We start from the raw sequence: 144,179 nt of genomic DNA on the forward strand, positions 1-144,179 counted from the left end.
GTTGGTCCCTGTGGTTTTCAAAACGCGCGTGGTTGGTCCCTGACAGGGACCAACCACCCCGAAAATGAAAGTTCAAAACAGGTGTATCTGGTCCCTGTCAGAGACCAACCACACGCGTTTTGAAAACCACAGGGACCAACAACCCCGAAAATGAAGTTCAGGGACCAAACACCCCATTTCATGTAAACCACAGGGACCAACCGCGCAATTTTCTCTATTCTTAATATATAGACCACATACCGATTTCAAAAAATCTAAACTCAAATTCAAAATCAATCTTTATGATTATTTTGATTAAATTATAAGTTTCTTACCGTTTTAACCAAAACCGAATCAAATTCAAATTCGCCTTTCAGTTTCGATAATTTGAACTCAGTTTGGGTTGGTTTTTCGGTTTTGCTTACAAAAATTTCAAAACCGAACAAACTAAACCGAACAAATCCAATAGATGATTACCCCAATATGAGTAATCTTAAAGCTTGGTAACTTTGCAAGATCTTCAAATAGGCTATTCACTCGTACTATATTTAAAAAGATGGCATAGACTATAGACCAACACAACTCAACAAGTCGACAGTATGTAATAAAAAAGACATGGAACTTATTAAAGATTTGGAGCATAAACATAATATAATTCTTCGCGATTATGGCACATGAAACAACCAATCCGATAGATTACACGATAATAGCAACTATATATACATACATTACTTCATATCTACATCGAACTCCTACCAGTAGAATGGCATTGAGACAGCCACAAGTCTATCTGTTCTATCATCTGTTGCCTCACTTTATTAACCGCATCAGGGTTACTACAATTTTTTGAATTTCCTGCATTTCAATATATATTCCGAAATTCATCAACATTGTTTCAGGAATATCAATCAATATTAAAGTTATACTTGGAAACTCTGACTCGGATGTTGACCAAGTTTGACTTTGACCGATGTTGACCGAGTAATCCCGAGGTTTGAACAAGTTTACAAACTAACCTTCGGGAACTAAAGGAGACTGGGGGCATCCTCTAAGATCACTTCCATGGCCACAATTTTGACAATTGACAATGTATGATGGCACTACAAAACATAAAATAAATCATACGAGGTCTGGTTTTTTAGTTGGAAACCGTAAAGGAAACAATCAAAGATTAGGACATACTATTTGGAGACGATACTTGTTTGGATGCATGTCGCCATGGATCTTGTGATCCGTTTGTAAAAACTATCTTTGAACCTGCGTGCAGACGTTTCAGTTAGTCACGTGGCCAAACCTTCTCCAAAAACATTTTTGCATAAATCCAAATGATACCTGTTACATACGAAAAATCATATTTTTGACTAACCACAAGTCATCTTTCGAATAATCTAAAGTCAAGTTGTGTATGTACATGCCTTAAGTCGATCTTTGAAGAGCGTATACTATCATTAGCAGGTGCCGTTTGAAAATATGCAACTTCGGTACACACTTGAAACCACCATAAACGGTCCCCACTACTAGTGTTTTTCAGGTATTCTTGAGTATACGACTCGATGTTAACTCCAAAGCTACCGACATAATATTCGTTTACATATTTTGCATACGCATCCTGCACCAATATCGCTTAATTAAAAAAGAACTCAATTGGCTTAACGTTTCAACAAAATAAAATAAAAAAATAAATATTCACCACTAGATACTCTCCGGCCTTCTTAGCGTTAATCATCGGGGTGCAAAGTTTATCTGGATTTCCATACTGAATCTGCAAAAAATTCAAAAGTATTTGTTGAAACATAATACATTAAGCAAAAATTAAATATAAGAATAAAAATAATATAACAAACTTACGGCAACAGCTGCAGCATCAGCCAGATAATACATGAAGTCACCATCGACTTTTAACTGAAATCGTATATTATTATAAAATCATTAACAAATTCACGCATCTAAGCAAAATTTTAAAAAGAAACTACAAAACATATACCGCGTTAGCACCAAATTTAGTCTTGATTGCTTCACCGTTTGAATCGAGCTGCTTTTCAACTAATTGAGTAACTTCTTGTAAAATAGCTTTACCGGCCCGGTCGACTCACCCATCTGTCACATTTAATATAATCTCAAAACGATGGAATAATAAATAACTATGAAACTAAAAATAGAATTTTGCTAACAACAGCCCTAAGGGATATCGTTAAAGCGCATAAAACACTTGTACAATCAGGTAACCACCACCATAAAGGTAATAACCAACTACTCTATACAAGTGTTATAAGCGTGTTAACGACAACCTTTAGGGCTGTCGTTAGCAAAATCCTTAAAAATAAAGTAAAAAAGTGTTTTATTCACCTGTTGATCGTATTGATAAAAGTCAAGAATCGCATGAACTACGCCCGAACTAGCAAGACTTCCACATGTTAAATGAGGGAATTTTAGACGAAACCACGCACTAAGAGCTCTGGCATACAAGATACCGAAAACAAACCACGGGTTCTCAACTTTTTCTCTATTGAGCTTCAAATTTAAAGATTCCTACAACATCATCTCTTTATATTATAATAACAAACCTAAAAATAGATCATCTTAAATTTAAACTACTAATCCTAGCCTTCCATTCTTAAATAACCCTTTAATCTAGACCATTGAAATCTCCATATTATGATTATGACCTCATAATCTACAACATTAACACTAATCAGACTATAATACCCTTAGGATTAAAAAAGGACGGGAGAAAATAAAAAAACCCTATACTTCTCCCTAAAAAATCCCTAACTTACTCTCTCAAATCGTCGACCATAATCAAATTCAACTCTAAAGGTTTCGTCCCAAATTTCGATCCGTTAGAATGATAAACATGAAGATTAATCAGTTTATGATATAGATCAAATCATCATCAATCCGCTAAGCTGTTGATCTGACACCAGATCAAAAAACAAAGAAAAAATCGGTTTACATCGATGATATTTGATCACTGGGTAACACAATTGAGGTTGTTAATGAATACCAGCCAAACAAAATTCGTCCAGGTTTGTCTTTGTTGTGAAATTATGTATTTTTATTTCAATTTATGGGATTATGCAACTGAGATACAAGATTGATTAGACGATGGTTTAGCTTTCCATTAAGTGTTGTCGAAATTGGTGACTCTGACGCAACACACATAATATCACTAAAAGCTGAGACCGAAGTCAAAAACCGTAAGTCTCATGATCTAATTTGTTATTTTCAATTCAAAACCTAGATGGTTCTTTAATAATAGGTACATATTTTTTCAGTTTGTTATGGTTTTCTGTTCAAAATTACTTAGGAGAGTAAAAAATTTAGAAGATTAAAGAAAGCAAGGTCTGATGTGTAGTGACCCGTCCTAATCCATCTGGACGAATACATTACCTTTGGTTACATCGCGAGGTACTTGACCTCTATATGATACATTTTACAAACATTGCATTCGTTTTTAAAAAAGACAAACTTTCATTACATCGAAAGTTGATGGCATGCATACCATTTCATAATATATCAAACTATAATTGACTTAATATTAATCTTGATGAACTCAACGACTCGAATGCAACGTCTTTTGAAATATGTCATGAATGACTCCAAGTAATATCTCTAAAATGAGCAAATGTACAGTGGAAGATTTCTTTCATACCTGAGAATAAACATGCTGATGTTATGCGAGGTGTATACGAAATAGTTATATTTTTATTACGAAATACTATTAAATACGATACAATTTTACACAAGTTATTTATTTATTTATAGAGTGGATATACCTAAACCTTGATACAACACTTATAGGCAGTGTACCTAATCGTACAGTAGTGTAATTTTTAGTAAGTCCGGTTCGTCCACAGGGAACTAGCCAAGTTTAACGCTATAATTATTTTATCCTATAATTATAAAAATATAAATATATATAAATAAAAGTAGTAATAATTATTATAAAAGGGGGGTTTTACCATTTAATGACCGGTTTGTCGATTTTATGTCTTAAGTCTTAGTTAAAACCTAATGTAAAAAAAAAAATATAACTTAATTTAAAGCGTAAAGTAAATAACGATAATTAAAGTACGATAATTTAAAGTGCGATAAATAAAATGACGATAAATAAAATTGCGATAATTAAAAAGTACGATAATTAAAAGTGCAATAAATAAAATGACAGTAAATAAAAGTGCGATGAAATATGAAATAAAGGAATTATGCTTATTTAAACTTCCGTAATCATGATGTTTGACTTGTTGATTTTAATTTATTACCATGGGTTAATTGTCCTTTGTCCTGGATTATTCGATATGTCCATCTGGTTTTTGTCCATAACAGTCCATCAGTCATAAATATAAAGTGCGAGTGTCCTCGTCAAATTATCCTTATATCCGAAGTCAAATATTCCAACTAATTGGGGACTTAAACTGTAATAAGGTTTTAATACTTTATTATCAATTACATCAAGTGTCCTTGCATGTAATCCACCCCTGTTTTAATGAGTCCATTGACTATTAATCCATTCCCGTGTCCGGTCAAATGAACGATTATTAGTATTTATAAATATCCCGCCCATCGTGTCCGATCGAGTGTATGTGGTTATTTATAATTACGTCCAATTATAAATCTTTATATTAAATTAACGAACTATCATTCAGTTAAACAAATATAAAGCCCATTAATAGCCCATAGTCTAATTTCCACAAGTGTCGTTCTTTTGTCCAAACTCCAATTATGATACAAAGCCCAATAACCCCGTCTTTAATATTTAGTCCAACATCATGATTACTTCGATTTAAATAAGCATAATAATAACTTAGCTACGAGACATTAATTTAAAAAGGTTGAACATAACTTACAATGATTAATAATAGCGTAGCGTTACACGGACAGAATTTCGACTTACACACTTACAACATTCGCTAACATAACCTTATTATTATTAATCTTAAATTAAAATTAAAATTATAAATTATATATATATATATATATATCGTGAGAGAGAGATTGAAAAAGGAGTGAATAAAATCGATCAGAATGCGTGGCCTTTTATAGGCCCACGTTTCACTGTAGATCTCTGCGAGTGCTGAGCTTTTATGCTTTACACCTCCGCGAGTGCGGAGGTCTGGAATCCAGCTCATAGATGAAATCAAAACGTGGGCTGCGTATAATTATAATATATAATAATATATATAATTAATTATATATTATATTATATTCGTGTGCATAGTTGACTTGTAATTTTTGGTCCATTGCGTCGCGCGCTGAAAGTTGGTTCATGTCTCGGTTCCGAATTTTCGAACGCCTTTTCGTACAATTTAATATCTTGTACTTTGTGTTTCACGGCTTGTACTCTTGTAATTTTTAGACGTTTCTCATCAATAATTTGAACCACTTGGATTGTACTTTGTACTTTTTAGCTTTTTGGTCATTTGCGTCTTCAATTCGTCGAATCTGTCTTTTGTCTTCACCTTTTATTATTTAAACGAATATCACTTGTAAATAGAACAATTGCAACTAAAAGCTTGTTTTTCTTGAGGGATAATGCTATGAAATATATGTTCGTTTTTAGCATTATCAAATATTCCCACACTTGAGCGTTGCTTGTCCTCAAGCAATATAGAACTTGACTATAACTTTACTAGAATCACTTCTTTATTCTTCACACTTTGTACATCAATGATTTTAATACGGCGGTATGAACAATGGTAGTAACGTTGTGGTTTACAGTCCCACATGACTATAAAAATTTAGATCCTTTAAGGAAATTGGATCTTTATGAAAACATTTGATCTTTTTGAAAATTCAATCTAGCTTTTACCCTAGATCAGTTTTCCGGAATAACCCTTCACCGGTGTTTGCAAATTGTTTTTGTGGGTTTCAAATTTGAAAATTTTAGCTCAAAACATATGGTTTTGTGTAACCCACTTGCTAATCTTGTATTGGGAAAGTAACACGTCCAGTATACTTGCTCCGTATATTACCTTTCGGTAAACTACCGTCCGGTTGTAAAGGAAAGCGTTGAATAAGCAACTGTTAAGGCAATGTCCCGTGACATGCTTTTGATTATGGTCTATATCGTGTCGGATGCAATTACTATCCTTTGTAGGAGCAATAGTAAAGATCACCCTATAGTTTTTCAGTCTGGCACAAGGTCATGTCTTTGACCATGCTATGCTACCACCGTTCTTACGGTTGACACCCGATTTGGTTCAGGTGACCTAATGAATTCCAGGTGAATTCCTAGGATTTTACGTTCAATGGTAATGAACGCATTGAAAATGGGTTTTCAGAAAATAAATCGGTTTTAATTTGATCAAAATATTTTCTCGTTCAAGCTCGAGTTTAGATATCATCGAATTTCATGAGTTTGAATTCTCAATCTTTAAGGTCAATCTCAAGGATTGAGTAATATCAGTCTTAAAAGCTGATTTTTGATCTTTAAGGAGATTATCCTTTCTGGAGATCTGATTCATTAGTCTTATAAGCTAATTTGCATGGTGCCCCCCATTGTACGAGACAGATCCTCTCATGGTTAGGATAAGTCTGACCACTTGGCGACCCAGTTTGATGCTGAAGTCCGTGGATTTCCAGCTGATTTTCAAGAAAACTTTTCAAGGTTTTTCGTAGACTCTACAACTGGTCTGGACGACAACTTCCTGACCTAAATCAAAAAGCGCGGGTCTTTTTCTCGGAAGACTTTACTTCCTTTTAAATTCTATTTATATTACAATAAACTGGGTAAAACTGATTAATATTGTTCAAAACAAAAGTATCTTTAATTATTTATACAAAAATATGTAATATATGTTCTAAATAACTTGGTAAATTTTTCCCACACTTAGCTTTTATTTTCCTTTCTTTGCCTTTTTATTTTCCTCTATTCCATTTTAAATGAATTCAAGCATTTTGGGTTGTTTCTCAATTTATGTCCTTTCCGAGATAACAATAATTTCGGTGTTAACACCTAGTTTTATCGTTCATAAATATGTATAAACATGATTTTGAGTTCATTTAGTTAAAAATTTTGAAAAATTTTACTAGAATTAGGTAGTCAGTATATAAGACTAGGGCTGTTCTTTATTATCAGAGAGTACTAGATTCTAATATAACTACTGCGTTACTTGTATTTTTAATGGTAACCAAGTGTTTAAATTTAAAATTTTAAAAATCCGAAAGAATTTAACCACTTCCCACACTTAAGATCTTGCAATGCCCTCATTTGCAAGAAATCAGTAACAATTTAAATTATTGAAGGTGATTAGCGTAGAAAAATGATTAAATTTTACCAAAGTTTCCAAACATATTGTTGTTTATGTTGAATGATAAATGGTGCACATCATTTGTTCATTCTTGCAGTTGTTATTTCACATATATTTTGCATCTTGTCGTCAAAATTAGTTGCTTTTGCTGAACTTAATGCCAGTCTTTGAAAATGCGATGTTTTACCCTGTTTTGTATATGAGATAAACCACAAACATATATATACATATTTTTGAAGTTGGGAATATCAACCCACATTCAAAAATTATTAAAAATCTAATAATAAAAGTTAGAAATTTATAAAAACTATTATAGTATCAAAAGAAATATTAAAAGTATAAAATTACAAGTTACCAAATAAATAAAAATAGGCATAAAAGAAAATTAGGGTTAATGAGGATGGTGCCAGTAGGGATCCCATTCATAGCCGTATGTGCTGTAGAATGCTTGAACTGGGTCATATGTAGGGTACGGTGGTCGGGTCTGTATAGTCCAGGGAGGAAATACGGGCATTGGAGTAGGAATGTAGTTTGTATTTATGTGTACACAATGACTTATGATTTGGTTTTGATGATACTGCCAATCTTGAAATGCTCGTTGTCTAGCCATTTCATACTCATGTTGAGCCATAAAAATTTGCATTTCTGTCATCTGATTCCCCCCTCCCGCATTACCTTGCTGCTGATCTCTTTTGACCTGTGGATGCTGGCCATCATATGGTGCTGCAGCATTATGTCGTTTCTTTAAAACCTTAGCACCATGATATACTTTCAAACCAATTGTATCACGGGGTTCTGGTGCTGCAACTATTAATCCCCCCTGACTTCTATCGACACCGAGATACTCAGCAATTAAAGTAACAAAGATACCACCTCCTATTATACCATTAGGCTGTATACTCCTAACCATAGCCGATAAATAATAACCCACACAATAAGGTATACTAACAGCGCTCTGTGGGTCTCGAATACACATGAGATAAAATAAATCATTCTCATTTACTTTCTCTTTGTTCTTACCTCGTTGTGTAATCGAGTTTGCTAAGAACCTATGGATTACTCTTAGCTCAGCTCTATCAATATCAGTATAAGAGTTATTCCCCCCACGAAATCAGTTATGCCTAGTCATTCTACTCCATATTCCATTCATATCAAAATTTTCATCAACCCTCCTACCATTAACTATCAACCTTTGACAATCAGTAGATGCTAGTTCCTCAGGCGTATATATACACAAAGCCTGAGCCATGTCTAGTAGAAACATATGGCGCATCACACCTCCTAATAAAAATCTAATAAAACTACGATCGGTTAAGGTAGCTATCCGATCATTTATTTCAACACTACATAATAATTCCACACACCATTCTCTATATACACGCCTACGTATATTAAACAAACGTTCCCAATCATTAAAAGTAGAATTACCATACCTTTGTGTAAGTAATTCTCTTATTGGATTGGCCAATCCCACTGTTTCTAACGGTTCCCAATCTATTATTCTGGGTACTTCAACAACATTAGACTGAAGGGTGTGCAAGTTCCTCTGGTATTTTGGATAATCTATCCAATGTCGGTCAAACCTTAAATTAGGATGTAAATATGCCAATTCTATATTTGAATATGAAATGAATTGATGCGGTAGATTTTGTCTATATTGGTCGTTAATCTCCTATTCTTCTGCATTCTCAGGAGGAGCATTGTGAGCCTGAGATGCGGATGAAGATTCACCCCTTTCAGTCTGCAAAACACATTAAACACAATTTTTGTGCATCCAAATATGCATTAGTGTTAGCAAAATCATAAATCAAAACAATCATAAAGACATGTTTAATCCATTTTAAACTTTATATGCATTTTCACAATATTAACAATTCTACACTTTTATAAATAAACATATATGAAAATGTATACAATGTTCTTTAGCTTTTATCTCAAATAGCATGTCAAAATAATCATTACTAGCAATTAAACAAGTTTCAAATGGCATTCATATCAATTAAATTGAGTTCATGCATTTTTGACTCAAAAAGTCTACTTTAATACTTAAAAATCATGTTTAGGATCAATGTTTTGATCATTTAGCAACCTAAACATGTTACACTACTCAATTTAGTATAAACTAACAACAAAATTCGGCCATAACACATTTATATCAAAAAGCCCCAATTTCGCTCAAGAACACAAACCCTAGATTACTCAAAATTTGAAGTTTAAGGCTTCTAATCATGTTAAATAGCATCAATCTAGGTTATACAAGCATAATACACAAACAATTTGAGCATAATTAAACTAGAAATCATCAAAATTAAATTAGGTATAAATTTATTCAAGAACACTAAAAATCCGAATTAAAGAGTGTTTAGATGTAGAAATTACCGATCTCCTTGAGAAACTTCTTGGTAGGATCCTTCTCAACATGATTTTAGCAAAAAATTTGATGTTTAACGGTGAAAAATTTCGAATTTGAGAGCGTTTTGTGTGTGTTTTTCGCAGAAAATATGGGTGTGGGTGTGTTGGGGACTGGTCTGTTCGACCAGTTAACCCTTCTGAGTTTTACAACCTCCGCGAGTGCGGATGTGGGTCCCTATCAAGTACCGCGAGTGCCGTTTTTTTAATAAAAAAACCTTTAACTAATAAAACATAAATTAATAAATTTTAAAAATTTGTTTCTTTTAAGAATTAGGGCCTTTCGGATCAGTGTCCTAGTCCGTCTCTCGACAAAATTTTAAAATTTGTCATTTTAAAGCGTTTGTTTTAAAAGCAAAGATTTTTAGATTTTTTAAATGTTTTTGGCATACTTTAAATCAATAAGATTAAAAATAATGATAACAAAATTTCTCGTTCCGCCCTCGGGTAAAGCAATTTTGGTTCAACGACCTAGTCTTCAACTCACGACGAATTTTTAGAAATCACATTTTTAACTTAATGAAATAAAGTACATTTTTGTTTTTTTTATTCACACCAAACTTAAATTTAAAATGCATAAAATTAAAACTTCATTTAAATATAATTAATATTTTTTAATTTTACAAACTTATATTGAAAATATTAGTTTTTAAAATATTTACAAACTTAAATATATTGATTTTAAAAATTTACAATATTAATTTAATATTTATATATTAATTTTTAAAAACAAGGTAAAAATAAAATTAAAAATCTTTTTGGTCTTTTATCCCACTTTATTCTATCAAATATTATCAAAAATATACGCCCCTCTTTTGGGTAAAGTAATTTCGGCTATATTACCTAGTTTTACTCCTGACGAATTTTTTAAATATTTTAGATTGATTGATTAAAGATATTTATACCTTAAGAATAAACGGTAAATTTCGCAGTGATGTAATAAATTTTTGTATGATATCAATAATTTCGGTTTCGCATACCTAATTTTATTGAATATCAATTTAATACTTTATAGCGAACGATTCAGCGTTTATTATCAAAAGGTTAAAAGCAATAAATAAAAAAAATAAAAACTGTACATACTTACCTATGAGATAGAATTCTCAGAGACCAGCTTTAGCCGACTCATAGGAGAGTCGTGTGATTTGGTTTTCCATAGCTACGTAGGCGTAACCTCGATTCTTCAATAACTTTTCTTCTAAACATATGAACGGTCCTTCTCTGCATAGAGTAACAAATTCAGTATTTGAATATGTTTGATTGTTCGAACATTTACCTTCATGTGACCATTTTCCGCATTTATGACATCTTTCGAGATGTCGTGCTCTTCTTTTTGTTGCGGATTTTGATTTTCCTTTACCAAAATGTATCTTAAGATGATCTTTCCTGAGTTCTTTCCTCACTTCGTCCATTTTTCCTCTTACGAATGATACCAGTTCAATCGGGAAGATGTTATTATTACGTTTAGTAATCATAGCGTGTAGTAGTAGACCATGGTTCAGATCAAAGGAATTCTTCATCTCGTAAAACCTAAAAGAAATAAAAATTCAGAATGGAGGGAGAAGACTAGTTCTTTAGGGTCTGCTAGGGAAAGACCATGCGGATTCCATTTTTGAGAACTACACGAAAACAGAAAATCGAACTCTAACAGAAATACATATTACCCTAAAAAGATTTTAATCTTCCCACACTTAGTTAGCTGTGGTGTCGAAATTGTGATTAACTTCATCTTCAACTTCCATTGGACTATCTATGTAATGTTTAACTCTGTGACCATTAACTTTAAATTCAATCCCATTTGAATTTATTAACTCTACTGTTCCATATGGGAAAACTCTTTTGACTATGAATGGTCCAGACCATCTAGATTTCAATTTTCCAGGAAATAGCTTGAATCGTGAATTGAAAAGAAGAACTCTGTCTCCTTCTTTAAATTCTTTTGAACTTCTGATTCTTTTATCATGCCATTTCTTCATTCTTTCTTTATAGATTAACGAATTTTCGTATGCTTCATGTCTCAATTCTTCTAATTCGTTTAGTTGACTTAATTGTAAACGTTCGGCTTCATGTAAATCAAGATTACACGTCTTCAAAGCCCAAAATGCTTTGTGTTCAATTTCTACTGGAAGGTGACATGCTTTTTCGTAAACGAGTCTAAAAGGTGTGGTACCAATTGGAGTTTTGTAGGCTGTTCTAAAAGCCCAGAGTGCATCCTCCAATTTCATGGACCATTCCTTCGGATTTGATCCTACGATTTTCTCTAGAATACGTTTTAAAGATCGGTTAGTATTTTAAACTTTTCCACTTGTTTGTGGATGATAAGCAGTGGAGATTTTATGAGTTATTCCATATCTTTTAAGAACTTTCTCAAGTTGATTATTACAAAAATGAGTACCCCGATCACTTATTAAAGCTCTCAGTGTTCTGAACCTTGCAAAAAGACGTTTTAAGAAGTTGACTACAACTCGTGCATCTTTAGTCGGGAGAGCTTGTGCTTCCGCCCATTTAGATACATAATCAATGGCAACGAGAATGTAGAGATTATTATGAGATTTTGGAAATGGACCCATAAAGTCAATACCCCAAACGTCAAATACTTCACATACTTGAATGACATTTTGTGGCATTTCATCACGTTGACTTATTTTTCTGGCCCTTTGACATGCATCACAGGATTTGCAAAGAAGGTGTGCGTCTTTGAAAATTGTAGGCCAATAGAATCCAGCATCGTAAACTTTTCTTGCTGTAAGTTGAGGCCTATAATGCCCTCCTGTTGGTCATGTGTGACAATGGTTTAAGATTTGACTAGCTTCATCTCCAAATACACATCGGCGTATTATTCCATCGGGACAACTTTTAAACAAATGTGGATCTTCCCAGAAATAGTGTTTTATATCACTAAAGAATTTCTTTCGTTTTTAGTACGACAACCTTTTTTCAAGGAATCCACATACTAAGTAGTTTGCATAGTCTGCAAACTATGGAATTTCATTATAATCTATCTTCAATAGATATTCATCAGGAAAGTTGTCTTGTATGGCCGATTCATTTAGAACTTCTAATTCGGGATTTTCTAGACGAGAAAGATGATCAGCGGCGAGATTTTCTGCTCCCTTTTTATCTCGGATTTCAATATCGAACTCTTGTAAGAGTAAGATCCAACAGATTTATCTTGGTTTGGCATCTTGTTTCGAAAATAGGTATCTAAGAGCAGAATGGTCGGTATACACCACCATTTTAGCTAGAACTAGATATGAACGAAATTTGTCAAAAGCAAAGACAATAGCAAGGAGTTCTTTTTCAGTAGTTGTGTAATTAGTTTGTGATCCTTGTAACGTCTTACTAGCATAATACATAGGTTGAAATCGCTTTTCAATCATTTGTCCTAAAACGGCTCCCATTGCAAAATCACTTGCATCGCACATAAGTTCGAATGGTAGATTCCAATTTGAAGTTATCATGATCGGCGCATTAGTGAGTTTTTATTTAAGTATATTAAAAGATTTGATGCATTCATCCGAAAATATGAATGGAGCATCCTTTTCTAGGAGTTTATTCATATGAGTGGCAATTTTAGAAAAATCTTTTATGAAACGTCGGTAAAAACCGGCATGCCCTAGAAAACTCCTAACTCCTCTAACATTAGTGGGATGTGGAAGTTTAGCAATTACATTTACTTTAGCTCTATCCATTTCAATTCCTTCCTTTGAAATTTTATGACCTAGAACGATGCCTTCTTTGACCATGAAATGGCATTTCTCCCAATTAAGAACTAGATTTGATTGCTCGCATCTAATAAGCATTCGTTCAAGATTAACTAGACATGATTCAAATGTATCACCGAAGACTGAAAAGTCATCCATGAAAACTTCCATGCATTCTTCTATCATGTCGTGAAAGATCGCCATCATGCACCTTTGAAAGGTTGCAGGGGCTTTGCAAAGTCCAAATGGCATGCGTTTGTAATCAAAAGTACCATAAGGGCACGTGAACGTGATTTTCTCTTGGTCCTTGGGTGCTATTGGAATTTGAAAATATCCAGAAAAACCGTCAAGAAAACAATAGTAACTATTCCCGGCCAACCTTTCTAACATTTGATCAATGAAAGGTAAAGGAAAGTGATCTTTTCTGGTGGCGTCATTTAATTTTCTATAATCAATACAAACACGCCATCCCGTTACAGTCCTTGTAGGAATAAGCTCATTTTTTTCATTTGTGATTACAGTGATGCCACCCTTCTTAGGTACACATTGAACTGGGCTTACCCATGGACTATCAGAGATTGGATAAATTAAACCTGCATCAAGCAGTTTAATAATTTCTTTCTTAACAACATCTTGCATATTTGGATTTAGTCTTCGTTGGCGTTGCACATACGTTTTATGACCTTCTTTCATAAGGATTTTATGTGTGCAATACGAAGGACTTATGCCTTTAATATCATGAATCTTCCATGCAATAGCTGGTTTATGAGCTTTTAGCACAGAAATGAGTCGAGATTTTTCATTTTCCGTAAGAGAAGACGATATTATTACAGGTAATTCAGATTCACCATGTAAATAAGCATATTTCAAATGGTTTGGAAGTGGTTTTAACTCTAATGTCGGTGGTTCTTCTATGGATGATTTATATCGATATCTGTCTTCTTCTTTTAGCATTTGAATTTCTTCTGTTGTTGGTTCGTATTCATTAGCCATGAGTGCGGCTAACGTTTCAGCTTCATCAATTGGTTCATTTCCTTCTCCTAAAGAACATTCTCCTATTCCTTGTAATTCTGGAAATTCTTCTAACAATTCTGCATGTGAATCTATAGTTTGAATATAATAACATGTATCATCTGCAGATTGCGGTTGTTGCATGGCTCTATCCATAGAAAAGGTAACACTCTCGTCCTCTATACTTAGGGTCAGTTTCTTAGTGTATAAGAATGGTCTTCCTAATATGAGAGGAACTCGAGAATCTTCTTCCATGTCCAGAATAACAAAATCTACTGGAAATACTAAAGTACCAACTTTAACTAGCATGTTCTCCATTATCCCTCAGGATATTTTACTGATCGATCTGCTAGTTGTATGCTTATTCGTGTTGGTTTCAATTCTCCAAGGTCTAGTTTAGTGTATAATGAATACGACATTAAATTTATACTAGCACCTAAGTCTGCCAATGCTTCTATTGAACTAAGACTACCCAGAAAACATGGAATTGTGAAACTGTAGTGACCCGAACTTTTCCATGTTTATATATATATATATATATATATATATATATATATATATATATATATATATATATATATATATTAAATGAAATTATTATTTACATGATTAAGTGTTTCCAACATGTTAAGCAATCAAACTTGTTAAGACTTGATTAATTGAAATAGGTTTCATATAGACAATTGACCACCCAAGTTGACCGGTGATTCACGAACGTTAAAACTTGTAAAAACTATACGATGACATATATATGGTTATATATATAGTTAACATGATTTTATTATAAGTATGTATCTCATTAGGTATTTTAACAATGAGTTATATACATAAAAACGAGACTATTAATTTAAGAAACTCGAAAACGATATATATAACGATTATCGTTATAACAATGTCTTACTAGGTACATATGAATCATATTAAGATATTGATACACTTGGTTAATTATGTTAAATGATAAGTAAATATATTATTAAGTGTATTAACAATGAAATACATATGTAAAAATAAGACTACTAACTTAATGATTTCGAAACGAGACATATATGTAACGATTATCGTTGTAACGACATTTAACTGTATATATATCATACTAAGATATATTATATATCATAATATCATGATAATATAACAATTTAACATCTCATTTGTTATAATAAACAATGGGTTAACAACATTCAACAAGATCGTTAACCTAAAGGTTTCAAAACAACATTTACATGTAACGACTAACGATGACTTAACGACTCAATTAAAATGTATATACATGTAGTGTTTTAATATGTATTCATACACTTTTGAAAGACTTCAATACACTTATCAAAATACTTCTACTTAACAAAAATGCTTACAATTACATCCTCGTTCAGTTTCATCAACAATTCTACTCGTATGCACCCGTATTCGTACTCGTACAATACACAGCTTTTAGATGTATGTACTATTGGTATATACATTCCAATGATCAGCTCTTAGAAGCCCATGTGAGTCACCTAACACATGTGGGAACCATCATTTGGCAACTAGCATGAAATATCTCATAAAATTACAAAAATATGAGTAATCATTCATGACTTATTTACATGAAAACAAAATTACATATCCTTTATATCTAATTCATACACCAACGACCAAAAACACCTACAAACACTTTCATTCTTCAATTTTCTTCATCTAATTGATCTCTCTCAAGTTCTATCTTCAAGTTCTAAGTGTTCTTCATAAATTCCAAAAGTTCTAGTTTCATAAAATCAAGAATACTTTCAAGATTGCAAGTTTACTTCCAAGTTTTCTAAATCCATTCCAAGTAATCATCCAAGATCAAGAAACCTTTGTTACTTACAGTAGGTTATCATTCTAATACAAGGTAATAATCATATTCAAACTTTGGTTCAATTTCTATAACTATAACAATCTTATTTCAAGTGATGATCTTACTTGAACTTGTTTTCGTGTCATGATTCTGCTTCAAGAACTTCGAGCCATCCAAGGATCCGTTGAAGCTAGATCCATTTTTCTCTTTTCCAGTAGGTTTATCCAAGGAAATTAAGGTAGTAATGATGTTCATAACATCATTTGATTCATACATAAAAAGCTATCATATTCGAAGTGGTAAACTAGTAATCACTAGAACATAGTTTAGTTAATTCTAAACTTGTTCGCAAATAAAGTTAATCCTTCTAACTACACTTTTAAAATCAAATATACACATGATCTATATCTATATGATATGCTAACTTAATGATTTAAAACCCGGAAACACGATAAACACCATAAAATCGGATTTACGCCGTCGTAGTTACAACCGGGGGCTGTTTTGGTTTGGATAATTAAAACTATGAAAAACTTTGATTTAAAAGCTATACTTCTGGGAAAATGATTTTTCTTATGAACATGAAACCATATCCAAAAATCATGGTTAAACTCAAAGTGAAAGTATGTTTTTCAAAACAGTCATCAAGATGTCGTTCTTTCGACGGAAATGACTACCTCTTTCAAAAACGACTTGTAACTTGTATTTCCGACTATAAACCTATACCTTTTCTGTTTAGTTTCATAAATTAAAGTTCAATACGAAACCGTGGTCGCTTAAATCACTCAAAACAGATTAGAAACGAAGAAATGACGAGCAAAACAAAATTGGTAAAAACTACTCATTTTAGCTACGTGAAAATTGGTAACAAATCTATTCCAACCATAACTTAATCAACTTGTATTGTATATTATGTAATCTTGAGATACCATAGACACGTATACAATGTTTCGACCTATCATGTCGACACATCTATATATATTTCGGAACAACCATAGACACTCTATATGTGAATGTTGGAGTTAGCTATACAGGGTTGAGGTTGATTCCAAAATATATATAGTTTGAGTTGTGATCAATACTGGGATATGTATACACTGAGTCGTGGATTGATTCAAGATAATATATATTGATTTATTTCTGTACATCTAACTGTGGACAACTAGTTGTAGGTTACTAACGAGGACAGCTGACTTAATAAACTTAAAACATCAAAATGTATTAAAAGTGTTGTAAATATATTTTGAACATACTTTGATATATATGTACATATTTGTTACAGGTTGGTGAATCGACCAGTGACCAAGTCTTACTTCCCGACGAAGTAAAAAATCTGTGAAAGTGAGTTATAGTCCCACTTTTAAAATCTAATATTTTTGGGATGAGAATACATGCAGGTTTTATAAATGATTTAAAAAATAGACACACGTACTTGAAACTACATTCTATGGTTGGATTAGTAAACTGAATATGCCCCTTTTTATTAAGTCTGGTAATCTAAGAATTAGGCAACAAACACCCTAATTGACGCGAATCCTAAAGATAGATCTATTAGGCCTAACAAACCCCATCCAAAGTACCGGATGCTTTAGTACTTCGAAATTTATATCATATCCGAAGGGTGTCCCGGAATGATGGGGATATTCTTAAATATGCATCTTGTTAATGTCGGTTACCAGGTGTTCACCATATGAATGAATTTTTATCTCTATGTATGGGATGTGTATTGAAATATGAAATCTTGTGGTCTATTGTTACGATTTGATATATATAGGTTAAACCTATAACTCACCAACATTTTTGTTGACGTTTAAAGCATGTTTATTCTCAGGTGAATACTAAGAGCTTCCGCTGTTGCATACTAAAATAAGGACAAGATTTGGAGTCCATGTTTGTATGATATTGTGTAAAAACTGCATTCAAGAAACTGATTTCGATGTAACATATTTGTATTGTAAACCATTATGTAATGGTCGTGTGTAAACAGGATATTTTAGATTATCATTATTTGATAATCTACGTAAAGCTTTTTAAACCTTTATTTATGAAATAAAGGTTATGGTTTGTTTTAAAAATGAATGCAGTCTTTGAAAAACGTCTCATATAGAGGTCAAAACCTCGCAACGAAATCAATTAATATGGAACGTTTTTAATCAATAAGAACGGGACATTTCAGAAACTTCCTGGATCAGATAATTTTTCTGGTATCTTATTCAACAGTACTGCAGAGCAATTAGCATTCATAGTAACAGCCGAGAGTTCTTCCATTTTCTTTCTATTTGTGATTAGATCTTTCAAGAATTTAGCATACCTAGGCATTCCTGAAATCACATCAATGAAAGGAAGATTTACATTTATTTGTTTAAACATATCCAAGAATTTGGATTGCTCGGCTTCAAGTCTTTCTTTTCTCATTTTACTCGAGTAAGGAAGTGGTAGTTGGTATGGTTTAACATAAGGCTTAGCCTTAACTGTGTTATCTTCATTAACCTTTTCAACTACCGGTTCTGTTTCCTTTTCTTGATCAGATTGTGGTGCATGTGTAGTAGGAATAGAGTCATCAGAATTTATAGGCATTTCAGGTGGTTTAAGTGTAATACCACTTCTTGTGATAATGGCTTTAGCTGTTTCATTCTGGGGGTTAGCATTTGTATCGCTAGGTAGACTTCCCGGTTTTCTTTCACCTATCAATCTTGCTAGGTTACTTACTTCTTGTTCTAGATTTTGAATTGAAGCTTGTTGATTTCTAAATGCTTGGGCATTTTGTTCATTGGTTTGTTTCTGAGATTTGAAAAATTGAGTTTGAGATTCAACTAGCTTTGACATCATATCTTTTAAATTTGACTTTTTATCATCGGTTTGTGGTGGTTTAATTGGAAAAATAGGTCTTTGCTGATTGTAAGTATTATTAGATACTTGTTGATTGCTAGGACCTTGTTGATTGTTGTATGGAACATTTCGGTTATAATTCTGATTTTGATTGTAGAATGGTCTTGGCGGTTGATAATGATCCTGATAATTATTTCCAGGCCTTTGGTTCATGTATGAAACATTCTCTCTTTGTTCCATTGTTTGTTCAATACTGAGACAATCTTTTGTCAAATGTGGTCCTCCACGCTGCTCACAACTAATTCGTATTGAGTGAATATCTTTAGTCATCTTTTTCATTCGTCTTTCGACAGCATCTATCTTTGCGGAAATGGAATCAAAGTCATGGCTAGAATCGGCTCTAGCCGCTTTAGATGATCTAACGATATCTTTCTCTTGGTGTCACTCATGTGAGTGGGAAGCAGTGTTATCAACAATTTTGTAAGCTTCAGTTGCGGTTTTCTTCATAATAGAACCACCAGCTACTATATCGGTGTCTTTTCGTGTAGAGATGTCGCATCCTTCGTAGAATATTTGTACTATTTGATAAGTGTCTAAACCATATTGCGGACATCCTCTTAAAAACTTTCCAAATCTTGTCCACGCCTCATATAGAGTTTCATTTGGCTTCTGCGTGAACGTAACAATTTCTCCTTGAAGTCTCACGGCTTTAGATGCCGGAAAGAATTGTTTAAGAAATTTTTCAACTAAGACATCCCATGCATCAATCGCCCCTTCAGGTAACGATTCTAACCAATCTTTGGCTTCTCCCTTTAAAGTCCAGGGAAATAACATGAGATATATCTATTCATCCTCCACTTCTCGGATTTTAAATAGAGTACAAATCCTATTAAAGGTACGAAGATGTTCGTTTGGATCTTCCTTCGGCGCACCACTAAATTGGCATTGATTAGTTACCATGTGTAGTATTTGTCCTTTGATTTCATAATCTGGCGTATTAATATCTGGTTGAGCCCTCATTCGGTCTTCCATACTTAGAGGTTCCAGATTTTCCATGATTGAATTTGTTGAATCTGAATCACTAGAGGATTCTGATTTAATAGTTTCTTCCTCGACAATCTCTGGATGAGTAATTTGTGGTTCAGGAGGAATGATTAGTGGTTCAGGATCTCTGAATTGTCCCTGAATATCCTCCGAATTCTCAATTGTGAGGTCGGGCTCAAAAAATGGATTATCGGAAATTTGAATTGGAGTACTTGGTCGACTAGATGACGATTCTAAAGAAAAATCAACGGCGACAATGTTGGCTAGATGTCTTGATCAAGTTACAGGTGGTGAACGTATGAAAGGTGGTGAACGTTTTGCTCGGTGCATTCACTGAATATCCTATTAGTTATAAAAATAAAAATTATATAAGTTATCAAATTAATAGACTTTTCTGATTTTGCCCACGTTTCGAATAGCCAATAGATGCAGCAGGTAGCTAGGACCCTTTAAATCGGAAGCCCACAACTCGCCACTAACAAATCCAAGTATTACTACGAACCAGAAAATTTTGGATGTCTATCAATTTAACCCCTTAAAATAATTTTTCGTCGAATTTTAAAGAAAATAAAGAAAATTCTATGTCCAAAAAACTAGAGTGTCGAGAAATAAGAAAGAAAAAGAGCGCGTCGAAAAACGTCAAAAAATAAAAGGTCGAAAAACAAATGTCAAAAAACAAACAGTCGAAAAATAAAAATAAGAAAATAAAGCGTCGAAACTTAGAATTCTAAAAACTTAAGTCTAAAAGTATTAAAGCTTAAAAGGAATTCTATATCCAAAACGGCAATAACTTAAAAAGTACTAAAATCTTAAAACGGTGCCGCAAAATTCTAAAGCACCTAAATCTTAGTCTAAAGAAAAAGTACTTAAGGAATTTTACGGTAAAGCCTAAAAATCTAGAAATAAAAATAACTACGGCAAAACTATAACTTAAAACTAGTAACGAATGAAAAATATACAATTACGAATAAAAAGATACAAAATATAAAGATAAAACTTAAAGTTATAAAAATACAATTTTTATAAAAATATTATTTTTATATTACTATTTTATAAAAGTACTAATTTATAAAGTAATAAAACTAATTAAAACTTAAAATACAAAATTAATTAAAACTAAAACTAATTAATTAAAACTAATTAAATAATTAAACCCTAATTAGGGTTAATAAATTAATAATAATTATTATTAAAACCCTACTGCGTAATAATTACTGTACTAGGTTTCAGTCTGGCAGGCTCCGCGAGTGCGGATTTTTTTCTGCCCAGGATCTCCGCGAGTGCGGAATTTAATAATATTGGGTTCGCTGGTTGGGCTTAAACAGTTCGGCCCAGTTTAATTTTTAATTGAAAATTTATTTTAGGTTTCGAAAATAAACTGGCCCAGTTCAGTTTTTTTTTTTTTTTTAGTTTTTATAAAATATAACTTAAATAAAACTTATATTTTAACAATTACTTATTAGATTTTTATAATTCTAAAAAATAAATAAACTTTTTTTTAATTAAAACACCTAAATAGATATATATATATATATATTTTATATTTTTATGTTTTTGTTTTTAATATTTAAAACTTATATTTTTTCAAAAATATATTAAAATTCTAATAAAAATCTTTTTTTTATAGCGTTTCGCTTTCGGCGTTTATGAAGTCCCCGGCAGCGGCGCCAAAAATACTTGATGTTATGCGAGGTGTATACGAAATAGTTATATTTTTATTATGAAATACTATTAAATACGATACAATTTTACACAAGTTATTTATTTATTTATAGAGTGGATATACCTAAATCTTGCTACAACACTTATAGGCAGTGTACCTAATTGTACAGTAGTGTAGTTTTTAGTAAGTTCGGTTCGTTCACAGGGAACTAGCCAAGTTTAACGCTATAATTATTTTATCCTATAATTATAAAAATATAAATATATATAAATAAAAGTAGTAATAATTATTATAAAAGGGGGGTTTTACCTTTTAATGACCGGTTTGTCGATTTTATGTCTTAAGTCGTAGTTAAAACCTAATGTAAAAAAAAATATAACTTAATTTAAAGCGTAAAGTAAATAACGATAATTAAAGTACGATAATTTAAAGTGCGATAAATAAAATGACGATAAATAAAATTGCAATAATTAAAAAGTACGATAATTAAAAGTGCAATAAATAAAATGATAGTAAATAAAGGTGCGATGAAATATGAAATAAAGGAATTATGCTTATTTAAACTTCCGTAATCATGATGTTTGACGTGTTGATTTTAATTTATTACCATGGGTTAATTGTCCTTTGTCCTGGATTATTCGATATGTCCATCTGATTTTTGTCCATAACAGTCCATCAGTCATAAATATAAAGTGCGAGTGTCCTCGTCAAATTATCCTTATATCCGAAGTCAAATATTCCAACTAATTGGGGACTTAAACTGTAATAAGGTTTTAATACTTTATTATCAATTACACCAAGTGTCCTTGCATGTAATCCACCCCTGTTTTAATGAGTCCATTGACTATTAATCCATTCCCATGTCCGGTCAAATGAACGATTATTAGTATTTATAAATATCCCGTCCATCGTGTCCGATCGAGTGTATGTGGTTATTTATAATTACGTCCAATTGTAAATCTTTATATTAAATTAACGAACTATCATTCAGTTAAACAAATATAAAGCCCATTAATAGCCCATAGTCTAATTTCCACAAGTGTCGTTCTTTTGTCCAAACCCCAATTATGGTACAAAGCCCAATAACCCCGTCTTTAATATTTAGTCCAACATCATGATTACTTCGATTTAAATAACCATAATAATAACTTAGCTACGAGACATTAATTTAAAAAGGTTGAACATAACTTACAATGATTAATAATAGCGTAGCGTTACACGGACAGAATTTCAACTTACACACTTACAACATTCGCTAACATAACCTTATTATTATTAATCTTAAATTAAAATTAAAATTATATATATATATATATATATATATATATATATATATATATATATATCGTGAGAGAGAGATTGAAAAAGGAGTGAATAAAATCGATCAGAATGCGCAGCCTTTTATAGGCCCACGTTTCACTGTAGATCTCCGCGAGTGCTGAGCTTTTATGCTTTACACCTCCTCGAGTGCGGAGGTCTGGAATCCAGCTCATAGATGAAATCAAAACGTGGGCTGCGTATAATTATAATATATAATAATATATATAATTAATTATATATTATATTATATTCGTGTGCATAGTTGACTTGTAATTTTTGGTCCATTGCGTCGCGCGCTGAAAGTTGGTTCATGTCTCGGTTCCGAATTTTCGAACGCCTTTTCGTACAATTTAATATCTTGTACTTTGTGTTTCACGGCTTGTACTCTTGTAATTTTTAGACGTTTCTCATCAATAATTTGAACCACTTGGATTGTACTTTGTACTTTTTAGCTTTTTGGTCATTTGCGTCTTCAATTCGTCGAATCTGTCTTTTGTCTTCACCTTTTATTATTTAAACGAATATCACTTGTAAATAGAACAATTGCAACTAAAAGGTTGTTTTTCTTGAGGGATAATGCTATGAAATATATGTTCGTTTTTAGCATTATCACATGCTTTCAAGTGTCAACCAAAAGGTTGGTGAGTTCATTAGTTTATCGAAATCAATCATTTCCATAATTTTAATAGACCACAAGATTTCATATTTCAATTTCTCATAAACTTAATCTCATATCAGGCATTTCGCAAACTACATAGAGATAAAAATTCATTTATATGGTGAACACCTGGTAACTGACCTTAACAAGATGCATATAGAATATCCCCATCATTCCGGGACTCCCTTCGGACATGATAAATTCGAAGTACTAAAGCATCCGGTATTTTGGATGGGGCTTGTTAGGCTCGATAGATCTATCTTTAGGATTCGTGTCAATTAGGGTGTCTGTTCCCTAATTCTTAGATTACCAGACTAAAAGGGGCATATTCGATTTGATAATCCAGCCATAGAATGTAGTTTCAATTACTTGTGTCTATTTTGTAAAACAGTTATAAAAGCAGTGCATGTATTCTCAGTCCCAAAAATATATATTGAAAAAGCATTTAAAAAGGGAGCAAATGAAACTCACAATACGATATTTTGTAGTAGAAATATGCATATGATGATACTGAACAATGCAAGGTTGGCCTCGGATTCACGAACCTATATCAGTTGCATATATATTAACACATATCCCAATTAATCAACTAAGTTTACTTATATTTTAAAATTTATTAAAATTAGTATTTTTAAATATAATTATGCTTATAATAAATATATGATATATAATTTAATTAAAATTTTATTAATATAAATGGTAATGTATTAGTTAAAAACATATTAATATGTAATATTAATTGACTTGTAATATATTTTTATATAGGTAACATTTGTTCGTTAAAAAAAATATTAATAGTAATGATAATAATAAAAATGATAATACTTTTAATAATAAAGATAATACTAATAATAAAATGATAAAAATGTTATATGTTAATAATGATAATTATAATAATAAAAGTGATAAAAATAATAGTAATAATAATAATAATAATAATAATAATAATAATAATAATAATAATAATAATAGTAATAATATTAATAATAATAATAATAATAGTAATAATAATAGTAATAATAATAATAATAATAATAATAATAATAATAATAATAATAATAATAATAATAATAATAATAATAATAATAATAATAATAATAATAATAATAATAATAATAATAATAATAATAATAATAATAATGGTAATAGTAATACTACCTCCAAGAAGTAGCCCTTAAAAATGCCCAAGTCCGGGTTTGAACCCGCGACGTCCCGCTAACCCGATAACATCCTTAACTGTCGCTCCATATGTTTCTTTTTTTTCTACTTAATCTTAAAAACTCAATTATCATCATTATCAATCTTAAAATAGTACTCATCATCTTCCTATGATCTTCATCATCCGTATTCGTTAGTCATCATCACAAACCTATCGTCCTCATCATATATCATTATGATTATCGTCATAAAATCATAATCATAATCGTAATCCATGATCATAATCATAATCTGTGATCTTAATCATCATCTTCTTTACTTCATCATCAAGTTCGTTTATCATCTTCCTCATCTAATAACCATCACCTCGTCATCTATCATATTCGCTACTCCAATTTAATTATCATGTTGGATCATCATTCTTATTAATTAACATCACTATGATCCGCATCATCATCATCATCGCTATTTCAGTCTAGCAGTGAACATAAACCTTATCTTGGCCCAACAATAGAAACATGGCGGCCCAAGTAGAAGATTGGATTATGGCAGTACACTATATCAAAAAAATAAACACTCGGCCCAATTTAAAACTGTTCGTGGTCTATGTTGTTTCAAGAGCCCAATAGTAACTTAAATTAAGCCCAACAAAAAATATGAGCTGTATGTTCTCGTTCCATGCTAGAACCGGCAACAGGAAATAGAAAAAGAAACGGGTCTACATGTTTCCACTTTCTCCAATTATTTGCTTTCTTTCACTAATTAATGGTAGGAAACAACTGTCTATATCATTGTCTTATTAAATATTATCATCACAATAACTTACACTACCATTAACCGTTTAAATCATCATCATCACGTCATTTATTAACACTTTCATTCATAGTTTGAAAACACAATAATTGCAGCAGCTAATTGGTAAACAGAAGCTGCAACAATTTTTTTTTTTTTTGCTTTGGGTGGATTTTCGACTAACATAGTAACCAAAGTAGCAGTAACAGTCCGATGGTTTGTGTGGTGTTTGAAATGTAAATAGAAAACGTATAATAGCAGCTAAAGCTGTTGTTCGAACATAATCAAGGGGCTGCAGTAGTAGCAGAAACAGTGGACAGTGGTGATGGTTCTTGGCTCATTTGTAGCAGTAGAAAAATGATGGGTTTGGTGTTGTGATTCTGGCCGGACAGTAACAACCACAATTTTAAAACAGAAACAATAAGGTAACAGAAATGGTGGTGGTGTTAAGGTGGTTTAGTGCTCCGGTGATGTACTCTTGAAAGGAGATAAAAATAGATAGGTTTGATGGTAGCCGATTAACAACAAATGGGTTTCCGTTTTGGGTTGGGTTGTCGTGGTGTTTACAAGGGTGTATCCACAGAAGTTACAATTAAAATGTTTTCCTTAATCGACAACTTTATAAATTGGTTGATGTAAACGCGAACAACGTACATGTATGATTACAGTTTGAAAGTGGAAATGGTGGTGCTTTCATGATAATGATCAAGGTGGTGATGTGGTTAACAGTTTATGATCAAAATAAATAGAAGTGAAAAATAGCTGATGGTTTGGTTATAAATTGTGAGTTTTTGTGATGGTGTGAGGATCTTGGTGATAATGGTGACGGTTTAGTTGATGGTGGTGGTGGAAACCGATGGTGTTTCAAGTGGTGGTACATGAGGTGTTGTAAGGTGGTCAAGGATGGTGTTGCTATGGTGAAGCCAGGGTGGTGCTCTTTTATAAATAGAAAGTAATAGCAATAACCTTGATTGATGTTCATTGTTGATCTTGCTCGTCATGCGTAGTAGTAGTTGGGTTGAAAACAAACATGTGTATTTGAGTTTGAAGAAGACAAATGGGTTTTATGTAGTAGTAGTTTGGTCCTCGTGTTATGTCGTGATTTGTTGAAGGCAACCGGTGGTTTGGAGAAGATGGGTGGTTCAAGATGTTGTAGTAATTCATGTTTAATAAGTGTATGTGTGTGTGTTACGGTTTCTACTAGTCAAATGAGTTTTGATATAAGATGTGTGTGTGTAACAAGATATAAGTATTTTATATTCATATAAATGATGATTCAGTAGTGAAGGAAACAAACACTAACATACATAGTAATCATCAATCATCACTCAACTATCACGTGTATAACTTATAATATTATAACATAAATTAATTAGCCGCCTCTTATGTCAACATCCCAATTTAATTTACGGACTAATATAACGCGCTCCGTTGTTAATCAGTGACGGATAAAAGTTCTCAGAAAATGTCACACCCCCAAATAGGGCCTGGGATATTTGTGACTAATTATATCAAATCACCGTTGTATAAACGAGAACGACTCTATATGAGACATTTTATTGAGTTTTGCAGTGGAAGATAAATAGATTACATTGTATTTAATAAACAACACATTAAATGTCTTTAATTGATATGATATGTAATGAAGACTCCAAGCATAGCAAGCAATCATCATCAAATTAGCAAATGCAAGTCCTTCAAATTATCCATGAATGACTCGTTGAAATGTTGCTTTCAATTAACAAATACACAGCGGAAGCATTATGTAGGACCTGAGAATAAACATGCTTAAAAAGTCAACACTAGGTTGAGTGAGTTCATAGGTTTATCATAAATCAATAGTTCAATATAGTATTAGACCACAAGATTTCAGTTTAAAGTTGATTAACACCAAATATATCAATCGAAAGAGTTGCTGTTTGTAATATCTCGACTAAACAAAGTTACCCAGTGACACTTGTTATTCATGTCGTTGAATCATTATTATGTAGTCAAAGACCAACGGTCAACTGACTAGAGACGTCACTCTCAGTAGCACTACTCACAATAACTAAGCTTGCATCTTATACCTCAGCAATTAACGATATTACGGCAGGGATTTAGCATGACAAAGCACGTATATAGCATAAAAGTTTGAGTACTTGTGTCTAACGTGTAAAACAATTATAAAAGTTGCGCATGTATTCTCAGCCCAAAAATACATATAAAAAGGGAGCTATGAAAACTCACGATACGATAGTTTGTATGATATGCGTATGATAGCACTGAACAAGTACAGAGTTGTCCTCGGATTCACGAACCTATATCAAGTATATATATTAACACATATACTTGTAATCGAATAAGTTTATATATATTATTTCAATTGTTTTATATTTCTGTGTATATATATATATATATATATATATATATATATATATATATGTATATTAAGTATTTGTTTGATAAAATAATATTAATAATGATAATGAATAATGAGTTGTATTATTTTGTAATAACAATAATAATACTAGTAGTAAAATGATAAAAATCATAATAATGTTTAAAAATAATAATAATAATAATAATAATAATAATAATAATAATAATAATAATAATAATAATAATAATAATAATGAAAGTTCTTATAATAATTAAAATGTTGTATGTTTACAATAGTAATGATATTAATAATTTTTGTAATATCTACAATAATAATCCTAGTAATAGTATTAATAATAATGATATTAGTAGTAAAAATGATGATAATAATAATAATAATAATAATAATAATAATAATAATAATAATAATAATAATAATAATAATAATAATAATAATAATAATAATAATATAATTTTAATGATAGCAAAATAATAATTTTTGTAAAATGATAATAAGAGTGCTATTAATTATAAAATGATACTAATACAAATATTAATAAATTGTGTTATTTCCATAATCATAATCATAATCATAATCATAATAATGATAACAATATGATAATAATAATAATAATACAATAATAATACTACTAATAATACTAGTAATCATAAATTTAGCAGTAATATTAACAATAGTAAATTTTAATTTTAATTATGCTAATATTAATACATGGTAACGTTTATTGGTAATAATAATAATTAAAATAGTTGTAATACTAATAATAACAATAATAATAATAATAATAATAATAATAATAATAATAATAATAATAATAATAATAATAATAATAATAATAATAATAATAATAATAATAATAATAATAATAATAAAAGGCTACCTTCCAAGCTTTTTTTTTCTAAAATTTTTTTTGCCCAAGACGGGACTCGAACCCGTGACCTCTCGCTCACCCGCAAACTATCTAAACCACTGCTCTGCCTCGTTATATATGATTAAACCCATAATCAAACTTATTTATCCTGTATTATTATTAATCTGTTGCCTTCTCCTTCTTCTTCTCAAAACATAGTCGACCCAACATCAATTCATTAATCAAAACATGAATACAGAACGGTTTTTAGAATATTTAAACAAGTAAAATCGATTCGTTGGTGAATTGAATTAATTGTAAACGAAGGAAAAAAATAAGAATAAATAAGAATAAACAAGTAAAATCGATTCGAGGTTTTGAAATTATGAACAAGAACATGGTTTACGAGTTTATATTTTTTTATTTTTTTTCTGTTTAGTTTTATGAATTGCAGTTGGTGTTTGAATGAGTTGATTGTGGTACATATAATCAATCAAATTTGTTGTATAGTGAGCTAATGATCGACAATAATCCAGGTTTCCAATCAGGAAGAAAAAGAATGAATAAAAAAATAAAGCTTGATTAGATAAAAAAATAAGATACAAAAAAAAAGGCAGATCATAATGCAGATCAAGATTGATTTTTTTAAAAAAAATTAAAAGCTGATCATTAAACTCCAAAAGCAAAACCAGTAGGGGATTTAAATATATATCATGATCAATGATCAAATAATAAAAAGAAATAAAGCAGATCATGGAAAAATAAAAAAATTAAAGCAGTTATTATTAATACCTAATTTAGGTATACATCTTTTTCATTTTATTTAATTAATATTAACAATTAATGATTATATTAATAATAATAATATTAATAATAATAATAATTATATTAATAATAATAATAATACTTTTAATATTATGAATAATGAGAATAATATGATAATTAATAATGATATTAATAATAATAATAATAATAATAATAATAATAATAATAATAATAATAATAATAATAATAATAATAATAATAAGTATAACAATAATAATAATAATAATAATAATAATAATAATAATAATAATAATAATAATAATAATAATAATAATAATAATAATAATAATAATAATAATAATAATAATAATAATATTAGTAATGATAATACTAATAATGATAATACTAATAATGATAGTTGCAAATGATAATAATTAATGATAATATTAATAATTTGTCTTAATTTCATGGTAATAAAGATAATGATAAGTATTAATATCCATAATAGTATTAATAATAATATTATTATTAATAATAAGTTGTATTAATAAGGATGATATTAATAATATATTAGTTATTATATTAATGATATTAATAATATCAATAATACTGATAATAATAATGATTGTAAAGGATATAAATTAATGATAATATTGTTTAAAACAATATTAATAATAATACAAATACATAATTATTTTCAAATAATTGTTCGTGAATTGTTGGAATTACATATAAGTTAAGTTTATATTTTGTCGAAAATTTCCGGGTTGTTATATTACCTACCCGTTAAAAGAAATTTCGTCCCGAAATTTAGTTGTTACCATCAATCGGCGTTGTTCGTACATAGACGAGGATATTTACGTTTTATTTGGTCTTCACGTTCCCAGGTATTGTAACACCCCATCAAAATCCCTTTAACGGAATGTTAACTCTGATCCCAGTGTTTGGCTTGACTTCTACGTAACAGCAATATTCTACAGCGGAAGCAATTAATATCTGAGAATAAAACACGCAAAACGGGTCAACAATAATGTTGAGTGAATCTACAGGTTTAAGGTAAACAATACAGTATGTTTAAGAAATAACATTTTGAAAACGTTTACTAGTGAAAGACCACCAAAGTTTAATGTTAAAGTTTTTAGACAACACCGTTTCTCGTTTCAAAAGTTTGTTGACACTACCATGTCAAATTTCAATCATTTGTAAACAACACCCTGTCAAGTTTTATCTCATTTGCTCATAAACCATAGTTTAAATATCGTTGTATAGTATCTGAAAAATAGTTATCAGAAAAATAGTTTAATTTCCCTGCCCACGAGATTCTATCGCTGCATACACCGAGCACCTGAATACTAGCATTAACCCGAGTATAGATGCCACTATACCCGCCTTTACCTCCTAAAATGTTATACACCTGTACGAGTGTATCTAATGTTCAAAATAAATGCACCACTGCTTTTATAGTGGGTGAGGTTGTCAACCTAACGGATCCGTCCATCTAAATTGTGCTTACACCGATGGTATTAAAAGTATTCAAGCTAGAGGCTTTGTGTACAAACTCAGTATGCATATGTGTACTACTCATGTCAATATAAAAGTAATTGAAAATGTAAATATAATAGCGTGTATTCTCATCCCTGAAAACATGTAAAAAGCGGGACTGTATACTCACCTTTGAATAAAGCTCAGAATGAAAGACAAACGACTCGTACGGTTCAGACCCGGGTAATGTAACCTAAGTATATGTATTTAGGTTGGTCAATATATGTATCTTAAACAAGTGTGGTTTCATAGCATACATTGTCTTATTGCTCGACTCGACGCGATTTAAAGTAAAAGTCAACTATATCATGCAAGTCAAACAAAGTCAACTAAAGTCAAACTAAAAGTCAAACTTGGTCAATGTGGTCAACTAAAGTCAACATCAGTAGGTTCATGTCAAATATTGGTCAACATGTCAAACCTAAGTCATACAATACATTTTAGGTCATGAATAATCATTTTCACAATTTCAGCTTATCGTTGTGCACCAAATCCATGAACACGTAGCATACTTAGCAAATTATCTCATAGTACAAAATTCACATAAACATGGAAAACTCCAGATCATAAATATACTTAAAATTGATTCCAAAAAGTCCGGCCAGGGACTCATACGACAATTAAAAGTCAGGAATCAGAAGGGATACATTTGGGGTTTGCCAGGTCAGTTTCTGACCGCGCACTGATTTCATTTTGGCTATAACCGGAGTTAGGGACATGCAATTAATACAAGACCAGTGGCCATAGTTCAAGGACAAATCAAAGTAACACATATAAAAAATATAGCAACTTTTGTTTAGCCAATTTGTACAGTTTATTCGTGTAAGTTGAACATTCAGTTTTCAGCTCAAATCAGAATTCACATAAAGTATGGCTCCATTGTGCCCAATGCATAAGGTTTCAGAGATTGACATAAACTAAAAATAAGTCACACATCAAGTTAAATTTCATTTCCCAGAAGTATACATGCTCAAACAATTCACATAATCCACAGAGTACAAAACCGTGTTTAATTTACAGATTCGATTCTCATTTAGTTAGTCACCTTCGCACGCGATTATCCGAAGATCTAGATACAATTAGCCTATGATATCCACATGAAAGATGAAGTAATTTTTGTCTAATTTTCAAATATGCAAAGCTTTAATCACAGAAGTTAACACATTTTATCATACAAGGTTATTTTCATGCAAGTGCTGTATAAAACTACTTTTACACTAATTCTAGCATATCTCGGGCTATACCTAAGCAAACGACATGATACCCTAGTCTAACTTGAGTGTTTTTAAAATATATTTCCAGTGGTATAAGTCTCACATGCCAATTCGTTTTCTATCAATACCAGATTTCTGATCAAGCAACAAAAACACAACGATAATTCAAATCGACATAACTTAATCATACGGAAACGAAATCAAGCGAATCCAAAGCCTAAACTCAATAGTTTTTCGCAAGGAATCTGATTATAACATCATAATTAACATTTGAAAAACTTAATTTTTCTGATCAAACAAATACAAATTCGTTTTTAAACCCTAGCGCATCAAACCATCAAAATAACGATTACAATTAACACGTACGCGTATAGACTTGAGCAATTGACAACATAACTATGAAACTTTATAAAAATCAGATTTTTAAGAATTAGGGTTCATGCAAATATACCTTTGATCGCTATATTAAATACACCAATGCGTAGAGGAGATCGGGAATTACAACTTTCGTGTTCAGGGTTTTATCAAAAATTGAAAATTGAATGTGTGTGTGTGGGTGATGGTGGACGGTAGCAAGAGGGAGAGGGAGCCAAAAAAAGTTGACCAAAAAAAATAATGGGGAAGATTATGCAGTTTAGGTTTAATACATACTATTTATATTAAGCCCTAAAATAGATAAATACACATAAGTCCCTCAACTAATCCAACATTTAACAAAATAAAGGGGAGGGGGGAGGGGGGAGGCCGATGGGCCCCATGGAATGGGTTCCCAGCCTCTCGTTTTGCAAAAGCGCGTAATCATGGTCCGTTTTAAGTGTCGTTTTATCGTACCGAAGGCCCGAAACGATAACCCGATCGTTAAACGCAACCAATTGTCTAATTTATTAAAAACTCAATAAATTAAATATTTCAAAAAGTTAATAATTAATAAATTTAATTATTAAAATAAACCCGAGCGTTTCTTTGCTCAAAAAGCTATTATCAAAATCGTATCGTTTTTATCGTATTTCATTATTCGAAATATTTATTTGAATTAATATCAACCCATATCAATTATTAAAACCCTCCAAAGATCAAGTACGCATTTAATACACGTAAACGCATAAAAGTTAAATAATCGCCGTTAAATAAACTAACGAAAGGTTAACGAAAGTATCGAAAAAATCAGGGTTGTTACATTACCCACCTTTTATTGAAAATTTTGTCCCGAAATTTTAGTGATCGTCTTCTGAAGTAGTTTCCTCGGGAAACAATTGCGGATACTTCGACCTCATCTGGTCTTCACGCTCCCACGTGAACTCTGGTCCTCTTCTCGCGTTCCACCGAACTTTATCAATAGGAATTCTTCTTTGCTTCAACTGTTTGAGCTCACGGCCCAAGATTTCAACAGGTTCCTCAATGAAATGGAGTTTGTCATCGATACGTAGTTCCTCTAAAGGAATAATCAAATTATCATCGGCTAGACGCTTCTTTAGATTGGACACATGGAAAACGTTATGAATACTGCTGAGTGCTTGTGCAAATCCAATCTGTAGCTACCGGTCCAACTCTCTCAGTTATCTCTAACGGTCTAACATATCTAGGACTCAGTTTTCCTCGTTTCCCAAATCGTACGACACCCTTCCAAGGTGATGCCTTAAGCATAACTTTGTCACCAACTTGGAACTCTATGTCCTTTCGTCTAACATTGACGTAACTCTTTTGACAACTTCGAGCCATTCTCAATTGTTCCTGAATCTGTAGAACTTTCTCAGTTGTCTCCTGAATAATCTCAGGGCCTGTCAACTGACTATCTCCCAACTCGCTTCAACAAACGGGATATCTACACTTCCTTCCATACAATGCTTCAAAAGGTGCAGCTTTAATGCTCGCATGGTAGCTGTTATTGTATGAGAACTCAGCTAGTGGTAAATACTTATCCCATCCGTTTCCGAAATCAATGGCACACGCTCTCAACATGTCCTCAAAAGTTTGAATAGTTCATTCGCTCTGGCCATCCGTCTGGGGGTGGTATGCTGTGCACATATCTAAACCGGTCCCCATTGCTTTCTGTAATGACTGCCAAAACCTGGAAGTAAATCTGCTGTCGTGGTCGGATATAATGGATATAGGCACTCCATGCCTAGAGATGACTTCCTTAATATAGATCTGAGCCAACTTCTCCAATTTATCAGTTTCCCTTATCGGTAAGAAGTGTGCAGACTTAGTGAGACGATCCACGATAACCCTAATAGTATCGTGACCTCCCGCCGTTCTTGGTAGTTTCGTAATGAAGTCCATGAAAATTCCTTCCCACTTCCACTGGGGAATCTCTAGTTGAGTTAATAATCCTGATGGCTTCTGATGCTCAGCCTTGACTTTAGGGCACGTCAAGCACTTCCCGACATAGGTAGCAATATCAGCTTTCAAATTTGACCACCAATACAACGCCTTCAAATCCTAGTACATCTTATCTGATCCCAGATGAATTGGGTATCTCAACTTGTGAGCTTCTTCCAACACTAGTTCTCTCAATCCACCAAACTTTGGTACCCAAATTCGGTTAGCAAAGTACCGTGTTCCATCCTCCTTGACGTCAAACTTCTTATCCATCCCTTTGAGAAATTCAACATCAACATTCTCTTGTTTCATGGCTTCTTGTTGTGCTTCGTGGACTTGTAATGTGAGATTCGTACGAACAACTATGTTGAGAGCCTTAACCCAAAGAGGTCTATTTCGCTCTTTTCTACTTAAAGCATCCGCCATAACATTCGCCTTGCCCGGGTGGTATTGAAGTTCGCAGTTATGATCGTTAAGTAGTTCCATCCAATGTCGTTGTCTCATGTTGAGTTACTTCTGATCGAATATGTGCTGTAAACTCTTATGGTCGGTGAAGATAGTGAACTTGGTTCCAAACAGGTAGTGTCTCCACATTTTAAGTGCAAAGACAACTGCTCCTAACTCAAGGTCGTGCGTAATGTAGTTCTGCTCGTGAATCTTTAACTGATGCGATCCATAAGCAATAACTTTGTTTCGTTGCATAAGCATGCAACCCATTCCTTGACGTGAGGCATCACAATAAACCACAAAATCTTCACTTCCCTCGGGTAGAGACAATACTGGTGCAGTTGTTAACTTCTCTTTCAACAACTGAAATGCAGTCTCTTGCGGTTCTGACCACTCAAACTTCTTGCCCTTATGAGTCAACGCGGTTAATGGTCGGGAGATCCTAGAGAATCCTTCAATGAATCTCTGGTAGTAACCAGCTAGACCCAAAAATTACCTAATCTGCGTTGGCGTCTTTGGAGTTTCCCAATTCTTATCTGACTCAATCTTTGCTGAATCGACCTGTATTCCATTGGCCCCTACAACATGGCCAAGAAATTGTACCTCTGGTAACCAAAAGTCACACTTAGAGAATTTTGCATACAACTGCTCTTCTCTAAGCATAGTCAATATCGAACGTAGATGATGCTCATACTCTTCTCTGTTCTTGGAGTACACCAATATATCATCAATGAACACAATGACAAATTTATCTAGGTATGGCTTTCACACACGGTCCATGAGGTCCATGAACACTACTGGTGCGTTTGTCAAACCAAACGACATCACTGTAATCTCGTAATGCCCATAATGTGTTCTAAACGCTGTCTTCGGGACATCAGCTCCTTTGACTCTCAATTGGTGATACCCGGATCTCAAATCAATCTTCGAATAACAACTAGATCCATGTAGTTGATCAAATAAGTCATCAATTCTCAGTAGCGAATCCCGATTCTTGATTGTCAACTTGTTCAATTTTCTGTTGTCGATACACAACCTCATCGACCCATCCTTCTTCTTAACAAACAAGACTGGAGCTCCAACTTGGGAATTCATGGTTATGTGACCCACCTTCTAGTACCGGTCGCAAATTAGGGCATTAAAACTCTGATGTTCTTTTCCACGGGAAGCTCTTGTAGTTCTAAAGGTGCAAGTCCGTATATTGTACGCGTAACGGGTGCAGCTGCTGGCACCAAATCAATCTGAAATTCGACCTCATGGTGGGGTGGATGTGTAACTTCAGGGCAATCTCTAATAGTCGAGACATATTCGGGTCTCTTAAATGTCGATTCATCTTTACTCACATGTGTCAGAGTTGTGAGACATTCTCATCTCCTGTACTTATGGACCTTCGAGTAATTAGTGTGACATGACGGCGTACTGATCTCCTCTTCGTACACCATTATCATCGGGGAAAGGAATTCGAATAGCCTTCTGGTTGTAGCTGCCTTGGTTGTATCATCAGATAACCAGTTTGTTTCAACCACTAAGTTAAAACTTCCAAGTTTAATAGTTCTATAGAGTACACGTTGTCTCAGGAAAGTACAGGTTTATAAACTTCGTGACCAATTTCTCTAGCGTTAAAGATTCTCTCAGCACCGGTGTTGACAGCATATATAAACATTTGGTTGGTGAGCGAGAACGTGATGATTTTCATGGAAAACAAAAATGAACAAGGTGTAATGGCAACTCAAACAAAATATAATATTTAATCGAAAAGGGTTCGTACAATCTCCCAGGCATGTGTGTCTCGCGGGAAAACAGTTGATGTGTAGTTCGCGTCGATGTGTTCAAAGTTGGTTGGTAATGTTTGTGGGTATAATGAAAATGATTGTTGCTTAAGAATAGTATGTTGGAACAAAATGATGAGGGATATGGTAACGGGTAGTATTACTAGTAGCAATGAGTGGTGGCGTTAGCAATAAGTAGCGATGGGTTGTGATAAGCAGTGATGATAGTAGTGACGTATAAGTTGTTAGATAGCATGCTCACATCATAAGTATATGCACATGTACTCTAATGCACCCAATAAGGCATAATGGTCTTCAGTTGGTAGGCTCGTGTTGGAAAACAAAATCATGGATGGCGGATGGCTGAATGATAGGTAAGTTGGTAATCGAGTGGACAATATCTACTACGTATTGTGCGGGCGGTTATCAGGAATTCCTCCTCTAAAGACGCATCAGAAATGAGTTGTGATGCACATTAGCGAGTAGTAAAACGCGGAGGTGTTGGTAGTGTCGAGTATTACTTAGTAGTGGTAAGCAGTAATGAGTAGTATTGAGTAGTAGCAAGTAGCAAGGGGTAGTAGTAAGTAGTATTTAGTAATGACAAGTAGTGAGAAGCAGTGATCATTCGTGACTAGCAGTGAGAGGCGGCGTTGAGTAGTAGTTATCAGTGATAAACGGTACTGAGTAGTGGTATGAGATGACGAGTGTGTTCGAGTAGTGTCTTAGTAGTGACAAGTAGTGATTGGTGGTGACAGACAGTGTCGAGCAGTGATGAGTTGGGTCAAGATTACAAGTTACTTACAAGCTATATTACTGATTAATTTGCACATGGTAAGTTTCTTCTCACATTCGGAGTTATACGGTTTGTGTTTTAAACGTTGTCTATCCAGGTAACCTACTTGACTCGGCCCCAATTCCTTATTTCGCGATGTCGGAACTTCTATATGAGTTACCGTAATGTAATCCTGGTCATTACATTACGCTATATCACATATCCATTCGACATCACTCCATAAGTTCAAGATAGCGTAGTCAACTTAATTTAGTTAAATCTGGCTTCGTGTGTACGTATGTGTTTCGTGATATAGTATATTTAGTCCAAGTCCATGTTGTATGGTATAAGGCATATATGTATGTGGTGTAATGTGTGGCCCTACATGTAGCATTATGAACCAAATAGTGCAGGTATGGTGTATAAAACTCATCCAAGACACACAGCTATAGACTAGACTTCACTAATGCGCCCTACGGTTAGACACACCAATGTATCCTAGTTCCCTATAGCCAAAGCTCTGATACCAAATGTAACACCCCGTCAAATCCCTTTAACGGAATGTTAACTCTGGTCCCAGTGCTTGGCTTGACTTCTACGTAACAGCAATATTCTACAGCGGAAGCAATTAATACCTGAGAATAAAACACGTAAAACGAGTCAACAATAATGTTGAGTGAATCTACAGGTTTAAGGTAAACAATACAGTATGTTTAAGAAATAACATTTCAAAAACGTTTACTAGTGAAAGACCACCAAAGTTTAATGTTAAAGTTTTTAGACAACACCGTTTCTCATTTCAAAAGTTTGTTGACACTACCATGTCAAATTTCAATCATTTGTAAACAACACCCTGTCAAGTTTTATCTCATTTGCTCATAAACCATAGTTTAAATATCATTGTATAGTATCTGAAAAACAGTTATCAGAAAAATAGTTTAATTTCCCTGCCCACGAGATTCTATCGCTGCATACACCGAGCACCTGAATACTAGCATTAACCCGAGTATAGATGCCACTATACCCGCCTTTACCTCCTAAAATGTTATACACCTGTACGAGTGTATCTAATGTTCAAAATAAATGCACCACTAATTTTATAGTGGGTGAGGTTGTCAACCTAACGGATCCGCCCATCTAAATTGTGCTTACACCGATGGTATTAAAAGTATTCAAGCTAGAGGCTTTGTGTACAAACTCAGTATGCATATGTGTAGTACTCATGTCAATATAAAAGTAACTAAAAATGTAAATATAACAGCGTGTATTCTCATCCCAGAAAACATGTAAAAAACGGGACTGTAGACTCACCTTTGAATAAAGCTCGGAATGAAAGACAAACGACTCGTTCGGTTCAGACCCGGGTAATGTAACCTAAGTATATGTATTTAGGTTGGTCAATATATGTATCTTAAACAAGTGTGGTTTCATAGCATACGTTGTCTTATTGCTCGACTCGACGCGATTTAAAGTAAAAGTCAACTATATCATGCAAGTCAAACAAAGTCAACTGAAGTCAAACCAAAAGTCAAACTTGGTCAATGTGGTCAGATAAAGTCAACATCAGTATGTTCATGTCAAATATTGGTCAACATGTCAAACCTAAGTCATACAATACATTTTAGGTCATGAATAATCATTTTCACAATTTCAGCTTATCGTTGTGCACCAAATCCATGAACACGTAGCATACTTAGCAAATTATCTCATAGTACAAAATTCACATAAACATGGAAAACTCCAGATCATAAATATACTTAAAATCTATTCCAAAAAGTCCAGACAGGGACTCATACGACAATTAAAAGTCAGGAATCAGAAGGGATACATTTGGGGTTTGCCAGGTCAGTTTCTGACCGTGCACTGATTTCATTTTGGCTATAACCGGAGTTAGGAACATGAAATTGATACAATACCAGTGGCCATAGTTCAAGGACAAATCAAAGTAACACATATAAAAAATATAGCAACTTTTGTTTAGCCAATTTGTACATTTTATTCGTGCAAGTTGAACATTCAGTTTTCAGCTCAAATCAGAATTCACATAAAGTATGGCTCCATTGTACCCAATGCATAAGGTTTCAGAGATTGACATAAACTAAAAATAAGTCACACATCAAGTTAAGTTTCATTTCCCAGAAGTATACATGCTCAAACAATTCACATAATCCACAGAGTACAAAACCGTGTTTAATTTACAGATTCGATTCTCATTTAGTTAGTCACATTCGCACGCGATTATCCGAAGATCTAGATACAATTAGCCTATGATATCCACATGAAAGATGAAGTAATTTTTGTCTAATTTTCAAATATGCAAAGCTTTAATCACAGAAGTTAACACATTTTATCATACAAGGTTATTTTCATGCAAGTGCTGTATAAAACTACTTTTACACTAATTCTAGCATATCTCGGGCTATACCTAAGCAAACGACATGATACCCTAGTCTAACTTGAGTGTTTTTAAAATATATTTCCAGTGGTATAAGTCTCACATGCCAATTTGTTTTCTATCAATACCAGATTTCTGATCAAGCAACAAAAACACAACGATAATTCAAATCGACATAACTTAATCATACGGAAACGAAATCAAGCGAATCCAAAGCCTAAACTCAATAGTTTTTCGCAAGGAATCTGATTATAACATCATAATTAACATTTGAAAAACGTAATTTTTCTGATCAAACAAATACAAATTCGTTTTTAAACCCTAGCGCATCAAACCATCAAAATAACGATTACAATTAACACGTACGCGTATAGACTTGAGAAATTGACAACATAACTATGAAACTTTATAAAAATCAGATTTTTAAGAATTAGGGTTCATGCAAATATACCTTTGATCGCTAAATTAAATACACCAACGCGTAGAGGAGATCGGGAATTACAACTTTCGTGTTCAGGGTTTTATCAAAAATTGAAAATTGAATGTGTGTGTGTGGGTGATGGTGGACGGCAGCAAAAGGGAGAGGGAGCCAAAAAAAGTCGACCAAAAAAAAATAATGGGGAAGATTATGCAGTTTAGGTTTAATACATACTATTTATATTAAGCCCTAAAATAGATAAATACACATAAGTCCCTCAACTAATCCAACATTTAACAAAATAAAGGGGAGGGGGAAGGGGGTCAGCCGATGGGCCCCATGGGATGGGTTCCCGGGCTCTCGTTTTGCAAAATCGCGTAATCTTGGTCCGTTTTAAGTGTCGTTTTGTCGTACCGAAGGCCCGAAACGCTAACCCGATCGTTAAACGCAACCAATTGTCTAATTTATTAAAAACACAATAAATTAAATATTTCAAAAAGTTAATAATTAATAAATTTAATTATTAAAATAAACCCGAGCGTTTCGTTGCTCAAAAAGCTATTATCAAAATCGTATCGTTTTTATCGTATTTCATTATTCAAAATATTTATTTGAATTAATATCAACCCATATCAATTATTAAAACCCTCCGAAGATCAAGTACGCATTTAATACACGTAAACACATAAAAGTTAAATAATCGCCGTTAAATAAACTAACGGAAGGTTAACGAAAGTAATGGAAAAATCAGGGTTGTTACAGGTATGCTCGGGGCCTTTCATGAATTCCAACATATATAATATTGTTCTGTTTCAAGCGTTTAAATCATATGAACCAAGATTTCTATAGGTTCTTCTATAAAGTGCATTTTATTATTAATGCGGAGGTAATTCAAAGGAATAACAAGAGTGTCATTTGACTAGGTTATCCTCAAAGGGATGATGGTGCTATACAAGCATTTTAGTAAACTGAACACATGAAATGTGTTATGAATAGTATTGAGCTCATTTAAAACTTTGAGCGTTTATGCCACAATATTAGGGCAGACAAATCAGAGAGGAGTTCATGAAAATCATAGTCATGAAAATTGATGGAGATCGTCATTGTAGACAACAAGAATATTTTATTGATGAATATACGTTGAAAAATAGAGTTTCATCATCGTTGAGTAATATGAATGAAACGATTCGGTTATAGGAAGAGTATAAACGAAGCTATCGTAAAAGAGTGAATGAGAAAATTAAATGTTCGCCTTAACTTTTGACGTAGTCACGATTGATTTCCGAAATTCAAGGAATTAAAGAAATCTTCATAATCTTTATAATATTTGATTCTCCGGTAATTAAGGAATTTGAGATTTTCTTTGATTAAATGCGGTGAATTGCCTCGATTGCTGTGTCTGGAATTTCGCTATAAATTAGCTTCTTCCGTTTCATTATCTTCACCACTTCTATACTTTATTCCTCAATTCATACTTCCAAAAGATTTGTTAATATGCTCAATCCAGTTCTTGTTCTTGACCTTATATTGGTTATCGCCACAATCTTCCTTCTTTTCCAACTCCCACCAGAGGAGTCTGTTTACTTCTATTATGCTCTAGGATTTATTGTGTTTTTAGTTCTCCCGTGTCTTTATATTGTTATACGCATTGATATACACGGTTTGTAATTTCAGTGTTGTTATCGGGCTTTATATTTTCCCTTATATGTCGAAGCTTCATGCTTTCATAAAGCAAGTAATGGTCCAGAATTCGTAGGTATGAAGTTTCGAATGATCATAATATATAAAGTAGAAAGGAAAGGTAATAGCACGATTTGATTTGTCAAATTACCAGAATATCCGAAAAAGACCGAATCATCAAGAAAAATATTTTCTTGATATGTTTAGAGGTTAAATAGAATGTAAGAGTCGTGTAACATGGTACATGATGACGGTGTTGTTTACGAATCATCATCTTCCATTAAAAATTTAGCATGACTTACTGTAATATAACCACGTTGGCCTGACGTCATTATATTATACTAACTCATGCTTCAATTCCCAACACTACTTCAAATCATTCATAATTTATACTTAGGTTTTACAGAAGTTTTCAATATGATGTAATACAGATAGCACGAAGAGGTATATAATTTCAGACGAGAATATTTATGAAAATATCTTCAGAAATATAGAGGATATTTATAACGAAAGGTACGATGATATCTTAGAATTTTCTAAGATCCAACGATGAGGAAAATTCTTCTGTTTCCTCTGCATTTAATGCTACCATATCTGAATCATTGGTTATCAATCAGAGATGGTTTCAAGAAATTTTATTTTTAGATGATTAAACGCTGATTGTAATCGTCAACGAATCTAATGGTTGACGAATAGGCGTTATTGATTTCAAAGTAATGAATGATAATTTTGGTGGTTTGATGTGATAATTCATCATAGAATACGAATGAATATAATTCATGGATGTAGTGATCTTTAGGAGGATAATACCTGCAAAAGCTTTACTTGCATCAGAATATGTAATTGATTTTGTATGAAGATGGTTGTTCTTTAGTGAACGGATACATATATCTTGTGAATGTAAGTAGTATAGCTACTGATTATTGAATCAGAATTGAAGAATGTACAATGTAACATATTAATGTGAAATCTAAATATTTCTTGGGTATTACCTACCCGTTAAAATATTTTCGCAATTAACATTTCTGTGACAGCATAAATATTATGAAATGGAGTTTATTGTGCTGAAGCAGTGATTAACGATTGTTAAGTCATTAACGAAGGATGTACATTATAGCATATTAGTGATATGAATTAACCAAGTAGTACATACTAGTTAAAATTCACACGTAATAGCTTAGTACAAAAAGATTTATTATTGTTCCAAATCATATATATATATATATATATATATATATATATATATATATATATATATATATATATATATATATATATATATATATATATATATATATATATATATATATATAAAGTATGCATATATAATTCTTCAAGAAGAATGAGTCAATACATCTTAACTCATTATTACTAATATTTCTTGATATCTATGGGCGTATAATGTTGATGTTTGAGGTACTGGGTGTTATGTTGAAGCGTGAGATGCGGATGTTGTCGTTGATACTGGTGCTGTTGGTGGAGATGCTGATGTTGTTTACGGTGCTTACGGTGTTGGTGATGTTGGTGGTACGGATGGTACTGGTGGTGCTGGTTATGCTGCTGGTGCTGGTTATGCTGCTGGTGCTGCTGATGCTTGTAGATATCGCACCGTATTCTCCAGAGCCACCACTCGAGCGCGAAGCTCGTTGACTTCTTCTACTATTTCGGGATGATTGGCGGTTGGAACAAGGGGTGAATAAGATCTAGAATCTTCGATATTATATATTCGTGACGGGATACCCTGGAAAGAAGAGAGAAAATGGTGTTTCGGACTGGTTCACAGGTAAGCGCTTCAGGTTCTTCACCAAGAAGTGAATTCGCTTGGTGGAAGGGATCACCTTCTTCTTGTCTCCATTGATTAAGTCGACTACGAACCCATCCCCAATTCATCCAAAATAGATGATGGCTGATTGGTTCGTTTGTTCCGGTTACGCTGCCATTGCAGCTTGAGGAGTTCGAGGAATCCATATTATATGTTTGGAATAGGGTTTGATATGAAATGGGTGTTGGATACTGAATGATATATTCGTCTCCTTGAATACGTATATATAGAAAAAGATTTCCGTAATTTACGGAGAAAATTTAGGAAAAGTGTTTAGACAAAGTCTATTGAGATAGATATGATAAGATATAATAATATATGATGTGTCTATACTCCAATAATGGCAGTATGACGTGTCGAGATCATAAAATGATAAGTATGTAATCTAATAATCTTTCGATTAAAGACTTTCAATTCGTATACTGTGATAACCCAATGACATTTTTCGGTTCGCAAACCGATGCATAAAGACATAAGGCATATAGGTACGTGATATAACAGGGAGCTATATACATTTGAGTATGAATAGTAACAAATATAGGAGTTTCAAAATTCATAGATAATATTTCATATAATACATATGTAATACACAAAACCATGATAGATGACATAGGAATGTCGAGAATTTCAGAAATCGTAGTGTCGTATTTAAATGTGGTGGCGGAATTGGATAGTACTTAGGAAAATGAGCAGAGTTCTTAGATTGGCTCGGCATTCTAAGATAAGTAAAGTTTCTAAAGTATAGTGTAGCATTTAACAGTTAAAGGCAACAATTAAAGGCAATATGGTCAAGGAAAGTTGTAGTCCTACATTGCTAAGGTACCTAATTGTATAAGGCACACTTAAAATGCAATCCTGGTTCTCTACAACAACACTGCTCTGATACCATTTCTGTCACACCCCCAAATAGGGGCTGGGATATTTGTGACTAATTATATCAAATCACCGTTGTATAAACGAGAACGACTCTATATGAGACGTTTTATTGAGTTTTGCAGCGGAAGATAAATAGATTACATTGTATTTAATAAACAACACATTAAATGTCTTTAATTGATATGATATGTAATGAAGACTCCAAGCATAGCAAGCAATCATCATCAAATTAGCAAATGCAAGTCCTTCAAATTATCCATGAATGACTCGTTGAAATGTTGCTTTCAATTAGCAAATACACAGCGAAAGCATTATGTAGGACCTGAGAATAAACATGCTTAAAAAGTCAACACTAGGTTGAGTGAGTTCATAGGTTTATCATAAATCAATAGTTCAATATAGTATTAGACCACAAGATTTCAGTTTAAAGTTGATTAAAGGACCCGTTCATATACATTATAAACGATTCACAATAGTTGATTACATCGCCAGGTATTTGACCTCTATATGATACATTTTACAAACATTGCATTCGTTTTTAAAAGACAAACTTTCTTTACAACGAAAGTTGACGGCATGCACACCATTTCATAATACATCCAACTATAATTGGCTTAATAATAATCTTGATGAACTCAATGACTCGAATGCAACGTCTTTCAAAATATGCCATGAATGACTCCAAGTAATATCCTTAAAATGAACTAATGCACAGCGAAAGATTTCTTTAATACCTGAGAATAAACATGCTTTAAAGTGTCAACCAAAAGGTTGGTGAGTTCATAGGTTTATCATAACAATAATTTCAATATATTAATAGACCACAAGATTTCTGTTTATAAATATATGTACACTCGCAAGTGTATTAAACCGTTCTGCTTATTTTGAGGCCTCAGTAACCAACCTTAACAATAATATAATAAGTCATCTTCGCAAAGATGGATATGTACACTCGCAAGTGTATAAATAATCCTCGAAGTACTAAACATCCGCCCACTAGTTCTTATGTCTAGTGCAGCCTACAGGATGGGGGTGTTAAGCCCGATAGATCTATCTTTAGGATTCGCGCTTACATGCTCTTATAACATGTAACTAAATTACCTAGCACATCAATCCGCAGAATATCATTTTTAATCACTTGTCTCTATTTCGTAAAGCATTTATAAAAGCAGCGCATATATTCTCAGCCCAAAAATATATATTGCAAAAGCAATTAAAAAGGGAGCAAATGAAACTCACCATACTGTATTTCGTAGTAAAAATACATATAACGTCATTTAACAAGTGCAAGGTTGGCCTCGGATTCACGAACGTATCAATATTGAGATTCAATATTGCAGGAAAGTACGTAGACACAACGGAGATGATAAACACTAGATTGACCTCACGAGCATACCCATGAACCATACCCATCACCTCCATAGCTATAACCCATAATTTCCTTAGCTTCGACTCATTCAAAAAAACTATTTTGAAATCACTCGGACAGTACTCCGTCGTAATATTTTATGTATACTAATAATATCTTGAAATAATACTGTATATATATATATATATATATATATATATATCGATTGAGAGAGTTTAGAGAAATATATTTTCAAGTTTCTATGAAATAATGAAACCTATTGAATTCTATTTATAATTGATTTTTGAATTATTAAAGTGAATTATTAAAGTGAATTATTAAAGTATGAATTATTAAAGTGAATTATTAAAGTATGAATTATTAAAGTGAATTATTAAAGTATGAATTATTAAAGTGAATTATTAAAGTATGAATTATTAAAATGAATTATTAAAGTATGAATTATTAAAGTGAATTATTAAAGTATGAATTATTAAAGTAAATTATTAAAGTATGAATTATTAAAGTATGAATTATTAAAGTGAATTATTAAAGTATGAATTATTAAAGTGAATTATTAAAGTTAAAGTAAAGTAAAAGTAAAGTAAAGGTAAAGTTAAAGTATAGTAAAAGTATAAAAACTATGTATGTATAATACGCGTATAAATATATATAATATTAATTTAAATCGTTATATATATTTAATGAAATAAAATATAAATATCGTTATATTTATTATACTGGTTAAGTAATGAGTTGTCAAAAGTGATTCTAGATATTTATAAAAGTTATATACGTTTTAATAATAAAGTTCTTTTTAAACTGAAAACGTCTTTGTACGTTTGAAAATAGATTAATAGAATATTATGGAAACCAATTCTCCACTAACTTTTGTCTAACTTTCGTAAATGACACTTTTTGTTTTTATTTATAAATAGCTTTACAAATTATTCTGAATATCGTTAAGAGGAATAGATTTTCTCAAATTATAGTGGACCTCTCAACAGAGACTTATAATCATAATTCAATTTTTCTGATAATTCAATCATTTAATATATATATATTTTTAATTTCGTTAAAAATCATATTGAAACAAATACGTTCGTGTAAAGTATTATACGTTTAATATTTTATTAATATTCTCAAGTTATAATATATATATACATATACATATCTATTTATATATAACGGTTCGTGAATCGTCGGAATTTGGTCGAGGTTATAATGAATGTATGAACACAGTTTAAAATTCTTGAGATTTAACTTAACAAACTTTGCTTATCGTGTAGGAATAATATAAAGATTAAAGTTTAAATTTGGTCAGAAATTTCCGGGTCGTCACAGTACCTACCCGTTAAAGAAATTTCGTCCCTGAAATTTGATAGAGGTCGTCATGACTAACAATGAGAATGTTATTATAACGTTTATAGAGTTTTATCATGTTCAAGAAGAATGGATAAAATAATTCGATTACTCGAAGCGTGTGAGTGAAGTTATCGTAAATGAATGAAATAAGATAATAGTGATTCGTCGTATCTTTTGACGTCATCACGATTGATCTCTGAAAAGAAAATCTTTGTAATCTATATTGGATTTGATTATTCGACGATTAAGGAAATTATGATCCTCTTCGAATTAATACGATAATCCATTTTGATTTCTCTGTCGGATATTTCACTATAAATCCACCTCATTTGTTTTCTTACAACTCACACCTTCTCAACTCATATTTTAAAGTATTTGTCAATATGCTTCATCTAGTGCTGATTCTTGATATACTCCTCACTTTCATATCTGTCGCTCTTCTTTTTCATCTGCCTCCGGAAGAATCTATTTACTTCTACTATACTCTTGGTTTTATAGTGTTTTTAGTTCTCCCGTGTCTTTATATTGCTATATGCATTGATATATACAGTTTGTGATTTCTGGGTTGTTGTTGGGTTTTATATCTTCCCTTATATTTCAAAGTCCTTGCTTCTTCTATAATCATTGTCATCCACATATAATGCTCTCTTCTATTTGCTACGATTTATACTCCCATTTCTAGTTCGGAGCTTTGTCCTTTCGTTTCTTCTTCTTACGATTAAGCACCGCTTGTAATGATCCAGAATTCGCAGATATAAATTTCAGAATGAACATTGTTAATGTTCTAAGAAGGAAATTGTAATGGCACGATCTTGACTTGTCAAATTACCAGAATACCTCGGAAAAGGCCGAATCATCAATAAATATTTTCTTGATATTTAGAGATCAAAGAGAATACAAGAGTCGTGTAACATAGCACATGATGACGTTATGATCTGTGAATCATCATGTTCCATTTAGAAACTCAGCATGAATTACTGTAATATAATCACGTTGATCAAGTGTCATTATATTATACTAACTCATGCTTCAGCTCCCAACACTTCTTCAAGAATATTCCTATTTTAAACTCGAATGTTTCAGAATTTAGAAACTAAAATAGTTTCTTTTATGATATAATACAGATAGCGCGAAGAGGTAAATGATTTCATATAAGAATAATTATAAAAATATCTTCAGAAGTATGGATGATATTTATAATGAAAGATACGATGATATCTTAGAATGTCTAATATAAGAGGATGATGAAGGATATTGTCCGCAGGGGTTTAGAGTCAGGAGCAAGGTATTCATTAATGACTTCAGCAAGTACTGAACCATTTGGATTCTTTGAAGGCAGGTTCAGCCTTTGTGATTTGTCCACAGCCTCCTTCATACTTTGCTCAATTCGTTTTCTAGTTCCAAAGCTTCTCTTTTTTTGAGCTTTGCCAATATACTATCCTTTATCATCCAATTTTTTACTGTTAAGGTCGTTTACAGTTTTTGCTGCTTCATCAGCATTTTTCAAAATTTCGAGAACTGGTTCGCAGTTTAGGGTTTTTTCAGAAATTTCTCATTCAAAGAATGTAAGTCTTGGAGGTAGACGTTGTGTGTATATGTAATTGTTGATGTAGACATGCTGCGAGGTTTCAAAATACTGATTGCTGATTCTCAATAATTGGTATGGCAATTCTTGTTATAAGGTACGAATGAGTATATGATAGGGTTTCGATAATTATAATGATTTTTTTTTTTTTTGGAAAGTCAAAGATCAGTGAAGTTGTTGGTAAGTTTATTGCTAATGTGGTGAATATAAACGATTCCCCGGTAACGTTGGCAAAAGGGCAACGTATCTATCGAGGTTATAATAAGACTGTTTTGATTGAGAAGTCGAAGTTGACTTGCTGGAGCTGTGACAAAACTGTCTATTTTGAAACGGAAATGAAAAGTTATTTTAACTAGTAAATGCCAAAGGGTCTAACACGGATACGTGTCGAACTATGACTTGGGTTTTGAGAGTTTTTCAGGTGTATAATTGTGGGTAACAGGTGGTTGGATCATCATCTCGATTGTTCCTTAGTTGAAGTGTCTTCAGGAATTTCGAAAGGTTTGAGCACATATTGTAATCGTTAATACATATGATGTTCTTACACAGTTTTGAAGTCAAAGTATAGCTTTGAAAGATATAGGAATCTAAGAGTGATGATACTGGTTATATTTCGAATTGAATTATGCAATTTCAAAATCAGAATATGTAATTGAATTTGAATGAGTATGATTGTTTTGATTTATATGAAATAATGGATATTGTTGTGAAACTAGGGAGTATAGTTGATGATTGCTGAATCAGTTTCGAAAAATGTAATATATTAATTGTGAATTTATATATCTCTGGGGTATTACCTACCCGTTAAAAAAAATTTCACAATTAATATTTTGTACAAAAGAAGTTTATTACAGTCTTTATGAAAATATATGTGTATATTTTCTTTAGATGTAATATAGATTTAATGAGTTAATATTAAATTAAACTCATTTGTTTTATGGTTGGAACTAGAATTGAGTAATCCCTAAAACTTTATAAATTGCATAAGTATTTCTTCAATAATATTGAAATTATGAATCATTACTTTGTTATTTGTTGGTTTTCGTGAAATTCTTGTGAACTTCGTAAGGTACGAATGATGTTATTTGAAAAGTTTCGAGTATATCGATGATGAAAGTGTAAAATCAAACATATATTCGAATAATACACTTGATTTATTATGAATTGGATTTTTATTGAATTGAGACAGAGATTGTAATTAACGATGGTTAAGTTGCGGACGAAGGACGTACATCATTGCATATTTGTAATATGAATTAACTGAGTAGTTAAGATTCACACATAATAGCTTAGTACGGGAAGATTTATTATGGTTTAAAAATTTATACATATAAAATATACATATAAATCTTTCGATTGGAAATGAGTTAATACTTCATAACTCGTTGATACAATATATTTGTTGTTGATTCGTTATGATGTCCACAATGATTCTTGAACTGACAGAGTTTGTGATGTTACAGGTGCTGTTGATTCTGACGATACTGACGGCACTGACTGTTTTGATGATGCTACGGTCCTGTTGATGCTGTTGGTAAAACAATTCTAGCTTATAAATCGTACACCATTTTTGATCAAAGTTTCTACTCTGCCATCTCCGTTCACTCATCCGATTTACGGCCAGAATTAAATAATCTCTAAGATTTTGGAGATTACATAACTGCCGCAGAGATATCTCTTCAATGAAGTTTATGAATTAATACTTCATCATTTGTTGTTGTTGTTGATATTCTTGGATATTTACAGGGCTTATGACGTTGATGTTTGAGATACAGATTGTGATGTTGTGGTGTGGGATGTGGATGTTGTTGTTGGTGGTGGTGATGGTACTGTTGGTGTTGCTGATGGTGGTACTGTTTATGCTGCTGGTGCTGCTACTGGTGTTTGTAACCTTTGCACCATATTCTCCAAAGCCACTACCCGAGCGCGAAGCTCGTTGACTTCTTCTATTACACCGGGGTGATTGTCGGTTCGGACAAGCGGATAAATAAAATCTAGAATTTGGTGTAGTATGTAATCGTGACGAGATACTCTAGAAATAAGAGAGAAAATGGTGTTTCGGATAGGTTCACCGGTAAGTGCTTCAGGTTCTTCGCCAAGAGGGCAATGTGGTGGATGGAAGGGATCACCTTCTTCTTGTCTCCAATGATTAAGGAGGCTACGAACCCATCCCTAATTCATCCAGAATAGATGATGACTAATTGGTTGATCCATTCCGGTCACACTGCTTTCGGAACTTGAGTGGGATTCCATTTCAGAATTTGAGGGACTTGAACTAATGATGAATTCCATTTCGTACGATTGAATAAAGAATTTTTCTATGAAATGATTTTCCGGCTATCGGGTGGTATTCTAATTATATAGAGCAAAAGGTTTCGTAGATTACGGAGGAATTTACGGAATATGTCAGGCAAAGTTTACAGTAACAGATACGCTAAGATATGAATTAGCAGATACGCTAAGATATGAATTTTGTCTATACACTATTCATGCAATCAATGCAATAAGATGTGTCTAGACTAAGAATGATAAGCAGGTAATTTCCGACAAAAATGATGAGCAAAACTTTTGACATGCAGACACGGTCGAAGTCCAGACTCACTAATGCATCCTAACGACTATCAATTAGACACACTAATGCAGACCTGGTTCGCTAAGACCACCGCTCTGATACCAACTGAAAGGACCCGTTCATATACATTATAAACGATTCACAATAGTTGATTACATCGCGAGGTATTTGACCTCTATATGATACATTTTACAAACATTGCATTCGTTTTTAAAAGACAAACTTTCTTTACAACGAAAGTTGACGGCATGCACACCATTTCATAATACATCCAACTATAATTGGCTTAATAATAATCTTGATGAACTCAATGACTCGAATGCAACGTCTTTCAAAATATGCCATGAATGACTCCAAGTAATATCCTTAAAATGAGCTAATGCACAGTGGAAGATTTCTTTAATACCTGAGAATAAACATGCTTTAAAGTGTCAACCAAAAGGTTGATGAGTTCATAGGTTTATCATAACAATAATTTCAATATATTAATAGACCACAAGATTTCTGTTTATAAATATATGTACACTCGCAAGTGTATTAAACCGTTCTGCTTATGTTGAGGCCTCAGTAACCAACCTTAACAATAATATAATAAGTCATCTTCGCAAAGATGGATATGTACACTCGCAAGTGTATAAATAATCCTCGAAGTACTAAACATCCGCCCACTAGTTCTTATATCTAGTGCAGCCTACAGGATGGGGGTGTTAAGCCCAATAGATCTATCTTTAGGATTCACGCTTACATGCTCTTATAACATGTACCTAAATTACCTAGAACATCAATCCGCAGAATATCATTTTTAATCACTTGTCACTATTTCGTAAAGCATTTATAAAAGCAGCGCATGTATTCTCAGCCCAAAAATATATATTGCAAAAGCAATTAAAAAGGGAGCAAATGAAACTCACAATACTGTATTTCGTAGTAAAAATACATATAACGTCATTTAACAAGTGCAAGGTTGGCCTCGGATTCACGAACGTATCAATATTGAGATTCAATATTGCAGGAAAGTACGTAGACGCAACGAAGATGATAAACACTAGATTGACATCACGAGCATACCCATGAACCATACCCATCACCTCCATAGCTATAACCCATAATTTCCTTAGCTTCGACTCATTCAAAAAAACTATTTTGAAATCACTCGGACAGTACTCCGTCGTAATATTTTATGTATACTAATAATATCTTGAAATAATACTGAGCAAATATATATATATATATATATATATATATCGAATGAGAGAGTTTAGAGAAATATATTTTCAAGTTTCTATGAAATAATGAAACCTATTGAATTCTATTTATAATTGATTTTTGAATTATTAAAGTGAATTATTAAAGTATGAATTATTAAAGTGAATTATTAAAGTGTGAATTATTAAAGTGAATTATTAAAGTATGAATTATTAAAGTGAATTATTAAAGTATGAATTATTAAAGTAAATTATTAAAGTATGAATTATTAAAGTGAATTATTAAAGTATGAATTATTAAAGTATGAATTATTAAAGTATGAATTATTAAAGTGAATTATTAAAGTATGAATTATTAAAGTGAATTATTAAAGTTAAAGTAAAGTAAAAGTAAAGTAAAGGTAAAGTTAAAGTATAGTAAAAGTATAAAAACTATGTATGTATAATACGCGTATAAATATATATAATATTAATTTAAATCGTTATATATATTTAATGAAATAAAATATAAATATCGTTATATTTATTATACTGGTTAAGTAATGAGTTGTCAAAAGTGATTCTAGATATTTATAAAAGTTATATACGTTTTAATAATAAAGTTCTTTTTAAACTGAAAACGTTTTTGTACGTTTGAAAATAGATTAATAGAATATTATGGAAACCAATTCTCCACTAACTTTTGTCTAACTTTCGTAAATGACACTTTTTGTTTTTATTTATAAATAGCTTTACAAATTATTTTGAATATCGTTAAGAGGAATAGATTTTCTCAAATTATAGTGGACCTCTCAAAAGAGACTTATAATCATAATTCAATGTTTCTGATAATTCAATCATTTAATATATTTTTTTAATTTCGTCGAAAATCATATTGAAACAAACACGTTCGTGTAAAGTATTATACGTTTAATACTTTATTAATATTCTCAAGTTATAATATATATATATACATATACATATCTATTTATATATAACGGTTCGTGAATCGTCGGAATTTGGTCGAGGTTATAATGAATGTATGAACACAGTTTAAAATTCTTGAGATTTAACTTAACAAACTTTGCTTATCGTGTCGGAATAATATAAAGATTAAAGTTTAAATTTGGTCGGAAATTTCCGGGTCGTCACAATATCAATCGAAAGAGTTGCTGTTTGTAATATCGCGACTAAACAAAGTTACCCAGTGACACTTGTTATTCATGTCGTTGAATCATTATTATGTAGTCAAAGACCAACGGTCAACTGACTAGAGACGTCACTCTCAGTAGCGCTACTCACAATAACTAAGCTTGCATCTTATACCTCAGCAATTAACGATATTACGGCAGGGATTTAGCATGACAAAGCACGTATATAGCATAAAAGTGTGAGTACTTGTGTCTAACGTGTAAAACAGTTATAAAAGTTGCGCATGTATTCTCAGCCCGAAAATATATATAAAAAGGGAGCTATGAAAACTCACGATACGATAGTTTGTATGATATGTGTATGATAGCACTGAATAAGTACAGAGTTGTCCTCGGATTCACGAACCTATATCAAGTATATATATTAACACATATACTTGTAATCGAATAAGTTTATATATATTATTTCAATTGTTTTATATTTCTGTATATATATATATATATATATATATATATATATATATATATATATATATATATATAAGTATTTGTTTGATAAAATAATATTAATAAAAATGAATGAGTTGTATTATTTTGTAATAACAATAATAATACTAGTAGTAAAATGATAATAATGTTTAATAATAATAATAATAATAATAATAATAATAATAATAATAATAATAATAATAATAATAATAATAATAATAATAATAATAATAATAATAATAATAAAAATAATAATAATAATAATAATAATAATAAAAATGAAAGTTCTTATAATAATTAAAATGTTGTATCTTTACAATAGTAATGATATTAATAATTTTTGTAATATCTACAATAATAATCCTAGTAATAGTATTAATAATAATGATATTAGTAGTAAAAATGATAATAATAATAATAATAATAATAATAATAATAATAATAATAATAATAATAATAATAATAATAATAATAATAATAATAATAATAATAATAATAATAATAATAATAATATAGTTTTAATGATAGCAAAATAATAATTTTTGTAAAAATGATAATTTTTGTAAAATAATAATAAGAGTGCTATTAATTATAAAATGATACTAATACAAATATTAATAAATTGTGTTATTTCCATAATCATAATCATAATAATGATAACAATATGATAATAATAATACAATAATAATACTACTAATAATACTAGTAATCATAAATTTAGCAGTAACAATAATAATAGTAAATTTTAATTTTAATTTTAATTGTGCTAATATTAATACATGGTAACATTTATTGGTAATAATAATAATTAAAATAGTTGTAATACTAATAATAACAATAATAATTAAAATCATAATAATAATAATAATAATAATAATAATAATAATAATAATAATAATAAAAGGCTACCTTCCAAGCTTTTTTTTTCTAAAAAAATTTTTTTTGCCCAAGACGGGACTCGAACCCGTGACCTCTCGCTCACCCGCAAACTATCTAAACCACTGCTCTGCCTCGTTTTATGTGATTAAACCCATAATCAAACTTATTTATCCCGTATTATTATTATTCTGTTGTCTTCTCCTTCTTCTTCTCAAAACATAGTCGACCCAACATCAATTCATTAATCAAAACACGAATACAGAACGGTTTTTAGAATATTTAAACAAGTAAATCGATTCGTTGATGATTTGAATTAATTGTAAACGAAGGAAAAAAATAAGAATAAATATACAGCAGCTTGCTGTTCGAAAAATAAAAAAATAAAAACTAAAATCGTGATTTTGAAATTGAGAGGTTTTGAGACTCTGATCTCTACATGAAATATATTCCTAATGATCATTTAAATACACTAGTATCAACAATTTCACCTGAATTGTAGCAGTTTACTTGAATTCATTCGAAGAAGATTGTTTGACTTTTTAAAACAAAAACTTTGACTCAACAATGCGGATTCGATAGCAAAAATTGGAATTTAAAACTTTGTACATAGTTTGAGTATGAGATTCCTAATAAAACTGCACTTACAGATTTTTAATTGGAAAATGAAATCGAGGTTTTGAAATTATGAACAAGAACAGGGTTTACGAGTTTATATTTTTTTTTATTTTCTGTTTAGTTTTATGAATTGCAGTTGGTGTTTGAATGAGTTGATTGTGGTACTTATAATCAATCAAATTTGTTGTATAGTGAGCTAATGATCGACAATAATCCAGGTTTCCAATCAGGAAGAAAAAGAATGAATAAAAAAAATAAAGCTCGATAGATAAAAAATAAAATACAAAAAAAGGCAGATCATAATGCAAATCACGATTGATTTTTAAAAAAAAATTAAAAGCCGATCATTAAACTCTAAAAGCAAAACCAGTAAGGGATTTAAATATATATCATGATCAATGATCAAATAATAAAAAAAAGCAGATCATTGAAAAATAAAAAAAATAAAAGCAGTTATTATTAATACCTAATTTAGGTATACATCTTTTTCATTTTATTTAATTAATATTAATAATTAATGATTATATTAATAATAATAATATTATTAATAATAATATTATTAATAATAATAATTATATTAATAATAATAATACTTTTAATATTATGAATAATGAGAATAATATGATAATTAATAATAATATTAATAATAATAATAAGTATAACAATAATAATAATAATAATAATAATAATAATAATAATAATAATAATAATAATAATAATAATAATAATAATATTAGTAATGATAATACTAATAATGATAGTTGCAAATGATAATAATTAATGATAATATTAATAATTTGTCTTAATTTCATGGTAATAAAGATAATGATAAGTATTAATATCCATAATAGTATTAATAATAATAATATTATTAATAATAAGTTGTATTAATAAGGATGATATTAATAATATAGTAGTTATTATATTAATGATATTAATAATATCAATAATACTGATAATAATAATGATTGTAAAGGATATAAATTAATGATAATATTGTTTAAAACAATATTAATAATAATACTAATACATAATTATTTTCAAATAATTGTTCGTGAATCATTGGAATTACATATAAGTTAAGTTTAAATTTTGTCGAAAATTTCCGGGTTGTTATAGAAAAATTTCAAAATTTTAAATTAACTTATCTTTATTTATTTTAGTCATTATGGTATAAAATTCGGTCATTAATTATTAAATAAAAATTACATTAATTATTCACTTCTAACTCTAAGTAAAATATAGTTAGTGTTAAACTTATCAAATAACTTCTAAATATATTATTAATAAGCTTAAAATTTATAAAACTCATTTTCGGGTCACCGTTTATTTTAAAATCACATAAGTTCGAATTTAACTTTCTTAATATCAATCGGAACATCAAATGAGTATTACAATCATTTAATATTTATTTTTAATATACTTTATATATATATATATATATATATATATATATATATATATATATATATATATATATATGTATATATATATATATATATATATATATATATATATAGATATATTTTAAATAATAATTATTATAATATCCTATTTTTATTTTATTTTACATAATTAAATTTTAATAACAATAACATATAATATTTCAAATTATTTTTTCAAATTATTATTTATATATACATACACACATATCTATTTACAATTAATTGTTCGTGAATCGTCGAGAGCAGTCGAAGGTCAATTGAATATACGAAAATAGTTCAAAAATTTTGAGATGCTACATAACGGACTTTACTTATCATGTCAGAATTATGAAATCATATCTTGAGTTTGGTTCAAAATTAGTCGAAATTTTTCTGGTCATCACAGTACCTACCCGTTAAAGAAATTTCGTCCCGAAATTTGATCGAGGTCGTCATGGCTAACAATAAAAATGTTTTCATGAGGATCATGAGTTGATAAATAGAGTTTTATCAACATTGAGTAATATGAATAAGATAATTCGATTACTCGAAGAGTACGAATGAAACTATCACTAAATAGTGAAATGAGAAAGACAAGTTTCATCATAACTTTTGGCTAGTCATGGTTGAATTCTGGAATTCAAGGGATTAAAGAAAATCTTCGAAATCTATAAGATATGATTCTTCGGTAATTGAGGAAATTAGGATCTCTTTAATTAAATGCGATGATCTATCTCGATTGCTCTGTCGGATGTTTCCATTATAAATTTACCTCCTCCGTTTTGTTATTCTCACCATTCCTATACTTTTTTCCTTAATCCATACTTCCAAATATTGTAAAAATGCTTAATCCAGTACTGATCCTTTTCCTTTTGACAATCGCTTCTGTCTTTCCCCTTTTTCATCTACCACCGGAGGAATATGTTAACTTCTACTATTACCTTGGGGTTATAGTGTTCTTAATTCTCCCGTGTCTTTATATTACTATACGCATTGATATACACGGTTTGTAATTTATGTGCTGTTGTTGGGCTTTATATTTTCCCTTATATTTCAAAGTCCCTGCTTCTGTCTTCTATGATCACTGTCATCCACAGTTAATACTCTCTCTTATTTGCTGCGATTTATACCCCAATTTCTATTTCAGAGCTTCATTCTTTTGTTTTCTCTTCTTGCCATTAAGCACCGCATGTAATGGTCCAGAATTTGTAGATATGAAATTCGGAATGAACGTAGTTAATGTTCTAAGAAGGAAATCGTAATGGCACGATCTTGATTTGTCAAATTTCAAGAATATCCGAAAAAGACCGAATCATTAAGAAAATATTTGCTTGATATTCTTAGAGGTTAAATAGAATACAGGAGTCATGTAACATGACACATGACGACGGTATGGCCTGTGAATCGTCATGTTCCATTAGAAACTCAGCATGACTTACTGTAATATAACTACGTTGAACAAGTGTCATTGTATTATACTAACTCATGCTTCAGTTCCCAACATTACTTCAAAAACATTCATAATTTAAACTCGAAGGTTTACAGAATATAGAAACTATACAGTTTCCTTTATGATGTAGTACTAATAACACGAGAAGATAAATGATTTCGGATAAGAATAGTTATAAAAATATCTTCAGAAATATTGAGGATATTTATAATGAACGATACAATGATATCTTAGAATTTCTAATATCGAAGGATGATGATGAAGATTTATCCGTAAAAGTGTAGAGTCAGGAGCAAGGTATTCGTTAATGACTTCAGCAAATACTGAATCATTTGGATTCTTTGAAGGAAGGTTTAGTCTTTGTGATTTGTCCACAGCCTCTTTCATGGTTTGCTCAATCCGTTTTCCAGTTTCAACTTTTCTGAGCTTTGCCAACATAAAATTCTTTATTGTCAAACTTTTGACTGTTAAAGTCATTTACAGTTTTTGTTGCCTCATTCAGCTTTTTTAGCATTCAGGGCATTGATTCGTAGACTGGGTGCTTTTCAGAATTTCAGAATAGAAGATCATAATTCTAAGAGATAAATGTTATATGTATACATATAACTGTTGATGTAGAAACTCTGCGAGATTCAAAATACTGATTGCTGATTCCCGGTAATTGGTTTGGCAATTTTCGTTATAAAATATGGATGAGTATATGGTAGGGTTTTAATGAACAAATATAATGGTTTTTCGGAGAGACTTAAGTTAAGGGTAATGAAGTTGTTGGTTCGTCTGTTGGTAATATTGCAGAATATAAAAGGTTTTCCGGTAACAATAACAATGTCAAACGTATATATCAAAGTTATAATAAGGTTTATTCGAATGAAAGGTCGATGTTGATTTGCTGGAGCTATGACAAAACTGTCTAATTTGAAAAGGAATTGCAAAGTTATTTTCGATAATAACAACGCCAAATGAGCTAGCACAGATACGTGTTAAACGTTTATTCAGGCTCCGAGAGTTTTTCAGGTGCATAACTATATGTATAAATCTTTCCTTCCGTAGATGAAGTGCGGTTGGTTCATCCTCTCGATTGAGGTGTTTTCAAGAATCATAAAAGGTTTGAACGCAGATTGTAATCGTCAAGATACAAGTGAGGTTTAAGATGAAATCAATGGCAAACTTGAAGAAATGTTTAGTTTCATATGTTATAATCAATATTTTAATTCATTTTAATCGTCCAATGTTAATAGTTCACAGTTAGTAGTCCACAGTTAGTAGTTCAATAATTCATATATAGTTTAATATATAATATTCAAATTAATTAATACGTATCGTGACCCATTGTATACATGTCTCAGACTCGATCACAAATCAAGGTATATATATTATTTTAGAATCAACCTCAACCATGTATAGCGAACTCGAGCATTACAGCATATAGAGTGTCTATGGTTATACCAAATAATATATATAGATGACGTCGATATGATATGTCAAAACATTGTATACGTGTCCCGATATTTAAAGTGCGTAAACTAAATAACAGAAATTAAATGACGATAAATAAAATTTGCTAGAATTAAAACTGCGATAAATAAATTGCGATAAATAGATGTAATTAAGGAATTAACAGTCAGCTAGGAACAGTTAGCTAGGATTTTGTTAGCGTGGATTCTTAACAGAATTTCTCATAGTTAATTTGTATGTTTCTAACAAATTTCATTTTGTCAAATGTTTTCTTTATTATGCCACTTGTTGGATTCTGATAGATCAAAATCCAAATATGAAATTGAATGAAAATGGTTATTCTGTGGTGAATGGATACGTATATCGGTGGATGTAAGTAGGATAGTAAATGACTGTTGAATCAGATTCAAAGAATGTATAGTGTAACTTATTAATGTAAAATCTAAATATTCCTCGGGTATTACCTATCCGTTAAAATATTTTCACCATTAACAGTTTGTACAAAAGAATTTTTAATTACAATCTTTATGAAAATATACTTACATATATATATTTTCTTCAGATGTAATTATAGATTTGATGAATTAATATGATATTAATCTCATCAGATTTACAGTTAGGACTAGAATATATAATCTCTAAAACTTTAGATATTACATAATCGCCGTAGGATATTTCTCCAATGAAGTTATGAATTAATACTTTATCGTTTGTTGTTGTTGGTATTCCTTGGTATCTACAGAGCGTATGACATTGGTGCTCGTGGGACAAATTGTAAAGTTGAGGTTTACGACGCGGTTGTGGTCGGGGGTGGTAATGGTACTGTTGGCGTTGATGATGGTGGTACTGATTATGCTGCTGGTGCTGCTGCTGGTGTTTATAACCTTTGCATCATATTCTTCGAAGCCACTACCTGAGCGCGAAGCTCGTTGACTTCTTCTATTACACCGGGGTGATTGTCGGTTCGGACGAGTGGATAAATAAGATCTAGAATTTGGTATAGTATATAATCGTGACGAGATACTCTGGAAATGAGAGAGAAAATGGTGTTTCGGACAGGTTCGCCGGTAAGTGCTTCAGATTCTTCGCCAAGAGGGCAATGTGGTGGATGGAAGGGATCACCTTCTTCTTGTCTCCAATAATTAAGTAGACTACGAACCCATCCCCAATTCATCCAGAATTGGTGATGGCTAATTGGTTGATCTATTCCGGTTACACTGTCTTCGGAGCTTGAGTAGAAATCCATATCGGAATAGCTGTCGGAATCTAAGGAATTTGAACTAGTTGTGAATTCCGTTTTGTACGGTTAGATAAAGGATTTTTCGATATGAAATGATTTTCGGATATCGGATGATATTCTAATTGCATAGAATACCTAAATATAGTATAGAAGATCCCGTAGATTACGGAGGGAATTAAGGAAACGTGTCCGACAAGATTTAATGTGATGAGATATAAATTCGTCTGTACACCATCTATGTAATAATTGCAATAAGACGCGTTGAGACTGACAATGATAAGTAGATATTTTTCGACAAAGAACTGTAAGCAAAACTTTTGACATGCAGACCAGGTTCAAGTCCAGACTTATTAATATAACCTAACAACTACTAGGTCGAAGTCCAGACTCATTAATGCATCCTAACAACTACTAGTTAGACACACTAATGCAAGACCTGGTTCACTATGACCACCGCTCTGATACCACCTGTAGTGACCCGTCCTAATCCATCTGGACGAATACATTACCTTTGGTTACATCGTGAGGTACTTGACCTCTATATGATACATTTTACAAACATTGCATTCATTTTTAAAAAGATAAACTTTCATTACATCGAAAGTTGACGGCATGCATACCATTTCATAATATATCCAACTATAATTGACTTAATATTAATCTTGATGAACTCAACGACTCGAATGCAACGTCTTTTGAAATATGTCATGAATGACTCCAAGTAATATCTCTAAAATGAGCAAATGCACAGCGGAAGATTTCTTTCATACCTGAGAATAAACATGCTTTCAAGTGTCAACCAAAAGGTTGGTGAGTTCATTAGTTTATCGAAATCAATCATTTCCATAATTTTAATAGACCACAAGATTTCATATTTCAATTTCTCATAAACTTAATCTCATATCAGGCATTTCGCAAACTGCATAGAGATAAAAATTCATTCATATGGTGAACACCTAGTAACCGACCTTAACAAGATGCATATAGAATATCCACATCATTCCGGGACTCCCTCCGGACATGATAAATTCGAAGTACTAAAGCATCCGGTACTTTGGATGGGGCTTGTTGGGCCCGATAGATCTATCTTTAGGATTCGCTTCAATTAGGGTGTCTGTTCCCTAATTCTTAGATTACCAGACTAAAAGGGGCATATTCGATTTCATAATGCAGCCATAGAATGTAGTTTCAATTACTTGTGTCTATTTCGTAAAACAGTTATAAAAGCAGCGCATGTATTCTCAGTCCCAAAAATATATATTGAAAAAACATTTAAAAAGGGAGCAAATGAAACTCATAATACGATATTTTGTAGTAAAAATATGCATACGATGATACTGAACAATGCAAGGTTGGCCTTGGATTCATGAACCTATATCAGTTGCATATATATTAACACATATCCCAATTAATCAACTAAGTTTACTTATATTTTATAATATTAAAATTAGTATTTTAAATATAATTATGCTTATAATAAATATATGATATATAATTTAATTAAAATTTTATTAATATAAATGGTAATATATTAGTTAAAAACATATTAATATGTAATATTAGTTGACTTGTAATATATTTTTATATAGGTAACATTTGTTCGTTAAAAAAAATATTAATAGTAATGATAATAATAAAAATGATAATACTTTTAATAATAAAGATAATACTAATAATAAAATGATAAAAATGTTATATGTTAATAATGATAATTATAATAATAAAAGTGATAAAAATAATAGTAATAATAATAATAATAATAATAATAATAATAATAATAATAATAATAATAATAATAATAATAATAATAATAATAATAATAATAATAATAATAATAATAATAATGGTAATAGTAATACTACCTCAAAGAAGTAGCCCTTAAAAATGCCCAAGCCCGGGTTTGAACCCGCGACGTCCCGCTAACCCGATAACATCCATAACTGTCGCTCCATCTGTTTCTTTTTTTTTCTACTTAATATTAAAAACTCAATTATCATCATTATCAATCTTAAAACCGTACCCATCATCTTCCTATGATCTTCATCATCTGTATTCGTTAGTCATCATCACAAACCTATCGTCCTCATCATATATCATTATGATTATCATCATAAAATCATAATCATAATCGTAATCCATGATCATAATCATAATCTGTGATCTTAATCATTGAAATGACCCGTCCTAATCCATCCGGACGAAGTCCATATCGATTATACACGATTCCCAACAGTTGATTTCATCGCGAGGTACTTGACCTCTATATGATACATTTTACAAACATTGCATTCGTTTTGAAAAGACAATCTTTCATTACATCTGAAGTTGACAGACATGCATAACATTTCATAATATATACAACTATAATTGACATAATAATGATCTTGATAAACTCAACGACTCGAATGCAACGTCTTTTGAAATATGTCATGAATGACTCCAAGTATTATCTTTAAAATGATCAAATGCACAGTGGAAGATTTCTTTCGTACCTGAGAATAAACATGCTTTCAAGTGTCAACCAAAAGGTTGGTGAGTTCATTAGTTTAACATAAATAATCATTTCATAATTTTAATAGACCACAAGATTTCATATTTCCATTTCTCATAAACATACGTCCCATGCATAGAGACAAAAATATCATTCATATGGATTGAGCACCTGGTAACCGACATTCACAATATGCATATAAGAATATCCCCATCATTCCGGGATCCTCCTTCGGACATGATATAAATTTCGAAATACTAAAGCATCCGGTACTTTGGATGGGGCTTGTTGGGCCCGATAGATCTATCTTTAGAGTTCGCGTCAATTAGGGTGTTTGTTCCCTAATTCTTAGATTACCAGACTTAATAAAAAGGGCATATTCGATTAGATAATCCAACCATAGAATGTAGTTTTTAGATTACTTGTGTCTATTTCGTAAAACAGTTATAAAAGCAGCGCATGTATTCTCAGTCCCAAAAATATATATTGCGAAAGCATTTAAAAAGGGATTAATGAAACTCACGCATATAAATATTGTAAAACAGTTAATAAAGCATTTGCATGTATTCTCAGCCCAAAAATGTAAAGAGTAAAAGGGCAGATGAAACTCACGCATATACTTATTGTAAAACAGTTACTAAAGCATTTGCATGTATTCTCAGCCCAAAAATGTAAAGAGTAAAAGGGATCAAATGAAACTCACCTAATGTATTTTGTAGTAAAAATACATTGAACGACATTGAACAAGTATAGGGTTGGCCTCGGATTCACGAACCTATATCATTCGTATATTTATTAATATAGATAATTGTATTCGAACAAATATATATATAAATTTATTAGTTATATTCTTTTTATATTAATAATATATATATGTTTCTTATATTCATTTTGTTATATAAAAATATTAATCTTTGTTATATTATATGTATTAAATATATTTATATATATATATATATATATATATATATATATATATATATATATATATATATATATATAAATCATTTGTATATTAACTATAATAGTAGTCATAATAATATTAATAGTAGTAAAAATGATAATAATTACGAAACTTAATATTACTAATAAGGTGATAATGTTAATAATCCTATTAATGATAATAATAATGATATTAATAATTATAACTGTAAAAATATTAATTTTACTGTTAATGATAGTTTTAATAGAAGTACTAACTTTGAGAATTTTATAATATAATGATACTTTACCTTGATAATTTAATGATAATAACAATAACAGTGTTAGAAATAGTAAATTTTATCATAACGTCGTGTTAAATTTGTAACGTATATCTATAGTTCTTATAATTTAAAGTTATAACCAATTTCATAACAATTATACTAATAAACATGTTTGTAACTATATTCATCATAAAATTAGTAAATGACAATCTTTCTTTCTCTTGTTACATATATTAGTAGTAATAATAATAATATCTAAAATTAGCAATACTAGTATCAATAATAATAATAATAGTTTGTAATAATAATCATTCTAATAATATTAAGTGTAATTTAATAATACTAGTAATTATATTACTACTAATAATGATAATAATCAACTAAATGATAATACAATTAATAATAATTATAATACTAGTAATAACAATAAAAATAATAATAATGATAATAATAATAATAATAATAATAATAATAATAATAATAATAATAATAATAATAATAATAATAATAATAATAATAATAATAATAATAATAATAATAATAGAAATGGAAATGGAATTAAATGTGTATACCCTCAAAAAAATGCTCCAAGTGGGACTCGAACCCGTGACCACTCGTTAACCGAAACATCCTCTAAACCGTTCTTCTACCCCTGACTTTCCTGATTTATACCATACATATATTTATTTAATATATAACGAGTCTGTTTCATCTTCTTCATTTTTCTTAATCACCCATGAATCAAACCATGATCAAATACACATTTAGTGATTTTTAGGAATTGTAAACGTAACAGAAAACGCAAGTGATTGTTTGAATTAATTAAAACAACAAACAACAAAAAAAAAAATATAAAGAAAAAACAGAAACGCTGTATGCAGCGACTGAAAAAAAAAATGATTTCGCTTTTGGATCTGTTTTGGACAAGACTTATAAAACGAAATATGTTGCATATGTTTCATATAAACTTTATAAATTAACTATTTTGCAGAAAACATCAAAACGATTTCAAATTTCGCGATGAACAAATTATTTGACTTTTTGTTTCTAAAGTTTGACTTCGAAATTTGGGTTCGATAGGAAGAATTAGAACGTGTAAATTTGCAGAAAGTTTACATGAATGATGACTAACAACTCTACATTAATGGATTTTAACAATTGTATCGATTTTTGATTTTTACAGAAAACCAGTTGGACAGAGGTGTCGTTGCAAAGAAAAAGAAAAAAAAAATATACTGAAAGATTGTGTTTACTTAACTAATATAGATAATGATAGTGGTGAATTTAATTGATTGTTTGCTTCCCACACATCAAGCAAAATTCGATTTGTTTTATAGCAAAAAGGAAATCACAGAGTAAATTCGATCGTACATTTTTTTTATAAAAAAAATAAAAGTAATAATAATAGCTAACAGCATTTGGATTATATGTTTAACCAGATTCGTTGTGCATTAGGCTTAGGGACAAAGACAAAACTGAACTCCAACTTGTATGATTTTCATATAAATAATGATATTAATTATTAATTCTATTTATGTTAATAATTCAAGTAAAATAAATACTGATTTTATATAATAGCGTATGTATATATGTTATATATAGCTGCATATATCTATCTCTAAATACATATATCCATTATATATATATATATATATATATATATATATATATATATATATATATATATATATATATATATATATATATATATATATATATATATTATTTATTTATAGTCTTAATATTACTGATATTAGTATATATTAATTCTAATAACAATGAAGAGAGTAATAATAATAATATTAGTATAATGTTATATTTTAAACTTGTAATTACCTTGTATATATTGTTATCACAGTTTATTAGATACTACCGTATGTAATAAATTATATATCATATATTAATTATTGAATATTCATTAATGACCATAAATAATCGAGTGTAACAATTTTCAGTATTCCAATTTTAATAATATTATTATTATTACTAATAATAATAATGAATGAAGTAAAATATAATAATTATAATTAAACTTGTAATTTTAAGTAATGTATTAACTTTTCATTCTATTACATACATAATACCTATTCTATAACATATTTAAATATTTGAATATTTGTATATATATATATATATTACAACATACATATTATACTATTTATATATAGAATTTATACATATTTATGTTTAATAACATCTTAATTATTTTGGTATATTACTCTACATATTTAATTCAAATGATTAAATGGTATTATATTAATTCAACTTAATATATACACTTATAATTATATTTACATACATATATCTATTTACTTATCTAATTGTACACAATGGTTCGTGAATCGTCGGGAGTAGTCAAAGGTCAAATGAATATATGAACATTGTTTCAAAATTTTCTTAGACTCAATTCTACATACTTTGCTTATCGTATCGAAATCATATAAAGATTAAGTTTAAATTTAGTCAGAAATTTCCGGGTCACTACAGTACCTACCCGTTAAAGAAATTTCGTCCCGAAATTTGAGTAAGGTCGTCATGGCTATCAATAAAAAAATGTTTTCATGACGAATATGAGTTGATGAATAGAGTTTTATCATTATTGATCAATATAGATAAAACAATTCAATTACTCGAAGAGTATGAGTGAAGCTATCACGAAAAAAAAATGAAATGAGTAAATGAAGTTTCGTTTTAACTTTTGACGTTGCCTTGGTTGAATTCCGGAATTCAAGGGATTTAAAGAAAATCTTCGAAATCTAAAAGATTTGATTCTTCGGTGAATAAGGAGATTAAGACCTCTATAATTAAATACGGTGATCTGCCTCGATTACTCTGTTTGATATTTCCACTATAATTTAAGCTCTTCCGTTCCATTATTCTCACCATTCCTATACTTTCTTTCTTAGTTCATACATCCAAAAGATTGTGAAAATGCTAAATCCCGTTCTAATCCTTGATATTTTCCTAATTATCATTTCTGTCATCCTTCTTTTCAATCTTCCTCCAGAAAAATCTGTTTACTTCTACTATTACCTTGGGGTGGTACTATTCTTAATTATACCGTGTCTTTATATTGCTATTCGTATTAATATTCACAGTTTGTAACCTCCGTGTTGTTATGGGCTTCATATCTTCCCTTATACTTCGAAGTCCTTGCTTCTGTTTTCTATAATCATTGTCATCCCAAGTTAATACTCTCCCCTATTTGCTGCGATTTATACTCCAATTTCTATTTCAGAGCTTTTGTCTCTTCGTTTCTTTTTCTTGCGATTAGGCATCTCTTGTAACGACCCAGAATTTGCGGATATAAGTTTCAGAATGAACATTGTTAATGTTCTAAGGAGGGAATGGTAATGGCACGATCTTGATTTGTTAAATTACCAGAATTCAAGGAAAGATAGGACTATCAAGAAAAATATGTTCTTGATATATTTATAGATTAGACAGAACGTAAGAGTCGTGTAACATGGCACATGATGACGTTATGATCTGTGAATCATCACATTCCATTTAGAAACTCAGCATGACTTACTGTAATATAATCACGTTGATCAAGTGTCATTATATTATACTAACTCATGCATCAATTCCCAACATTACTTCAATAACATTCATATTTTAAGCTCGAAAGTTTACAGAATATAGAAACTAACAGTTTCTATATGATGTAATACTGATAGCACGAAGAGATTAATGATTTCAGATAAGAATAGTTATAAAAATATCTCCAGAAATATGTAGGATATTTATAATGAAAGATACGATAATATCTCGGAATATCTAAGATCAGAGGATGATAGAAACTATTGTCTGTCAGGGTTTAGAGTAACGAGCAAGATATTCGCTAAAGACTTCAGCAGACATTGAATCATTTAGATTCTTTGAAGTCAAACTTATTCTTTGTGATTTGTCCACGGCCTTCTTCATAGTTTCGCATAATCTGCTTTTCGGTACTAAATTTTCTCTTGAATGTTTCCAATATAATGATACACAGGAAGCACGAAGAGGTATATAATTTCGGACGAGAATATTTTTGAAAATATCCTCAGAAATATCGAAGATATTGATGATGATATTTTGGAATTTCTAAATTCGATGGTTGATGGAGAAAGATTTTTGCAAGATTTTAACATGACTTCGGAGCAAGATATTCTCTAAAGATTTCAACGGATCCAGAATTTTCTGGATTCATTGAATATAGGGTATGGTCCTTGTATTTGTCCTTGTTCTCCTTCATGGTTAGCTCAATCCATTTTTCAGTTCCAACTTTTCTGAGCTTTTCCAACATACTATTCTTTATCATCAAACTTTCGATGATTAAGGTCGTTATCATTATCTATGGTTTCTGCTGCTTCATTCAACTTTTTCAACATTCATAGTATTGATTTGTGACTGAGTGCTTTTCAGAATTTCAGAATGAGAGATCATAATTCTAAGAGATAAATGTCATACATATAACTGTTGATATAGATGTGATGTGAGTTTTCAAAGTACTGATTGCTGATTCCCGGTAATTGGTATGGCAGTTCTCGTTACAAGATGCGGATGAGTATATGATAGGGTTTCAATGAATAAATATAATGATTTGGCAGAGAGATCTAAGCCAAGAAGCAACGAGGTTGCTGGTACGTCTGCTGGTAATATAGTGGAATATAAATGGTTCTCCGGTAACAATAAAAGAACACACATATAAATCAAGGTTATAATATGGTTGTTTCGAATGAAAAGTCGAAGTTGACTTGCTGGAGCTGTGACAAAATTTGCTACTTTGAAAGGAATTACCAAGTTATTTTGGGTAATAATAATACTAAAGGAATTAGCACAGATACTTGTTAAATGTTTACTCAGGTTCCGAGTGTTTTCAAGTGCATAACTATATGCATCAATCTCTTCTTACGTGGATGAAGTGTGGTTGGTTCATCCTCTCGATTGATGTGTTTTCAAGAATTACGAAAGGTTTGGACGCAGATTGTAATCGTCAAGATACAAATGAGATTTTAGGGTGAAATCAAGTGGCAAACTTGAAGAATTGTTTAGTTTCATATGTTATAGTCAATATTTTAATTCATTTTAATTGTCTAATGTTATTAGTCCACAGTCGATAGTTCACAGTTGACAGTCCAATAATTCATATATAGTTTAATATATAATATTCGAATTAATTAATACGTGTCGTGACCCGTATACGTCTCAGACTTGATCACAACTCAAAGTATATATGTTATTATAGAATCAACCTCAACCCTGTATAGAGAACTCGATCATTACTGCATATAGAGTGCCTATGGTGATTCCAAATAATATATATAGATGTGTCGATATGATATGTCAAAACTTTGTATACGTGTCCCGATATTTAAAGTGCGTAGAATAAATAACAGAAATTAAATGACGATAAATAAAGTGCGTAAAGTAAATAACAGAAATTAAATGACAATAAATAAAATTGCGAGAATATAAATTGCGATAAAATAAATTGCGATAATTAAATTGCGATAAATAAAATGTAATATGGAATTAACAGTTAGCTAGGAACAGTTAGCTAGGATTTTGTTAGCGTGGTTTCTTAATAAAATTTAATATTGTTAATTAGTCTGTTTCTAATCAATTTTTATTGTGTCCATTATTTCTTCATTATACCACTTGTTGGATTCTGATAGGTCAAAATCCAAATATGAAATTGAATTTGAATGAAAATATTTATTCTTTGTTGAACGGATACGTATCTCGGTGGTTGTAAATAGGATAGTGAATAACTGTTGAATCAGATTCGAAGAATATACAGTGTAACTTATTAATGTGAAGTTTAAATATTCCTCGGATATTACCTACCCGTTAAAAATATTTTCACCATTAACAGTTTGTACGAAAGAATTTTTAATTACAATCTTTATGAAAATATACTTGTATATATATATTTTCTTCAGATGCAATCACGGATTTAATGAGTCAATATGATATTAAACTCATTTGATTTATCGTTAGAACAAGAATATATAATCTCTAACATATTAGAGATTACATAATCACCATGTCGAACGAAGATAAATGATATAGAACAATTCGTAGAACAATAATTATATCCGAGGTACAAAATGAGATGTCGAGGCATAGATTGCTGATGGTACTGGTGTTGTTACTGATGGTTCTGTTGATGCCGATGATGTTGTTGAAGCTGGTAAGTTTTGCACCATGTTCTCCAAATTGATTACTCGAGCGCGAAGCTCGTTGACTTCTTCGATTACCCCGGGATGATTGTCGGTCAGAACGAGCGGATGAATAAGGTTTAGAATCTGAGTTATGATATAGTCGTGGTGAGATATTTGGGAAATGAGGGTGAAATGGTGTTACGAACAGGTTCGCCAGTAAGTGCTTCAGGTTCTTCGTCAAAAGGTGAATTCGGTTAGTGGATGAGATTGCCTTCTGTGCATCTCCATTGATTAAGTCGACTATGAATCCATCAGATGAATTGGGGATGGATGATTTGTTGATTCATTCTGGTGTCGTTGCTTCCGGAGCTTAGATGACTATCCATTCTGAATAACTGTCGGGATAACTATCAAAATAGCTATTGGAATCTGAGGGTCTCGATCTAGTTGAGGGATTCATCTCGTACGATCAGATGAAGGATTTTTAATAAGAAATAGATTATAGGATGTAGATTAGTATCCTGCAATACATAATTTACATATACATATATAATACTAAAATCTCATAAGTTACGGAGGAATCTACGGAAGCTGTCAGGCAAAGATAACAATAACAGATACGCTAAGATATGAATTTTTGTCTATACACTTTTCATGCAGTCAATGCAGTAAAACGTGTATAGACTAAGAATGATAAGCAAGTGATTCTCTAAGAATGATAAGCAGATAATTTTTGACACAAAATGATAAGCAAAACTTTTGACATGCAGACACGGTCAAAGTCCAGACTCACTAATGCCTCCTAACGACTTATCAGTTAGACACACTAATGCAGACCTGGTTCGCTAAGACCTCTGCTCTGATACCAATTGAAATGACCCGTCCTAATCCATCCGGATGAAGTCCATATCGATTATACACGATTCCCAACAGTTGATTTCATCGCGAGGTACTTGACCTCTATATGATACATTTTACAAACATTGCATTCGTTTTAAAAAGACAATCTTTCATTACATCTGAAGTTGACAGACATGCATAACATCTCATAATATATCCAACTATAATTGACATAATAATGATCTTGATAAACTCAACGACTCGAATGCAACGTCTTTTGAAATATGTCATGAATGACTCCAAGTATTATCTTTAAAATGATCAAATGCACAGCGGAAGATTTCTTTCGTACCTGAGAATAAACATGCTTTCAAGTGTCAACCAAAAGGTTGGTGAGTTCATTAGTTTAACATAAATAATCATTTCATAATTTTAATAGACCACAAGATTTCATATTTCCATTTCTCATAAACATACGTCCCATGCATAGAGACAAAAATATCATTCATATGGATTGAACACCTGGTAACCGACATTCACAATATGCATATAAGAATATCCCCATCATTCCGGGATCCTCCTTCGGACATGATATAAATTTCGAAATACTAAAGCATCCGGTACTTTGGATGGGGCTTGTTGGGCCCGATAGATCTATCTTTAGAGTTCGCGTCAATTAGGGTGTCTGTTCCCTAATTCTTAGATTACCAGACTTAATAAAAAGGGCATATTCGATTAGATAATCCAACCATAGAATGTAGTTTTTAGATTACTTGTGTCTATTTCGTAAAACAGTTATAAAAGCAGCGCATGTATTCTCAGTCCCAAAAATATATATTGCGAAAGCATTTAAAAGGGGATTAATGAAACTCACGCATATAAATATTGTAAAACAGTTAATAAAGCATTTGCATGTATTCTCAGCCCAAAAATGTAAAGAGTAAAAGGGCAGATGAAACTCACGCATATAATTATTGTAAAACAGTTACTAAAGCATTTGCATGTATTCTCAGCCCAAAAATGTAAAGAGTAAAAGGGATCAAATGAAACTCACCTAATGTATTTTGTAGTAAAAATACATTGAACGACATTGAACAAGTATAGGGTTGGCCTCGGATTCACGAACCTATATCATTCGTATATTTATTAATATAGATAATTGTATTCGAACAAATATATATATAAATTTATTAGTTATATTCTTTTTATATTAATAATATATATATGTTTCTTATATTCATTTTGTTATATAAAAATATTAATCTTTGTTATATTATATGTATTAAATATATTTATATATATATATATATATATATATATATATATATATATATATATATATAAATCATTTGTATATTAACTATAATAGTAGTCATAATAATATTAATAGTAGTAAAAATGATAATAATTACGATACTTAATATTACTAATAAGGTGATAATGTTATTAATCCTATTAATGATAATAATAATGATATTAATAATTATAACTGTAAAAATATTAATTTTACTGTTAATGATAGTTTTAATAGAAGTACTAACTTTGAGAATTTTATAATATAATGATACTTTACCTTGATAATTTAATGATAATAACAATAACAGTGTTAGAAATAGTAAATTTTATCATAACGTCGTGTTAAATTTGTAACGTATATCTATAGTTCTTATAATTTAAAGTTATAACCAATTTCATAACAATTATACTAATAAACATGTTTGTAACTATATTCATCATAAAATTAGTAAATGACAATCTTTCTTTCTCTTGTTACATATATTAGTAGTAATAATAATAATATCTGAAATTAGCAATACTAGTATCAATAATAATAATAATAGTTTGTAATAATAATCATTCTAATAATATTAAGTGTAATTTAATAATACTAGTAATTATATTACTACTAATAATGATAATAATCAACTAAATGATAATACAATTGATAATAATTATAATACTAGTAATAACAATAAAAATAATAATAATGATAATAATAATAATAATAATAATAATAATAATAATAATAATAATAATAATAATAATAATAATAATAATAATAATAATAATAGAAATGGAAATGGAATTAAATGTGTATACCCTCAAAAAAATGCTCCAAGTGGGACTCGAACCCGTGACCAATCGTTAACCGAAACATCCTCTAAACCGTTCTTCTACCCCTGACTTTCCTGATTTATACCATACATATATTTATTTAATATATAACGAGTCTGTTTCATCTTCTTCATTTTTCTTAATCACCCATGAATCAAACCACGATCAAATACACATTTAGTGATTTTTAGGAATTGTAAATGTAACAGAAAACGCAAGTGATTGTTTGAATTAATTAAAACAACAAAAAAAAAATATAAAGAAAAAACAGAAACGCTGTATGCAGCGACTGAAAAAAAAAATGATTTCGCTTTTGGATCTGTTTTGGACAAGACTTATAAAACGAAATATGTTGCATATGTTTCATATAAACTTTATAAATTAACTATTTTGCAGAAAACATCAAAACGATTTCAAATTTCGCGATGAACAAATTATTTGACTTTTTGTTTCTAAAGTTTGACTTCGAAATTTGGGTTCGATAGGAAGAATTAGAACGTGTAAATTTGCAGAAAGTTTACATGAATGATGACTAACAACTCTACATTAATGGATTTTAACAATTGTATCGATTTTTGATTTTTACAGAAAACCAGTTGGACAGAGGTGTCGTTGCAAAGAAAAAGAAAAAAAAAATATACTGAAAGATTGTGTTTACTTAACTAATATAGATAATGATAGTGGTGAATTTAATTGATTGTTTGCTTCCCACACATCAAGCAAAATTCGATTTGTTTTATAGCAAAAAGGAAATCACAGAGTAAATTCGATCGTACATTTTTTTTATAAAAAAAATAAAAGTAATAATAATAGCTAACAGCATTTGGATTATATGTTTAACCAGATTCGTTGTGCATTAGGCTTAGGGACAAAGATAAAACTGAACTCCAACTTGTATGATTTTCATATAAATAATGATATTAATTATTAATTCTATTTATGTTAATAATTCAAGTAAAATAAATACTGATTTTATATAATAGCGTATGTGCATATGTTATATATAGCTGCATATATCTATCTCTAAATACATATATCCATTATATATATATATATATATATATATATATATATATATATATATATATATATATATATATATATATATATATATATATATTATAGTCTTAATATTACTGATATTAGTATATATTAATTCTAATAATAATGAAGAGAGTAATAATAATGATATTAGTATAATATTATATTTTAAACTTGTAATTACCTTGTATATATTGTTATCACAGTTTATTAGATACTACCGTATGTAATAAATTTTTTTACATATATTAATTATTGAATATTCTTAATGACCATAAATAATCGAGTGTAACAATTTTCAGTATTCCAATTTTAATAATATTATTATTATTACTAATAATAATAATGAATGAAGTAAAATATAATAATTATAATTAAACTTGTAATTTTAAGTAATGTATTAACTTTTCATTCTATTACATACATAATACTTATTCTATAACATATTTAAATATTTGAATATTTGTATATATATATATATATATATATATATATATATATATATATATATATATATATATATATATATATATATATATATATTACAACATACATATTATACTATTTATATATAGAATTTATACATATTTATGTTTAATAACATCTTAATTATTTTGGTATATTACTCTACATATTTAATTCAAATGATTAAATGGTATTATATTAATTCAACTTAATATATACACTTATAATTATATTTACATACATATATCTATTTACTTATCTAATTGTACACAATGGTTCGTGAATCGTCGAGAGTAGTCAAAGGTCAAATGAATATATGAACATTGTTTCAAAATTTTCTTAGACTCAATTCTACATACTTTGCTTATCGTATCGAAATCATATAAAGATTAAGTTTAAATTTAGTCAGAAATTTCCGGGTCACTACAATCATCATCTTCTTTACTTCATCATCAAGTTCGTTTATCATCTTCCTCATCTAATAACCATCACCTCGTCATCTATCCTATTCGCTACTCCAATTTAATTATCATGTCGGATCATCATTCTTATTAACTAACATCACTATGATCCGCATCATCATCATCATCGCTATTTCAGTCTAGCAGTGAACATAAACCTTATCTTGGCCCAACAATAGAAACATGGTGGCCCAAGTAGAAGATTGGATTACAGCAGTCCACTATATAAAAAAAAACACTCGGCCCAATTTAAAACAGTTCGTGGTCTATGTTGTTTCAAGAGCCCAATAGTAACTTAAATTAAGCCCAACAAAAAATATGAGCTGTATGTTCTCGTTCCATACTAGAACCGGCAACAGGAGACAGAAAAAGAAATGGGTCTACATGTTTCCACTTTCTCCAATTATTTACTTTCTTTCACTAATTAATGGTAGGAAACAACTGTCTATATCATTACGTTATTAAATATTATCATCACAATAACTTACACTACCATTAACCGTTTAAATCATCATCATCACGTCATTTATTAACACTTTCCTTCGTAGTTTGAAAACACAACAATTGCAGCAGCTAATTGGTAAACAGAAGCTGCAACAAAAAAAAATTAAAATTGTTTTGGGTGGATTTTTGACTAACATAGTAACCAAAGTAGCAGTAACAGCCCGATGGTTTGTGTGGTGTTTGAAATGTAAACAGAAAATGTATAACAGCAGCTAAAGCTGCTGTTCGAACATAATCAAGGGGCTGCAGTAGTAGCAGAAATAGTGGACAGTGGTGATGGTTCTTGGCTCATTTGTAGCAGTAGAAAAATGTTGGGTTTGGTGTTGTGATTCTGGCCGGACAGTAGCAACCACAAATTAAAAACAAAAACAATAAGGTAACAGAAATGGTGGTGGTGTTAAGGTGGTTTAGTGCTCCAGTGATGTACTCTTGAAAGGAGATAAAAATAGATGGGTTTGATGGTAGCCGATTAACAACAAGTGGGTTTCCGTTTTGGGTTGGGTTGTCGTGGTGTTTACAAGGGTGTATCCACAGAAGTTACAATTAAAATGTTTTCCTTAATCGAAAACATCATAAATTGGTTGATGTAAACGCAAACAATGTACATGTATGATTACAGTTTGAAAGTGGAAATGGTGGTGCTTTCATGATAATGATCAAGGTGGTGATGTGGTTAACAGTTTATGATCAAAATAAATAGAAGTGAAAAATAGCTGATGGTTTGGTTATAAATTGTGAGTTTTTGTGATGGTGTGAGGTTCTTGGTGATAATGGTGACGGTTTAGTTGATGGTGGTGGTGGAAACCGATGGTGTTGCAAGTGGTGGTACATGAGGTGTTGTAAGGTGGTCAAGGATGGTATTGCTATGGTGAAGCCAGGGTGGTGCTCTTTTATAAACAGAAAGTAATAGCAATAACCTTGATTGATGTTCATTGTTGATCTTGCTCGTCATGCGTAGTAGTAGTTGGGTTGAAAACAAACATGTGTATTTGAGTTTGAAGAAGACAAATGGGTTTTATGTAGTAGTAGTTTGGTCCTCGTGTTATGTCGTGATTTGTTGAAGGCGACCGGTGGTTTGGAGAAGATGGGTGGTTCAAGATGTTGTAGTAATTCATGTTTAACAAGTGTATGTGTGTATGTTACGGTTTCTACTAGTCAAATGAGTTTTGATATAAGATGTGTGTTTGTAACAAGATATAAGTATTTTATATTCATATAAATGATGATTCAGTAGTGAAGGAAACAAACACTAACATACATAGTAATCATCAATCATCACTCAATTATCACGGGTATAACTTATAATATTATAACATAAATTAATTAGCCGCCTCTTATGTCGACATCCCAATTTAATTTACGGACTAATATAAAGCACTCCGTTGTTAATCAGTGATGGATAAAAGTTCTCAGAAAAATTCCAAATTTTTAAATTAACTTATCTTTATTTATTTTAGTCATTATGGTATAAAATTCGGTCATTAACTATTAAATAAAAATTACATTAATTATTCACTCCTAACTACAAGTAAAATATAGTTAGTGTTAAACTTATCAAATAACTTCTAAATATATTATTAATAAGCCTAAAATTTATAAAACTCATTTTCAGGTCACCATTTATTTTAAAATCACATAAGTTCGAATTTAACTTGCTTAATATCAATCGGAACATCAAATAAGTATTACAATCATTTAATATTTATTTTTAATATACTTTATTTATATATATAGATATATTTTAAATAATAATTATTATAATATACTATTTTTATTTTATTTTACATAATTAAATTTTAATAACAATAACATATAATATTTCAAATTATATTTTCAAAATATTATTTATATATACATACACACATATCTATTTACAATTAATTGTTCGTGAATCATCGAGAGCAGTCGAAGGTCAATTGAATATACGAAAATAGTTCAAAAATTTTGAGATGCAACATAACGGACTTTGCTTATCATGTCAGAATTATGAAATCGTATCTTGAGTTTGGTTCAAAATTAGTCGAAATTTTCTGGGTCGTCACATGATGGTGAAGAAGGGTAGTCTAGATTTTCTGATGAGGAGGAATTTGATGGAACTGGGAAGAGTGGGTGAAGCGCGGAGGACAAGATCGAGCATAGTTTTTTCGATGATTGGTACACTATGTTATTGTTACTATATTTTAATTAATAATCTTTTCATTTATTGATTTTGCATACTGTACTTATTATTAGCATATGTTATATAATTGTTACACATTTCTTTTCTTATTTGTCCAAACACTTATGTGTGGGCCGACGAGTTATTTTCTTGAATTTGAGATTAATGAATTAAATGGAGTTGGACAGAGAAGACTGAGGGAGTAATATTAGATGAAGAAAGACCATGAATGGGTTGCTTTCATTCGTATCTTCTTCTAAACCTTTCTCTTTCTCAATTCTAAATATAACTAATTTATCATCTTAGATATGCTTCGGTAAACTACTTGAGGGTTCATGTGTATTACATATGTTATATGTTATTTGTTAACCAATGCAAAATATATGCATCTTCTTAGAAACATATACAGGTGTTTGACTAGGTGATGGAGATGAATTTGTTTTTTTTATCAACTGACTATGAAACATGGATTTTAAGGTACCTTTTTTTTAATTTCTGTTTTAGCTGCAGCCATGATTGTGTCATTTTCACCATTCACGTGAATAGGCACACCACTCAGTGGTTATAGAGCTGAACTCGGTGCGAAATTAATTCTGATTTAAACCAGTCTCCAGCAATACCCTTTAACATGGGGAGTGGTTTTGCTAATGCATCTGCAGCATTAGATCCAGGACTGATTCTTGATTTGGGTATGTCAACTTCCTCCAAATCAGTTACCTAAAGTAGAAAATGGGTCGTGGTTAGCATAAAACACATTTCGGTGTATATCATAAAACATATCTGGGCAAGAAATGGGTAATTTTTATCTTGCGATGGGTTGGGTTCATTATAGATAATTAGTGTGTTAAATATACAAGTATGATCACCAAGATATATAATTTCGATAATAATTGAATTTCTTGATTTTATGATTCAGAAGATTTACCAAATGTTCTATTCGGAAGCTTTTAACCTGATCTGATCCGTTTCCCTTAAAGATAATTTTTTTTATTTTACTAATTTGAACTATTTTTTTATTTAAGGTTATGAAGACTATATAGCGTTACTATGTGGCATAAATATGTAAGCATCGGTGGTCCTGAATTATACGGGTGCTAATTGTGGAAACACACGGGTTAGTAATGCCGACTTGAACTTGTCCTCCATTATACTTGCAATCCTGAACCAGACTCTCAAATATCAAGTGTTGTTTGAACAACTGTCGGATGGCTTGGGCAGGGGTCGTTTCAAATATCTTTTTGACTTAACTGTACATATCCGCTTATGATAACCACTTGGGTCATTATGACTCCTTACATAAACCAATTTTTCTATTGACTCCTTACCGATAAATTGACCGCATAACCATTATCCCACATTAGTTAGATAAGATGTGCATATTAGCCCTAACTATTCATTTAAGGTACTTCTTATGCGTATGTAATGAAGTTGTGGAGTGTTATGTTAAATAGTTCTAACTAATGGTGAAACTAATGTTACTAAGATGTGCATATTTACTTCTTATGTTAATTAGTTCATTGAAGATGCATAGTTACTTCTTATGCTTCATGCTGCGACTAGCGAGTTGAAAACGACTTCAGAAAATGCTATGTGAGACACATATTGTGTTATGGATTAATTTCAAGTTACCGAGATTGTTGAATTTGAAGGTTTGGACGATAATGAGGTGATTTTTGGTGTTTGTGTGTGATTTCCTCCATGTTTTCGCTTGATTTACATACCATTTTGTCTCTTGCGGTATCTTCTGTTAATTTTTTTTTTTTCCATTCACTTGGTTTCTTATTATTCCATTTTTTACCCTGTGTCAATTGTTATGCAGTTTTTTTTTTAAATTTCTTCATAATATAATCGTCATTGGTTCTACCATTTAATTTTAGGTTGTTTTTGCTTTTTGTGCTTCAAATTGATGGAATTTACTTTTTAGTTTTATTATTCAGTGATGCCAAATAAATTTCAGCCATTTCTCAGTTTCTAAACAACTATATTTTTATTTTTTTATTTTTGTGTTTGCAGGTAATTTCAGAGATTAATATTAATGTTGTTTCAAGTAATTTAGTTGTTTGCATCGTGTCGTTCAGTGACCTGTATTTTATTGAATTGGCGTTTGTTTAGGTTGTGGAAGGTTCATTTGGGTTTTGTAATATTGCCGTGAACGGAAGGATCCTCTGGCCTCATGCACCGTAGGTATAACTTGTTGAACATAATTATAGTTTCTTTTATTTACCATGTTTGTGGATGTTTGTCCCGCAAACAATTGGTTTTCAGGTAATTCTAATTACTCCTTTGTTGAATATCTTGAAGGCCAATTAGTGTTGGAACTATACATGTCATGATTGATCTGCGTATTCAGAGTTTCAGTTGACACATACACACACAATCTTCTTTATTTTATCGTTATTAGTTTTATCTGTAAGTATAGTATTGGGGACTAGAAGTATTTGACTTTACAATCTTCTTTATTTTTTGTACGTGGGTAGCAAAATGGGTGGGTTGAGCTGAACTAGGTTGTAGACATTTAATCTAAATAGGTTGAATGATCTATAGATATGGTTCTGTAAATGTTTCTTTCTTATTGTGTTGTATCTTTTTTTCAATCAACCGTTCAAATACAATATAAGATCCTATTACTTGATCATATTAAATTTCGATAAGATCCATAAAAAAGTCCCGCGAATTCGCGGGTCTTAAGCTAGTTATTATGAATAATATAAATTACAATACAAAAAATTGTCCATTTTACTAAAGAAATGATCTTTTTGAGTCAGATGGGCACAAATTACCTGATAGTATTGACGAAAAGCAGCCAAGTCAAAAAGTGCCAGCTTAGATGAAAGATATTTAAGATTTTCAGTAGTAAAAGATTCGACCGGTGAACTTTTTCCATAGTACCGATGCTCAAGAGTAACAATAGCAGCTTCGAACTTTTTCGCCAAAACCTGCAAAAAAAAGTAACAAGTTTCACTCATCTTAATTCATTATTTCCTTTTTCTTTATAATTTGAATGTATCTTTTTATTTAAATTAAATGTAAATAATCGGTGCATACAGTGATATAGTCATTTGATATTCCTCCACATGCAGATTCACCGCATATTACTAAAAACTAGTTGTGGAGCCCTCGCTTCGCGCCGGGGGCTCCGTTTTGAATGCGAGTTAAAAAAAAGTCTTGATCTATTTTGTAAAAAAGAATTTTTTTCGACATAACATTGAAAGGTTGTTCCTTTTGTGAAAGTTGCTTCTTTTAGCGTTCGAGTTTTATTTTTAAAAAAAAAAGTTAGTAAAGTGGGGGTTCGATTTGTATTTTAATAAAAGTTAGTGGGTTAAGTTTGTGAAATTTGAAAAAACTTTACGTATAAAGTGGGGGTTCGATTTGTATTTTAATAAAAGTTAGGGGGTTAAGTTTGTAAAAATTGAATATTAGTAAAAAAAAAAAAAAATAGTAAAGTGGGGGTTCGATTTGTATTTTAATAAAAGTTAGGAGGTTAAGCTTGCGAAATTTGGGGGAAAATATACGTATAAAGTGGGGGGTTCGATTTGTATTTTAATGAAAGTTAATGGGTTAAGTTTGCGAAAAGTGGAAAAATGAATAGTACTATTCATTTCCACTTTACCTTTTAGATATAGGTATATAATTTAGAGGGTTAAGCTTGTGAAATTTGGGGGAAAATATACGTATAAAGTGGGGGGTTCGATTTGTATTTTAATGAAAGTTAAGGGGTTAAGTTTGAAAAAGTGAAAAAATGAATAGTAATATTCATTTCCACTTTACCTTTTAGGTATAGGTATATAATATCGGTCCATCGGGGATCCTAAAATTGTCCAAGTATTCGTAGTACCTTTGCTGAAATTTGAGGTCGATCAGACCGTTGTATTTCCAGATATGAATTTCGAATTTAGGCAGTTTCAGGATGAACTTTTTCGAGTTTGATGATGATGTGCAAAAGTGTGCGTGTGAAAAATGCTTGTTTATTATTAACTTTTAAATTTGAATTATCAAAAATACTAATCACTAGAGCACCATAACGAGCAAAAAAACCCGATCAAATGCAATATAGTATTAGGAAGTTAGGTAACGTTCCAAAAGATTGGTAGTAATAATTTACTTTAAAATAAATAACAATAAAGATGACTAATAAAATAAACTATAACGAAATAATAAATGAAGGAGTAGCGATTATAATAACGGACACATGCTTGAACATTTCACACCTTGTTCCAAATTGCATTCAGTTAAGGCTTTAAACGTTATTCAGATTACTTTTGACATTGGAATAGCTTAACCTAAGACTAATTAATCAGGTTCCTAGACAAGATGCTTAATTTGACTTAAGGCTCAAGACCTAATAAATAGTTTAATATGATTAATTAAACATTTGATTATAGTTAATAGCTATAACCCTCACCATTACCTTAACCCGGCCTTTTGTGTCAATTATGATTACTAATGTGATTAATTAAGAAATATAAGACGACAAGGTATAACTCAGATTTATTTAAAGTGGTAATTTAATTAACCTTAAGACGTGACAGTAAAACAAGTTTTCAATTCGAATAAGACAAAATTAACAAGTTTAAGTCGGCGACTCTAATTACCTAAGCCGGTGGCTCAGGTTCATAAATTTTGCAGAAAGCTTTTAAAGTTAATCTGGAACAAATTGTTTATTTCGAAGTAAACTCTAATATTTTAATCATGTTTAGCCAGCGGCGCTGATGTTCCAAGCCAGTGACTTTGACCATCAGAAATCGATTTTTAACAGTTTAATAGTATTCTAAAATTAAGCAATCTTCACAAGGTGTTAAATTCGTTCAAGCATATGTTTAGAGTTTTAGCCCATAATTAAACTAGAAACACAAATTAAATAAGAACAAAAATTAAAAGAAATTATACCTGCATAAATTAGAATTGAATAGCAATTGATTACAACTGGAATAAATACCAACTTTGAGTAGCAATCCAAATTCTAATAACTTCAAACATAAGCTATCTCAAATTAATAGTCACTTCCATATATAGATACATATATAGATAAGAATAATAAGTTAAAGTTCCATTATGCCCTTAATGTATCTGGATAAGGTTAAAAGATAAAGAAAAAGTAAAGATAAAATTATAAAGTAATAGAAAGTATAGTATTTTAGTATTTTTATCAATTTTCTTAAACTGTGTATTTTTTACCCGGACTATAAATATGGTATGGAGGGATTATATATTTATATTTATAAAATGATAAATGTAGCCCTAAGGGCTACATATAAGGATACCAAAAATAATTTTATTTTATATATATAACTCAACCCTGCCATGAATAATATTAAATCAAATTTATATAAGGAAAGTCGGTATTAAAAAAAATATTCATACTTTGTAATTAATTAAACAAAGTTTATAAACTTAGTTATTGTATGCTTAAACTTAGTTCTTAGAGCTACGTTTATCAAAATCCTTTATATTTATATGTATATCTTATACATTATACCGTACTTAAAAATTTAATTAATTTATAACTATAAAATGGGCTTTCCAGAGTTCCAGTTACCCAAATGTAACCCTAGATCTAAAGCATCTGCGCCGATCAATCGAGCTTCACCATCCTTTCATCTCATCTTCATTCTCCATCTCCGATTTCTCTATTTCTCGCATCTCGTTATTGTATAACGTGAAGTTCAGGCATTATGCAGTTCGACGATATAAAAAGCAAATGAAGTTTCTGATGCTCTTTCTGGTGCAAGCATGGACGGTAAAGCTTTCATATATTGTTTACCTTCTGTTATTGTGGCTAGCATGAGCTCTTGTGTTTTGGTAATTGGCCAAAGCTGACCATTTTTTAGTATGACAAGAGCAGTGGGTTGGCAATTCAATGTTTAGCTTTAATATAAAAAATTTGATAATTAATTATTTATTTTCCCTCAAGTTCATATTTGAAGAATTGATGGCTTCATTCTGTTAAAATACAATGCAAATTTGGTGTTATAAAATAATATGAAATTAGTAGATGTATATATGTAAAATATCTAGATATTAATATGTATAAGAAAATATCTAGATATTAGAATATGAGAGAAAAATCTAGAAATTGAAATGTAAAAGAAAAATCTAGATATTTGTAGGTTGTAGAAATATCTAGATATTTATATATCCATGAAAATATCTAGGTTCTAGAATGTTCCATAGAGTAGTATAAATATGGGAGGAGATTTCATTTAAGTTGTGTAGTGTGTGAAGTTGTGAGAGTGAAATAAGAAGTGAGTTGTGAAGAAGAGAAGAAGAGTGTGAGTTAGCGAAAGTAGAGAAGAGAAAGCTTGTAAGTAATATTGTAATTGTAATTTAATATAATTGTTTTTGTTAAGTTTCCCGATCAAGCCTTAGTTTGTGTTTAAGTTCTTAGTGCACTTTTGTTGTTCTTATTATATGGTCGGCTCTGCCGCCTAAGTAATACATGGTCGGTTATACCACCTAAAGATATATGGTCGACACTGTCGCCTAAGTACATTGTGCACTAAGGATTTATAAAATTAAAGGCTAACCAACGTCAAAGTGTTGGTGTAGTGAGTCTAGTATATTCTAGATCCTCTATAGTGGTTTGTTGGGCTCGTCGAAGCTTCCAACAATTGGTATCAGAGCGGGTCGTTCGGGACCATTTCTAGTGGAGGAAATCGGTAAACGTTGGACGTTTACATCGGCTTGTTTTCACCAAGGCTCTAAGGAAGATTCTGTCGGAGCACAGTTAGGAACTGTGAAAGCTCATCGGTCAGGGACCAAGCTTATTGGACGTTGGACGTCATGATGGCAGATCTTGCAAGTACGAGCAGTGGAATCAAGAGTCTCAATAACCACAACTATGGTTATTGGTGGACTTGCATAGAATCCTACCTACAAGGACAGGATTTATGGGAAATAGTTGCTGGCAGTGACACAACGCCTCCACCGAAAGAAAATACTGAAGCCTTGAGAAAATGGAACATCAAGGCCGGAAAGGCTTTATTTATATTGAAGACTACAATCGAGGAGGATCTATTGGAGCACATCCGTGACGAGAAAACACCAAAGGCAGCTTGGGAAACTTTTGAAAAATTATTTTCAAAGAAGAATAAAGCACGCCTCCAGCTCTTGGAAAATGAGCTCGCGGGTATCTCACAAGGAAGTCTGTCTATTTCTCAGTATTTCACCAAGGTGAAATCAATTTTCCGTGAGATATCTCAACTTGCTCCTGAAGAGAAAGTGAGTGATGCAAGGATGAAGAGAATTATCATCTATGGCTTAAGGTCCGAGTATAATGGATTTATAGCCGCTGTGAGAGGATGGCCTACTCAACCATCATTAATAGAGCTGGAGAATTTATTGGCTAACCAAGAGGCATTAGCCAAGCAGATGAATGAAGTGAGCATAAAAGGCGAAGAAGAAGCACTCTTCACCAATAAGAAGAAAACTATGTCTCGAAGATAAGAAGTGACGAAAGAAAGACATGCATATGGAGGCAAAAGTCATCTAAAACCAAAAAGCAATGCTTCAGGGGGAGCTCAACAAGGAAGAAGAGATCATCGCCAACAATACGGGGAAAATGATAAGAGAAAGAATGGTGAATGCTTCAATTGTGGCAAGAAGGGTCATTTTGCTCGAGATTGTAGATTCCCCAGAAGGCGAACTTTCGAAGGAAATGTGGCCGCCGCAAGAGATGAGAAGAAAGAGGTCACATTTGAAGCATCCATTAATGAGAAAACATGGGATGCAGAAGCTGGACTCTCTGTTGAAGCTGACATAGATGATCAAGCTCTTACAATAACTTTAAAGTCAAAAATAAACTACAAAGATGATTGGATCATCGATTCTGGGTGCTCAAATCGTATGACCAATGATGAGACGAAGCTGCAAGAAATGGAGGATTACAAAGGAAAAAGAGTCGTGTTGACAGCCAACAATTCAAGGTTGTCTATTTCTCACATTGGAAAGACAATAATTCCAAGTGAAGGTGACTCTCATAAGCTCCAACTCGAGAAGGTGTATCTTGTCCCTGGCCTAAAGAAGAATTTACTGTCAGTACCACAATTGACAGCAGAAGGAAATTATGTGCTCTTTGGACCAGAAGATGTGTCTGTATTCAAGAGAGTGAAGGTGGTTGGCAATCCAATTATGCAAGGAAAAAGAATAGAGTCGGTCTATGTACTATCTGCTGAAACAGCATATGTGGATAAGACTCGAAAGAATGAGACGGCTGATCTTTGGCATGAACGTCTTGGACATGTGGGCTACAACAAGTTAAAGGAGATGATGGTGAAACACATAGTAAATGGGCTTCCTCAAATTGATATCCGAACAGATACAATATGTGATGGATGTCAATTTGGAAAAGCTCACCAATTGCCATTCAAGGAGTCACAACATCAGTCCAAGACACCACTAGAGCTCATACACTCAGATGTTTTCGGCCCAGTGAAACAAACATCACTTGGAGGTATGAAATATATGGTGACATTCATTGATGACTTCTCAAGATATGTGTGAGTTTACTTCATGAAGGAGAAGTCGGAGACTTTTCTGAAGTTTAAAGAGTTCAAGAACAAGGTAGAAAGTGAGCTCAATACTAAGATTCGATGCTTACGCACAGATAATGGAGGAGAATATTTATCAACCGAGTTCAATATCTATCTTAAGAAGCACAAGATCAGAAGGCAATTAACTTGCCCTAATACTCCACAACAGAATGGAGTGGCAGAACGTAAGAATCGTCATCTTGCTGAAACCTGTCGAAGTATGCTTCATGGTAAGAATGCACCAGGAAAATTTTGGGCCGAATGTACGAGGACGGCTTCATACGTGATTAACAGACTCCCACAAACAAAGTTGGGATATATTTCACCATATGAAAGATTATGGAAGATCAAGCCAACCGTCAACCATCTCAAGGTTTTTGGATGTGTATGCTACGTCTTCGTACCAGATCATCTACGAAGCAAATTTGATAAGAAGACAATTCGGTGCATTTTTGTCGGTTATGATGAATCAAGAAAAGGATGGAGATGTTGTGATCCAAATACTGGGAAGTGTCATACTTCAAGAAATGTGGTATTTGATGAAGCTTCTTCATGGTGGTCACCTCAAAAGATAGAGCTTCCAGAATCTCATGGATTAGAAGAATTTCCAGAAGAGAAAGAAGAACATAAAGAGTACATATCGGATCCAATTAAAGAAGGAGATGGATCGTACTCTAAGGAAACGAGTCCATGGAAAACTGGGGTACATCAATCTACATTCGAAGAGGTTCGTCCAAGCGAAATGGATGCCGAGGAGCATGTGCAAGAATTACGGAGATCAACAAGGCCGAGGCAACCTAATCTGAGGTATGCCAATGCTGCTCATGTGGATGAATTAATACATATTGAGCCTTCCACTTATGAAGAAGCAGCACAAAGTCAAGAATGGCAGAAAGCGATGGAAGAAGAAATTAATGCACTAAAAGAAAACCAGACATGGAGTTTAGTTCCAAAGCCAAAAGATGTAAAACCAATATCTTGTAAATGGGTTTACAAGGTGAAGACTCGATCAGATGGCTCCATTGAAAGGTATAAAGCTCGACTTGTTGCTAGAGGTTTTTCTCAACAATATGGGCTGGATTATGAAGAAACGTTTAGTCCAGTGGCGAAGATCACAACAATTCGAGCTCTACTAGCTTTAGCCGCTAGCAAATCTTGGAAGCTGTGGCAGATGGATGTCAAGAACGCTTTCTTACATGGAGAACTTGACAAAGAAATTTATATGGAGCAACCAAGAGGCTTTGAGAACAAGTCCCATCCTGACCATGTCTGTAAATTAAAGAAAGCACTATACGGCTTGAAGCAGGCTCCAAGAGCTTGGTACGGGTGTTGGGATTTAACAAGTTCATAAAACTTAAAACCATATTAAGAATCAATGTAAGCGGAAGCGTGTAATTACATATTTTAAACTTGTTATACTTTAAACCAATTAAAGTTAAATCCCAAAAGGATCAAGTTATGAAATGATGCTTACAAATTAACAAGAAAGGAAGTGATTATACCTCCTCAAAACCAAGTTTGAGGGCTGCTCAAAATGTGCAGAAAGTTGATGAGGATAGTGGTGAAAATGACCTCCAATTTGAACCTTCAAGAGTGCTAAACTCCAACCCTTTGATGTACCAACACACCCTTAAGTTGTTAGACCTTAATCACCTTGGAATCAAGCATGAAACACTCTTGCTTGGCCTTGTAAAAACCGATCAGCAGCTGTCCAGAAAGATGGTGATGAATGGAGCCTCTAACTTTAAGCCTCAAGTGTGCAATACTCCAAGCAATAACCCCAACACCCTTGCCATTGGTTAGGATTTGTTTGACCCTTAAAATGAACTTGAAAAAGCAACTTAAGAACCCTTTTTAGCTGCTGAAACTTTGATTAGAATAGGGCTGAAAATGATGAGTAAGATGATCATGAATGGAGTTCCAAAAATATGAAACCTCAAGTTGTTATACCCCAAACTTATGCACCAACACCCAAGCTTTTGGTTAGGATTTTATGACACTTAAATGAGCAAGATACCAAGCTTAAACACTCTCTTTGTTGCTGTTAGAAATTGGCCAGCAGGTTCATAAGGAAGATATAAAAGTGTTTGCAAGTTCTAAGTGTTGAGAATGAGTCAAATGCTTGGTATATTAAACTTGCATGCACCTAAGGAAGTGTGTTATCAAAAGTAACAAGAATAATCAAGCATGGGGTGTCCTTGGAGGCCACAAAACCGTCCACCATGTCCCATATCCTAATAAGGCTTGATTTTATACAACTTGTAAAATTATACAATGTATTTGCTAGTTACTTGTAATTTTATAAACCAATTTATAAAATATAACACAACATAATTATTTAAACCTATAAATAATTATATATAAATTATCCAAATAATTTATCTCAAGTGATTATATTTTAGAAAGCCCATTTTCTAAAATCCAAGTGTCGCATATTTAATCAACGAACCAATCGCTAAGATTAAATACGAATAAGGTGTCGGTAAGTTTGTTATTGGGTATGACCCGACTTGGATCATAACACATTAGCCACATTAATTTAATATGTCTCTCGGGCATATGAAATACCTTCAATCTCCCACTTGCACGAGAAACATAAGAAATTAATGCAAGTGATGGATACAGCCTAACACACCGTCCATCACCCCTAATATGTTATGACTTTGTGCCATTCAATAACATCATCCCCTTAGAGCTCCCTACTCGAACTGATATATAGGTGAATCTTATCATTATATCCTTTCATCCTAGATGTCATGTCAAATCCAAGAGATACAGAGTGATCACTCTCTTATAGATTTAACTTTATCAGGCCTTAGACATCCGACTCTCAACGAATAAGAGGGACAAATTCCATCTTGACTACATACGTCCTAGATACACACTTTTGTATTATACCTGAGCTCTTCCTTATGTACTACCATATTTCAGAATAGCGAAGGAAAGAATCAAGGCATAATACTCGGTGAATATCAGGACCCAATATGTATCTCAGGTCAGAGGATACGATGATATTCGCCTTTACTCAAGATTACATGTGATCAACCACAAAGGCTCCATACAGTAAATCTTGAGAGCGGGTCTTCCAATATTTGTATCCCACAAATATCTATGAACCTTGGTAGCAACCTTGCCCCACATTCATTCCGTGAATGTATACCAATCCAAGTTCATAATAGTCTAAACCTCACACTCATTCCCATAAATGTGATCGACTACGGAATTTAGAATAATAGCTTATTCATGGATAACCAATATTTGTATCTCACAAATATCTATGAACCTTGGTAGCAACCTTTCCCTACATTCATTCCGTGAATGTATACCAATCCAAGTTCATAATAGTCTAAACCTCACACTCGCTCCCACAAATGTGATCGACTATGGAATTTAGAATAATTGCTTATTCATGGATAAAATATGCAAAATAGGAACATAACTCAAAATAAATTAACCCATAATTATATTAATGAGTTTGAACCACTTCGTTCCATTAAAATACTTAAAACAGACCATATCCAATCACTAGAATATCGAAGCCCTAATGCACAAACACGTCCTTCATGTTTTGCTTGATGTAAGAGCTTCGTGAGTGGATCCGCTATATTAAGATCTGTGTAAACTTTGCGAATACATATCTTTCCCTTTTCAACTTCATTCCTTATGTAGTTGAATCTCCGTTCAAAGTGACGGGTCTTTTGGTGAGCACGAGGTTCTTTGATTTGAGCAATCACACCTTCGTTATCACAAAAGATCTCAAGAGTGTCCTGAATGGTAGGGACCACTCCTAAGTCGTCGATGAATTTCTTCATCCTTGTAGCTTCCTTAGCTGCCAATGAGACGGCGATGTACTCTGATTTTGTAGTGGATAAAGCAACAACATTATGTTTTAAACTCTTCCAAGAGACCGCACCTCCATTTAAAATGAAGACATAACCGGATTGTGATCGAGAATCATTTCGATCAGTTTGGAAGCTCACGTCCATGTAACCTTTTACAGTGAGTTCCTCCTCACCAGACCCGTATATATGAAACATATCCTTAGTCCTTCTAAGGTATTTCAATATACTTTTAACCGCAGTCCCATGACTGTTTCCATGGTTATTCTGGTATCTACTTATCATGCTAAGAGGGCATGACACATCCGGTCTAGTGCATATCATCGCATACATGATTGACCCAATAGCATACGCATATGGGACATTTTTATGCTTTCTTGTTCATCTTTCGTGGTGGGGCACTAAGATGAACTGAGAAGCGTTCCTCTTTGAATAGGTACCAAACCTTTCTTAGAGTTTCCAACTTGAACCTTTTCAAGCCCCTTTTAATGTATGCACTTTGATTCAAACCTATCAATTTCTTGGATCTATCCCTGTAGATCCTTATCCCCAAAATGTATTGTGCTTCTCCAAGATCCTAAATGGAGAAGCAGCTACTTAGCCAAGTTTTTAACTCCTTGCATTTGCGGAATATTATTTCCAAATAATAATATATCATCCACATATAGTACAAGGAACATGATAGTGCTCCCACTAGCTTTCTTGTATACATAAGCTTCATCACCGTTATTAATGAAGTCAAATTTCTTGACTTCCTCATTAAAACAATGATTCCACATTCTCGATGCTTGTTTCAATCCGTAGATTGATTTCTTTAACTTGCATACATTATGTATCCAGGTTTCCATGCATCTTGGTTTTCTCCTTGAAAAGCCATTTACAATCAACTAACTTGGAGTTAGTAGGTTGTGTAACCAATTCCCAAACTTGGTTGTCATACATGGATTGCATCTCAACGTTCATGACTTCCTGCCATTTATCTTTATTAATCCGTGATAAAGCATCTTGGTAGTTCGTTGGTTCATCCAAATTAACCATATAGTAACCGTCCATGAGAATCCAAATCTCTCAGGAGGATTACTAATCCTACCAGATTTACGAACGTTTTGTATACTTTGATCATCCATTTGATCATCTCAACATTTTTATGTTGAGTGCTAGTGTCAACCAAATGTGTATCATCTCCTTGATCTTGAACCTATTCAAGATCTACCTTCCTTCCAAAAGGAACTTAGTTACAAGGAACTCAGCCTTCCGAGCAACAAATATATATGCTCAGATAGATCATAGAATTAGTATCCCATACCATCCTTGGGATATCCTATGGAGATACACTTCGTGGATCGAGCATTCAACTTATTAGGGACGTAACGCTTAGGATAAGCTTCACATCCCCATACCTTTAAGTATGATAGAGATGGAGGTTTACCAAACCATATCTCATGAGGTGTTCGTTCCACTTTCTTGGTTGGGGCCATATTTAAAATACGAGCCGCGGAGCATAGACAATAACCCCAAAATATATTTTTGAGTTGATTATGTACTTCATTTTGATATACTTTGAATGCTTCAAATGTTTCGTCCTTGTGTCTTAATAAGTAGACATATCAGAAACGACTGAAGTTTATCAATTAAAGTAATGAAGTATCTTTCACCATTCCTAGTCATGGGCTTAAAGGGTCCACATACATCCGAATGTATTAATCCCAATAAGTCCTTAGCCCTTTCATAGGTCCCTTTGAAAGGTGCTTTAGTCATTTTGCCTTGTAAACAAGATTCACATACATCAAATGAGCCTAGTTCACTTGATTTCAAAAGGCCATTCTTTTGAAGTGTATGTATTCGGTTCTTGTCTATGTGACCAAGGCGACAATGCCATAAGTAGGAATCACTCAAATCCATTTTGAGCTTCTTGGTGCTTGCTTGGTATATTGAGCTATCGAATGATGTGTTATCATGAACCAATTCATAAATACCATTCAAAGGCGAAGCCTTAAAATAGAACATATCATTCAAGAAAACATGGATATCATCATTAATAAAATTAAGATCAAAACCACATTGTCTTAAACGGGAAACAGAAATAATGCTTCGTGTTAAATCAGGTGCATACAAAACATTTTTCAATATAAGCTCCAAACCACTTGGTAGCTTTAAAACAAAGTCTCCTTGAGCTTTTATGTGCACCTTTGCACCATTTCCCATGTAGAGACTTGTTGTTCCCGCATTTAGTTTACTTCTTTTAAACCCTTGCAATGAATTGCAAATATGAGTTCCACATCCTGTGTCTAATACCCATGTATTAGAAGAAGCAATACTAAGCTCAATGTATTCCATATATACATTACCCGAGGTTTGCCCTGCATCCCTCTTTTCTTTCAACTCCTTTAGGTAGACCGGGCAGTTGCGTTTCTAGTGACCCATCACATCGCAACTAAAGCACGGATCTTCCTTGGGATTTGCTTGTCTGGCAACCTTTTGCTTTTTATTTGGTTGGGGTAACCAACTTCCCTTTTCCTTTGTCCTTGCCTTTGTAGGCGGGTCCTTTTCTCTTAGCCACCTTTGGCTTAGAAGTGGAATTGTTCTTAGACCCACCTTCTTTGATCATAAGCACGGGTGAAGCCCTTTTACCCAATGCTTGATTCGACCGTCTTAAGCATGGCATGTAATTCACCAATGCTTTTATCCCAACCATTCATGTTGTAATTCAACATGAATGTGTCAAACCTTTTTGACACAGAGTTGAGGATAAGGTCCGTGGCTAATCCATTAGACACGTTACAATTTAGACGGTTCAATCGATCAATAAGGCTTTTCATCTTTAGTATATAAGATGAAATGGATTGGGAGTTATTTTCTTTTCGGAGGATGGACCTCAATGATAGGTTATTAAAGTTGATTGGTGCGTTTGGAATGTTGTTGTTTGTTTTTGGCGGCCATCTACAAAATTTGACAAAGTTTGTTTAAGAATTGATTTATAATTTAACAATCAATACCCTTTTAGTTTAATTGATATATTAAATTTTAGAATCCAACGGTAAACCAAATTTTGGTTAGGTGACCTTTATCCCGTTATTTGATTTAGCTAGGTAGTCATTCCATGACAATTGCAATCCTTTTGCAACTTCTAAGGTATGGGATCATGTAATCCTTTTGCATGGCATATTTATCCCATCAACGCCTATTTGTTCCTCATGCTTCGGTGACCCTAAGTTCATGATTCCCAAATCAAGTTGTCCTACTTGTGTAAACGTGTAAACTTAACGTACAGGTGGTTAGGTGACCTTTATCCCACAAGCATGTCAAATTCACCTTAATCATATTAGTTTGCTCATAACGGTTAGGTGACCTTTATCCCATCATGAGTTCCCTAATATGCCTAAGTGTCACACAAAAGGATGGCGTTAAACTTGTTTACCTTGTTTGTAAAAGGGATTTTAAGTTTTCATTAATTCTAGTTTGAGAAAACTTTTATGCCATACACCAACATGCATTTAGTGTATGGTACTTATGAAAAACCATTTTCAAGTCTTGTAATTAGCCAATTACTTGATATAAACCATTTTATATATATGTGATCCTTTTCTTGTTCTTAATAACCATTTATTAAGGTCTTTGGTTGCTTTTAATTTAACCAATTAAATTGTCGTTTTGCATGTCATTAATACGTCTAATTTAACCAATTAAATTGTCGTTTTGCTTGTTGTTATCTTGTGATTAATTGTATCAACCAAACATACAATACAATAAACATACAAACAACCACACATGCAAAACAAGTATGTTCACAATCTAGCCATTTTGGTGGACATTTGTTTAGCCGAAAACAAATGTCACCGGGTTAAGGGGTAATAATACAAATTAGGAGATTTCAAATCTCCCACTTAACCTTGCATCCATATGCTCCTTGTGTTCTTCAAGTCTTCATCATCTTGTATCTTCATTTTTACAAAATATGTATCCTAATACATTTTTATCTAGAAAATGAAAATACAACCTAATCTATTTTACATACCAAATATAAAATAAATTACATAACCAAATGAATAATATTACAAACCAATTGAATAAATATCAATCAATCATGCATGCAACCAAACACAAGGTCAAGGCTTAGATTGTGAACATCATCAACATAAGTGATAGGCAATACAGAATCACAAGTGATCGGCAGTACAGAATCACAAGTGATTGGCAGTACAGAATCACAAGTGATCGGCAGTTCAGAATCACAAGTGATTGGCAGTACAGAATCACAAGTGATCGGCAGTACAGAATCACAAGTGATTGGCAGTACAGAGTCACAAGTGATTTTGGCCAAAATGACAAACCACCCAAAACCGAAAATTTTACATTCTACTTCATGCATGTTCATAGAATGCAAAATTATAGTGGGTTTAATAAATCATCTCGAAGCATATTTCAACAACTTCGGCTCTAGATACCATTGTTGGGATTTAACAAGTTCATAAAACTTAAAACCATATTAAGAATCAATGTAAGCGGAAGCGTGTAATTACATATTTTAAACTTGTTATACTTTAAACCAATTAAAGTTAAATCCCAAAAGGATCAAGTTATGAAATGATGCTTACAAATTAACAAGAAAGGAAGTGATTATACCTCCTCAAAACCAAGTTTGAGGGCTGCTCAAAATGTGCAGAAAGTTGATGAGGATAGTGGTGAAAATGACCTCCAATTTGAACCTTCAAGAGTGCTAAACTCCAACCCTTTGATGTACCAACACACCCTTAAGTTGTTAGACCTTAATCACCTTGGAATCAAGCATGAAACACTCTTGCTTGGCCTTGTAAAAACCGATCAGCAGCTGTCCAGAAAGATGGTGATGAATGGAGCCTCTAACTTTAAGCCTCAAGTGTGCAATACTCCAAGCAATAACCCCAACACCCTTGCCATTGGTTAGGATTTGTTTGACCCTTAAAATGAACTTGAAAAAGCAACTTAAGAACCCTTTTTAGCTGCTGAAACTTTGATTAGAATAGGGCTGAAAATGATGAGTAAGATGATCATGAATGGAGTTCCAAAAATATGAAACCTCAAGTTGTTATACCCCAAACTTATGCACCAACACCCAAGCTTTTGGTTAGGATTTTATGACACTTAAATGAGCAAGATACCAAGCTTAAACACTCTCTTTGTTGCTGTTAGAAATTGGCCAGCAGGTTCATAAGGAAGATATAAAAGTGTTTGCAAGTTCTAAGTGTTGAGAATGAGTCAAATGCTTGGTATATTAAACTTGCATGCACCTAAGGAAGTGTGTTATCAAAAGTAACAAGAATAATCAAGCATGGGGTGTCCTTGGAGGCCACAAAACCGTCCACCATGTCCCATATCCTAATAAGGCTTGATTTTATACAACTTGTAAAATTATACAATGTATTTGCTAGTTACTTGTAATTTTATAAACCAATTTATAAAATATAACACAACATAATTATTTAAACCTATAAATAATTATATATAAATTATCCAAATAATTTATCTCAAGTGATTATATTTTAGAAAGCCCATTTTCTAAAATCCAAGTGTCGCATATTTAATCAACGAACCAATCGCTAAGATTAAATACGAATAAGGTGTCGGTAAGTTTGTTATTGGGTATGACCCGACTTGGATCATAACACATTAGCCACATTAATTTAATATGTCTCTCGGGCATATGAAATACCTTCAACGGGAAGATTGGCGAGTTTTTAGTAAAAAGTGGTTTCACAGTTGCTCCTTCAGATTCTAGTTTATTTGTGAAACAAGATCAAGGAAAACTAGCCATAGTGCTAGTATATGTGGATGACTTAATCATCACGGGAGATCACTATGAGGAGATCCAAAGGACAAGAGAGAATCTGTCTATCAGATTTCATATGAAGGAGCTTGGAGAACTCAAACATTTTCTTGGACTCGAAATAGAGCAGAAAAGAGAAGGATTATTTCTGGGACAACAGAAATATGCGCGAGATCTTTTACAAAAGTACGGAATGCTTAATTGCAAACCTATTTCAACCCCAATGGATCCGAATACAAAACTACGAGCAGATGAAGGAAAAAGTCTTCAAGATGTTACCATGTATCGAAAGATGGTCGGAAGTCTTATTTATCTCACACTAAGCCGGCCAGACATATCTTATGCAGTTGGAGTGGTTAGTCGATACATGAGCAATCCGAAGAAGCCTCACCTTGATGTTGTACGACGCATCTTAAGGTATGTTAAAGGTACTATTAACTTTGGCATTTTATATAAGAGAACAAAAGAATGTCGGGTGACTGGATATTGTGACGCCGATTACCCTGGAGACTATGATACACGACGGTCAACAACTGGATACATGTTTAGTCTTGGATCAGGAGTAATATCATGGTGCAGCAAGAGACAACCAACAGTATCCTTGTCAAGCACTGAATCAGAATATCGATCGGCAGCATCAGCAACACAAGAAATTACTTGGTTGAAGCAGCTAATGGAAGATCTTCATCAATCAACAGATTATCAAGTAAAGCTTTTCTGCGATAACTTATCAGCTATACGTCTAGCAGAAAATCCAGTCTTTCATGCGAGAACAAAACATATAGAAGTGCACTATCATTATGTTCGCGAAAAGGTCCTTGAAGGGAAAATCAAGATGATGCCAACAAAGACAGATGAACAGGTTGCAGACATATTCACCAAGAGCCTAAGTAAATCAAAGTTTACAAAATTCAGAGAAGCACTTGGAATGGTCTGCATGACATCGTTAAAAGAAAATTTGCATTGAGGGGGAGTGTTAAAATACAATGCAAATTTGGTGTTATAAAATAATATGAAATTAGTAGATGTATATATGTAAAATATCTAGATATTAATATGTATAAGAAAATATCTAGATATTAGAATATGAGAGAAAAATCTAGAAATTGAAATGTAAAAGAAAAATCTAGATATTTGTAGGTTGTAGAAATATCTAGATATTTATATATCCATGGAAATATCTAGGTTCTAGAATGTTCCATAGAGTAGTATAAATATGGGAGGAGATTTCATTTAAGTTGTGTAGTGTGTGAAGTTGTGAGAGTGAAATAAGAAGTGAGTTGTGAAGAAGAGAAGAAGAGTGTGAGTTAGCGAAAGTAGAGAAGAGAAAGCTTGTAAGTAATATTGTAATTGTAATTTAATATAAGTGTTTTTGTTAAGTTTCCCGATCAAGCCTTAGTTTGTGTTTAAGTTCTTAGTGCACTTTTGTTGTTCTTATTATATGGTCGGCTCTGCCGCCTAAGTAATACATGGTCGGTTATACCGCCTAAAGATATATGATCGACACTGTCGCCTAAGTACATTGTGCACTAAGGATTTATAAAATTAAAGGCTAACCAACGTCAAAGTGTTGGTGTAGTGAGTCTAGTATAGTCTAGATCCTCTATAGTGGTTTGTTGGGCTCGTCGAAGCTTCCAACACATTCATGGTCTATTTTTTGTTCAAAAGAAGATCTATTTTTGTTCAAAAGAAGATTTGTACATTTGTTCCCTAAATTAACTATTCATTCCTTCACACATAACATGTCGGTTCTTTATATCAATTGAGCCACTAAAGGTTAGTTTTCCGTTATTCTTAATGTCAATATAACTTAGATCTAGTTGCTTACGTATGTAATAATATAGCCGATTTCAATTGATAATTTTTTACAAAATTTGCGTTTGCTGCTAGTCTCCTACTTGAGTTATATAATAGTATTTGATTGATGTGTTGTGTAAACTACAAGGAATTGTAAATGTGAAGGTCGGTGTTGACATTTGCCGTTTGCATTTGCTCATAGTTTTATATCTATACGTAACATCCTTTCTAATAAATTTATATGCAACATCCTTTCTAATAAATTTATATGCAACATACTTTCTAATAGTTTTATATGTAGTATATGCTATAAATCAGTCTTCATGAGATGCTAATTTTAATATTTCTTTCTGGGATTTCCACATGTCTTTCCTATGAATCCAACATTATGATTTTTTTCACGATTTTCAGCTTTAATTGAAACCGAAACTGAATTCGGTTTTCAGTCTCGGTTTTGGTTAGGTTTCATTTTTAAGTTCGGTTTTCGTTTTTGCCAAAAATAATTTCAAAACCGAATACACCAAAAACCGAATCGCTGAACACTCTTACAGTTTTTCCTCAAAACTTGGTTTAGAATGTTACATAGTAAGGTTGTTTTATCGACGTACTTATTAGTTTTGTTATAATTCACGTACATGTAGCATATCACTCTTATACTTGGTATCATTTTCCTAATGATTTATTGTTAGAATAGTCTTTGATTTGTTAATAATAAATCATCTTAATGTAGCCATAATCACCTTTTGTACATTCACTGCAGTGATGAAATCTATATTGTTAACATAAATCCGTTGCGAAGCGCGGGCTTCAAACCATTAAGTGTACCACATGGTCTCCTAAAGTATAGTCGCATAACTCCATGGTGACCTTCCAATGTCCTCGATCACTTTTACCAACTTCTGCCCCATAAAATGTTACAAAAATCTCAATTGAACTTGGGAACATGAGGTTACGATGTAGTGCTTTAGTTTTAAGTGCTTTAATTTTACATCTATTCTGACAAATTTTATTGCAGCTATCTCGTTTTCGATCGATCCAACATAAACATATTTGGTGTGGTGTAATTGTTCTTCACCACCCGTAATTCTTCCACTATTCAACAAAATTTCATGTTAATATATATAACTATCTATTATGCTTCCCTATTATTATAAAATCTCCGAAGTTCTACGTAGTCATCCTAGAGAATTGTTTGGTTTACTTGCATTTCTCTGTGAACTTTCTCACTTTATTCTTCGTTGAAAATGGCTTTTTTAAATGATAAAATTGGAAATTCAGAAGCCACCATTAATTCTACAAGTATCTTTTCTTACGCGTAGATAGTTTTTATCTTTTATCTCTGGATGCGTAGTGTCAAGGAGATCTATATCGGTTGGTTTAAAGTATACGTGGACTTTATGACGTGATTGTCTCTTCAGGCTTTTGGGTTCAATTGCAAGGAACTAAAAGAAATTGTCAACACTTACAATTTTAGTATAATAAATTATGAGATTTTTGAATAACTCTTTATATATATTATATAATTATATAATATATGAAGTTATAAAGATTTATATATGTACATAAAGAGTTATTAAGAGATCTCAGGAGTAATTATGCTAACATTGTAAGTGTCACAATTACTTTTAGTCGCTTGCAATTAAACCCAGGAGTCTGAAGAGACAAATATGTCATAAAGTCCACGTATACTTTGAACAAATCAATGTGGATCTTATTGACGCTAGGCATCTTAGAGATAAAAGAGAGAAATTATCTACGCCTAAGAAAAGATACTTATAGAATTAATGGTGGCTCCTAAATCTCAAATTTTATTATTTACAAAGCCATCTTAATCGAAGAACAAAGTGAGAAAGTTCCCATGAAAGTGCAAGTAAACCAAACTATTATTTGGATGACTACGTAAAACTTTGGAAATCTTAAGGAAGCATAATAGATAGTTGTGTGTACCAACAAGAAATTTTTGTTGAATAGTGGAAGAATTAATGTTGGTCGAGAACAATTACACCACACCAAACCTGTTTATGTTTGATCGTTTGGAAACAGGATAGCCGCAATAAAATATGTTAAATTTACAGCACTCCATCGTAACCTCATGTTAGCAAGTTCAATGGAGAATTTTGTAACATTTTATGAAAAAGTCGGTACAAGTGATCGTAGACATTGTAAATTCGCAATGGAGTTATGCCACTATACTTCAGAAGACCATGCGGTACATTTAATGGTTTCGATCGGTCAGAATGTTAAAGGGTGATGAGGTAAGATGTTTGTTTAACAAATAATAATAATATTTTAGTATTTATTAGCTACATAGTATAATAATTTAATTTTTCTGACTCTCGAGAACTCGTTTCAGGATTAAAAAAATTGTTACATACTGTTAGTTTCTCCTATACTAACCTCAGTCAGTCCAGGTAACATCTTGATAAAGAATCATACTGCAATAATTTAAGGGTTAAGTAAATTGAAAGCGATGTCAGCTAAATTGAAACGTACACTCATTTCTTACTCAAAAAACGTTTTTTTATACTTTACTTATGTCTTTAAATTTTTTTGTTTATGTGCTTTTTCTAAGCATAAACTTTTTTTCATTTATGAAATATAGTTATGGTTATCTTTCATACAATAGTTATGCTCATCTTCTATAATAAACATTTTGTAATAAGCAATTTAGTTTGAAGTAAAATATATTTTTTATCCGTATTGTTTAATCTAAATTTTTTTTTTGATTTAAAAAGGTATTAATCTTTAAAAAAAATCTTAATTAACAAATTAAGAAAATCATATTATAAGTACGGACTATTAATTAACATATTACCTAATAGACAAAAATTATGCATAGTACCAGGAGCATTTTCGACTTTTCACCTCTTTTTTTTTATATTTATTTTAACTAAATTTCATTTTACCAACATATTACCTAATAGACAAAAGTTATGAATAGTACCAAGGGCATTTTCGACTTTTCACCTCTTTTTTTTTTAACTAAATTTTATTTTACCAACAAAGGCCCCCACACTTTTTTGAAAAAATCAAATCGACCCCCAAACAGGGGTAAATTGTTAAATAACCATTTTCATAAAAAAATCTTAAATAAACTCCACCCAAATATTCAACGGATCATATCTTCTCGCTCGCAACGAGTTAAATTTTTCCGACACCATCGTTAAACTCGAAATAATTTTAGGAACACAATGTCACTAGATATACGCAAAACGGACGCTTTTTAAAAAACGCTAAATATTTGGAGTACTTTTTATACACGTTGATTTTGCGTTAAATTTTTAAAAGTCGACAATTCCATAGCGAAACGCGGAGATGCACATATATTGTTAATTTAAAATAACATTTAAATCTCTCACGGGTTATACCTTTTAGTTCGACTCGAGTTGCGCTTCAACGACATCATCGTTAGCCACAAAATAATTTTACTAAACGCAATAAAATAATTTAAAAATCGAACTCCCGGCGCGAAGCGAGGGTTCAATAACTAGTTATTACTCATTTGTTAAATGTCGTTACTTGATGAAACTTACAGTCCAAAGCTTGGAAGATAACCGCTTTCCAACTCTACAACATGTTGAACAACGGTTAAGACAAGCGCGTCCGAACTCAGGTACTATAGGTAAACCGCGTATCGAATCTAAGGATACAAATCAATGAAGAATACTACTTATCTTTTATGCGGTTAATCCGTTATTGTGTGTTTTATTATCATATATTTGTTTATTTAATTATTCTATATGCAAGCTTGAACAATCGGTTTGTAATTCTATTTGCAGCTTGAACAATTGGTTTGTTGGTAAAGTCAGGTTTGTTGGTTGTAGTAAGTAGTTGGCGTTCCCCACAAGTTTCTGCTTATTGCTTATTCTGTTACATTCACACGATAATGGTATCATTTCTCCGTTTAAAGCAATCATTTATTGCAACCTCAGGTAAATGAGAGATGATTATTTGGGCGAGATACCTCAACTTTGCATCTTTTAGCATAAATATTCTCATTATGCTACACAATATTGTTCAAGACTTCATCTTTTTCGCCCTGCCATACTGTTGAGAAACTTACTTTGGGTTTTACAGAACTTGAAATATCCAAACATTCCACCATAATGTTTACGTGTAAATTTGGTACATATGTTGTTTCTCAATGTTATTTAAAATGTATGTTTATTTTTTCTTATTCTTATCTGTCATTAATACAGTTTGTGTTGTTATTACGAGTATATGTTTGTTATTGTTGCAAGTATTATTGCTTATGTTGCTTCTTGGTTCGGTAGTTTGAATTGGACCAATTAGGTGCACATTTGTAACTTTAGATGGACAACAAATTACATGCTAAACCTGTTGATTTAAGGTGGGATATATTGGTGAATGACTCAAAGTTAGCGTGTTCCTACCCGGGTGGGTCTAAACGGGTAATAGAGTGGCAAGGCTTTTGAGTAGCAGGGGGTGTCTAGAGGTGATTGGGTCTCATGTTGTAGTTGGAAATTTTGAAACTGTTTTGTAAGGTGAGGTGGAGTGGTGATTGTAGCATGTTGGTGCTGATATTGTATATAGTTTGTAAGTATATTTTAGGGGTGTTATTAGTCCATGACGGTATATAAAGAACCATGAACAGGCAAAAGGAAATTTTTTTATATGGTCTTTGTGTGCATGATCATGTACAAAATTGATTGTAAAGTTGTGGCTTTTAATATTATGAGAATGAGAATTGGGTGACTATGGTATGTGTAATGTATAGTGTCTAGATTTCCTTTAGTATTCACAAAATGCATATATGATTTATTGTTCACGAAGCTAAGTTTCATATCTGTCGGGTTAAACTAAACCCCTTTCTAAGCTTGGAAAAGTAAAAAAAAAAAAAAAAAAATTGTCGGAAAAGTCAAACTTAACTCCATCTCTTTTAACAAACGTCTGTAACCACATCAAACCCTAAAGAAATTTTGCCAAAATTAAAAATCAAGAATCAAAGGTTCTAATCAAATGTCGAAAAGCGGAGTTAACACATTATTTTCTAAACGATGATCTTATCTCCATCCCTTTATTCTATTCAAATGTTCAACTCGATGATATTCTTATCTCGAGGTTATATTCAACGATACAACTTGCACGTTTTAGGTATTTTACTCCTTGGATCTGAATTTATTAATGTTGTTGATTAGTTGTAATGAATATGTGGTTTTACTTGCATTTGATTACTCGATTGGTAATACCAAGTTAATCTGGTTAATTCAGTTTAATCATTTGTTATGTTCAAGCAAGCTTCAACAATACCATTGTGACTGTTACAAATGTAAGGGGTCGGGTGGTTTATTGGGCCTCCGCCGGTACTTGTGGATTCTTATCTTAGATAGTTAAGTGTCAGTGTAGGTGTTTGTGATTTATAATGTTGATCTTAGATTTTAAGCTTATTTGAAGTGGGTCTGAATATTAGTTTTAGTTGGTGTGTTATTTGGTACTCGGATTAGTTTAAGTGTATTGTGCTTTGATTAACTGCCTTTGATTGTCTTTTTATAATGAAAAATAAATTGAAAAAGAATCATCTTTTTAAATTTTATACTAATATGTGCTTGATTGATATTGAGAGTAAGGTGGTAAACATATTAGTAATGAGTAATTGTTATCTTACTGTTAATTTATAGTTATGTTGCTTTGTAATGTGATTTTTGATAGTTCATGTTAATGAATTTGCAGATCTTTAAAGATGAAATGTTAGTATGTTCACTTCAACATGCATCTCCTTAAACTTGGATGAGGGTGAATCACATTTGCAGAATTCAACTAATTAATGATTATCTTTGATCGAAATTATTAAGTGATGGTTTATATTTTGTTACTTTACGTAGGTATGTGTAGAGGTGGTCGGGATGACCCATTTGCATGGGATAACCATATAATTTTAACGGAAGTTCTGCAGGTGTGATGATATAAACTACCGAAGGTTTTTTGAACGTTTAAACGAAATTGTAAAAGAATTGATATTGAATGATAAATTTTGTCCCTTTCTATTACAAGTGTAATTCTGAATCCAAGAAGCGTGGTTTAAACTATGTCGACTTTATTGGTTTTAGAGTTGGACTCGACTTTACAAAAAAAAAAAAAAAAAAAAAAAAAAAAAAAAAAAAAAAAAACTAATGTAGGTTCAACATATACTATTGTGTTATAATTCAGTAGGCTTATAACTACCTTTAGTGGTTTGATTCTTGATGTTATAATTCAGTAGGCTTATAACTACCTTTAGTGGTTTGATTCTTGATGTTATAATTCAGTAGGCTTATAACTACCTTTAGTGGTTTGATTCTTGATGTTATAATTCAGTAGGCTTATAACTACCTTTAGTGGTTTGATTCTTGATGTTATAATTCAGTAGGCTTATAACTACCTTTAGTGATTTGATTCTTGATTTAGAATACTAATAATGAAGTGTAAGAACAAAGATGATAATGGAGAGAAAGAAAGAAACACTTTGTAAGTGTGAAAAATGGTGCAAGTTTAATGCTTGCATTCATGAGTATTTATAGCCTAAAATCTCAATATAAAAATACATACTTTGTGTACCAAAATTGACTATATGTATACACCAAAATTGACTATCCATATCTATATTATTATTATTATTATAACACTCCCCCTTGGATAGCAATTTTATTTTGTTGAAGATCAACTATAAATTACTGCCTCGTTAAAAACCTTGCTAAAGAAAACCCAGTGGGAAAAAACTTTAGCTAAGGGAAAAAGAGTGCAGCATGGAGTTGACTCCCCCTCAAGTAGACATCGCTTCAGCTGTTACATCTTTTGAACATGTCTCATGCCAATGTTATGAACGTGTGTTCTGAAAATAGCAGTTGGAAGTGTTTTCGTGAAAAGATCAGCAGAGTTTTTGCTAGATTGCACATATCTCATTTCAATCTGGTTGTCCTTAATGAGATTTTGAGTGTATGAGAAGAATCTAGGTGGTATGTGTTTTGTTCGGTCACTTTTGATATACCCTTCTTTCATCTGTGCTATGCAAGTTGCATTATCTTCATAGATAGTTGTTGGACTTTTATCGCGTTCTAGTCCACAAGAATCAGTAATGAGTTGTGTCATTGATCTCAACCAAAAACATTCTCGAGTAGCTTCATGTAATGCAATCACTTCGGCATGATTTGACGATGTAGCAACAAGTGTTTGTTTTTGAGAACGCCATGATATTGCAGTACCTCCATTTAGGAATACATATCCAGTTTGAGATTTAGCTTTATGTGGATCAGATAAATAACCTGCATCTGCATAACCAACCAAATCTTGTTTTGATTCGTTAGAATAAAATAATCCTAAATCAGTAGTTCCTCGAAGGTATCGAAATATGTGTTTGATCCCATTCCAGTGTCTTTTGGTAGGAGCAGAGCTGAACCTTGCTAACAAATTAACTGCAAAAGAAATGTCAGGTCTTGTACAATTTGTAAGATACATAAGAGCTCCAATTGCACTAAGATATGGCACTTCTGGTCCAAGAATGTCTTCTTGATCTTCACATGGACGAAATGGATCAGCTTCAACATTGAGTGATCTAACAACCATAGGAGTACTTAATGGTTTTGCCTTGTCCATATTGAAACGTTTCAAAATCTTTTCAGTATATGTTGTTTGATGTACAAGTAAACCATTAGGCATATGCTCAATTTGTAAACCAAGGCAATACTTGGTTTTTCCGAGATCTTTCATTTCAAATTCTTTCTTTAGAAGTTGAATGGCTTCATGGATCTCTTTATTTGTACCTATGATGTTAAGATCATCAACATAAACAGCTATGATCACATATCCGGATGTTGTTTTCTTAATGAAAACACAAGGGCAAGTAAGATTATTTGTATACCCTTTGCTTATCAAGTAATCACTTAATCGGTTATACCACATACGTCCCGATTGTTTTAACCCATATAAAGATCTTTGTAATTTAATCGAATACATTTCTTTGGGTTTTGCATTTGATGCTTCTGGTACCTTAAATCCTTCAGGTATCTTCATATATATATCACTATCAAGTGATCCATATAGATAAGCAGTCACAACATCCATGAGATGCATTTCTAAATTTTTAGAAACTGCCAGACTGATTAAGTACCTAAAAGTAATTGCATCCATAACAGGAGAATAAGTTTCTTCATAATCAATTCCCGGTCTTTGAGAAAAACCTTGAGCTACAAGTCTAGCTTTATACCTTGTAACTTCATTTTTCTCATTTCTTTTTCGGACAAAAATCCATCTGTATCCTACAGGTTTCACATCTTTAGGAGTGAGAATGATGGATCCGAAAACTTTTCTTTTATTGAGTGATTCTAATTCAGCTCGTATTGCTTCTTTCCATTGAGCCCAATCATGTCTATTTTGACATTCAACCATAGATGTTGGTTCTGGATCATCATCATTATTCATGATGTCATATGCAACATTAAATGAAAATTTCTCATCAAGATTTTTCATTTCATTTCGGTTCCATAATATTTTTGAATATGCATAATTGATTGCAATTTCTGTATTGACATCATCAATCTCCTCTGCAGTAGGAGTACTGATTTGTGGTTCTTCTTGAACACTTTCTTTTACTTCATTATCAGCTGATTTTCTTTTTCGAGGATTTTTATCCTTTGAACCGATTGGTCTTCCACGTTTCTGACGTGGCAAAGATTCATGAGTGACGTTATTGCCAGCTTTTGGAATTTCAATTCGAGCTGGAGTATTTACTGCTGGTATATATGATTTTGTCACCATTTTTGTATCTGTAAATGCATCAGGCAATTGATTTGCAAGTTCTTGTATATGCATTATCTTTTGAACTTCTGTCTCGCATTCTTTTGTGCGAGGATCAAGATACTTTAATTGAGGTTCACACCATGAAACATCATTTTCTTTATTTTTCATTTCTCCCCCTAATCTAGGGAACAATGTTTCATTAAAATGACAATCAGGAAAACGTGCTGTAAAAACGTCACCTGTCATAGGTTCAATATACCTTAATATTGAAGATGTTTCATATCCAACATATATTCCCAACCTCCTTTGAGGACCCATTTTTGTACGTTGTGGTGTCGCAATTGGAACATACACTGCACAACCAAATGTTCTAAGATGGGAAATATTTGGCTCTTGACCAAAAGCAAGTTGTAGGGGGGAATATTTATGACTTGCACTTGGTCTGATGCGAATCAATGCAGCAGCATGTAAAATTGCATGACCCCATATAGATACAGGGAGTTTTGTTCTCATTATCAATGGTCTAGCGATTAACTGTAAACGTTTAATCAATGACTCGGCTAAACCATTTTGTGTATGCACATGAGCAACAGAATGTTCAACAACAATTCCTATAGACATGCAATAGTCATTAAATGCTTGAGATGTAAATTCACCAGCATTATCAAGTCTCACCCTTTTAATGGTGTAATCAGGAAAATGAGCTCTCAATTTAATAATTTGGGCAAGAAATTTTGCAAATGCCACATTACGGCTTGATAACAGACAAACATGAGACCATCTGCTAGATGCGTCTATTAGAACCATGAAATATCTAAATGGTCCACATGGTGGATGAATTGGTCCACATATATCACCTTGAATTCTTTCAAGAAACATTGGTGATTCTTTCTCAACCTTAAGTGGTGAGGGTCTAGTTATCAATTTTCCAAGAGAGCAAGATGTACATGGAACCATTGTATCATGATGGATTTTTCTATCCTTTAGTGGATGTCCATGAGTACATTCAATAATCCTTTTCATCATTGTTGATCCTGGATGGCCTAATCTGTTATGCCATAAACTTAATACACCAGGATCAATATATTTTTCGTTAACTACCATATGTATTTCTGGTACATTTATATGTGTATAATGTAATCCAGAACTAAGTCTTGGCAGTTTTTCAACCACATGACTCTTGTCAGTGATACTTAAATATTTCTCATTTTCTGTTGTCACTGACTGATAATCATACCCGTTAAGGTATATGTCGGAGAAACTCAATAAATTTCTGCTTGACTTGGGAGAAAATAAGGCATCATTTATTAAAAATTTTGTACCATTTGGTAGTATGAAATTTGCCTTTCCTATCCCTTTTATCAAGTTAGCAGGTCCTGATATTGTATGTATAGTTCCTTCCGTTGGTTTTAGATCAATAAAATATTTCTCGGATTTAAGTATAGTGTGTGTAGTTCCACTGTCTGCTATACAGAGATCTCCACCACTTGATTGATGTTGTATTCCAGCAAAATTCATATTGAACTTCATATATAAGAAATAAATAGTGAGTACATTAATATTACACAATATTTTAAACGCAAATAGATAGTACTGAAACATTTAGCAAACATAATGACAAAGACAGACGATATTAAATCGTTTATTTTTCAAAAGACACACAACTTAAACATTCAAGAAATCTTCATATAAATCAGATGGTTTCTCAGTGACTGTTGGATCAATATTATCCACAAAATTTACTTCCTTTTCTTTACCTTTCAGCGAATCCTGATACATCTTAACAAGATGTTTAGATGTTCGGCAAGTATTAGCCCAGTGGCCCATTCTACCACATCTGTAGCAAGATTCTTCAGAATTTTTAGAAGAATTTTCTTCAACATCTTGTTTAATGGGCTTGTTTTGTGGTTGATATTTATATTTTCGTGGATTACTATTTCTTTGACCACCACGGCCACGACCACGACCACGTCCACGCCCATTACCATTACCATAAGGATGGTTTCTACCATAGTTATGGCTTTTGGCATGATGATGGTGATGGTTATTATAACCACGACCTTGCCCGCGTCCTTGTCCCTGTTTATAATTATTTGCAGTATTTGCTTCAGGGATTGCAAGTGTACCAGTAGGACGGGATTGCTGATTTTTCATTAATAGCTCATCATTTTGCTCTGCAACTAAGAGATATGAATTAAGTTCAGGATATGTTTTGAAATTTAGCATTCTCAAATTTCTTTGCACTGTGATGTTTGCAGCATTCATTGTGGAGAAAGTTTTCTCCATCATGTCTGCATCACTAATTTCATGTCCACAGAATTTAAGTTGTGAACATGTATTATACAGAGCTGAGCTGTATTCATTTACTTTCTTAAAGTCTTGGAACCTTAATGTTCTCCATTGTTCCATTGCAGCTGGAAGTAAAATTTCTCTTTGATTATTGAATCTGCTTTTGAGACCTTCCCATAAAATATGGGGATCTTCTACAGTCACATAATTATTTTGTAAGCATTCATCAATATGTTGATGAATAAAGCAACATGCCGTAGCTTGTTCTTTTTCAGAACAAGTGTTGTTTTCATTTATGGTTTCAAGAATGCCCATTGATTTAAGATGCATTTTTACTTTTATAACCCATGGCATGTAGTTGTTTCCAGTTGATTCTAAAGGAGTAAATTTAAGCTTTTCCAGATTCGACATTTTCTATTATCAAAAATTAAAACAAACATCATGATAAATTAGAGTCAATTTATATTCATAAGTATATAAACATTAAACATAAATTTAATATAACATAAATGATAAGTAGGTGACAGTGTCGACCATGTGTAAGCAATCATAAATAAATGTTATATAACAAAAATATAAATATTAGTAAACATAAATGAAAATTTGGCGACAGTGTCGACCATATATTTTTCCAGGTGGTATAACCGACCTATATCATTCTGGTGGTATAACCGACCATATATCATTTTGGTGGTATAACCGACCATATATCATTTTGGTGGTATAACCGACCATATATCATTTTGGTGGTATAACCGACCATATATCATTTTGGTGGCAGAGCCAACCATATTTAGTATTAAGATTATCGTGCTGATAACGTGTTATAATTCAGTAGGCTTATAACTACCTTTAGTGGTTTGATTCTTGATGTTATAATTCAGTAGGCTTATAACTACCTTTAGTGGTTTGATTCTTGATGTTATAATTCAGTAGGCTTATAACTACCTTTAGTGGTTTGATTCTTGATGTTATAATTCAGTAGGCTTATAACTACCTTTAGTGGTTTGATTCTTGATGTTATAATTCAGTAGGCTTATAACTACCTTTAGTGATTTGATTCTTGATTTAGAATACTAATAATGAAGTGTAAGAACAAAGATGATAATGGAGAGAAAGAAAGAAACACTTTGTAAGTGTGAAAAATGGTGCAAGTTTAATGCTTGCATTCATGAGTATTTATAGCCTAAAATCTCAATATAAAAATACATACTTTGTGTACCAAAATTGACTATATGTATACACCAAAATTGACTATCCATATCTATATTATTATTATTATTATAACATATTGAAATAACTGATAAAAAAACAATACTAACTATTCGATATAATGACAACCGAGCTTTATCGTTTATTTTTAATAGGTGTGCAACATATGGGCTCAAAAATCTAATATATATATATATATATATATATATATATATATATATATATATATGATTTGAAATGGTTTTTGAGTAGCCGTGCAACGCATAGGCTCAAAACATAGTTAATATATATACCACATAGCGATTTCAAAGAATTAAAAGTCGAATTTAAAATCGATTTTTATGATTATTTTGATTGAAATATGGAATTTTTTTCGGTTTTAACCAAAACGGCAAAACCAAATCAAATTCAAATTCGGTTTTCAGTTTAGTTTCAGTTTCAAAATTTGAAACTTACTTTGGGTTGATTCTCGGTTTCGCTCACAAAGATTTCAATACCGATTGAATCTAACCGATGAACACCCGATCTTAAAACTTGGCGACTTTGCAAGATCTTCAAATAGGCTATTCACTCGTACTATATTTAAAAAGATGACATAGACTATAGACCAACACAACTCAATAAGTCGACAGTATGTAATAAAAAAGACATGGAACTTATTAAAGATTTGGAGCATAAACATAATATAATTCTTCGCGATTATGGCACATGAAACAACCAATCCGATAGATTACACGATAATAGCAACTATGTATATATATATATATATATACATATACATTACTTCACATATATTTACATTGAACTCCTACCAGTAGAATGGCATTGAGACAGCCACAAGTCTATCTGTTCTATCATCTGCTGCCTCACTTTATTAACCGCATCAGGGTTACTACAATTTTTTGAATTTCCTGCATTTTAATATAAAATCCTAAATTCATTAACATTGATTCAGGGACATCAATATCAAAGTTGTACAAGGTTACAAAATCGCTACTCGGGAGTACTCAGTCAGGTACTTTTTGAACTGTAATTGGAAACTCCGGGGAGTACTCGGATGTTGACCAAGTTTGACTTTGACCGATTTTCTGAGTAATCCCGAGGTTTGACCGAGTTTACAAACTAACCTTCGGGAACTAAAGGAGACTGGGGGCATCCTCTAAGATCACTTCCATGGCCACAATTTTTACAATTGACAATGTAAGATGGCACTACAAAACATAAAATAAATTATACGAGGTCTGGTTTTTTAGTCGGAAAGTGTAAAGGAAACAATTAAAAGATAAGGACTTACTATTTGGAGACGAGACTTGTTTGGATGCATGTCGCCATGGATCTTGTGACCCGTTTGTAAAAACTATCTTCGAACCTGCGTGCAGACATTTCAGTTCATCACGTGGCCAACAAACATATTTGATAAAAGAATGTATATATTTAATACTATGTTAATACCTGCAATGTCAGTGCCCCCATAGTACAGATTTGTTGAATTAACGACCGGATAGATACCTTCTCCAAAAACATTTTTGCATAGATCCAAATGATACCTGTTACATATCAAAATCAGATTTTTGACTAACCACAAGTCAACTTTTGATAATCTGAAGTCAACTTTACATGCCTTAGGTCGATCTTTGAAGAGCGTATACTATCATTAGCAGGTGCCGTTTGGAAATATGCAACTTCGGTACACACTTGAAACCACCATAAACGGTCCCCACTACTAGTTTTTTTCAGGTATTCTTGAGTGTACGACTCGATGTTAACTCCAAAGCTACCGACATAATATTCATTTACATATTTTGCATACGCATCCTGCACCAAAATCACTTAATTAAAAAAGAACTCAATTGGCTTAATTTGTCACAATAATAAAAATAAATAATTATTTACCACTAGATCATCTCCGGCCTTCTTAGCGTTGGTCATCGGGGTGCAAAGTTTATCTGGATTTCCATATTGAATCTGCAAAACATTAAAAAAAAATACAAAGTTTTGTTGAAACATATTGCATAAACAACAAAAATAAACTAGTAATTAAATATAACAAACTTACGGCGACAGCTGCAGCGTCAGCCAGATAATACATGAAGTCACCATCGACTTTTAACTGAAATCGAATATTATAAAATCATTAACAAATTCACGCATCTAAGCAAAAATTTTAAAAAAATGAAACTAACAAAGATATACCGTGGGGGCACCAAATTTGTTCTTGATTGCTTCACCGTTTGAATCGAGCTGATTTTCAACTAATTGAGTAACTTCTTGTAAAATAGCTTTACATTCTGGCCCGGTCGACTCACCCATCTGTCACATTTAATATAATCACAAAACGATGGAATAAATAACTATGACTATGAAACTAAAAATAGAATTTTGCTAACGACAACCCTAAGGGATGTCGTTAAAGCGCATAAAACACTTGTACAATCAGGTAACCACCACCATAAAGTTAATAGTCAACTGTTATATGCTATATACATGATTTTTAAGTTAACAACAACCTTTAGGGCTGTCGTTAGCAAAATCCTTAAAAATAAGGTAAAAAAGTGTTTTATTCACCTGTTGATCGTATTGATAGAAGTCAAGAATCGCATGAACTACGCCCGAACTAGCAAGACTTCCACATGTTAAATGAGGAAATTTAAGACGAAACCACGCACTAAGAGCTCCGGCATACGAGATACCAAAAACAAACCAAGGGTTATCAACTTTTTTTCTATTGAGCTTCAAATTTAAAGATTCCTACAACATCATTTTGAATAATATAAAATTAGAACACAAAAAATTGTCTATTTTACTAAAGAAATGATCTTTTGAGTCAGATGGGCACAAATTACCTGATAATATTGACGAAAAGCGGCCAAGTCAAAAAGTGCCTGCTTAGACGAAAGATATTTAAGATTTTCCGTAGTAAAAGATTCGACCGGTGAACTTTTTCCATAGTACCGATGCTCGAGAGTAACAATAGCAGCTTCGAACTTTTTCGCCAAAACCTGCAGAAAATTAAAGACTTTCACTCATTTTAATTCATTTTTTCCTTTTTCTTTCTAATTTGAATATATAATTTTGTTAAATTAAATGTAAATGATCGGTACATACAGTGATGTAGTCATTAGATATTCCTCCACATGCAGATTCACCGCATATTACTAAAAAGATCGGTCCATCAGGGATCCTAAAATTGTCCAAGTATTCGTAGTACCTTTGCTGAAATTTACGATGATCCTGTAGTCAACATCTTGTACATTGTAGTTAATAGCAAACAATTAACAGACTCAAAACAATAATGGATTTATTTGGCTTAAACTCACAATCTAAACTGATTTATTCAATTTTGTATTCTTAACTATGAAAACGTCAATTAATCAAGTTTACAAAAAATGAAATATCACATAATTTTATCAACATATGATTGTAAGTTGGAACCATGTGTAACTATCATCATATGTTTCTTAACCTAATTAATGTTAAGAAAAGATAATAATAATATTAATAGATATTTACCTAATTCCTGGAAAAATTACATCACAAGCTAGTAAAAACAAGAACTAAAACAAACCAAATCATGAATCAAAAAATTAAAAAAAAAAAAAAAACCACCAAACTACTTAAATCAAGAAATATTAAAAATCCAAACTTTCACCTAATAGCATATCTTACATGAAAAAAACATACATATATTATACTAATACTAACATATATATATAAATATAAATAAATATAATTACAAGAGAGGGAGAGATTCATACATAAGGAGAAAAGTGATCTAAAGTCTGATTGAACCAAAACACATCTTTGGTTATATAATTGCTGCTACTCATATGATTAAGTCTAGTTGTTAATAACCCATTACACATATATATCATCATCATCATCATCAGTAATGACCCAACAAATAACACCAAAGATCTCATTTTTTTTTTTTTAATCCTTGCTGCTAAGCAATTGGAGTCCAAAATAAGTTTCTTGGGTTTCTTCAATTTTGTTCAGACTTTTTTGGGAAACCCAGTTCGAAGATTTTCTATCCACAACCACAAGCGGTGTTCGCTTAGACCCGAATTATAGGATTCGACCCGACCAGATTGCTAGGTAGGTATGGGCCTATTGGGTACCTTTTTTATGGGCTGGTTAACTTGTAAGTTAGACTACTTGCTATTGGGCTCGACATAAATAACTTAGACATTAGAGTGACAATATTTGTAAACACATGTGTGAGATCATATTAACATGTATAACTTTTTTATTGATATCTATTTAATTTTAATTTATCTATATCGTTATTGATATCCATAAACAATGAATTTAACGGGTTGATAAATGTAACATCCCGCATTTTTCCGTTAAATTATTTTTAACGCCGTCTTTTTCTTTTTAGATAATATTCCTCGTATCTAGATTCGTAACCTCCGTTAGCTAACATTCTAAATATTCTCGTTATCGGATTTTAATACGCGTTTTAAAATATTCCGTTTAGGTATTTTCCGCACCCGACTACAAACTCGAGGGACTAAAATTGACACGGGGCAAACTAGTTGACTAGGTCACCTAGTCCACCCCAATCACCACCATTCAACCATCTCCCTCTCTCTCTCTTTCTCTCTAGCAAGAACACACACACAAACACCCAATTCAATCATTCATCATCTAAATTCGATCTAGGAGGCTTACAACAAAACAAATTACATATTCGTGATCCTCTCTTCATCCTCTTCGTTTTGGTACCAACTTCATCTCATTTGGGTAACTTTCTAAAATCACTAGATTTTGTGTTCTTGATGTTTTTAACTTATAAAGGTGTTAATTAGTGTCTATGGCTCAAGTCTAACATGAATATATGATTTATATGCTCGATCTCGTTGTTTTAGTGTAACTAGCATGAACTTGAATTTTGGTGTGTTATTCTTGAATTTTGGATGATCATATGTTGTTAGATGTTAAAAGTTGATGTTTTAATTGTGTTACTAGCATCACTAGCTTCAATTTGATGTGTAGGTTGCCTTAGAAAAACTTCATGAACTTGATTATTGATTTTGGTGAATTTGGGTTAGGGTTTGATGAACTTGAAATGGACTTTTGATGCATTGAATGCCATGGATTATTATTGGTAAGTGTTTAGTTGGATTGTATGCTTGATTACCTTCGAAACGGCATATCATTCATGTAAATTGGTTGCCCGAATCATAAAATGCGTTTTTGGAACTTGAACTTTGATTATGAACGTTTAATTACGGTTTTTGGTTGTTGTAAGTGGAAGTTTGATTGATGAATTGTGTTTAGTTGCATTCTACGTCAAAAGAGCTTTCCAACGATATAAGGTGCGAGTCCTAAGTGTTAGCGGTTTGTGTTTTATGCACAAAAAGGTTTTGGATTGAGACTTGAACATTTGGGACTGGCCATGCACCAGCACCCGGCCTTTGCCGCGGCGCGGCCCTTTCCTGTCGCGGCGCGACATATAAGGGGGTCAGGTTCTGACCTCCATGTCCAAAATACGAAAAATGTTTGGCATACTACGGACCTCCGATTCACATGAGACTTGTTCTAACATGCTTATATATGAATAAAAACCTCAGAAAAATAGTTCGGGACCCGACCCGAACGTGTTGACTTTCGTTGACTTTGACCGACCAAAGTTTGACTTTTAATCAAACTTAATCAAATATTTGTGCAATCGTTCTAACATGTTTTTATACTTGTACCTTGCATGAAACATGACAATTTGATTCACATGCTATTATTAATCGAGTCGTATTGAGCCATAGGACTAATTGAACATCTTTGACCGTTTTGTGTTTACCGTTATTGATATAACCTATATGTTTAGGTCAAGACTAGCTTTGTCTTTGCACGCGTTTACTTGTCGAAGTACTTTATTAACTCTTGCACTCAAGGTGAGATCATAGTCCCACTTTTAATCACTTTTATTCTTTACATCGTGGGCTGAGAAACACATACATTTCACACTTATTTACTTTTCATGCTTTTACATTGTGAACAAATACGAATACAAGGATGCATACGAGTTTGAACAAAAGTCCTCAATCCAATTATCATTAGTTCCACTTGCAGGGTGTAAGTGTAAGCGTGTAATTATGTTGTGTGGCCATACGGGTTTAACAAACCCTCATTCAGACGGTTCGCTACCGTTAGTGAATGAAATATAATTTCAACAATGTATAGTGTAAGTTCTAACACTAAATTCAAAATTCAGAGGGAAGATTCGGTTAAGCCTTGATAATTGGGTGCTCGTGATACAAATACTATTTTGGAATGTGAACGATTCTGGTTGAACAATTCTTAAAGAACCTTGTGGTTCAATACAATTTACTTACTAAACCTATGATTTCACCAACGTTTTCGTTGACAGATTTCTATGTTTTTCTCAGGTCTTGCACGATATGTGATACATGCTTCCGCTCATTATTTGATACTTGCATTGGATGTCGAGTATACATGCTTTTCATGGAGCGTCTTTTGACTTTACTTTAAACCGTGTCGCCTAGATTTCATTTATACTTATAACCTTGTAACTTAACTTTTGGTTGAACAATTCTTGAAATCTTTGAAACAATCTTTATTTTGAAATGAAGGCGACATATTTTGGTCAAACGTTATCTTAAAAACTTATAATCAGGTAATGGGACCCACGTAGCCGACGCCGTCACTTGACGATTTGTCGGGGTCGCTACAAGTGGTATCAGAGCCTTGGTTGTAGGGATTTAGAGTTCATTTGTGTCCACCCCGAGTCATAGGGTACATAGGTGAATCTAGACTACAACCGGCATATAGACTGCAGTAGGAATTACTTGACTATTTGTGCATTTATACTCGAACTCTTCTATCATATCTAACTCGTATTCGATCTTGATCTTACGTTGATAAATTTTGTTGACGCGCCACCTTGACTTTATGAAGTAATGTTAAATGCACATGAGAATCAGGGTAATATAATTTCCGGGATTATATTACGGTGATTCACATGGACGTTCCGACATTATGACATAAAGAATTTAGGGCGAGTCAAGGAAAATTTTCTCTCTATCCTTATTCCATACTCCGGTTAGTATTGTTGAAAATACTAACCAACGATATTCTTGTGTCATGAAGGAACTATGGCTCGTCGACGCGCTCCTCCCGAAACTCCCGAACAAGCCCTCCAACGTATGATAGCCACTGCCGTGGATGCGGCCATAGCCGGTCACTCCTCCAACAACAACAATAACAACAATCATCACAACAACATCAATGGAGCCGGAAATTCCAACGAAGGATGCTCCTATAAAAATTTCATGGGGTGCAAACCTCACACTTTTGATGGAACCGGGGGACCGGTTGTGCTCACCCGATGGTTTGAGCAAACGGAAGCCGTCTTTAGCATAAGCGGTTGTCGAGACCAAGACAAGGTTAGATATTCCACTCACACCTTCGCCGGTATCGCTCTCACATGGTGGAATTCGTATGTACAATCGGTGGGTATCCACGAAGCCCACGCTCTCTCTTGGGCCGACTTAAGAGGAAAGATGATCACCGAATATTTTCCTCGCGAAGAAACCCGAAGGCTCGAACAAGAGCTAAGAGCTCTGAAAGCGGTCGGGAACGACCTTAAGGCCTATAATCAACGATTCTCCGAACTTGCTTTGATGTGCCCAAATCTTGTGAACCCCGAATCTTTAAGGGTTGAACTTTACATGGATGGTCTCCCCAAGAGCATCAAACAAGGAGTAATGTCATCCAAACCCGCTAACCACCAAGAGGCTTTGAATATGGCCCGTCAGTTGATTGAAACAGTGGACGAGATTGAAGTGCCGGCACCTAAAGCCGAGGATAAGTCGGGTGACAACAAAAGAAAATGGGAAGCCCCCCAATCAAGCAATTACAACAACCTCGCCAAGAAGCCCTTCATCCCCAACGGCAAGAAAGGTTATACCGGACACCTACCGTATTGTAACGAGTGCTACAAACATCATTTAGGCGAATGTGGCAAACCATTTTGCTTGAAGTGTCAAAGAAGTGGCCATGTAGCCCACGATTGTAGGAATACCGCTCCCGTCGCCCAAAAGGAGCACAATGCACCCAAGACGGGTGTTTGTTTTGAATGTGGCCAACCGGGTCATTTTAGGAGTGCGTGCCCAAATAAGAAAATCAACCCCAACGCACGCCGTTAAACTTTCAACATCAACGCCTAGGATGCCCGAGACGACGATGGACTAGTCACGGGTATGTTTCTTCTCGAAATTCTCACGTTTCATGTTTATTCGATTCGGTTACCGTTAGACGTTTTATAAACAAGTCTTTGACTCGTGCTCTTTACATTCCACTTTTTCCCCTAGATGCTACTTAGGCAATTTAAGTGACCAACGGAAAATATTGTGTGCCTATAAATTTTATTGGAGGATGTACGTTAAGACTTTTGACTTGACACCTATAGAACTAGGGAGCTCGAAACCTATTCGTTAAAAAAAAAAAAAAAAAAAAAAAAAAAAAAAATTCGAAATATTGTGTATAGATTATTGTGAACTGAGTAATTTTCGGTTAGAAACCGATACCCTCTCCCTCGCATCCATGACCTCATGATTTCTTGCATGAATCCCGTGTGTATTCCAAAACGACCTCCGTTCCGGTTATCATCAATTGGGGGTTAAGTGAGACGATGTCTCCTAAGCCATTTCCGAACTCGCAACGTTAGTTGTAAATCTCTCTTAGTACCGTTTGATTTATTTAGGACTCCGTCCGTATTCATGAACCTCCTAAATCACGTATGCAACTTATCTAGACAAGTCTGTTATCGTATTTATAGATGACGTCTTAACTTATTTAAGTAAAGAAGGAAAACGAACAACATCACCATCTTACGCTCGAACTTTTGAGAAAAGAGCAACTTTATACCAAATTCTCCGAGTGAGAATTTCTGTTGAACGAAGTCCAATTTTCTAGACCATAATGTTAATGGTCAAGGCATTACAATCAATCTCGAAATCAAGCCACATGTAATCAGGAAACTCTCCCCACTCAGACTTGTATTCGTAAAATCTTAGATCTCGTCTGTTATTACCGAAGATTCATTTCTGACTTTTCTCGTGTTACACGACTTTTAAACTCGTTAACTCACTAAGGAAAAAAAAAAAAAACTATAAACCTCTACGTGCCCGAATCTTGAGCGTGATTCTTCACACCAACATTCTAGTTAAATTCGTTATTTTGCACGAAGAAGTCGAATACTAAATTGTGGATCCGATCAATTTTCTCGTCATCACGTACCACACTACATACCTCTGATATTTCACCATTACCGTCTGATATTACTGGAATTTAAGATAACACACAATCCAACGATACTTCACTCTTCTTTGACTTAACGCCCTTGTGTTTCTGATAATCGGTCAACTATTATTCAACCCCGAACTATACAACTACGTGTACTACCTCGTTTCTCTTTCAGACTTCAACTTTTGACAACTAGAGGCACGTTATGGCAACCTCGAGATGTAAGCTCATCCTATTCAAAGTCCTCATTTCACTCCTATCCTCATCGCTCGCATTTCCGTTTAAGGAAACTCCTTGTAACATTTCTCCATGGATAGATAAACTCCTCATATTACATTAGTATTCGCCACGAGGGTGGATAGTCCTAACGAACATTTTTCGAACCCTAACTGACTTGTTCAAACATATCTTAAGAGATTCTATTCCAACACGGTGTATCTTCGTCATTTATCCTATATCGAAATACTCATTTCACTTCTAGCGTTACAAGAGACCTTGGGAACCCGCTTAGACACATGTACCGTGTATCCCCCACAAACAGACGAACCGAACAAACGAACGATTTACGTCTTCGAAAGACATGTTTCAAACTTGCATGGTCGCTTTTAGTTGATCCCTCATACTACGATAGTTACCGTTCTTGTACTAACGTCGCACTTCCGAAACCCTATATGACCGCAAATGTCATACCCCTATTCGTTGGACCAACGCATGTGGCAAACAAACACCGAAATCTGAACTACATCAGGAAACAACAATTGAGATCGTTCAAGTCCGAGAAGGGCTCGAGATGACCCGTAGTCGCCAGAAGAGTTATACCAAACTTAGATGAAAACCTCACAAATCCCAGTGTGTAACCGCATAATATTGAGAAACCGCACCTTGGAAAGGTGTAATCCATTTTGGGAAATCGAGGAAGGCTATATCCGCAATATCGAACCTTTTGAAACCTTGGGGCGTATTGGAACCGCTTCCTACCGTTTAGAACTTCCGACTAAATTAAGTTTCCGTTTACCCTACATTTCGTGTAACAAACTTAGAAACGTGTCATGCGGAACAGGAATGTGCAATCCTTTTAGATGCACCAACTATTGATGACAAACTCCTCTTCATGGGAAAACTGGTTGAAATCATGGATCGTGAAATCGAACTTCAATACAACGTAACACCCCGACTATCCGGATTCGTGGAATGTCCAAGAAAGTACCTTCACTCATTCGTAGAGTTACTACTCTAAGTCTCGAGTAAGAGATATCGACTACTACTTCCAACTAAATTTCGGGACGAAATTTCTTTTGAGGTGTGGATAATGTAACATCCCGCATTTTTCCGTTAAATTATTTTTAACGCCGTCTTTTTCTTTTTAGATAATATTCCTCGTATCTAGATTCGTAACCTCCGTTAGCTAACATTCTAAATATTCTCGTTATCGGATTTTAATACGCGTTTTAAAATATTCCGTTTAGGTATTTTCCGCACCCGACTACAAACTCGAGGGACTAAAATTGACACGGGGCAAACTAGTTGACTAGGTCACCTAGTCCACCCCAATCACCACCATTCAACCATCTCCCTCTCTCTCTCTTTCTCTCTAGCAAGAACACACACACAAACACCCAATTCAATCATTCATCATCTAAATTCGATCTAGGAGGCTTACAACAAAACAAATTACATATTCGTGATCCTCTCTTCATCCTCTTCGTTTTGGTACCAACTTCATCTCATTTGGGTAACTTTCTAAAATCACTAGATTTTGTGTTCTTGATGTTTTTAACTTATAAAGGTGTTAATTAGTGTCTATGGCTCAAGTCTAACATGAATATATGATTTATATGCTCGATCTCGTTGTTTTAGTGTAACTAGCATGAACTTGAATTTTGGTGTGTTATTCTTGAATTTTGGATGATCATATGTTGTTAGATGTTAAAAGTTGATGTTTTAATTGTGTTACTAGCATCACTAGCTTCAATTTGATGTGTAGGTTGCCTTAGAAAAACTTCATGAACTTGATTATTGATTTTGGTGAATTTGGGTTAGGGTTTGATGAACTTGAAATGGACTTTTGATGCATTGAATGCCATGGATTATTATTGGTAAGTGTTTAGTTGGATTGTATGCTTGATTACCTTCGAAACGGCATATCATTCATGTAAATTGGTTGCCCGAATCATAAAATGCGTTTTTGGAACTTGAACTTTGATTATGAACGTTTAATTACGGTTTTTGGTTGTTGTAAGTGGAAGTTTGATTGATGAATTGTGTTTAGTTGCATTCTACGTCAAAAGAGCTTTCCAACGATACAAGGTGCGAGTCCTAAGTGTTAGCGGTTTGTGTTTTATGCACAAAAAGGTTTTGGATTGAGACTTGAACATTTGGGACTGGCCAGGCACCAGCACCCGGCCTTTGCCGCGGCGCGGCCCTTTCCTGTCGCGGCGCGACATATAAGGGGGTCAGGTTCTGACCTCCATGTCCAAAATACGAAAAATGTTTGGCATACTACGGACCTCCGATTCACATGAGACTTGTTCTAACATGCTTATATATGAATAAAAACCTCAGAAAAATAGTTCGGGACCCGACCCGAACGTGTTGACTTTCGTTGACTTTGACCGACCAAAGTTTGACTTTTAATCAAACTTAATCAAATATTTGTGCAATCGTTCTAACATGTTTTTATACTTGTACCTTGCATGAAACATGACAATTTGATTCACATGCTATTATTAATCGAGTCGTATTGAGCCATAGGACTAATTGAACATCTTTGACCGTTTTGTGTTTACCGTTATTGATATAACCTATATGTTTAGGTCAAGACTAGCTTTGTCTTTGCACGCGTTTACTTGTCGAAGTACTTTATTAACTCTTGCACTCAAGGTGAGATCATAGTCCCACTTTTAATCACTTTTATTCTTTACATCGTGGGCTGAGAAACACATACATTTCACACTTATTTACTTTTCATGCTTTTACATTGTGAACAAATACGAATACAAGGATGCATACGAGTTTGAACAAAAGTCCTCAATCCAATTATCATTAGTTCCACTTGCAGGGTGTAAGTGTAAGCGTGTAATTATGTTGTGTGGCCATACGGGTTTAACAAACCCTCATTCAGACGGTTCGCTACCGTTAGTGAATGAAATATAATTTCAACAATGTATAGTGTAAGTTCTAACACTAAATTCAAAATTCAGAGGGAAGATTCGGTTAAGCCTTGATAATTGGGTGCTCGTGATACAAATACTATTTTGGAATGTGAACGATTCTGGTTGAACAATTCTTAAAGAACCTTGTGGTTCAATACAATTTACTTACTAAACCTATGATTTCACCAACGTTTTCGTTGACAGATTTCTATGTTTTTCTCAGGTCTTGCACGATATGTGATACATGCTTCCGCTCATTATTTGATACTTGCATTGGATGTCGAGTATACATGCTTTTCATGGAGCGTCTTTTGACTTTACTTTAAACCGTGTCGCCTAGATTTCATTTATACTTATAACCTTGTAACTTAACTTTTGGTTGAACAATTCTTGAAATCTTTGAAACAATCTTTATTTTGAAATGAAGGCGACATATTTTGGTCAAACGTTATCTTAAAGACTTATAATCAGGTAATGGGACCCACGTAGCCGACGCCGTCACTTGACGATTTGTCGGGGTCGCTACAATAAATATTCATTAAAAATTTATAAAAATGTTAAAACTTTCGATAATATGGATCTTACTGTCAAATTCATCATTTCATATATACTAGTAAAATGACCCGTGAAATCACGGGTTTGTTTAAACGAAATAATTTAGTGACATGTTTTAGGTATTAAGTGAATGTAAATACTAAAGTCATTTATTTTAATGACTCGTTTGACTAAGAAACTTGTCGTTGTTTTTACAAATATTTAGAGGCATGTATTTTCGCATACATATGTAACGTGATTAATTTCGTAAAAAAAAATCCATATTTGAATATTAATAATATAATAATTATAATTATTATATTAAAGGTATATAATAATAATAAAGTTCGCTCAAAGTTGAGTATTTTTATATTTTTAATAATAATAATAATTATTAGTAATAATAAATGTCTTTTAAATTTTTTTAGAAAATTAAAATTACAATTTATGAGAGAATAGTATTTTCTTTTATAAAAGATTTCGTATTACTTTTTTAATTAAATTAATATATAATTATGACATCATCATTTTGAAAATTAAAGGGTAATTAGTTTAATGATGACATCATCATTTTAGAGCTTTATATGACTATATAGATAGATACTTCCTTGCAGGCCAATTCGATGAACACCCATGAAATTCACTAAATATCAACGTGTTGTTTTGTATGCTAAATAATAAAAGCTATTTAGTTTTATGTCTACAACATAACTTAATATGTTTGCAATTCTAAGAAGTATATTTATAAATCTGTGAATTTATAACACTTGAAGTCAGTATTTATAAATATACAAACATTGAGTTGTAGCTCAACTGGTAGTGGTCTGCCTCTCTTAACGAGAGGTCAGGAGTTCGACTCAGCTGGCTACAACATTGCACTAAATGTTATCCCTGACCCGAAGTATCCACACATGTTGCCTTTCACTTAGTGCTCAGTCACCGGGGAGGGGGGTATTACCGGCCATGTCCTCGTATTGGTTCGGATTTCCTCCAGGGCAGTAGTTGGGAACTGGTTATACAATGTTATCCCTGACCTGAAGTATCCACCTAGGTTGCCTTTCGCTTAGTGCTCGGGCAGCGGGGAGGGGGTATTACCAGGGGCGGACCTACATGGTTCCGACTGGTAGCACGTGCAACCACTCAAATACGCAATCCAGTGGGAAAAAATCGAGTTTTACCTAGCGCTACCAGTGAACCAGGGGCGGATCCAGTATGAGGCAGGCAGGGTCAGCTGCCTCGACGACTTAACTTTGATTTTCATATATTTATAAGTAACTTTTGTGTAATTAACTGTCTATGTTATAAGTTTTAGAGGGATCACCTGTTTGGTTTTAATGGAGTTTTCGTAGAAGTTTTTTGGGAGTAAGGAGATGACAAAATGGGGATGCAGGAGAAAAAGGAGAGGTTGTGAGTAGTACTCGCCAAGGTTGCAAAATTCGCTATTCGGGGATTAATCGGTCGGGGCTTTGGAATGAGTAATCGGTAATTCGGAGATTAATCGAGGATTAATCGGATTGTACTTTATATATTTAAATATTAAATTTCATAAATTATATGCGTAAATATAGAAAAAAAATCATAAACATAAACATAAGATATAACGTAATTGACTAAATATATTCATTTTATTCAAAAACTCTAAATTTTTAATTTAAATTCATATTAAATTGTTGATCAATTTTGACTTTGATCGAATTTGATTACCAAATTCGATTTTGACCCATTAATCGACTTTGACCGATTAATTAAACAGATTTTAATAAAACGGAACGAATTTCTCTTGAAAATGATTAATCGGGGAATAATCGGCTAGTAATTAGGTTTTATACAACAGTGGTACTCGTAACTCGTTTTCATTTATTAAACATTTACTCAAAATTCTTTAAAATTGTTTATTATAAGCCCTCTAGCTTAAATTGTTGTCATTTTAACTCTACATACAAATATAAAGTTCATATCTCATATCAATGGAATACCAAAGTAAAACTGTTACTGTAGATAACTTAATAACGAATTTTATAAAGTAAAAAAATAAAAAGTTAAGCTTTAAACTTTAAAAAATACATACTAAAAAAACTACTCCGTACTACTTAGGGAAAATAATAATAACATTATGAATGTTAATGTTTTTAAAATATGTTATGGATCATAGCTGATTTGAGGCAAACCAAAAATACATACTGGCCTATTAAATACTGGCGAAAAGTAAATACTGCGCTGTTAATCAATATCAATATTGAAGTTTTCGTTTTACAATATACTAAGCCCCCCGGTACTCTAATCCTAATTGCGAATTGCGCCTCTAAAAATAAGTCATTCAGTGGGAATTTTTTTGAGTTTAATTAGTGACACCACTGACTACAATATCTAGATTCGCCACTGGGTATTACCGGCCATGTCCTCAGATTAGTCCGAATTTCCTCCAGGTTAGTAGTTGAGAGGGAGTTATACAATTATAAGAGATGAACGCGTGGATGGTTAAATTATCCTGAATGATTTTAAACTGATGTCAAAAAAAAAAAAAAAAAAAAAAAATGAAGCATACAGTCACTAAATGTGCGCATACATAAATAACAAACAACAATATTCTCTAAGACTAAAACTAACGCAGCGTCAATTTTGATCCGTCATCCTACTTGGCAACATGTTTGACGCCCTTGACGCCCCTAACGCGGCGTCAAAATTTGACGCCCGGGGCGTCAGTCGGATATTTGACAGAAGTGTTAAATTTGATTCAGCCAGTCAGATTTCGCCACATATTTTTATACATCACTCATTCACAAATTTAACCCTTAAATTTAACACTCCTCTTTATTTAACTTCATCTCTTGACCTTGCCACCAGTGGCGATTCTAGGATCAAAACCCAATGGGGTCCCAGAAAATTATTTGATAACTTTCTTCCACAAAATATTGAATGTGTCGGGTCAAGTCGGGTCGGGTCACACCCAAAACACAAACATAAAATTGAATTGAATAATACTCGCAAAATATAAGGTTGTTCATATGCAGTAGCAATTAATGACACATACAGTAGCAATTTTAAAGTAGCAATGTCCTATATAGTAGCAATTTTAAAATATTATTTTATCTAATGACTATAGTAGCAATTTTACAGAAGCAATTTTAAATTGCAATTTTATAACTTATTATCAATATGAATCGCATAACATTAACGTTAACTGTAAAATTGCAGTTTCACCTTACTTTAAAAAAAGAATAAGTTAGGTAGTTATGAGTGATGATATTAGGGATTCATATACAATAACTATTACAAATATATTTACCATTACACATACATCTTACTTGCAACCATATAATGCATTCACCATGAGTATTTACAATAAAACATGTATATCTCAACATAAAAATTGCACGTAATTTGTCATAATATAGGTTTGATAGTAAATTTAACAAATTTGTTCATTCTTAGACAAACATTACACATTCAGGTGGAAGAATTATAAATTATGTCATGTTATATTATGCTTTTGTTTTCATTATATCTTTAAAAATTAAAAATATTGTAAGATTTCTTAAATATCAAATAGATATCAATTAACCTGCTTAATTCACTGGATATGAATATAGATTGATCAACTAAATTTAAATGGATATGGATGAACAAAAACTAAATGGATATAGATATGGATTCACGCCCTCACCCGATCCATATCCAATCCATTGACATCCCTAGGATGAAGGATTGAAGATAGAACCGTAAAAAATTGTGATGTAGAAGGAAGTAAAAAAGAATTAAAGTTGGAATTGGACAAGGGTATTCAATGGCTCATACTATAAAAATTATATCATAATTGGGTTAATTTCAAACTCTTTAGTAGTTCAAACTATTAACTATAATCTCTAAAAAGTTATGAGGTCCCATTATTATATTTAGTGGTGTCCTATACGTAAAAATTATAAAATTTGTGATAAATTTCGAAAAACTAGTGGTGTCACGGACCCCGCGGGTCTTAACTTAAAGTCGCCACTGCTTGGCACATCACCAAAAAGTACATTACTTGCTTTTGACGTCACGCTAACCGTCTAAAACATCAAGTTTCAATCGAAGAAAAATACAAAGACCCGTGGTCAATTCCTGTCAAAAAATCAGACACGTTTATATTAATACAAAACAACTACTGTAGATATACAATACAATTATAAATACACAGGCCGGAGTGGATCTTCAATTCTCCATCTCATTTCATTTTCACATTTATTCGTCCGGCGTTTTTCTCACGCCGGCACCGTCAAATTAATCCCCAATTTTCCTCTTTTTACCTCTAAAATAAAATGCAACTACCAAACTCAACAACCAAATACTCACCGGAATTCAAACAATAAACAATTCAACTTTATCGTCTCAGCTCTTCGCTCACCTTCTCTGCAATCCTTCCGTAAGCCCTAATTGAATTTTACTAATCCTACATTCTTCAATTTTGTCTTTGATCCGTCTTACCTTTGCTCTTATTATTCAGCTGTACGGTGTCGTTTCACTTTAATCATTTATCTTCAGTTTATGCCTTTACTTCTACGAATTCATGTTCAATTTGTTCATCTTTTTAATCTGATTTATGATTTGCTTGTTAGGTAAAATGATTATGTTTAAAAGTTTAGGGCTTTTTTATTAATAAAAAATTAGGGTTACTTAATTAGTTAGTTAGCTACATACATTAAGCATCTTATATATTGATTTGCATTTGTTGAATGGCTAATCTATTAGCTAGTATCATCAAACTGACTACCAGACTCACCATGTATAAGGTAATAATAATGCACATTCTGTTTTATCATATGAATAAATTCCCTCTTTTAGAAAACAAAAAGTAAGATGAATATGGAAGTAAGTTATACATTGACTTTTGATGAATCTAGGTTATAAAAATACAAGTGAGGATTCTTTAAATTATCTTAATTTATGCCCATACATGATTAGGTACCTCTATTTCGTGCTAACAAGATGTTGTAGATAAAATGAATTGTATCTAAAGTATGCAATAGTACTGCTTCTTAATTCTTGTCTTTTTAGTGCAACCAGCATCTTCCAACTCGGCTTTTGTGAAAGATGAAAGCTTTCACCTCTTTCGTTTCATGTATGGTTTGCTGATTGTATCTGCTAACATAGAATACACCAACTTTTAGAAATGGTGACTCAAGTTTTGAGTTGTTAGATGTTTATATACTGTCATGTATGCTTCTACTCTACAATATGGAAGTTAAAACTAATATATAGTATCTAAACTAAGTATAAAGCTACATGTTTTTTTAAACATAATATATGCTGTTAAGTTATTAATCTCTGTTAGATGCAAGTTTTCTCTCCCTGCTTATGTCGTACTAAACAAGGATACTAAATATTGCAGGAACGGTTTTACTTAGCATGATATTTTAGTTTCGCCTTTATTTGAAGGAATGGTAAGTTCTTATATCTATGTTATTATCTATTGCCCCACAATAAAAATTAAAAAATGACATTTTTTGGTGTTTTTTTTTTTTGTTTTGTTTTGTTTTGTTTTGGTAAAGGATCATAATCACTTAACTATAAAGACATTCATGGCCATTATGGCCGAACGGGATGCTGCAATTCAAGAAAGGAACTTAGCACTAGACGAAAGAAAACGCGCGTTTTCCGAGCGTGACTTAGCGTTGTTACAACGTGACGCTGCTCTTGCGCAACGTAATTCCGCTATTCAAGAACGAGATGAAGCCATCGCCACCCTTAAATATCAAGGTAATTTCTTCAACGAAAATAATATCACATCGACCTCTGAATTACCCGAAAACATATGTGGTTCAAAACGTGGTTTTAACGATCAAGAAATGTATCAAATGTTTGAAATGCACGAAGATAAAGAGCTAATGAACACCGAGCATAAAAAGGTAATGAAGAAAGCTAAATCACAATCACCAAAAATCAAACTTAGTACAAAAAAGGAAAGATCCAATGATGAACAACAACTTGAAACATGGAAAGATCAATTGGGATTAAACCAAGTGAGTTTCGATGAGTCATCGATGCCGGTTCCGGTTTGTTCTTGTACAGGTGTACCACAACCGTGTTACAGGTGGGGTAACGGTGGGTGGCAGTCGGCTTGTTGTACAACAACCATCTCAATGTATCCGTTACCTCCAGTACCCGATAAGCGATATTCAAGAATTGGTGGTAGAAAAATGAGTGGAGGTGCGTTTACCAAATTGCTGACTAGACTTTCGTCTGAAGGTTATGACCTTTCGGGCCCGGTTGATTTGAAAGATCATTGGGCCAAACATGGTACTAATCGTTATAGCAGCTTAAAATAGCTTGCAGAATATATGTGGTATAGAGATGATTATGATGATGATGATGATGATGATAACAGTATTTCAGGTCTAACAGTTGCTGAAGTCAAAAGTTGACTATTTGTGTTGTTACTGACATTATGTTTTGTACAAGACGTTATAAAGAGGAAAAAGGTCTGTGGGAAAGGGATATGATGGGGGCGTTTATGTTGCATCTTTTGGAACAAGAATCATGAAAATGTGAACTCTATTTAGATCTAAAATTGAAGTATAATTTGTTTAAGTCATTCTGTGTTTGTGTTGAATTATTCTTACATTTTAGGCTCTATAACTTTCCTCATTGTTCATTCTATCAGTAAATGAACTTGGGTTCTTGTGTGGTGATCCCTGAAGTCTCCGTTAACCATTTACCATTCTCTGAAGTTGCTCCCTATCCAACAAAATGGCATTCGTTCGCGTGCACATGGGGGGCCCACTTCCTATTAATTTTCATCCGTACATTTGATATTTTCAAACAGTTTTTGATAGATTCACACACTTTTGTTGATACTTTACAATAATGTTTTTCTCTTCAATAAATTGTACTACGTAACAAAAAACTTGTGTAGCATGTTATTAAAGGCAGTTTAGTAAATCTATGTGGATTTGTTAAGAAATTGTTTAGAAATATCAACTCCCATACATTAGCCGTTTGATTAAAAATGATTTTAAAAAGGCAATGAATTCATGACGGTTTGGTTTTATTTTCTTAAATCAATTAATTTATAATTTATACTGTACAAATACACATACAGCTTCAATCTTTTTTTCTCACCCAATCTATATACTTTCAATCTAAAAAATTATCAAAATAGATCCTTTTATAAATTTTGTGAGTGTCTAAGTGATGAACCCGATCATAATTTAATTGAAGGCAGATACAACGTGATTGACTACAGATTGACGTAGTCGAAATGTTAGATTTATTAGACAAAGATGTCGCCAAGATTTCTCGTAGAAAAATTAAAAAGGTGACAATTACGAAGAGATCGTTTTGCTGCCGAGCAACATTTGTGGAACAACTCTTTTTCGAGAATTCAACTATTCATGCTGATTATTTTAGAATGTTAGTTTTTTTTTTCTTAAGGCAAGATTTTTATTTTTACTAATAAGAGAAGAAATTAACTAGCATGAAGCTAACAAATACAAAGAACCACGAACAAACATGTCTTCGAACCACGAAAACCAATTCGAATGTCGGTTTCGAATGAGTATTGAGCAGGTCATTATTTCTCTAAATATGTGTAAGTATTACATATTACGTTGAAGAACTGTTACCGTCTTATTTTGTTTTTGTACAACGATATGATACTATGAGCCAACTAGATTTTAAGAAATGTGTAAATTGTATTCTCATAAGAAATGTGTGAATCGTACGGAGTACTTTTTTGTGTGACTATTTTTTCATAAGAAATGTGTGAATCGTACGGAGTACTTGTTTGTGTGACTATTTTTTCATAAGAAATGTGTGAATCGTATATTTATTTACATTTACATTATAAAATAAAAGTGTCTTTTAACACAAAATAACACAAAATAAAAACACACTATATTGTTTTTGTCTTTGCTAAATTAGCATTCCGGCCGGAGAAAATAACAAGGGGTCTGGTACAAGTTAATTTCATCTTCTGGTATAACGAATACACACACCATGGGCTCATCGGAATCGACTCTTTTAAATTCTAAGGTAACCTTAATTAACCTAATTTACATCCAACAAATTAATTAAAAACTGAATTATTATAATCACTTTAATTATTATTGTTTTTGTTTGTTATGTGAACAAGAGTGAAGATGGAATCACCACTGTCTCGGAACGATTCGAAGATGCGGACCCCGTCCTAGAAAAACTTCGATCCCTTCAAATTGTTAAGTTTTTTTCATTGCTTCAGTTCCATTCAATTAACCAGCAAGTTATTTAAGATTATTATAACAAATTAAAGTTGTTCAAAGGTGGATCCATGATTTTTTTTACCTGTTCAAAACTTTGAAAATTTTAGTTATAAACAATTTTAATAATAAGATGATTAATCATAGACAATGATTGTTGCATTCTTTCCATCCCAACAAAGCCCAATCGAAGCCAATTAGTGTAGGGTTAATGTGGAGATTGAATAATATATGTAGTAGTTGTGTGTTTTTGTACGAGGTATCTCTTAATTTCAGTATTAAGTTGAGTATTTCAACACTGTGGCTTCGGCATGAAAGATTGTAGTGTGCCTAATGAGAGAAGATGCACATTGCAATCTTCATGTCAAGTTACGAAGCCGAAATACTCAACTTAATAATGAAATTCAGAGATAACTCCATACAAGCACACATGGTTTTAAAAAACGTTCGAGGCGTACGCCTCGAGGCGCCCCTCAGTGCGTTTTTCGATTTTTCCGTTTCAAAACGTACGCCTCAAAGTCTAATTAAAACGTACGCCTCAAATGAGAGAGGCGGTGCGATTTTTTACGCCTCACTGGTTACAAAGAAAACGTACGCCTCATGAAAAATAGCGGGAAAATGGAAGATCAGGATGAGCTGAATAGATGGGAGAAGGACTATACTTACCGGGTTAAAACGTCGAAGAAGTTGCAGTGGAGATGAAGAAGGACGTATAGAGAAGCCATTGAAGAGATACAGATGAAAGATGAAAATAATAGACGGAAGAGACGAACCTAGTGAAAATAAAATACAAAAGTAGCGCTGAGTTAATTTAGGGTTTTATTCCCTTTTTATTGTCACTCAACTTGCATAAAACCTCCCTCAAATTTTTATTGTCATACATTTTAACCTCTCAAGTTTAATTTGCATTTCAACCTCATTATTAAATATTCAACAAATACAACTTAACCCTTCCATTTATAAATATTTTATTTAAATAAATTAGAATATTTATTTATATATTTATATTTATATTTATATATAGTATAGTGAACTTATAATTTTTTATGTATATTTTAAACTCCGCCTCGAACGTACGCCTCTGTTCGCCTCGAGGCGTACGCCTCGCCTCAAAGATGGGAAACACCTCGAGGCGCGTTTCCGTTTTTTTAAACCTTGCAAGCACACGCAAACTCCTATATATATTATTCACATTCCAGATTGACCATACACTAATTGGGCTTTAATTGGGCATTGTTGGGCTGAAAGGAAGGTAACGAGCTATTCTCTATCAATTAACTTTAAATACAAGTACACTAAGAAAATATTCATTCGTCTGTGCCGGACACCAATAAGTTGCTTTAGATCATTGTACTGTGCAACACTATAAAACACATTTAGTAGTGTATGACTAAAAATGGCGGTACTGATCACCTACTATTAAACCGTTAATTCTTTGTAGTAATGTTGTTTCACAATAGAAGTGATTCAAATAATGCTTGAGCAGGCAACCCCAATATTGACATCTGCATCGACTGAAAGCAGCTCGACAGATATTTTGGTCAGAAAACAATCAACTTCTTCTGATGAAGGTATAATAAGCTTTCATAAATTGAGCCGATAAGTGAAGTTTTAGTAAATTTGGTATTAAAGCTTGATACTTTACATATCGACAATTTTACAAATGAAAAACTTTATACTTCAGTGAAATTTATAGTAAATTTGGTATAGGTATTGTAGATCCGAAGGTGATACTGGAACTATTCTCAACATACCAACAATTTCAAGAAAAGCAGACTCAGAACATTTACAAAAGACAGGTTCGCCTTTTATATGACTGAGAAAAATGTTTGATCAATTTCCTTTTTTTCAAAAGGAAAATCTTCTAATGTTTTAAGTCAACCATGGTATTTAAGAGTTGGTTAACATCAAAACTGCTGTATTATTCTTCTGGCTTTGTATTTCATAGCGCGGTTATGGGTAATATCTGCAGGAAGAAATAGAAAACAAGATAGAACTTGCTGATGCTTTGGCACTAAAACTTCATCAACGATATAATTACTCTGTTTCGGCAATGAAGACAACATCTACTCACCTATTTGGAGGTATCTTACTTGGCGTATATAATTGTTGTTATATATATGATGTTGTCCCATTTCATTTCTTGAGGCATTGCATGATAAAAATGATAATGATATCCTATAAAAGTGAGGTGATATATCTAGTAGCAGACTTGCTAGCTGAAATAAATAATTATATTAAGGCCGCTCCTCAATCAGTTGTATTTACTTTATGTATATTTTAGGCATCCGGAAGTTTCAAATCCAAAATAACTACAAAATATCTAATAAGAGGAAAACGCTGAGTAATGAAATGATCATTTGCACTTTTCTTCATCAGATTTACGAAATTCAGTTCACTTCTGTGCTATAGATATCTGATTTGTATTTCAACTCTCTTTAGGTAGAGGTTGTTTGGAATTTTTGTGAGAAAAATGGATCATTTGTCCACTTTTTTGTCTAGGATGTTTGCACTCTGATTCTGTTTTTGTTAAACATTTCACTCAGTGTGTGTGTGTATATATATATATATATATATATATATATATATATATATATATATATATATATATATATAGTGACGCATCGTATACGAGTAGGATGGTTGAAGTGGAGGGCTGCGAAAGGGGGAAAGGGGTGTTGTGCGACAAGAAGGTCCCCTTTAAGCTAAAAGGGAAATTCTTCAAGGTGGCAATCAGACCAGCCATGTTGTACGGATCGGAGTGTTGGCCAATGACGAAGGCCCAAGAGAGGAGAATGGAGGTGGCAGAAATGAGAATGCTTAGATGGACGTATGGTAAGACCATGCTAGATATGATACCAAATGGAGTTTTTAGGGAGAAATTGGAAGTTGGGAACGTCATCAACAAACTTAGGGAAGGACGACTTAGATGGTTTGGGCATGTTAGGAGGCGCCCACTTTTAGCCCCGGTTAGGAGAGTCGAGACCCTCGCCGTTGGCGGCGTAAGGAGAAGGGGTAGACCTAGACGTAGGATGGAGGATAGATTGAAGCTGGACATGAAAGAGCTTCTACTGACGGAGGACATGACTTCTGATAGGAGCCTGTGGAGGAGTAGAATTGGAATAATTGGGTTTTTTTTTTTTTTTTTTTTTTTTTTTTTTTTTTTTTTCAATGTGTATTATACATTTATTATACAACTACATATATAACTATAACTAGTTATTCTATAGCTACACTATATATAACCCTCCACATAGTATATATGTACCTGTATCTATTTATATGTATTTAGACTATATATATGTACCGCTGCATATGTTGGTTACCTATATATGTACCTATGTATCTATGTAACATGTATTGGTGTATGTATGTTTGTCTGTCTTGTTTCTGTGTACCTAAGTATATATATCTACGAATGTATCTATATGTATATATGTTTAAGCATGAGTTTTTTTTATCCATGCTCATGTGTGGTGCGTGTGTATATATATATATATATATGTATTTATTTTGTTTGTCTGTATGTTTACTTGATTTTAAATGGTTTTGTGCTCTGTATGATCCATGCTATTTGCCCTACTGTTGTGCATTACTGCTTTATGTGTTCTCTTTTTTGGTTACTGTGTATGGTTGCTTCTTGCTAGGAGCACATAACTCTTACAGGTACGTATCTTTTGCCCTATCTTTTCGTTTTTATGAGCACTTCTGGCCGGAGGTCCGTTTGGAAGCAATCTCTTTTGCTCTAGAGTAGAGGGAGGGACGACCTTATCTAGGCGCGGGTTCTATACCCGCGGGTGGAGTAGTGACTTCCTTCTAATCTAGGGTACGAGGAATGATTGTCTACACCCACCTCTCCCATACCCCACTTTTGTGGGATTGGGTATTGTTGTTGTTGTTGTTGTTGTTAATCAGGAGGGAAGCACTTTTTTTGGGGGAAGTAATTTTTTTTTTTTGTTTTTTTTGAATTTTTTTTTCAAACATTAAGATCACATGAAAATATGAACATTTAAAAAAGACAATTTGTGATAAATGTTATTATTTTGGCGGGAAAACGCTCGAAGAAATAAATGATAACATGAATCATATGTAATGTTTTAATTAAAGTTTGTTTTTTAAGGGGTTAGAAATTAGGATTTAGAAATTAGGGTTTAGGGTTTAGAAATTAAGGTTTATATTGAATTTTTAACACGAACGGTTTAGGGTTTAGGGACTAAACCCTAAACCCCAAACTCTAAATCGGGCTAAATTTTGGAAAAAAACTTCACATAAGATGATAAAAAAACGATGAATAAAAACTTCAATCGAAACATTACTTGTTATCATTTATTTATTCGAGCGTTTTTTCGTCAAAATAATAACATTCATCACAAAGTGTCTTTTTTAAATATTCATATTTTCATGTGATCTTAATGTTTGAAAAAAAAAAAATTTCAAAAAAAAAAAACGAAAAAAATTACTTCCCCCAAAAAAGTGCTTCCCTCTTGATGTTGACCATATATATATATATATATATATATATATATATATATATATATATATATATATATATATATATATCCTATAAATTTTGAAATTATCGTATTAGTCGATTGTAGGTCTAGTTTGATATTGGGCTCTATGGTCAATATGTAATGTAATTATGGTTGTAATTTATTCTTAAAAGTGTGAATAATCTATTACGTAAATGTTGTTTTTATAATGTTATCAATCAATAATAGTCAAGATTAATATATGTATATTTGTATACATTTTTACGAGATTTTACAAGAAAATTCTAGAAATGTGCGAGAAAATCCGAGATACCGAGAAATGAGTGAGAAAATCCGAGAAATCATGGTTTTGACCAAGTTTGACCCCGTTGACCAAGAAATCTCGGATGAACATCTCGTCTCGACTGCCTTCCAAAAACAAGCTCTCAGGGAGAAATCAGGAGATTTACAACACGGGCCTGGCCTAACTCTAAATGTCATTGTAGACGTGATCTTCTTACTCAATCTTCTTGTTATGTTTCATAGTCCCTCCATAAAGCTTCCCATCTATATACACATCATGGTTCGAAATTGCTAATGCTCGTGCAAATAATTCCTCTCCATATCATAATGTTAAGTATTCCATCCTCCATTGCAAATTAGCTTAATGGGCTTAACCCTCGAGTACTTAGAGCAATTTAGTGGGCTGAATTGTGATCCACACGGTGTTTGAGCGTGAGGGTGTAAGGGTGCAAACCAAAGTCCCACATCGGTCATGGGATAAAACAAATGTATGTATATAAGTCTAAGGGGAAGTCCCTCTATCACCAATTGATTTTAGAAAAGGATGGACTCTTGGGCTTATATTGCAGGACATTGTGTTTGGGCTATGCGATCTTTACAAGTGGTATCAGAGCTGGGCCATAGCCCCGATGTGGTGGACTGCGCAGTAGGGCGCACCCCTGAGCGCACGCAGCAACGTGGCGCACCCCTCGGTCTTCAGCAGCGATGAGTGGACCCAGCTCTCGTTCGAGGGGACCCTGACACGATGAGTTGATCCTGGAAGCCTTATATCGAAATCTCCCTGCTAACCCACCAGGTTGAGAGTTCTGAGTTGGCGGTGGTAAAGGTTGGATCTGGACTATCGTTGGAGGGGAGGCCTAGATGGACTTAGGTTTGAGGGGAGGTTTGTAAGGGTGCAAACCAAAGTTCCACATCGGTCATGGGATAAAACAAATGTATGTATATAAGTCTAAGGGGAAGTCCCTCTATCACCAATTGATTTTAGAAAAGGATAGACTCTTAGGCTTATATTGCAGGACATTGTGTTTGGGCTATGCGATCCTTACAGAGGGGTGATCCGTTCCCAGGGGAAAGAAAAGTACATTCACCGTCACAATTTTTTATTTTTTATTTTTTTTTCCTTTAGGCTCCATGCGTGCCGATTTGTAATACTATAAACTACCCTAGGCAAATACAAACATCTTAATTTACTTTGGCAACAACGTAGACCGGTAGACATTACGTTCATGAAATAGGTAAAACGCTTATGCATGTGCAACATAGCGAAGGCTCTGACAATGAGTCATTTACCTAATTCTTGAAGGTAACATACAAAGCTCCTTGTTTCCTTGTTTTTAAAGATGATGTATGTGTTTGCCTTGAGATAGTCGATTATATTGCAAATAGGCTCGTATTCAACCTTAAGAGGAAATGTGACTTTTGTGAAGGAATGGACAATATCCATTGTTTCCGGGGACGGTTTTCCACTCACGCTCAAATTTTATGTGGACCACAAGTCAACCCACTCACTAGCTTTAAGTGCGCGGGGATTGAGCTCGTTGATTTTATTTTCAATGGAAGATGGAGTGTTGAAACCTTATCATATGAGCTAGATTGTCACCTGAAACTCATTGCACACTTAGGTTTCATCATACTCTAATAATATATATTACCTTAGTATCGTAGGAGCATTGCAATATCTAACCTTCACGAGACCTGACATTTCCTACGTGATTCAACATATATATCTTCATATACACGATCCGAAAGAGGAACATAAATATGGATGCCCTTAGGTGGATTCTTAGACACATTTATGGTCCCAAAACCCATGGACTTCAACTATACAATGCAAACTGTATTATCTTCTACACTGGTGTGCTTGGGGGTTGCCCCGACACATGTAGATCGAATTAGGCTGTTGTGTCCTTCTCAGAATAACTGGTTCTCTTGGTCTTTTAAACGCAAGAGTACTATTTGAAGTTTAGTGACGAAGCATAATAATACTAGGTGTACCTAATGTTGTATCAAAAGCACCTTGGCTTCACTTCCTTCTTCTCGAATTGCACCGTTCACTACAAAAAGTTAGCAAGTTACCTTTGTTTATCGACAATGTAAGGGTTATATATCTTGCCGCCAATCCTTTTAACATCAATGCACTAAACAAAATGATAAGAGTTTATCTATAACATGGTGAGCCTAATCTAAAGGGCGTTGCAGTCGTCATACTTCACTTCATCTTTTTGTTAAGCTTCTTGATCCCTCTCCAAAACTTCTCTCTACTAACACAAACCGGATTACTAATGGCCATGACAATCTTGCTCCATCTTATAAGGTTTAAGCATTTCATCCTCAGTTACAATAAAATTAGCAGGCTCAACTCTCGAGCCCAAGCTCTTGGAGCTAGTGAATAAGGTTGACATGTGGCCTACACAATGGGAAGTTGTCCCCGTTTCGGTCACAACATAAATTGTTCATTCACCTTCCGTGAGCCAAACATGCCCATTTTTTTGGGTAATAGTCAACATCATGTTAAGGAGAGGAGGGGAGAGTTCAACCGCCCTAAATCAACCAGAACAGCCTATCGGATTGAGAGTTATTACTTATATCTTAAAGGTAACATTTACTAGTTGCCAACGTGCTACCAGATATGGGATTGAGGGGTATATTAACCATCCGTAAGTGTAGTCAGATATGGATATATATAATGTCAATTATAATGTGATTATGGCTGTAATCCATTCCTAAAGTGTAGGATAGTTTGTTACCTAATTGTTGTGTTTATATTATTATATAGATCAATATACTGTAGAAATTGATATGAAGTATTTCAAACATGATTAGTAGTGCTATAATTCTAGTCTCTATTGTATTTGATTAGTACTGCATAGCTCTTGGTTGGATGTTCTAGAAAAATATTAAAAATGTATTGCAATTGATATGAAATATCTCAAACATGATTATTACTGCTATAATTATAATCTATTATTACAGTTGAACTTTTCAAACAACTATTCAGATCACAATTCTGCTTTCAGTTGACGCATTACAGGTTGAACTTGGGGAGCTAAAAGGAAGACTAACTGAAGTGATGAGCAATTGTGATAGTTTATGCAACAGAATCGGTGCCGGAGGGCCTGAACCACTTCGCTCATCGGTCAAGCCATTTGCAGCTGCAGCTGCTGATTTAAAAGCAGCCACAAGCTCTTCTACTTTACATGGTGCATCGTTACAACCTAAGCATGATCCATAGATCGGCGTATAGCATTTTTTTCTTTCTTTAATTGTTTGTTGTACAGTCGATATTTACTGGTTGTTTCAACTCATATTTCATGACATAAAAATAGTATCATAGTTACAACTGGAAAATTATTTATTAGCCCAGTTTAAGCAATTTTAGGTAGCGTTTGGTTTGTTGGTCACGAACAACTGGACTCAAATGTTTAATAATAGAACGGAATAGGATGGTAATTGTTCATATTGTTTTATTGAATGTAAATGCATAATGTTTATTGTATACAATGTTAATAGTGTGAGTATCTTGTACATAATGTTTTATTGAATGTCGATATAAATAACGTTTCTGTCACCTAACAGATTGCTCTGATTTATATAAACCAACTAGTTTTATGAGTCCGTGCGTTGCACGGCATTTATATAAATTAGTAGTCGATAACGTTTATATTGATACTTATCAAATGTATAATACAATTACAACAAAAAATCCTTTATTACTGATAACATTTGTATCGAAAACATGTAATTAATATTAACGCATAGATTATGAGCCCGCTCGTTAGAATCATTTAAATTCAATTGACAAATAATCTACCGAGTATAAAAGACCTAACATGAGCCCCTAAAAAGTTGTTTTAACATCGATCATTAAGAATAATATTTTTTGTACGTCTCTAATTGTAGATGTTTTTAGTACAATATAATTCCATTATATCACAATTTCAAATGAAGCAAAACAAACATATATCTAATTTATTTATTTACATATATACTAGCCACCACCCCAACTCCAGTCGTTTATCCCCACCTCTCAAACAAAATTTGCCAAAACGACACCCCAAAAAAAAAAAAAAAAAAAAAACCTCCAACTTTGAACAATTTTCAAGTTCAACCCTCAGGGTTGCAAAATGCAAATTTATTATTTAAATTAAAAAATCTTAACCACATTTCACCTATATTTTCAACGGGATATATCTTTCCACTCGTCTCGCGTCAAATTTTTTTGAACCCACCGTTCAACTCAAAAAAAAATTACGATCACAACGGGACTAACTATACCCGAAACGAACACTTCTAAAAAAAACGCTCAATATCTCGGACTATATTCAACACATATACACACCTACAATACGTTCCGTTAACTATGAATACGCAATCAAAACTCCACGCGGCAACGCGCGGGCCCACTTTACTAGTTATATATAAAGATTATCAATAATTATTTTAACTCCAATTGACATCATGAGCCAGTGAATTTATATAATATTCTAAAAATATTATATTAACGTAATTTGTTAAATTTATGCAAAAACTACAAATTAGTTTTATTTTATATAAAATATCATTGATAAATAATATTGTAATGTTAATAAAGGAAAAATTTATTTTATAATTTTTATTACAATAAAAAAATATTGTAAATGATTTTCAATATATGACCATTTATATAAATAAATATTATAAAAAAAATTATATTAAATCAATGTACCGTTTCAAATAATATTATTATTACTATTATTATATAAAACAATTTTATAATGATAATATATATATATATATATATATATATATATATATATATATATATATATATATATATATATATATATATATAATATATATATAATATAATATTTTATAGTAATATGATATAATATTTTGAGTAATGAAATCTGTATATTAAATTAAATTAGGAAATCTAATAATTCAATTAATATATGAAAATATTAATAGAGTGATATGTGACATTAATAAATGAGGAGTTAACACGTGGCAGAAATTAACTAGGAGTTGGTACGTGGATCATTATCATGCACTTTATATGTATAGAAAATATGTAATGAAACCTAGGTATGTATGTATGTAGATGCATAATGTTCAGTGGCGAGTTTATGTATATACCCGTGAGGTCAAAGGACACCACTAGTTTGAAATTTTTTAGTAGAAAATACCTTTTAAATTGTATAGGACACCACTAAATTTAAATGAAGGAACCTATAAAATTTTTAGATTTATAGTTTTTCTTTTAAAATGTACAGGACACTACTAAATTTAACTACTCGGACCCTATATATTTGTCAAATTCATGGTATTTTTAAGGAAAACTATCACTAAAAAAACATTCAAATATAATTGGTACCAATTTTTTTTTTCGGAACCCCATTTATTTATACTTCTGGAATCGCCACTGATAATGTTGCTGCATCCCATAATAATTTTCTATCAATCATCTGCTGATTTTGTGTGCTCACGTAACTTGTACTGATTTTATTATTATCTTTTTAATTTATAAATTGCTCTGCTTTATTTTTGTTATTTATTTATTTATCTTGTTGCTAGGTTAAATTACTTAGTTAGTCATTATGTATCTGTTTTTTGTTGTGAATGTAACCTTGACTTTAGAGTATTGTTTGTATTTGTTTTTGCTAAGGACTGACATTAAAGTATATCATGTGTTGTTAGTTGTTTCACTCCGTTGTAAATTGTAACAATAAATCAATAATATGTATGTCACTACTCACTAGTTGCATATACGCAAAGGGAGATGATACTCACACACTCAATATTGATCCATACACACCTAATTGACTATTATGTTCTTACTTACAATAATAGATGTTCAAGTACCAAGATAAATTTAAGGACATAATTGTAAGTTTAATGGTAAAATGTGTGTATGGATCAAAAACTGGTGTGTGAGTATCACCTCTCCCATACGCAAGCATGAGAGAATACAAAAATGTTTATCATGTCATGTAGTTTTATAAAACAAAACATATATAGAATAGAAGTAGATAAATTTAATGTAAAAAAAAAAAACAAATTTCAGTTACAACACCATTTGCAAAGTTAGTACTCCATAGTAATTTACTTGAAAACTTTGAGATTATAATGAACTAATGACCGTCCCTCGGGACATATTATACGGATCACTATATTGTTTATATAATTTATTCAATTATATTTATTTATTAAAATTCTAAAAAATACACCCAGTCACTAATACATATAAGTATACATGTAATTTTAATGTATATCCGTTATGGATATATACACATTGTTATTGGGTTGTGTTAGACAAACATCAACTTGCACCCATATGTTTCGTAATGTAGGGTTGCAGTTACCTTGTTCAAGGTATGATAATTGTCTAAATCATATATATAATACAGTATATATATATATACTAGCCTTTAAGAGCCCGTGCGTTGCACGACGGGCCTTAATAAGACTACGTATAAAATGTTAACAAACTTATTAAAAATTAACGAAACAACATCAATATAAAACATCACACTTCATATGAAAACAAACAATGTTTTTAATTCAACCATTGCATTCAAGTTCTTATAAGGGTTGTTGTAAAGATTAATAAATATAGAAAGCACGTTGCTTATAGTCGTAGGTGAATAACCAAGCACTCAACCAAACGTTTGAGATTAATACAATCTAAAGTATATAGTATGTGTCATAAAAATATGGTGATATTTCAATCTCTGATTGTTAAGTATAGAGTAATAAGTTGGTTATTAATCTGAATTTTGACTCGAGTTGACTTTTAGTCAATCATGAAAATTTTGATACTATGGATGTTATGTGTGATCATAATATAGAAACTATTTGTGATCATAATAAGGTGAAAATTATTGGAATTCCGATGGACTTTAATGGGTCAAAGTAACAGGTTAATTTATTTTTGAAGCAAGTGAAAGAATTAAAGTAGATATTACTGTGAAGTTTGATCGAAAGAGATAAATA

At 32.3% G+C, this 144,179-nt stretch overlaps 2 protein-coding genes and 1 pseudogene across 3 annotated transcripts; 1 reads left to right on the forward strand and 2 right to left on the reverse strand.

Annotated features, from left to right (window-relative positions):
* Positions 1–600: 600 nt before the first annotated feature.
* LOC139859466 (probable serine protease EDA2) lies at positions 601–83,958 on the reverse strand (annotated as a pseudogene).
* Positions 83,959–112,003: 28,045 nt separating this feature from the next.
* LOC139857363 (probable serine protease EDA2) lies at positions 112,004–115,285 on the reverse strand. The gene is made up of 12 exons (XM_071846106.1): positions 115,022–115,285; positions 114,372–114,497; positions 114,110–114,265; positions 113,832–114,014; positions 113,460–113,576; positions 113,323–113,376; positions 113,160–113,231; positions 112,888–113,081; positions 112,719–112,813; positions 112,561–112,635; positions 112,394–112,477; positions 112,004–112,177 (listed from the first exon to the last, which is right to left on the reverse strand). The coding sequence occupies exons 1-12, from the start codon at positions 115,184–115,186 to the stop codon at positions 112,062–112,064; spliced, it is 1,437 nt and encodes a 478-aa protein (XP_071702207.1). The 5' UTR covers positions 115,187–115,285; the 3' UTR covers positions 112,004–112,061.
* Positions 115,286–128,409: 13,124 nt separating this feature from the next.
* Positions 128,410–130,557, forward strand: LOC139857660 (barley B recombinant-like protein D). 2 transcript variants are annotated; one of them, XM_071846485.1, is made up of 4 exons: positions 128,410–128,618; positions 129,585–129,636; positions 129,745–129,952; positions 130,070–130,557. In XM_071846485.1, the coding sequence occupies exons 2-4, from the start codon at positions 129,634–129,636 to the stop codon at positions 130,519–130,521; spliced, it is 663 nt and encodes a 220-aa protein (XP_071702586.1). In that variant the 5' UTR covers positions 128,410–128,618; positions 129,585–129,633; the 3' UTR covers positions 130,522–130,557. The 2 variants fall into 2 exon arrangements, with proteins under 2 accessions (XP_071702586.1, XP_071702585.1); XM_071846484.1 differs by having other exon boundaries at positions 129,745–130,557.
* Positions 130,558–144,179: the final 13,622 nt, after the last annotated feature.

Source organism: Rutidosis leptorrhynchoides, chromosome 7 (genome assembly GCF_046630445.1).
Source record: "Rutidosis leptorrhynchoides isolate AG116_Rl617_1_P2 chromosome 7, CSIRO_AGI_Rlap_v1, whole genome shotgun sequence".
NCBI lineage: Eukaryota > Viridiplantae > Streptophyta > Magnoliopsida > Asterales > Asteraceae > Rutidosis > Rutidosis leptorrhynchoides.

Excerpts from the sequence above, each read along its gene's own strand:
- LOC139857363 (XM_071846106.1), bottom strand. The coding sequence starts at position 115,186 with ATGAGATCTTTGGTGTTATTTGTTGGGTCATTACTGATGATGATGATG. Across the intron at positions 113,577-113,831 it reads TCTATCAATACGATCAACAG|ATGGGTGAGTCGACCGGGCC; the intron begins GTGAATAAAACA and ends TAAATGTGACAG. Across the intron at positions 112,478-112,560 it reads ACAAGTCTCGTCTCCAAATA|TGCCATCTTACATTGTCAAT; the intron begins GTAAGTCCTTAT and ends TATGTTTTGTAG.